We start from the raw sequence: 111,520 nt of genomic DNA, 5'->3' as shown, positions 1-111,520 counted from the left end.
TTTATCATTAAGTTTCAGATACTGTCAGGCTGTTAATTAGGGAGGCGTAATGGGAGTTAGGGAGTTCAGCGTCCAAGAAATAATTATAGTTAGCAAGGGTAATTTTAGTTAAAGTAGTGTACCTGTGTCTGAACTCAAGATGAGTTCTCCCACGTTACCTTACCGTCTAGGCCGCAGCAGCCTGTCCAGTGCCACTGGGTAGAGATTTTCAGGCTACTTGCCCCAGGCACAAAATTATTTATTAAGTGAGGTCACTCCTTCCCACAATCAAGTCCGTCAGGCAGCTACACTCAATTAGGTCATGCTGTGGTATAGGATGCACCTGAGTTCCTGGTCTTGTCACCTGGTCTCCTGACCATCTCTCCTTCTGAAGGAAGATGATTGGCTAGGTCGTCTGTGCTAACTTCAAAAGGGTCAGGATTTTATTTATTAATGTGCGTGCTCCCTCCCCTTAATCAACAAACAGTAAGCCTCAAAGTGAGACAGACCCAGCCCTCCAGGATCGTACAGTCTAGGCAGGGGAAGACAACACGGATAGGTATATAGCCAGTCAATCAGCATTTGTTAAACATCTATTATGTGCCAGGCACTGTGCTAAGCTCTGGGAATACAAAGAAAGGCAAAAACATGGTCTCCGTCTTCAAGGAGACCACAGTCTGCTAGGGGAGACCTGTAAACGATTATGTACAAACAAGACATATTTTTGTTGTGGTTCAGTTGTTTTTCAGCCAGGTGCAATAGGATAAACTATAGATGATCTTGGAGGAAAGACACTAAGACTGAGGAGGACCAGGAAAGGCTTCTTGCAGGAAGGGGGTTTAACAAGAGACTAGAAGAAAGCCAGGAGGCAGAGATGAGGAGGGCAAGTATTCCAGGCATGAGGGACAACCAGGGAGAAAGGCTTAGTTGTATATGCATCATCAGTAAGAGGTAACTTTGGGGGATGAGGCACTAACACTTGGTTGGGGAATGGGAAAAGCCTCCTGCAGTAGGTGGTGTTTGTCCTGAGGAAGAGGCAAGGAGGGGGCACCTCCTGAGCCTGGAAGATGGCCTGGGCAAAGCCGTGGAGATGGAGGAAAAATAAAAGGTGAGTCTGACTGGACCGTGGCACATGTGAAGGGCAGTGAGGTGTAACTGAAGGCAGGCCACGGAAGGCCTTCCCTGACAAATGGAGCACCGCCATGAGTTGTGGCCTAACTCTTGCCTTCTCCGGTGGCCAAGCCTAGGCAGGTGAGCCCTTGCCCACAGACCAGGCCCATGGTACATCACCAGCCCATGGCTGGCGGAGCCTCCAAGAACCTCGTCACTCCACCTGGGACAAGGCCTCACCGAGCTGTTACAATTGGTGCGGTCAGATAACACATCGCTGACACCAGCTGCTGACCATGTTACACAGAAATTTGAACGAACACATTTGTGAATCTAGTAACACTTTGGACTTACTCTCCTACCCCGTGTACTCAAGCAAAGATACTACATCTTAGCCTTGGGGCTCCAGAGGGTCTTGAGGGTCAATGGGAGGGATTCTTTCAATGCTATTGGCCAAAACCCCCTCTTCTGGTGTGTTCTTCCCAACAGCAATCACCAGCTAGAGTTAAGATCTTCCTCTACATCATGGATTGCCCAGTGATGAGTGCCCGAATGTCATTTAGCCAATTAGCATGAATTAGAGATACTTACTGAAAAGATATAGCAAGAACCAAAATACAAAATGCCCCATCCCTATCACAAAGCACAGAAGCACAAAACATGCCCGGTCAGGAAGACCCTCTCCCTTCTGCACTTTGTCCCCTGGGGAGAGTGGGCTCAAGACTAGAGGAGTAGCTACAAATCATCCACCCCATCAAGTTCACATCTGAATGTCCCATAGTCAACAGAGGAAGTGCTTCTCTCCCTTGCAGAACATGGTGCTGGCAGCCTTCAGTCTGCCCCTTGGGGCTATGCCTGTCACTGGGCTCAGCCGCCAATTAATTCTGTGATGGGCTCCCATTCTTGGACCTTTTGAGATCTGACAAAGTCCTGTACCAAAGGAAAGAAGACACAAAGAGCAGCTGACCCCCATCCCAGACCACAACTTTGCCCAAGGGCAAACCAGCTGGCATGATGGGGTAGAAAGTACACCCTCATTGACATTCCTGCCTTTTGTGGCCAGGAAGGAAAAAAGGAGAGTGGGTTTCCCCGTTGGGACCTTTCAACAAGTCTTTTAACATCTCTTGGCCTCAGCTTCCCCATCTATAAAATGGGGGCGTCTTAAATTTGGCTTTGGAGATCCCCCTCCAGCTGTAAAATCCTGGGATCCCCATAGCAAGCTTTAAGGATTACAAAGCACTTTCCTCCCAACATCCCTGGGAGGTGGGTAAGACATTTCTAAAAAGGCAGCACACGGGGCAGGAGTGGTGACCCAGGGCTTGGGGCTGGGAGGACAAGGAGTGGCAGCTTTGTAGCAATGAGTCAACAGCATAATGTCACGCCATAGAACATAATGGGCTTGGATGCTACATTAACCATTACCATGAATGCCCAGAAGTAATAGGAGGTGATGGGCCCTCTGTGTTCTGCCCTGGTCTGACCACACCTGGAGTGTCACATTCCAAACATGTCATACTGGATGCCATGGCTGGTCTAAGAGTCACAGGGATATATACTGGATGTGTGATCCTTAACCTCTTCATTTCCCCCTGCCCTCCCTACTCCCTATCCCTGAAACTCCCCAAGACTATAAGCTGCAGAACAGTTCCTGGTCCTCATTGGTAGAAGGAGCTGACAGGCCTACACCATCAATATCCTAAGAAAGGCCCAGAGGAAGGGGAACAGGAGAACGAGGGTCTAGATGAAGGAAATGGGGATTGCAGTGTAGAGCAGAGAAGACTGAGGTGGAAGGAGGAGGAAGAGGAGGAAAGAAGAGGAAGAGGAAGAGGAGGAAGAGGAGAAGACTCTAACAGCTGCCTTAAGTGTTTGCCTAGTTACCAAGTGGAAGACAGACTCACTGTGTTTTTCATGGGCTTAGAGGGCAGAATTATGGGTAGTAGTTGGCACTTGGGGCAAGGCAGATTTCAGCTGTAAGAGAAGACACACTAATAACGGGATCTCTATAAAAGTGGAGTGGGCTGCCCAGAAATTAAGTGAGTTACTCCTCATTGAAGAAAGTATGAATGTGCACTAGGGTCATAGGATCACAAATCCAGACTTGATCTTCTAGGCCAATCTCCCTTTCCTCGAGGAAACTGAGGCTCAGAGAAGGCAAGGGTCTTGGTTAGGGCTACAGAGATAGTAAATAGCCCAAGCAGTATTTGAACTCAGACCCTCAGGCTCCAGAACCTGAGGATTCTTGTCCAGGTAGAGGTCAAACTAGATGGTCTCTGTGTTGAATTGAAATCCTGAGATCAGTAAAGGCAACATTCCATTGAATTCTGCTCAGAAAAAATGCAAGAATTATGGAAACCTGGCCTGAGAGTCTCCCTGACATCTGGGTTGCCAAAGTCACAGAGGTGTCCCAGTCTTATCTCTGTCATTTCCTGACTTTGGGTTAGTCCTTGTACCTCTCTCTCTCTCTCTCTCTCTCTCTCTCTCTCTCTCTCTCTCTCTCTCTCTCTCTCTCTCTCTCTCTCTCTCCTTCCCATGGAGAGCCATGATCACTTCCCACTGGATGATGTAATGCTTTCCTGGAGACCACAGCAGGCTCTAAAATTCCATAGCATGGGTTCAAATCCTGCCTCTGGTGGTGATGATGTGACCTTGGGCAAGCTACACCCTCTTCTGTAAAATAAAGGAGATGGACTAGATGGCCTTTCAGCTGAAATATCTTCTAGCTCTTAGGGCTGTGATCTTCGAGAGATCCTCAATATTATTTTATTAACTGATTCATATGGCTCTGCCTATCTTATCGCAGCTACCAGGTAAGATGGGTCCCAGAAACGACAGATGAATAAGGGGAGGCTCAAATACTTAGATGACTTCCCTGGGCTTACATGGCTCGTGAGCGCCAAAGGCGGGATCGAACTGAAGTCTCTTCCTGACTCCTGGCTCAGTGCTCCATAAGAAATCCCATTCTCTGTTGCTGTTGCTTTCATGTGGGGACATGTTCAGTATCATCCATAGAAACTGTCAATTGAGCAGATAAAGGCACCCAAGAGGGATTGAGGCCTTCATCAGGCAATGACAGATAAATGAAGGAATGCACTGAAAAGTGGGGTGGGGAGGGTGCTTGTAGTCGTGCCCCTGCAATGTCTCCCACCTCTTCTCTGGTCCCACCACCCCAGTGAGAATCTAATGCAGGGCTTCATTTCCACCACCCTGGGTGATTGCAATGGCCTCCCAACAGTTTTTCCCATCACCCCTCTCCTCCAAATCATCCTTCATGTACTGACAGACTAATTTTCCTTATGCATAGATCTACCTGCTCATGTCCCATCTCTGCTCAAAAATCTTCAGTGGCTCCCTGTCACCTAAAGTTCAGATTGGCATTCAAGGCCCCGTGTAATCTGCTGCCACCTTATCTTACTTCACAAAATTCTTATTCCCATTTGCCACACTCCATTCAAACTGGGTTGTTCTCTGTTTTCCATGCTTATGCCCATGGCACAATGTATTGAAATAGGGAAAGTTCGAGTCCCAGTTAGAATGCTCCCTGCCACTGTGACCACTGACAAGCCATTTTCCTCCTCTGAGCCTCAGTTTCCCTATCTGTCAAAGGGAGATAGTAATCTTGCCATTATCTGCTTTGCTATGTAAATCTTAAAGCACTAGCCAATGTCAGTATTAGCTGATGTCGCTCATAGTGAATTTTGCTCACATTTTCCCTACACCTGGACTGTTCCTTCTCCCCTTTTCACCTGCTAAATTCATACTCATCCTTAAAACCCAATGCTACCTCCTCCAGGCAATCTTCCTATCTAAACTTAGTACCTCCCCCATTGTTCTGCACATAGGAGTTATGTGGGACCATAGATTTAGAGCTGGAAAGGACCTAAGAGGTCATCAAGTCCAACCCCTTCTTTTTATGAATAAGAAAGTTGAAGTTATGGCACAGTGATGTTTGGAAGGAAAAAAACTTGCCCAACACCACATAGCTAGGAAATGGCAGAGCTGGGTTTCAACCACCTGTCCTAAGATTCCAAATCCAGGACTTTTTCCACTGTACTATGCTAATTCTAACAAACGTGCAGACCTTGTGTCCCACGTGAAAGATGTGGGTATATTTGATGGGCCTTCTTACTTCTCTAGTTCAGTACATCTACCCAGAAAAAATTTGGGAATTTCAGCATCTGATAACATGCCCCTCCTACCCACTGCAACCTCCACTTCCAGGGTATGGTCACCAGTTCCCCCTTACAAGCACAGGTGGCTCATAAGGCTCAATATATGGACAGGTTTATTTAGAGTTTATATCAGAGAGGACTCCAGGAGAAATCTTCCTGTGTATCCAACAAGAGGCTTTCTTCCTCCAATTCCATTTTGGCTTATGGTGACCTATCACAGTTGACACACTTTCCCCTCCCACTCCCAGCATACTGCTAGAGGTTCAGATAATCACCTGTCTTTCAGAGACAAGCACCAGAGGGCACCAGGGGCAGCCCTGGGGCGGGTTATTCAAACTATGCAAGCCTGCTTCCCAAAATAAATAAGGAGGCATCTATATATCTTCCCTGCCTACTGTGTATGGAGAAGGGAAAGATTTGCAGTCTCTGCTACAAATGTTTATGGAATATTTTGACTCTCTACCTCCAATGACATTTTGGGGTAATTGTGAGAATGAAATAACGTAATTGCCTTATTTGTTGAAAATCCTCTTTTTTGAAAAATGTAGTAAAATCTGCTTCATGGGTTGTCACTATCACTTAAGGTTCAACTTACTGAAGAGGATTCTCTGCATATGTAGCTGGTTTGGTTCTCAAATAGCAGATACAGTCTATCTCTAGGCCCACACTCAAGTCTTTCGATCTTGTTAGAACTGTCAGGACCAACATTCCCCTGGCATCATTCCTGCGAATTCAAGGTCAGACTGGACGAGACTGTCCCAGTAACCATGAAATGTATAAAGGCCCTAACAAGTCCTACAGTACCCTGGGATGCTCCACGGAGTATCTATGGGGACAGATGAGAAAGAGACTTGCACACCAGGGTGAGAGTTCCTGTATCAATTTTAATTCACTAAAGCACAGTGGAAAGAATGCTGGCTCAGGAATCTGAGGACCTGAGTTCAAATCCTACCTTACAGGAAGCTATAAGGATGTCGTCAGTATGTGTGTCTTAAATCCTGTGAATGGACAATGACCTGGATCTAGAATTGGGCTGGAGGAAGAAAACAGGTTGGATTACATGAGAGAAATGGGACCAGGCCTTTATGGATCTCAGGTTGCTCCCTGCAATGACAATCCATCAGTATTCTCCTGGTGACGCCACATGGCTGCAGTCCATGGAGCAGCATGATGTGCGGAATTGAAAGTGCTTAGGAAGAAATTATGAATACCAAGTGGCCTTGGCCAGGCTTTACTCAGCCTGCAGTTCCCTGGTGGCTTAGGTTCAATATCAGAACAAAATAAGACACACATACGTCATTCAACAGATGAAAAAAAAAGGAGATTGAGTTGGCCATCGTGTAGGAAGGAGATGCAGCAAGGTTAAGTACCAAGGGCTCCAAGAACGGACTTAGCCAAATGAAATCCTCCTGCGCACGAGTCACCCATCACGATCAGTAAGCTAGGCTGACGCGCTTGGACTTGTTTTAATGAAGAGCCAGAACAGAGGTCAACCACCCATGCCTTTAAATCCCCTGAACCAATCCAATTCCCAAGGTGACCTCAATACCTTTGAAGGAAAAACCAGGCCAACCTGCGTGGGGGGAAGGGAGTTAGAATGTTGCTCCTACCACTCAGAATAAAAAGAGCAGGCGAGGAGAAGACACCTATAAACATAATGGCCACCAGAGGCCAACAAAAAGTACGTTAAAAGGAGGCCAGACTCTGAGTGATTGTAATGACCCATCTTGGTGCAGGAGAAGCAATAATGAAAGAGAAGTGGGGCGCTCCCAGTGCAGAAGGCTGTGTAGGATGCCAGATGTGACCACCTCGGCGGCTGGTTTTGCTCACCTGTTTTTCCTTGTTACAAAGGAGGATTTAAACAATGGGGGTGGGAAGGAGACAAAAGGGAGGAGCTGTATCCAGAAAGGACTATGATGGAAAAGCAAACGCCATCAAGAAAACTTGTTGAAAAGAATAACCTAACAAAAAGTGCAAAGAGCATTTCAGAGATTCGCGGCAGGTGTAAAGAGGAGGCCGTGTATTCATTCAGCAAGCATTTGCATTGGCTCTTCCGTGCTGGGCACTCTCATACAGCCAGGGATGATCTGCACTCAAACGGTGTGAGAGACACCAGACGTAGGAGAGGGAGCATCCAGGGGAGATGGTCTGCACCGAGATAGCTGATGCTCAGATGGGAGAAGCAGCCTGCCTCCCCATCGGGCTGCACCTACAGGTTTTCCAATCTGGTAGGATCCGGCATTGATCACGCTGAGCTCACACAGACCTGGAGGACCCAGGGTTCTGACAGGTCTGGCCATTCTGGAAAGCAACTTTGGAATCATGGCCTCCAAGTCCCTGAGCCGTAGACTACTTAATCCCGTGATACCCCAGCAAGGCACCGACCTCCAAAGACATCAAAGGCAGAAGAAAAGGGCTCGTCTGCCCAACAATCTTTACAGCAACTCCTTCTGTGGTAGCCAAGGGCTGAGAACAAAGTGGGTGCCTGCCCACCGGGGGATGGCGGTGCAAATTGTGGTCAGTGAAAGGAGCAGAATATTATTATACTACAACAAATGACAAACGGGAAGGGTTCAGAGAAATTTGGGAAGAATTGTCTGCACGGATGCAGTGAATTCAGTGGAACCAGGTAGACAGTTTGCACATTCACCACATCCACAAAGCTTATGTAAGAGCTTATGTGGTCTTCACAGCTTGAAACTGCACTAAGACTTTTGGGACACCATTTGAACATACATACATTTGTGTGTATATGCATATGTGCACGTGCATGTGCAATATAAATGTATACATACACATTTGCATATATACATGTATGCATGTGATATAAATATACATGCACCTATATATTTGTGTATATACATATGTATATGTATATATAAATATACACGTACACATACATTTGTGTTACATACAAATATACATGTAATATAAATCTATGTGTGCACACATATATATTTGTGTGTATACAAGTAGATATAGATGTAAGCCTATATACATATATATGTAAATATAGATATACTTACATACATGTATTTATCGAGGTGGTGATTAATTGCTCTATTTTTGCCACCTGCCCTTCACCCTGGTACCTCTCTTTCCTTCTCTCTACAACTTCTAAAATGCTTTCCTGATGGTGTTTAAAAGAATTTCACAGGCAGCTAGGTGGTGCAGTGGGTAGAGCATGGGCCCTGGATTCAGGAGGACCTGAGTTCAAATCTGGCCTCAAACACATAACTGTGTGACCCTGGGCAAGTCACTTAACCCCATTGCCTAGCCAAATAAAAAAAAAAAAAGAAAAGAATTTCACCTTTCCCCAATCCTTCCTCCCAAGAAGAAGCCCTCCTACTTTGTTCTTTGTATTTTCAAGTGTTTGTTATAAAATTAAATTCATCATTTAAAAAATATTTTCAAAGGCACCCAGAGCTCCCCCCAGATAATTGTACTCTCTCATGAAAGGATTAAGAAATACTACTTTAAAAAAAACAAACTAGTTTTACCAACTCTTCAGCATGTCTAATATCACTTGTTTTTTCTTCATATAAACCATGTTACTTTTGAAAATCTAAAGTTAAAGACTGCCATCGAAGACCCATGTGACCAGAGGAGAAGGCAGGCAGGTCCATGACACAAGATAAGGGTGTCACCCACAGGGGAATGGCCCACATTCTGTCCTACTGTCTACAAAATATTTAAAAACACCAAGGCAAGTCTTTGACACATTAGGAGGCTCCTCTTTGGATGGCTTATGGCCAGATGGAAAGACTCAGGCAGAATCAGAGGGTGGAGATGGGTTGTGATCCCACCAGATGAGAGGGCCCACAGAGACAAGGTCACAGACCCACTAGATGTTTCTGAAGGTATAAAAGGCATGATTCTCATGATCAAGATGGGAAGAGCGAGGAGAGGTGAATCAGGACATGGAGGTGCCGTGCCCCATGTTGGGCTAAATGAGCTGAAAGGTTGTTCCAGGTCTAAATCTCATGATTCTTTTTCTTGGCCCAAGTGATGGCTTCTCTACTTGTAATTCCTTCACTGAAAGCATTCAAAGCTTCCCACCCTCCTCAGTGACAAAGGTGACAAACATCCTTTCACCAGGCTTAGCCAGCCCTGCTTCTGGAGTTAAAAGATGGAGGGAGCCCCAGGTGTCTCTCTTGGTAGCAGAGTGGCCTGGCCGGGTGCTCAGTCTGGGTTTTGGCAGCTGCCTACCCTGGGAGGCAGAGAGAGACGGCCCCCAGAAGTCTAACAGGGGCTCTGGCTGTGCCCATCCTGTTCAGGAGCTGGCTCCCATGCTTGTTTAGAAAGAACATTTCGGCTGGGGATGCCCAGCCAGTCGGGGCAGGGCTGGGCAGGGCAGGGCAGTCAGTCAGCATCTATTAAGAGCTTAGCACGTGGCGCTAGGGAAGGGCGGCCGGGACAACTTGCTTGGGGAGACAAGCTTTTCATTTCTGGAGCCATCCTCCAATCCATCCTGGAAAGGGTGTGGCAGCATGCTTGCCTATGGCGCCACTCACCAGCCCTTTAATTTTCCAGGCCACAGTAGGGTTTCCCTTCCCAGGCTACCATGTCCTTTATTGTGCTGTGTCCCTCCTAGAGTGGAAGGTCTGTCTCCATGACTCTTCTGTGTCACAAAAGGTTTCCATTCTCCCCCCTCATATGAGTCTAGGAATTAGGGCTGCAAAGTGCCTCAAAGATCATCCAGTCCTTCATATTACAGATGAGGACACTGAGGCTGGGAGGGGGGGACAGCTACTTGCCTAACCTTGCACAGAAAGCAGAGTTGGGATTTGAATCCAGGTCCTCTGATTTCAAATTCCACCATGCTCCACTGCCTCCTCCCCACACTGAACAGCTTCAGACTTTTAAGGAGAATTCGGTTTGGTCTGATTCCATTTAGGGCAACACACAAGTCGAATCAAATCAATAAGCATTTATCGAGCACTTGCTGTGTGCCAAGCACTGGGGATACACAGAGAAAATCAAGGCAGGCTGGGGCACCTGAGAGAACTTCCTAGAACAGGTGGTCCTAAAGTGGGGCTGTGAAGGATGAGGAGGAATTCGGCTGGGGGCGGGGGCGGGGAAGAGGCAGAAGGGAATGGGGGCTGAGTGTTGCAGAGATAGCATGACCCAAGGCACCAAGGTAGGAAGGCACAGTGCCGGTCTGGGTAATAGGGCCGGAGAAGGGTGAATATGTCGTGGAGTTTTGCTGGAACAGAGTGAGACCTTGGAGGATTATGAGTTCCGTTCAGAAAATGTAATGTCGTATACACCCTGACCCATGTCCCAGAGCCCCCAGATTCCAAGTCTACACTGGGTTCCACCTGGAAGGGCTTTTCCCCCAAACCTATCCTGGGTTCTTCTGCCCTCCCCCCAACCCCCAGGAGCCACGGATTCTGGTCTAATTCTGGTTTTGGCTTCTCTGAAGGAGCTGTCAGCTCCCACCCATGCGTGCATGCATGCACCCAGCTATCCGAGGATTTCAGACATACTGCAAACAGAAACAGAGAGCAGAGTGGTCGCTGGATTCAGCAGCCATGCTTGTCTCCATAAGGTCCCTTTTCTCTACCTAGGCATAAAATCTACGGCGGCCCAAGTCCCATCGTATTTCACAGACATTAAATGCTCAATATAACCCTAACGAAGTTAGCTTCTTAGGCTCCAACATTGAAAAAAGTTTGATATTGGCGTCTGGTGCACATTTAATTTAATTACCCAAAGAAAATGATGGAATGTCAGCTGCTGAAATTTATAGCCAGCTCCCAAAGAGATCGCTTTGGTGGGATTTTATGCAAAAATGCCGTCAGCGGTGTGGGGGAGCAAACTGTCTATTTATTCTGAAACAAGGAAATTAAATTGACGACCCCACTAATCAATCAGAACATGAAAAGCCAGAATGAACAGCTTCAAAATTCTCCAATGACTCCGATTTATAGGGCACCTTTCACCAAAGGTCCCAGAGCCTTCCTAACATCAATTAAGCCTCTTAACTAGGTTGGGATTGTCTCCTCCACCAGCCAAATGAGGGAGCAGAGGAGGCCCCAAGGGAGGTGGGGGAAGGGCAACTCACTTCATGCCACAAAGGAGTTCAATCTCTCTAGGCCTCAGTTTCCTTCTCTGTAAAATGAGGTCTTTTGACTAAATAATTTCTAATTTTTGCGCACAATGGGGCAAGACTAGGAAAGGAATCTGTTCTTGATTCTGAGCTTTGGGTGGGCTGGGGTGGGGAAGAGACAGACATGTTTTTATTAATGTCAGCATGCAAGTAGCAATTCATTGAGTCAAGGCTGCATATGAAACAACTAGGGCCAGAATGGGACAGATGGACTAAGAAAATAGGGAGGAGAGATGAAGGGATGGCAGATCACAACAAGTACAAAGACCAAGTTGAGTGTGAGAGCATGGGAGGGAGAGAGGAGAGGAGGCTGAGGCCGGGGGGGGGGGGGTTCAAAAGCTTGGGGGGGGTTCAAAAGCTTGAAAAAGGTACAAGGCCGAGAGAAAACCAGATTAAAGAGTGAATCTTTCAGTGTGTGGCTGAAGTGAAGTGGAAGAGGTCATTGGAGCTGGAGATCTCAGTCTTGATGATGCCAGGAGATGTGGTGGAGAGGAAGACAGTAAGCCAAGTGCTAAAGCCATAGAAAAAGTTGAGGGGATGGCCTGGAGGCCAATAAACAACAGGAACCAGGGTGGAGAGATGGCAGATTAGAACCTCGAAAGGAGAGAGGTCGTGGAAGGACAATAATACAGGAAGGAAAGGTCTCAAAGAGGCTGAGCCCTGTGAGTCAGTGAAGGGGGTGACCACCAGTGGAGAGAGTTGGGTGGAATTCGCATCTTCAGAAGAGCTAGGAGGAAGGGATTATGGTTGAAAAATTTGAAGATGTGGCATTTTGTGGACAAGAAAGAGGAGGTTTCGGAGGGCCCAATGGAAGGGGTTAGATCATGAGTGGACTGGGTTAGGGTGGCCTGGAAAGAAGGAAGGGAGATTTAAGGGGTTACAGAGATCAACAGGAGAGTGTGGTCCTGCTACTCACACCTCTGGGAATGAGACAGGGTGAGCAGGACTGGGAAGGTATGTTAACATGGCACCCTCAGTTAGCAGCCCTTGACCAAGAGGATTTGCTGAGTTAATCAGCCCTCATATTCAAGATGGAGTTTGTTTTGATGTGGACCTCCACACATACAGCTTCTCCTCCAGGCACATTTCTGTCCTTGACGGAGAGCACAGCTTCCAGGCAGTGTGGACAAAGGCTTCCTTTGAACCCCCAGCCTCCATAGTATTTTTCCTCCAGATGTGCATCTGCCCCTCCCCAGTGCCTTCCCGCTGCTCCTCAGTCCAGCAAGGCCTTCCCTCCACCCACAGCCCCACATGGGGATTAGCTGCATCTCTAACTGGAAACACATAAAAGCTTCCCAGCTCACACAGCCCTGCCTGCCTCAGTTAACTATGTCCTTCCCCATCACATGTCATGCCCATTCTCCCAGCCCTCTAGTTTTTGATTCTCTCTGCCTTGACACTGGAACTCTTAATAGCTTACATCCTAAGGCACTTCCGGGTTTATAAAGCACATTTCTTACCACAAACCTGGCGAGCGGGCAGCACAGGCATTCTCTCCAGCTCACAGATGAGGAAAGTTATCACTTACTCCAGATCTTACAGTCCTGGCAGGATTCAAACTCAAGGCCTCCTTGGCTACCCAGCTTCCTGCCCAATGTCCTCTGGCATTTGCACTCTCTGGTTTCTCATCTGTCTCCCTTGCATCAGCCATCTCTGCTCGCCCTGACCTTCACTCTGGATGGATGCTCTGATGTCCCCCTACCAACCTCGACTCCAGATATCTGCCTGCACTGCCCAATTTATTTCTCCCACAAATGGCTCTTCACTTTGCAAGCACAAACCACTCACTGCCTCCCATGCCCCAGGATAGAGGAGAGCTTTGTTTAAGTTCTATTCAACGAGCATTTATTAGGCACTTACTGCAAGCAAGGCACTGTCCTATGCATTGGGAATACAAAGGCAAAGATGAAACAGTATCTGCCCCAATGAGTTTACAATCTACTAAGGGATTGCAACATTTATGCAAATACATATAGAACAAAAAATGGAGGCACTATCTGGTGGTAGGGTGGGGAGAGCAGGATCCAGGAAGGCTTCACAAAAGAGATGGACCTTGAAGGAAGACGATTTCAAGAGGTAGAGATGTAAAGGGAGAACACTACAGGCAAGAGGGATATATCTGCATGTGGTCAGGAGATGGAATTTTGTATTTGAAGAAAAGCTAGTACTCCCATTTGGCAGAAACATAGACTCTGAATGTTGCATGAAATGAGGCTGGAAAGGTGAGTCAAGGGGCAGGTAGGCAGTGCAGTGGATAAATCACCGGCCCTGAAGTCAGGAGGACCTGAGTTCAAATCCAGACTCAGACCAAACACTTGAGACTTACTAGCTGTGTGACCTTGGGCAAGTCACTCAACCCCAGTTGCCTCACTAAAAAAAAAAAGTCAAAGTGAGACTGTGGAGGGTCCCAAATACTGTTAATAATTAGCATTTACATTTAACACTTTCAGGTTCTGGCCCTCATAATCATCTTAGAAAGTAGGTATTATCATCCCCAGCTTAGAGATGAGAAAACTCAGGCTGTGACAGGTTAAGTGACTTACCTAGCTAGTATCTGAGGCAGGATTTGAACTCGGGTCTTCCTGACTCTTCAGCTGCCCCCCCCCATACCAGGTGGTTTGTGATTTATCCTGTTAAGGGTGGGGCCACTGAAGGTTTCTGAACAGAAGTGACATGGCTGGACTTTTGCCTTCGGCAAACTATTTTAGCCACTATGTGGGATGCGTCAATCAGACTAGGGAGAAACTAATTGGGACCACCTATGAGGTTACAGCAATGGCAGACATGAGATGAAAATGGCCTACACTAGCACACTGTGACTAAGATGAGAAAGGGGACCTTACAGAGGCTCAGCAAAGCTCGACAACGGGCTGGACTAGGGTGGCTGGGAAGGGATCAGGATGACTCAGAGCTGCAGAGGCCACTGAATCCAAGCCCCAGAATGTAAAAGATGAGATGACTGAGGCAGACAGAGGTTCAGAGGATCACCCAGCTGGTGTCCGAGGCAAGTCTTGAACTCAGCACTCTACCCACAGCACCACTTACCTGCCTCATAACTCGAAGCTAGAGGAGCAGATTCAGTATGACCTCGATCACTGTACACAGCTGAGAGAGGTGTCTGAGGCAGGGCGAAAGGCTCACCAAGGGAAGCCTTAGGAGCTTCGTGGTGATCGCGGCAAGCCCAAATGAAATGACATAAATTTGTCCAGCCCTGGCCCTCGGTGGGTCAGGAGCGCTATGGTGGGGGTGGCATGACCAACGGTCCGTGAGGCTTGATTGGGTGTGAACGGTGGTAGTGCTCAAGAGCCGACGGAGGATGCAGGCTAACAGAGGGCAGGTGAGACCAGGACAAAGGTGAAGGCCTAGGAGAACAGGGACGGAGGGAGGGATGAACAGGATCAAGGGAAATGAGGTGGAGACGGAAGATGGGGTTGGGGCGTGGGGAGGAGAGGACCCATCCATGGGGTGATAGTGTGAGCTCACACAGGACTGCCCCTGGAAGTAACTGAGGGGGAGCAGGGGGTTGGGGGGCCAACCCATGCCATGTGGCTTGGCCGCCAAAATAACCAGAATGAAGGCCTCATTTTTATGAGCTCACTCCCCACGGGAGTTACAAAACAGATCTCCAGGGGCAGCAAAAAGCCAGCGCAGTCTTCGAACAACTTTTTAAACATTTATGACGCACCAAAATATCCACACACAGCAGAAGCAGCCCACGCTGGCTCCGGCTGCTCCCTCTCCCGAGCAGACACAGATGGTCCTAAGCGGACAAGACACAAAACCAACTTGATCCAGCCCTTTCAGGGTTAACCTGGTTGGGCTGAGCAGTTGAGCTTCCCGGCTTTTCTGCCCTTTGGGAGAGTCTTTCTCACCAAAGGACGCTGCAGGAGAGCCTGGCTCTGTCACACATCTGCTGACTCAGACCAGTCCCGGGCCTCAGTTCTCCCATCTGTAGACTGGGAATAATAAAACCCACACCATATGCTTCCCAAGGGCTGGGGGTCAAATTACAGAACGTAGGTCAAGTGTTTAGTGACAAAAGTGTTACCCAAATGTGAGCTGTTACCGTGCCACCTGTACTGACACTTACCGGCTAAGCCCGGAGACCCTTCGGAGCCTCAGCTTCCTCATCTATAAAACCGGGATCACCTAATCATGGTAGGTGCCTCTGAGGGCGGCTGCGAGGGCAGCGCCTGATACACTTAGGCGCTGCCTTGTCCTGGCCCAGAGGTGACCCCTTGATGCCAGGGGAGCACAGCTCTTGGCAGGCACTCAGAGAAACCCGGGGATGGGCAGTCTGCTGAGAGATTCATCAGAGGGTCGGAGGTAGGGTGGTGAATTTCACCATAACTCATGAAAACTCTTGACTAAAGCTCAGAGAGGCTGCAGTCTTTATCACTGGAGGGCATATGCACAGTTGAGGATCGTCATCCTGTGACACTTCAGTATGGATGGAGACAACCTCAGAGGCCTGAAGGCTATGTTTGAGTGCATGTGTATTTGTGGGTGTGTGTGGAGGGAGGACACACACACAGCTCAAACCATTAAGCAAAGCAAAGTCATAAATAACCTTCCCCGCCCATCTCCCCAAACTCTCAGATTTGACTTTTCAAAAGTCAAAGCACAAAATGCGTCTCAGTGCCAGGCTTAAGGTTGTCAGGACTTTATTATTATTGGTTTTATTAGAGAATTAGAAAACATTCAAAAATGATCTGGAACCAAGAATCAACTTAAAAAGGAAAAGGAAAATGTGAATCTTCCCATAAAAGACATTCTGGCACTTTTAGAATTTAAAAAAACTGTCTGAAATCAGCTGTCCAGGCTTTCCGTGGCATCTGCAATGGGGACGAATTCTGTGACTTTGGGTGACCGCCTGTTTCAAACCATGACCGGCGGCAGCTTCATCATTTCTTTTTCAGTATCTCGGTCATCTCAGGAACTACCTGCAAGTGAAAACCAAACAGGAAACTCAGGCACTGAAGGAATGGTGCAGATGGTCTTCACAGCCCAGGGAACTGTGCAGCCCTTGATTGGGTGTGGCCCAAACCCAGGTCTTCGCCCTTTGCCCCAAAGGGAATCTGGCTTCCCTTGCCTACAGGCCCCAGCCCCTCTCTGCCTTTGAAAGCCTTAGCCTACCTTTTAATCTCATTCAGATACCTTTCAGTTCCTTCATCATCTATTCCTATTGTCTATTCAATCTCCTAGACATTCCAATCTCTGGGAATTCTCACCCAGACCCTTTTCCCAGACCCTTCCCTGGTCACCAAAGTATATAAGATCTACTCTGGCCCTCATTCGGGGCTGAGAATCTCACGCTCAAAAGGCTGAGAACCTCTCATGCCCACTCGTCCTTACAGGCGTCACCTTGGCCCTAAGTGTTTTATCACTAATAAACTTTTCCTCTGGCTGAAGAAGATTTGAGTTGAATCCTTTCAGACAGGGCCCGGTACCACGATCTTGGGGTTCCAGCAGCACCCCAAAAGTCCTAGACCTCTTCACCCTCACCTTGCCCAGCAAGGGAGGACACAGGCAGCAACGTGGGTCTCAAAGTGCTCTGCTAGACAGAGACTGGATGAGAAATGGTTTGCAAAAAGAATGTCTTTTCTAGGCTGTGTCCACTGAGAGACCACACAAGATATGTGTTGTGTTCATGCTACCTGGAAGTCCCTACCACCTGCTCACACTACCCAGGCATCAAGGCAGAGAGCCTTTCCTGAGCCTTCCAGGCAGCACTGAGCAGCCGCTCCCCTACAGCTCTTAGCAGTAATAACGATTCAATGCTGCCAGCACTTATTAAATACCTGCTGCATGCAAAGCCCTCAGTCATGGAGCTCACAGTCTAGGACATCACTGCATTACGAACAATGCAAAAGGAAGTAGAGCACGAGGCCCAGCACCATCCTAAGAGGGGGGCAGAGGGAAGGCTTTGGGGAGGAGGTGCCCTTTGAGTAGGTGGGAAGGGAGAGGGAGGGCTGGTGAGAAGAAAGGAAAGCTCAGGGAACCCTGCTTGGCTGAGGCCTTGAGCAGGCAGAGGGAAAGCCCAGGAGAGAAGGGCTGGAAAGGTATCATTACGTGGCACGATAACATTCGTCGCCCTGGAAGTAGTGCCAGTATTCAGAGCCGAGTTAACAGAGGCCACACTGGGCTAGAACATAGCAGGGCCGAGGGACAGAGACAAAAAGGAGGCACCAGGGAGGGCCTGCATACGTGGGCTTACTTTCTACGGGGCTCCTCTGGCTATCCCAAACTGCCAGCTGATTAACCACTGAGCATTCAAGGCAAAATATATGCACGGAGCTCACAATCCTGGCTGTCCATCCAGCCATGGGTGCCTGGGAGCAGGGGACTTCTTCCCCCAGAACGTGGTGACTGGCAGTGAATGCTCTGTGCAGGTGGGAACGGAGTAAGAAATCAACTGCAGCCATAAACATCTTAAAAGTCTCCAACAATCCTAACCACCCCCACCCTGCAAAGGGTGCTGGGGTGGGCATCGCCTCCCAAGACAGCTCGTTGAATCATCAGGCCTCCCCTGAACACCCTGAAGTAGCAAACTGGAAAGAAAGCATTCAATTCCAGGGCGTTTTCTACAGTGGAAACTCCAGGAGCCGACATCAGAGACTCAAAAATGCGATCACAATAATCCACTGCACACCAGGATTTCTAAGAGCCTTCTACAACTTTGGGAACAAAAGCAGCTCCAAATTATCCTGTGACCTCCGCCAGCACTTTGATGTCATTGCTAGTTTCTCATACCCTGCTTTGGGTGCAGAGGGTGGAGCCAAGAGGGCCCCCAGAGACAGAGTCCAGTCCTTAGCAAGCTGCGGCCCAGGGGGGACATGTCCTGTCTGAGGTCACACAATCCAGCGAGGGTATAAATGGGATTGTTCCAACCACTGCACCCAGTTCATGTGCCAGCCCCTGGTGTGCTGCAGAGCCTTCTGCCTGCCGCCCAAGAGGCCTGTCTGGGGGATCTGCAGGAGCACCGGCACTAGAGCCCGTGGGCCAGCAGGTCAACAGCGGCTGCCTGGGATGCGGAATATGCCTGAAAACCTAGCTTGGCAGCCCTGGGAAACTATCAGTTACCTTGTCTTTCCAAGGGCCGTGGGCTGCCCCAGCTCACAAAGATCCCGGCTGAACTCACCACCGAGGAACATGCTTCTCAATTATTTAAGAGAGCTACACTTCCATTAGGTGGAAATAATGTGTTCGTACAAAATTTATTAAGGAAATTGTCGACATGCTGTTTGTTCCGAATGTCGCTTTGTCTCCAGCTTACTGAAAGGCTCACATTTGCACCGTGGCCGGCAGGCGCTCACTGAGGGATGGCACTGAGTGCTGGCACACTTTCTCTGCCCTGCTCCTTGGTGCACAGACCATGAGCTCATTCATACCAACCACACAGGCTACATACAGATCGATCTGCAGGTGGCAATGCCCAAGGCTGACACAGCTTCATGATAAGCATAATGGAGCCTCCTCTTCTATAAAAATAATTTTTTTTTGTGCAGAAACTATTTTTTTTCCCCTGCCTGTCTTTGCTGAAGTGGTAGAAACATTCACAGGAATTGTTCTCTCCTCAATGGACATTATTAGAATTATACTAAGGGGAGCTATACAGTAGCTAATATGGGAAAAAGAAGATGATGATATTTACATTCACAATGAAAAAAAGCATTTTTAAAAAACAAAGAAAAATGCTGCCTCTCTGGGCGCAGGGCTTCTCTGCACATCTGAAAGGTGCTGATGGATGAGTCCCTTTGCCTCCTGTAGCCCGTTTCCATAGCTGAGAACTGGAATACTATGTGTCATCCTCTCTCGCTGGGTTAGTGTGAGGAAAGCACCTTGTAAACTTTGCTGTGTTCAGATGATCTGATAGTGTTGTCATTTAAACAATCTTTGTAGATGTCACGGGGAGGTGGTCATGACAACCAAACAGGATAGTCAACGAGCCTTTGGTGAAGTGCCAGCTCTGTGCCATGGGGGAGGGAGGGGGCGCGAGAGGGGTAAAAAGCCCACAAGCCTAGCAAGATGTGAGCTGCTGACAGGAATCCCACCGCAGGGGTTTCATGCGCTTGGCACATTTGTATTGAGCCCTGAGGGCAGAGTCAGTCCTAGCCTACCAGGCATTAGACAGATAGGGTCTCTTAGAGCTCTGAAGCCTTGGTTCCCCATCTACAAAATAAGAGAGCTGGATAACGAAATTCCAAACCATGCGATCCCTTAAAAACAGTACCAGCTGTGGTAGCTCCTGTCCTCAAGAGCTCACTAGAGCAGGTAGGGCCCAAGGGGCTCTTTTAAATGGAACCAGGCCAATATCGTCATGGAAAGCGGCTCAAAAGCCCAGAAGCATCTGGCGTTAGTCAGGCCAGAGGTGGGGTGAGGGTGAGAGCTCCAGGAGGGCCCTTGCCTGCAGGGCCGTCTGGAGGATGGAGGACATCCATCGGCAGGGACGCCAAGCATGTGCAAAGGGATGAGGTGGAAAGAGTCCCTCGCAATGCTCCCATACTTTTCTCACAGTAATAAGCAGTCACTAGGAAAGGAATGATGATTTCCCAAGGGGAACTCCCACTGGGGGAGTAGAGGAACTGTCTCCTCCAGGGTAGATCACAACCAGTAACCAATGACTCAGCAGACAAAGGCCCAAAGAAGTGACTTACTTACGAGTCACCCATCTAGGATGTATCAGAGAACATTTGAACCCAGGTCTCACTAGCTCTCAGGATCAGCACACTATCCATTGTACTACCCTGTCTCTTGACTTCCAGCATGTGAAGGACTGTCATATGGAAGAGGGACACAGAGGTGGAAGTGGCAAAGAGGGTCTTGGAGGAAACTTCCTAACAAGCGGAGCTATGCCTTTGTAGACCAGGCTGCCCTTCCTGGAGGTCTCTGAGACAAAGCTGGATGCCCCTCTGTCAGGGCGGGTGTGGATGGGAACCACATGGTCTGAGGTCAAGCAGGACTGGTTTCATCCCTCCTGCATAACAACAGATCTACTGGGCACCCCTCAATCTTGTCTTATCTAGGCTAGATATGCCCAATTGCCTGCCCTCACATCCTGATTTCTAGGTCTGTCTAGAGACCAGGAATTTGCAGAAACAGTGGGTGAACAAAGGAAAGAGAGGGAGAACTCTTCCTCTGTTTATGACGGTCCCTACCATCTGAAACAGGCCAGAAGAACTCGCTGAATGCCAGCTGCCCAGTGGAACACCCTTCCCTGGCGTAACCTCCTGAAGCCCCATGTGGCTCATATGTACACAAGGGTCACCTGAGTGAGGTCAGGAGCAGCCAGCGAGGCATTTCTCAGACTTCTCCCATGCCTAGAAACAGGAGCTAATTCCATTCAGGAAAAGTTCCCTTTGCTACCATGTGGTGGTTTCTAACTCAGGCTCTCCAATGGGCTATGAGGTCTCCCCCAAGACTGCCCTCATCTGGCCAATCCTTTCCCAAAAGTGGCCCCCTTTTCCCCTTTTGTTCTGATTCTTCTTTCACAACATGACTAATGTGGAAATATGTTTAATGTGATTGTACATGTATAACCTATATCAGATTGCTTGCCACTTTGGGGAGTGGGGAGGGAAGAAGAAAAAATCTGGAACTTAAAATCTTACAGAAGTGAATGGTGAAAACTATCTTAACACGTAACTGGAAAAAAAATACTATTAAGTGGAAAAATAAAAATTAAAAAAAAACAGAAAAATTGGCCCCCACAGTACTTCCATGGGGGTTTGGGGGAGAGGGGGCAGCATTAGTACCAAGGAGGGGCAAAACAGGCTGGCCCTTCCCTCTCCTCAGATGGCTCAGGATGGAGCTAGCCCCTCTAGCTTTTGCCCTCAGGCAGCACTTGGCCTAATTTACACTACTGAATAGCCTGGGTTCAAATAGGCTGCATATATCAGAAGCCTTCATAGAGGGGAAGTATTAATGCTGGGCTCTGGAGGATGGACAGGATTCAGAAAGAGAAGGTAGGAGAGCTGGAAAAGACCTTAGAGATCATTTAGTCCAACTCCCTAATTCTACTGATGAGAAACTGAGTCCTGGAGAGGGGAAGTGTCTCCCCAAGGTCACACAGCAAATCAGGGGCAGAAATTTGGGTCATGGGATATAAGAATTGGAAAATGCCTTAGAGACAATCTGGTCTAACTGTCTCAGTTTTCCAGATGAAGACACTGAAGCCCAGAAAAGGCAAGGGCCCTGCACCAAGGCCTAGAAGGAGAGCCCATGGTGGGATCTGTAGCCAGGGCTTCTCACTCTCAGCCCCCATGGACACATGAGGAAGTCGCAGCTCAGAGAGGGGAGGAGGGGTCCTGAGCTTGCAAGGGAAGAGCCAGGAATGGCTCTTAGCTCCTTGGCTTCTCACCACTGCTAACGCAGAATCCAAATACAGGAAATGGTGCAAACGCCACACCCTGGGTAGACGAGAAATGGGCTTTCAGGGCTGGTCTCCCAACAGTCAGCTGCTGACACTCCAGCCCTCCTCAACTTACCTGTATTTACTCATTTGGGGCAACCTGTTTCCCCTCCAGGAGAAGGAAGGCTCCTAGAAGGTTAAAGACATTCATTTTGTCTTTGTATCTCAGCACCCAGCATAATGCCAGTGCTGCCCAACAGTAGGCCGAACTGAAAGAAATACACACAGATAAAGCAGGACCACAGAGGCCCTCAAAGGCCACCACAGGACAGCGTCTATCCCAGTCGTCTTGCCGGCCCTCACCCTGCCGCCACATAATTTAACAGAGCGTAATGCAGCAACGAACATTTAACTTAATCTCATTTTTCAATGAATGAATCAAACTATCTCCTAATCTTCTATATAACTCCACTTTACAAAAAAAAAAAGTCATGAAATAAGTATGAAAATAAGCATGTAAATAAGTATGAAAAGACTCACAGGGCCCAGCACTTCTTCAACAGCCTTTCTTTCCCACTGAGACATGGCCAGGAGCCAAAGGAATGAGAGCAACATTGTTCTCCACTCACAGAGCGAAACCCACCGGCTCTGGGCCCACACCCAGACAGTGAATCCCAAGGCTGAACTAAGTGAACTGTGTAGTTCTAGGCAAGATTTAGGCTCATGCTAAATCTGGCTGCCCTGGCTGATTTCCTAGGAAAATGCTACAGCGCTTTTAATGACCCCGAAGCTTCTCCCTGAAACAAAGGCCCAGCTTTTTAACCATCTTCTTCCACCGGCACTGACGGCTGAGTCACGGAAGGCAGCCATCCAATCTGGCCACAACAGGTGGAAGCAGGGCAGAGATGGCATCCTTGGAGGGCGCTGGCCAAGGGACACAAGAGGCAGGCAATGCAGAGGCCACAAAGACCACACGAGACTGAAGGACTGGAATGAAGCAATGTTTAAACATCTCAAAAGGGGGCAGCTGCCAATCCAATGAGTGGTCCCCTTGTGGAAAATGGATGGAAAGGGGGCTGCACAGAATGAAAAGGCACTCACCCTGCCCAGAGGCCTGCATCCTCTGAACCACATTCCAGGAAGGATGGGGGTCTGGAGGAAGGCCACCAAGATGGAGAGTGAGGTCGCCATGTGACCCCAAGAAGGCTACTTCTCTTCTGGGGCTTTGGTTTTTTCTGTACAATGACTGATCTCTGAAGCACTCAGCTTCACACCACACACTGGCCTGATGAGGGGTAATACTATACCATACCTAAGAGCTAACCACTCATGAAGCGGTGGTCTCAAAATACAGGCATGGAAAAGGGAAAGCTGAGGAGCCTGGAGTTCTGCCCTAACTGGTGGGTGGCTCAGGACGCTTCTGCTCTCTCTGGTCCCCCCGCCTGACGTGGTCTGAATCAGACGACCTCCACGGCCTTATCTAGCTGCAATATTCTATAATCTTCTTGCAGAAATTTAGTAAATTAGAAGCTGGTGCCTGCACACTATCCCAATGCTTAACTTAGAGTCCCTCTTCCAGGGAAAAATGAGAACATTCCAGAAACAGCAATTCAGTTTCTCTTGAAAACTTCCATGAGGTCCTGATGGCCTCAAAGTTCTGCCCACGGATGTGACCCTCTTCACACGAAAGCTGACTCTTCCCCAACTCACCTTAAATAAATCTGCAACGATTCCCAAGTCTGCCACTTGGAAAATTGGGGCGTCTGGATCCTTGTTAATCGCCACAATCGTCTGTAAAACAAGAGAAGAACAAGCCCGGATTTACCTCCCTAGCTCAGTGAGGGCTGGGGAGAGGCAGACCAGGGGAAGCGCTCATGCTCTCTCACCCTGTGTGACTCTTATTACGGCATCCCTGTATGGGAGTGGTGGAGAGAGGGCTGCACTGCAGAGGCAGGAAGCCTTGGGCTCAAATCCCATCTGTCACACTTAACAGTTTGACCATGGACAGGTCTCTCCAGCTCTAGCAGAATCACGGGGCTCCAGTACACACCTCCCAGAGTTCTTGGGAAGCGTGATTCACCACCATTATTGTCTTTGGGATTCTAGTGGCCTGCCAGGAGCACGCGGGCAAAGCGTGCGCCAGCTGGATCAGTACCGGCAAGGGGAGGAGGCAGCGGCGTCTGCTCCACCAACCACCCTAGCCTGGGGCTTCTTCCCACCTCGGGGTCACCCTGCAGCACTCGGGGTCTCTGCTTCCCTCCCATCCGCGACCTAGTCGGGACGTGTCCCCTTCCAGGCGTCTCTGCTCTCGGGGACGCCTCGTTAGCCCCCTTTTCTGTACAAGTCATCACCAGGAGATGCCCTCGTTTCCATTAAGTTCTCTGTTTTAGCTGCCTTTTCAGCTGTTTTCTCTTTTCACAATTATTTCATCCTTCAAATATCATCTGATGACTCATTAATAGTCATATAGTTTTTAAAGAATAAAACTATCATTCTTTATCCCTCCACAACCGCCTCTATGCATACCTCTCAAGAGTTTTATCTGAAATAGAGCACACAATTTGAAGGTCTGGTTTGCTATACTTTACGAAGCCAAACAGATTAAATGTCCTGGGCAGGACGTATCAGTTTCTGCCAAACACATCCTACCATGTATCGCCTGTTATCGAACAGCATCTGCTATGAGTGGACACAGACTATCTTTTACAAGAACAACAAAACGTAAATGCTGAAGGTGAGCCAAGGGACCGGCCTGTGTGCTGTGGCGGGTCTGCGAGAGAGGCTCAGGGCCAGAAGACTCCAGCACGGTGAGAGGGTCCTCTAGGGAGGATCTCCCAAACGGCCTGACAGGGGCCTAGTCAGCCACACTGGTGACATCACAGAGCAAGCACCTGTGTGCCACATGTACCAGCTCTCCTACAAGAAAGAATGTTCTCTGTGAAATGATACACAGTTCTCTTCCTCTCTCCAAAGATGCATAGTTTAATTGTGCAGAGTCAAACAGAAGATGAACTGAGGACAAGAGACAATCACGAAAAAGACAATTCCCAATTCCTTTCTGCAATTCCAGGATTAAAATCTGGGTCACAGCCATACACGGAAGAAGAGTTTAGCGTCTAAGGGGGCAGCACACTCTGATCAGGCAAACGGGAAGAACCTGGTGCACGACCAAGCGGTTGCAGCAGGGCTGCTGAGCCCCACAGTGGTGCCCACGGCATGCTGAGAGAATCAGGGTCTTGGGGGTGGCTCCTCCATGAAAAGGCAGAGAAAATAACCCAAGAGAACGGCAATGTGCCCACACCGTGGGGACCACTGAGCCATCAATGCAAAGAGTGTAAACAAATCAGCAGCCACATCACAGAAACAGAACTGCCCTGACCGTCCCATCAAGTAGGAGAGAGAGGAGGGCCACCACACCTCCCTTTTTGCTGCCCACTCACAGGAACAGATCTGCTTTGCCACTCTGCCCCAGACACACCACCTCAGAAACCCTTCCTGGAATCTCGGAGCCTTATTAGCACCTCCTTCCTTTCCAAGCTCATTCTCTTTCTTCTCCTCAGGTTTGGTCATCACAGGCACTGTACCTGGATTCTAAGGTTTCACAGAAAAGACCAGAAGCCAGCTGGAGCCAAGCATGCTAGCATGCTGTTTTCAGCGGAAGGGACGTGGGAAGTTATCCAGTCCAGCCTGCACCAGACCCCCAGAGGAGCCCACTCTACATCATGTCAAGGTATCACTTGTGGACAGTTCTCATGATTCAGCCCATGTGTCTACCTCTCTGCAGTTTCCACCAAGTGGAAGTCACATACCTGACAGTCCTTCAAGGGTTTAAGAGGAAGGCAGCTTGGCCTAGAATGCTCACCTGGAGTCAGAGGAGACCTCAATTAAAATCCCATCCACCATAACTCCTCATTTTCTGACACTGGCCAAACCAAATTTCAGTAGGCCACAGTATTTGCATCAGTAAAATGGAAATAGCTCCAGTATTTACCTGAGGGAAGCCTAGGAGGTGATGGTAAGAGGCAGAGAGAGGGGAGAGAAAGGAAAAGGAAACTGATAATGGAGGAGGGGAGAGGGGCTGCTACAGAGGCAGGAGTGGGGAGGGGCCATCCACCAATAGGGAAGGGTACAGGGTGACAAGAGAAGGGGATCTAACAAAGGAGGGTGAGGGGTCTAAGGGCTGGGCTGGCTCACTACAGGGGAGGACAGGCAGCAGCAGATCAGAACTCACGGGGACCACAGTGAGATTAAGGGTGGAATGAAGGAGAAGAGGGGGCCCCATGTGGGCAGTGAAACCTGCAGGAAGAAGCTGAGAGGCATGTCCCAGAGAAGGGCCCTGCGGGGCATCGAGGAGCCTCCCTCCGCCACAGCCTGGCCCAGGACACAGGCTGCACCTGAGCTGAGATGGAAGAAGCACACGCCCCAAACAACTGCCACCCAGGACTTACTTTCTCTCCCCACACTTGGTTCCTCAGGTAGGAAGCCTGGAGGGCACTTCCTCTCATCCCCCCACTGCACCAACTCCATCTCTAGTCACAGTCTCTGGCTAGGTCTCCCTGTCTCCTCTCTCTCCATCATAGGCCACCCTCACCTCCCCACCAAAGGCCAGAGCAGATCCTGTCCCTGCCCTCCCTAAGAGCCTTCAATGGCTCCTTATCACCTTAAGGACCAAGAGAAACCCCTCTGGAGCCTGGCTCAGGCTCCCCTTTCCGCCTCCCTCTCCTGCCCTTGGTGATGCAGCCATGCCTGCAGAAGCCCTCTTAAGCAGCATCCCCTGTAAAGCTTTCCCCCACCCCCAAGCACCTCCTCTTCATGCGGGGAGCCTTTTCCGTTCTGTCTATGTGTGCTTGCTGTCGGCCTTCCCAGATTAGCAGGGAATTGTTTCATTCTTTGGATCTATATTCCCAGTGCCACGCACAATCCTTGGCACACAGTAAATGCTTCATAAATGTTTGGTGACTGATTGATGAACAAAGACAAAGGCAGATGTCATCTTGACAGGAAGACACCTGGAGTTCAAGGCTCCTGTCCTTGGCAAGATCTTGGAGGGGAGAGGCCCGGCGTGGGAGGTTCGGACCCTGAGGAGCTCTGATCCAGCACCACACAGTCCTTCCTCAGGCCTGGGTCAATAGGGACGGAGGTGAACTGTCTAAGCCTTCGAGATGGAGGACAGTGTGACCTCACCCCTCGGGGAGACTTGGAGTCCATTAAAATGGCTAGAACCTTCCAACTCCTGCTAGAGTCGAAGTTAAGGCCACCAGTGGCCCTCAATGCCCCCAGCTTCTCAGCGGATGGACCGTGCAGTCCTCCCTCCTCACCAGGCAGACTGGTTGGAATCTTCACACTCTTATCCCTCCCTATGTGTTAGTTACAAATCAATTCAGTCAGATGTCGTCTACCTGCCAGCAGCTCTGGGCTCGATGGGTCAATGGAGAAAATGAGCTATATTTCACTGAGAGGATAAAAATGATTCAATGTGAGGGGGTACCAATTAAGAACAATTTGAACTGGCTGCCACAGCACCAACGGCAGGAGCACTGACAGGAGCGGAGGCGCGATGGAAAGAGGGCTGGGCCCGGAATCAGCAAGACCCGAGCTCGGGCGCTCACTGGCCGTGGGAGCCTGGGCAAGGCCTCTGCCTGCCTGTAATGGATACAACAACAGCACCTCCCTCCCAGGGCTGTTGTGAGGCTCAAATGAGATACTGACAATGCGTGCAGTGCTCAGCACAGCCCCGAGCACACAGCAAGCCCTCTATAAATGTACTCTCTGCACAATAACCCTGTGAGGTAGGTCTTGCAGGACCCTTCCCTCTTACAGACGTGGAGACTGAGCACCGAGAGGTAATCTGCCCACAGTCATCCAGCTGCCCTGTTCAGTCCCGGTGTGCCCCCACGCTGCCTCACCACAGAGCCTCTCAGAGCCGAGTCTCGGACCAGGCTTCCCCTCACAAATGGTGCCCCTTACACTACTCTGGTCTCAAGTCTTTGATGCCAGCAACACTTCCGCTGTCGACATCATCCCTGAAGGTGGGCAGGGCCTAGCACCAGGATCTGCCACGTAGGAGAAGGCTCTAGACACCCCCAAATAGATCTTGAAAATAATATTTCACATTTCCCCCCTTTTAATTCAACAGTTACACATTCCCTCTCGGCGTCCCTGTTTTCGTGGCTCAGTCCAGAAACCTGCCTGACTGGTCGTTGGGCTGATCCATTTAGTGGGTTAAACAGGGTCCTAGATGCACCGGGCAGACATTAAACCTTTTAAAGTTTGATGACATTTTCTATCAAGCTTCCATGGGAGTAGATAAATGCACAAGTATCAGGCATCACTGACTCTATGAAAGACTAAGCCCATAATTCAAATTACACCTTGTTATGCATGAATAAACATGTCATATTAGAAATATATGGCATCCCTGGACTCAACAGCCACCCAGTCCCTCCACTAGCTCCAATGCAATCTAATCAGCAAATTAAAAGCAACTTTTTCCTCTCCAATCATTTCTGGAGTTTACCTAAGGATCAGGTGTCACTTGACAATCAATATGACCTTGACCTACAGTTTGTGGGTCAAAATGGGCCTTTGCGGGTGGGTCCAAGGTAGGGAGAAGGCAGGGTCTGACCTGGGAGTCAGAAAGACCTTCAACTATCCATACAACCTTTACCATTGAGTCACACCGTCTTCATCTTAAAATGAGGATCATAATACCTCCCAAGACTACCTCACATCCCAGGGTTGTGGTAAAGCTTACAGAATTCAGAGTGTGCCAACTTTAAAGAGCTGTGTACAAGCCAGCTATCATCAACAGAAGGATGTGTTCACTCCCTGTAAGCCCCTTGAAGGCAGGAGCTCCTTTCTGCCCAACCCAGGGATCAGCAAGGAGTTGGCATTTAATCCATGCCATCAGAACGGGCTCCCGTCTGTCATGCAGAAGGCACGAAGTAGGGTCCTGAAGTCACAGAATTCAGGGCCACAGCTTCATTTTACACTGTCATGGTCACATGGTAAGCTGACAGCCAACGAGGCCTCCTGACTCCTGGTCCAATCCAGGGCTCTCCCTACTGCTCCAGGCTGCATTTCAAGGCAACAACCCTCAGACATTAACTATTAAGCAAGCAACAGAGAACTACGTCATTAAGGACCCACTTCCCCTCCTGGTCCACAGCAGCGGGGACACCCCACGACTTACCTTGCTGTCCTTCATTCCCGCTAAATGTTGGATGGCTCCAGATATCCCCACGGCGATATACAGTTCCTGTAACCAAAACGGTGATATCATTAATAGACACGGACACAATGGAACATTTTAAAAAGCGCAGACCTCACTACTGGCATCACTTTGTGTAACGCATCAAAAGATGCACATTACTGCCAGGGCAGGCAGGCAGTTCATAGGGATTTATTAAGCACCTACTATGTGCCAGGAACCACGCTAAGTGCTGGGAATACAAAAAGAGGCAAAAAAACCCCAACAGAAACCAGTTTCTGCCCTCAAAGTGTTTGCAATCTAATGAGAGAAACTTTATGAAAACAAGTATGTACAAACAAGCTATTTACAGGAAACAATTAAGAAAGGGAAGGCATTCAGATTCAAAAGGGTTGCAGAAGGCTTTCCTGTAGGTGAGATTTTGGGAGGAAAGTCAGCAGGTGAAGGTGAGGAGGGAGAGCGTTCCATGGTTCCATGCGTGGAGGACAGCCAGAGAGAATGGCCAGAGCCAAAAGATGCCATGTCTCATTTGCAGAATAGCCAGGAGGCCGCTGTCCCTGGATTGAAAAGTACGCGTTGAGAAGTATGGTGTAAGAATACTGAAAAGGCAGGAGGGGGCCGGGGTGTGAAGGGCTTTGAATGCCAAACAGAGCATTTTGTATCTGCGCCCAGAGGCAACAGTGAGCCACTGGAGTTTACTGAGTTGGGAGCGGGCGTGGGGGGGTGTCAACATGACCAGGTCTGCGCTTCAGGAAAATCCCTTTGGTGGCTGAATGGAGGATGGACTGGAGTAGGGAGACCTGAGGCAGGCAGAACCCCCCCCCACCCCAGCAGTTATTATACTAGTCCAGGTGTGAGGTAATGAGGGCCTGCTCCACGTGGCATCTTCCGTATCTCAATAACTAGTTTCCAGAAAATGTTGTGAAGCAAATAACCCTGTCACCTGTCCTCAAAACTCTCTCACACCAACAAGAGCTCACAGCAATGGTGTTTATCTGGCTTACTTGTCCCCCCTGCGAACCACGAGGAGGCACTGGAAGATTTCAGTGAAGTCAGGGTTACCACAGCTAGATGTGAAAATCACATATTACAACACGTTCCTTGGACAGAAAAGGACGGACGGGACAAGCACTACTATACCAATGCCCTCCTCCCTCTGAGCCTTTCCCCAGGGGTCCTGGCTCAAGGACCTACGGCCTCTGTATCTGTGCCCCTCACCAAGACAAAAGCACACAGTGTGGCATCAAGAAGAACTGTCCTCAAAGCCCAGGAAGACCTGCGTCTGTGCAGATCACCAAAACTCCTGATGCCCTAGGCAACGTGCCAAGGCTAGAAGTGGCAGAGAAAGCGCCAACCTCCATTGGTGGAAGGTGTCTCCTTCCCCGGGAGTTCCCTATACCAGTGGAATCACAGGCCCAGGCCCGAATCTTCTCCCTATTCTTCCCTGGGCATTCAATAAATGGTGCCTTGTATTACGAGTTCATTTTCCACATGTGTCCTGCCTGCCTAGGAAGACTGTGAGCCTCTTTCAAGCAGGGACCATCTTCCATCTGCTCTGTGTCCTCAGCACAAGGGCTTCAACAAATGTGGTACTAATGATAAGGAGGAAAAGTCCAGACTGCCTGACATGTCAGAGCTGATCCTTATCTTCCGTCTGGATTTTAAAAGCAGCTATATATAAAGACTAAAATGAAATGTAGCTTCACAGAAAGCAAATTATTTCTTTTAATGATAGTGGAGAGAAGTGTTTTTTCCTTATGCCTAACAATGTCACATTTTAAACTCCAACGTTACCATCACCTTTCAACTGTGCCAACAAGCCTTGACTTGGGTGAGGAGAGAAGGTGCACTGAACACATGGCCAAACTGCGGCAACTAACAAATGAATAATGACATCCTGTCACAGCACGAGTGACACACAAGAGTACTCAGAGGTGGCTCCAGAGTACATGGTCTTATTACAAGTTAAAGACTGAGACACTTCCACGACCATGACAAACAGGTGAGCAGCTTTCCCCTGGCAGCCTGCTTTGCACTTGTCCCATGACTGCTTACTGAGAGAGATGAGACAGAGGGTGAGAGAGGCATGTGGAAACAGGAAGCTTTAGAGATGGACCTACTAGCTCTCCTTTCTCACAGCATCTTGCTATCTGGGGATTGGAGGGAAGTCTCCGCTATTCTATGGGCCTCCATCTCCATACCTAAAATGAGTCTAAAAGATCTCTCTCGATGACATTTCATAATTCTCTCCAATGCAGCATGGGCATGTCATTGAATTTGATCTTGGGAAGGCCAATGATTGCAGGCAGCTCATCAGCTCCCCTACCCAAGCTCAAGTGCTTCCAGGACACAATTCTCCTGAAGAGAATTACCTATGTCAGGTTATTTCCCCCAAATCACTCTAAGATCAATAACAGCTACTGCTGCCTGAAGGTACAGGAAGCTACCCCTCAATAGAGAGACAGCATGCTGGGGGATGGGAGATACCCAGGAGAAAATGGGAAAAGGTAGGCCAGTTCCTGTCCTCTGGGTGCACTCCTTCCTTGAATATGTCAAGTGCATGACTCATGAGCCTACAGTGGGCCAAACCAAGGCAGATCCAGCGTAAACCACCAATTGTGCCCAAATGACTGATAGAAGCACGCCCTGGCTTCCTCTGAAAATATACCTATATCAGACTAATAACATGATTGGTGGAACTGTCAATTAATCCAACCATTCAGAAAAACAATGTCAAATCACACCAAAAAAAAAAACAGCTTAAACACCTACCTCCTGTGTCTCCTATATCTATCTCACTGCTATATACTACACTCCCAAGAAGATAGAAGACAGTTGTCATTTCCACCAAAATATTCATAGTAGCAAAAAACCAGAAATATTTGGATGCCCAACTGTCCTGGCTCTAGAAGCAGGGGGCTTGGTTCAAATCCTGCCTCTAATACTACCTGAGCAAGCTGATCTCTTTGGGCCTCAGTCTCTTCCTAAAACTAGGTGACTGGGAGGAACCTTTCCATTCTAGATCTACAATAGTATGCCCCATATTCTTAAATTGAAGCAATGGGGAGGGGGCATCAGCATCACCTTCCACAGGAAGCTTTCCTGCTCCCCTCAATCATTAGCTCTCTCCCTGCCCTAACCAGCCACCTCATCTTTATTTAGTAGTTATCCTGCAAAGCTTCTACACCTGCCCAGGTAGTCTCTCCCTAGACAGCAGGGGATTTTATTTTTTGTCATTCACCTCTAGGATCAATAGCAAAACTTCCTGGCCCTGGGAGATGTTCCCAGCTCCATGTCTTCCTACCTTTCTCACTGGCTATCCCTCCTGGCCAACCATCTTCCTCACCACCTCCAGCTTTAGGACTCGGCTAAACTCTGACTTCTGCACTAGGCCTTTCCCAGCCCCCTCCCTGGTATGGCCCGGCCTCAGAGACCAGGTCTTATTTCCACTGTAAATATGTTAGTTGTCTGCATGTAGTCCCCATTCCCCTTAGAGTGCAAAAACCTTTAGAGCAGGGGCTTTTTTTTTTTGTATCTCTAGTGCTTAACAAGATAGCTGGCACACAGTGTAGGCCTGGGGGTGAGGAGGAAGAGAGAAAGAGAGAGAGAGAGGAAGAGGGAGGGAGAGGGAGAGAGAGGGAGAAAGAGAGAGAGAGAGAGAGAGGAGAGAGAGAGAGAGAGAGAGAGAGACAGAGAGAGAGAGAGAGAGAGAGACAGAGAGAGTAAACATTTGTTAACGAAGACTTTGTGTTCTCCAAGCTGAAAAGAGGGTCCTATATAATACTACAAAGGTATCCAGAGAGGTCCAGCCATAGACTGCATTACTCAAAGCCTAATGCATTTTCTCAGGGGCTCATGGAAATTATTAGACACCATCTACTAAGGTTTAGACAGATAGTGAGTGATCTGCCTCAGTGAAGGCAGACCCCACATAGTCAAGTCACCAAGCATTTATTAAGTACCTAGGGTGTACCAGGCAGTGTGCTTGCTCTCTGGCAGCTCAAATCTAATGGGGGGGACAATATGCAAATATCCAGGTCAATACAAGACATATGCAAACTAGATAGGTGGTAATCTGAGAGGGGAAAGCAGTAGCAGAGGGATCTGGGATAGGCCTGAGGTGGGATTTCAGCTGAGTCTGAAGTCAGGGAAACTAAGGCAGAAATGAAGGGCAAGAATATGCTGGGTTTGAGGGGCAGCCAGTGCACAGGTATGAAGATGGGGGCCGTGTCTCTTACTTGTACATGTACACACATGTAGAATCTCACCAATCACAGTCAAAGTCAGTCTTTAAAAGCAATTTTTTTAAAAAATCAAGCATGGCCTAAGAGAATCATTGTTATGTTTTTTTACCCTAAAATTCAACATACCTTAAAAGTCTCTGTATACCTTTTCTGCTAACCAAAAATGCTAATTCATTCTGATAGAAAACACCCACAGAGGGGAAAATGGAAATTCTAGACAATATAAACGAATCAAGGTCAGGAGCTCCACAAAGATCTGAGCCCTTCTGGACCTTTGCTTAAACAGGTCTGAAAGATTCAAAGGGTCAATTTCTAGTTTACTACTTGAAAATAAGATATTCGACACAAATGTTTAAGTTGTCCCGTACTGTCCCTACCCTCCATAAGTGCTGAAACAGCAGATTCTGGGCTTTGTACTGAACCCTCACAGGCTTTCAAGGGAAAGGAAGAGAGTGGTCGGGTCTTTCAAACACATAGAGGCAATTAGCTTCGAACTCAGGGATGATTTGCTTATGGTTCAAAAAGCATTTTTGTTATTCAATAATAATAATTAGCATTTACTGAGCACTCTACAAATGCTAATTTATGGAGCACTTTAGACACAGCTTCACAAACCTATCCAGACAATCCCTGCCCTGAGGAGCTTACATCCTAAATCAGTCAGACACAAAGTAAGACCACTGGGAGAAAATGAGAGACAATGCTGGAGTGGAGAACAGCAATTAAAGCTTCAAAAGGAGGTGGGATTAAAGGAAACAATCAGGAGGAAGAGGGCATCCTGGGGGGTCTTACTGGGGATAAAGAAGAAGAGGGAAGGGTGTGGGGGAGGGGAGAGGAGCAAAGCCCAGGGGAAGAGAAGCAGGACCAAAGCAGGATAGGAAAGGCTCTGGGGACAGATGCCCATCCCCCCTAAGCCTAGTCCACTTGAGGAATCATTCAGCATGACCAGCTGACAGCAGAGTCTAGATTCTCTCCACAGGAAAGTTGTCAAAAGGACTAGAAAAACGCAGTCCTAAGAATCAGGTTTCTTCTCTTAGAACCTTCTATAGATTGGTGGAAAGGCCTTTGGGCAAAGGCAGCTCTAACCAACATCTCTGCCTACTCTTAGGAATGAAGGGCTTTATCCCAGAGATCACACAAATGGGAAAAGAACCCACATGTACAAAAGTATTTATAGCAACTCTTTCTGTGGTGGCAAAGAATTAGAAATTGAAAGCACGCCCATCAATTGGGGAATGGCTGAACAAGTTGTGGTATATGAATGTAATGGAATACTACTGTGCTATAAGAAATGATAAGCAGGCAGACTTCAGAAAAACCTGGAAAGATTTGTATGGTCTGATGCTGAGTGAAGTGAGCAGAACCAGGAGAACATTGTACACAGTAACAGCCACACTGTGGGATGACTAACATCGATAGACATAGCCCTTCTCAGCAATGCAGGCATCTAAGACATCTCCAAAAGTCTCATGATGGAAAATGCTATCCACAACCAGAGAAAGAACTTAGGAGTCTGAATGCAGATGGAAGCCCACTATCTGCTCTCCTTTTCCTCTGTTGTTTTGTTTTGTTTCTTCTTTCTCGTGGTTCCTCCCCCTATTTCTAATTCTTCTTTACATCATGACTAATGTGAACATATGCAGAGCCTATATCAGACTGCCGGCTGTCTTGCAGGAGGGGAGACAAGAGGGTAAAGGGAGAAAATTCAAAACTCAAAATCTTATGGAAGTTAATGTTAAAAACTAAAAATAAATAAATCAATTATTAAAAAAAAAAAGTGAAGGTCCCAACCTGACTTCTCCTATTCTTGCCCAATAGCCAATAATGTACTTTTATTATTGTTTCTCTAGTTTTATTGCCTATGAGCACCCTCAGCAAAAAGCAAAATCAACAGGACTTGATAGACTCTCATCTGGTCTTCCACAAACCAAACTCACCTGAAGAATGAGAGTGGGAGGGGACTCAGGGGAAAGCTGGGCTTTGGAAGCTTTCTGGGGGGAGAAGCAAGAGAGTCACTTCTCCTAGGCTTCCTCTTCCTCCTTGGCAAAGGAGATCGAGAAACTGTAACCCCAGGAAGTCCTCTTACACTCAAAAAATTTAAGGAAAGAAGCTTGGGAGAGACTCTGGCCACCCCCATCCTGGACATGTTGCTTTTAGCCTAATGTGTTTGTCTTAGATCCAAGATACTTTGGTCACAGGCGCCACAGAGAGAGCCTTCTCGTAAGCACACGCTGGTTGATTGTGACAGGGAAGTCTGACAGCAGATCTAGAGATAGATTGAGTCCTGTGTGTCCAGAGCTTTCTGATAGCTGGCTCAAAAGAAGATCAATTATAGATTGTCTTAGCCTCAGTGGGACAGAGAGCAGAAAAGGAAAATCAGCAACATGAGTTTAGCAAGTCAGCTGAAGGTGCAGCCTAAGAGGAGAGATGGCCAGCAGATTCGCTATCTCTGGAAAAGCAAGCATAAAGAAATAAAACAAATTACTGATCTTCCTGAGAGACACAGGAGGGCAAAAGGGATTCCCCTTTCAAACAAAACCCTCAAAACACTGTGCCCCTTTTGTCCTCTCCCAATGACACAAGAAACACTAACAAGCCAATGGCATCTTCTCCTTCTAATCCTTGTCCTCTCCTGTATCACTGGTGTCCTATTAGTTAAAAAGAAGAGCTCATTCTGACCAGCTGGTCCAAGGAGTTGACACCAGTGAAGAGCAGCCCTTGAGAGAAATGAATTTTAGAATTCCTGGAAGAGCACAATGTGCTGGGCAGAACCAGGTGGCTTCACATCCTGGCTCTGACCGTCATCCCATCTCTGCCTCCTGGGATGTCCTTAAATCCCACCTTCTACGGGAAGCCTCCTCTCTCCGGCCCTCCTCCAGGACAGTGCTTTCACTCTGTGGAGTACTGCCCATTTACCTTGGACGCTGTTTGTTTGTTCATAATTTTTTGCATGTGGTCTCTTCCCTTAGACTCTGAGATCCTTAAGAGCACAGACTCTCTTTGGCCTTTCTACCTCTAGTACTTAGCACAGTGCCTGGCACACAATAAGTGTTTCATAAATGTTTACTGACTGACTACTGACAAGTACTCCACCTCTCCTAAGTTTCTTTCTGACAAAGCTCTAAATGGAGGTGACAATCCTTGATACCGAGAAGGGTGATTATTACTATTAACTTCTTAAAAGTCATATGTTAAAATGCTTGCTTTATAAAACTTATGAAAAGAGGAACACGCAGATGAATTTCTTCATACATAAAAGTTTCTAAACATACATTCTTCCTTCTAGGACAAAGAGTTAACACTATGTAGGTTGTGACACATTACAGGGGTAACCACACACCATGCAAATAAAACACACAAGTCTGAAAGTGGCATAAGTTACCGTACAAATTAGGTAGCAACTGTATGCTGGCTGAAGGCACCCTCCAGCTTTTCAGTCTACATGATGAGTAAGTCATTAAAGTCATTAAAACGGAAGCATTCAATGCACAAACCAGAAAGGGAATGCTCCTACTGCATATGACAGTCAGCAAGGAAGGGAAGGGTGCAAGCGTGATTACTAACTGCCACCTGACACAGGAAGCCATGGAGATGGAGAGAGGTGAAGGAGCCTTCTGACTTCAAGCCCAATGTTCTTCCTACACTATCATGCCCCCGCTGCTCAGCAGACACAAGAAAAACCAAGTTTCTTTCAACTCACAAAGTAAAAATGATTACAGTTCAGGATCCTGGGCCACAGGCTCAGAAATAATGGGCAGAAGAGTGTTATAGCCAGTATGGGATTTCAGCAGAACTTAAAATGAGTTCTCCTACTATTTTACAGAGAGGCATAAAATGGCATGACCTCAAACAGTAATTTTACTGCTGAAACATGATATGTACACCCAGGACAAATGCCAGGTTAGGAGTTAAACGCTGTAATTTATCACAACAAATAAATGAATGCGTGTCTCTGTGAAACAGATTAACCCAACTATATTTTCTAATTACTGCAAGCCTGCCATACCTTAATATCGTGAAAATATTTCATCTTACTACTAAGGCCACACTAGTTTCCCTATCAGCCAAACATGGCTTCTTTCAGGTTTCTTCTTTTGTGGAAGGAGCCCAGCAACACAGAGTACTATCTGTAACTGCAGGATTCAGGTGAAGGTGGGCATGGAGAGCAGAGGGGCTTTGGAATCACAGGACCGGAGTTTACATCCCAACTCTACTACTTAGTATTATGATTTTTAGTCAGTCCCTTATCTCTCCACACTCAGTTCCTTCATTGGTAAAATAAGAGGCCTGGATGGGAGAGTGCCTAAAATCTCTTCCAGCTCTCAATCTAGGAAACAATGACCTTTTCTAGGCTAGTTTAGAGAACCCTGGAAGGTCAAAAGACTGCCCCATGTATGATCAGGTCCCAAGACAATACAAAGAACCTTCAAAGGAGATCACAAGAACCAACATGAGGGGCTACAGACTGAGGCGAGGGTTGGCATCCCTCTGATATGCCATGGTTATAAACCTGGTCAGAGTGAGACAACAGAAAAAGCAGCAGAAGTGCAGGTCAAGGTCAAAGTGTCCTCTGCCACCCCCTACTTTAGGCAAATCATCTCAACTCTCTAGGACTTAACCATTCTTTTTTTCCTATAAAAGGAGACTGGGCTAGATCAGGAGTCTGGAAGGCCAAATTCAGCAAGCTGCCTGTATCTGTACAGCCCACAAGATAAGAATGGTTTTTGCATTTTAAAATACAATAAAACTATTTAAATGAGTAAAAAAAAATCTCCTTAGCTGACTGACTTCTGGACTATCTGGTCTCTAAACTGAGCTTTAAATTCTACGATCCTAATTGTTGCAAATGATCTTGGGCAAGTTGCTCAACCCATATGGCCAAGTTCTCATCCAGTTTTCATCTGGAGAGTGGAGGGGCTGAGCTGGTTCCCTTGTAGCCAGACTCCAGAGTCTAGGACACAAGTCCCTCCGTCTTCAAGCTGGCAGCATGTGTCACAGGCAGCAATAAGGAGCTGCTCATAACAGTGCCGGTCAGTCTGTACACTGCTTCGGAACCTCCTCAAAGGCTGCAGACTCCTGTTTCAAGACAAAGCAGAAAAGAAAAAACCAGAAGACAGTGGCCTGCACACAGAGCAAACTTAGTAAATGTCTGTCAACCTGAAACTGAGTTGAATGAGGCCAGACAAGATGTATCTAGGGAACCAACCCAGGCATACAACAGGATCAGAACCAAAAGACACATAATGAGCCTATTTAAATCAGGAACATGGATATAAAACTGAGGGTCAGAGTGAAATGGCATGAAGTCACCTAACCCAGAACAAAAAATCCAAAGTCCAAATCACAAGAGAGAATGCAGATGAAGTTGAGTAATGGGAGTGGGAAGCCCAAGTCACAGAGACAGGCAAATTAAAAGAGGTTAAAAAGGAGTACAGTTTAGTTGAAAGAGTACTGGGTTTAGAATCGGGAGAACTAGGTCTGAATCATGGCTCTGAGATCTCCTAGCTGCATGACCTTGGGCAATCTCTCTGAGCGTCCATCTGCTAAAACAGCCATGACAGTATCTGCTCTGCTTGCCTCACAGGGCTGATGGATGGCCCCACTGGCTCTCACTGGGAGCAGGTCCAGTCTGAACACCATCCTAGAGACAGTACAGGGAATCTGAGGCTAATGTCAGACCTCCTCTGCAACCAAGAACAATTAAAACTCAAGCTTTTAGTACCTGAGGCTGCATTGATGGAAGCACAGATCCTACTGTATTTGGCTCTGGTTGGCACTACATTTTACAAGATGGAGCACGTCTGGAGGATGTCAACCACTGTGAAAAGGGGACTCAACAAAAATGCCCTAGGACAACTGAGGGAAAGAAGCAAGATGTCTAGTCTGCAGAAAAGCAGGCTCTGGGGAGACACGATGGCCAACATCAAGGACAAAAGAGCTGATCTCATAGGACGGGGCCTAGACTTGACCTGCTTGGCCCCCCACAGCAGAAGAGCAACAGGTGGAGACGCAAAGAGACACCTTGAAGTTTGTTATCAAGAAAAGCATTCTAACAGTGAAAGCTGCTCCAAAATAGGATGAGCTGCCTCAAGAGGTGGTTTCTTAGAACTAGAAGGCTTCCAGGGCAGAGTGGATGACCACTGGTTGCTCAAAGAGGAGGGATTTTGTAGAGGGGATTCCTCTTCAGGCAAGAGATAGAATAAATGACCAGAGGGGCCTTTTCCAAATCAAAGATGCTGGACTTAATTCTATCACATTTAACTCTGTTAATCCTTAAAGCAAGATGTTAAGATGTTAAGATTACATGGAAAAACTCCATTTTTCAGGAATTATTTTTCTTCCCCAAGTCTAACAGAAATGCTTCATTGTATCAATACATATATTAACTCTGGGCTCCCCATCAGGAAGACAGTACGAGGCCACATCCTGCAGATCTACTGTGTTTATTATTGGCGTGTCAGCGAGGAATGCCACTAATGTAGGCTCCCCAAGCCTCACCTCTGTGAGAGCCCCAACATCAGGGACTGAGTGCTTACATTTAAGACCCTGTGCCCAGGAACAGTCATTCCTTTGAATTCCATTTCCATTGAAAAGGTCACTTGCTGTTTTGTAAAAGGTAGATGATTTCTACTAAAAACAAACAAACAAACAAAAAAACTGGCTGAAACTACTTGGCCAAAGGCCTGGCTTTCAAGGAAGGCAGCATGTGACTCCAAACAAGAGTGCAAAGAAGAAGACTGATGACAGGCACCATCATTGGTTAGCAGCCAACATCTAGAGCTTTCTCCATCCAAATGGGCCCATGACACTAACTGCTGCTCAGACTGAGTCAGCTCCATCACCAACAACACAGGGCACCTTGGTGTACAAGGCCTACTCTTGGCTAGTTCTATGATATTAAAGACACGCTTCCCAATATGCCTCTGTACAGAACCCTTCCTGTCTCCCTCTGGAAGTCAATGAATAAACAATTTAACCCATTTGACTTGTGCCTGGGATCCCAACTCACAGTCCTTCCATCCCAAAATCAAATGACCCGACCTGTCTTGAACACCAAGCACCACCATAACTTGGCCCTTCCTATGTGATAAGCTGCCACCATTCTTCAGTCATTTTTCAATTGTCCAACTTCAGCACCTCATATGGGGTTTTCCTGACAGAGTCTGCCACTTCCTCCTCCAACTCATTTTACAGATGAGTAACTAGCGCGAATAGGAGTAAGTGACTTGCCCAGGCTCACCCAGCTAGTAAATGTCTGAGGCTGGACTTGAACTCAGGAAGATGAGTCTTCCTGACTCAAGGCCCAGTGCTCTGTGTGCTATGCCACTCAGAAAGCTCTCAAAAGACTAAATCATTTCTCCCCTCTTCCAATCCTGAATGAGTTTTGCGCCACCCCCCCCCAAAAAAAAGGACAGGACAACCAAGTACTCAAAAGTTATTGAGGCAGTCAAACGACTGACTAGTCAGTGCAATGGTCTCTGGTCTAGAGATCAAAGGAAGTCCTGGACAAGAACCTACGCACACAGACGTGACATGGCTTGCCCAGGGTGATGCCTAAGGTGGGTTCTGAAGCCATGTCTTCCTGACTCCACAAAGTCTGCCAGGCTGCCTCTATATTGCCATCGTTGCTGCCACCGCCACCATTGCTGCTGCTGCTGCTGCTGCTACAACTGCTACAACTGCTACTACTACTACTAATAACTCAAATTTACAGAGTTTTAAGGTTTTCAAAGAACTTAACAAACACTATCTCACAGCAACATAATAGGTATGTTCAATCTCCTCCAGGGTTTGGGCAGTGACCCTTACCCAGTGGCTACCCTCCTCCAGCCCTCTAGTCACACCTTCTTCTTCTGATCCCAGAACTACTACATGGAAGAAATAGAGATGCCTGCCCTCAGGTAACAGCAAACAAGCCTGTGTGACCTTGAGCAAGACACTTCCTCTTGGTACACCTCAGTTTCTCCATGTCTAGCTCATAATAAATGCTTAATATCCCATATATTGACCCTGTAGAATCAGAAGTTGAACTAGACTTCTACAGTCTCCTCCAGTTTTAAACCTGAAGATCCCACAGGACAAGGTGGGAAGGTGGCTTTTGTTCTGCTTCATCTTTGTTTTTGTTGGAGGGAAGCAGGGGAGAGAGAGAGAAATGGCTTTCACATCAGATGAATGGCCAACTTAAACCATACAATCATTACAGCGATTAGATGAACTTTTTTTTTATTGTTTTAAAACTTAAAGACCTAGTCAGGTGAGCCTCTGAGAGGAAGCTACCTAGACCTCATTTTTCAACCTGGCCAGAGTGCTCAGTTCTCCTCGGTGTCATCTGTTCAAAGACTTCAAAGAACTTTTGAAACATTTACTTTATCCTTACCAATTTTTGCATACAAGCAACAAAATGAAAGCTTTCTTACAACTAATTTAGGGATAAACTGTCACCTACTGTAGGCAAACTTCTTGTCATCCTCTGCACTGGATGGCTCAGCTGCTTAAGCACAAGGATTAACATTAAAGATACTACTTTTCCACTCCACTATCTTCCAGTGCAGGGCTGGACATGGAAATTGTTTCCTGACTGCTTGGAGGGTGAAGTTATGTGGAGATGATGGAAGACCACTCTACTCTTCAGTCTGGGGGTCAGCAAAGCTGGGTTTCTAGTCCCAGCTCTGACATCACCTCTCTGGGCCTCAGGAGTCTCCTCTATAAAGCAACAACATCCCCCATCTCACAGGGCTGTGATGACAAAGGGACTCTAAACATAAAAGAACTATCATTCATAATACCAACATAGTAAACCAAAGGGAGAGGATGCAGCTTTTAGCTAAACACCTGAGAGCATTTCAACTGCAAACCTCAGTTTTGGAGTGTTATTCACATTCTGAAATCTCTTTTATTTATAAAGAAAGTATTTTTCAAAGAACACATAACTTTAGCTAGTCTTTAAACTGTTTTCTGCATTTAACTATTTATTTCAGTTTGGTTCATAGATTTTTCCACTTAGAAAAAATGTCTTAAATATCTCTTAAGTGAAACTGCAAGGGAAAAAAGGCTATGGAAATGCAAGTGTTGGGGCAGCTAGGAAGCACAGTGGATGGAGCTCTGGCCTTGGAGTCAGGAGGACCCGAGTTCAAATCCAGCCTCAGACACCTGACACTTACTAGCTGTGTGACCTTGGGCACTTAACCCTGATTGCCTCACCAAAAAAAAAAAGTATCCTATTAAAATGAATATTTACAAAATTGATTTAGAGAGATTAATTTAAAGATTAGATTTAGAGATTAACTGCCCTGCAAGAAAACAAGTACAGTTCAGACTCTTCCAAGGCCTTACTTACATTTTAAGGTTAGATAAAGTTTCAAAGTAAGAGGGCTGGATGAACAGTGACAAAGAAAGTTCCCATTTCTACAGTACTTTGGGATTTAACAGAATGCCTAGGAAAGCTACAAGAGGCTTCCAAAATCTATCCACACCCCTCATTTTACAGAAGATGCCACTTACCACCAGAGGGGAGTCACCTAGTCTAACAGCGGTGAAGTCAAGCCCAGAAGCCAGGTTACCTACCTCCCAAATAAGTGTGCCCGCCCCTATCCGTTGCTGTTCCCCTTCCTCTAAACTCTGCAGAGTGCACACTTTTCTCTCCAATAGCCTGTACATATTTAATCTAAAATTAATAGATAAATAAACCTCAGCCCAAAGGAAGCGTTGGGAGCCAAAAAGCCACCTGAGCCCTGAAGTTCAGCCCGAGCTCTTCAGAGTCTCCTTAAAAACCCTTTGAAACTGCTTAAGTTTAGGGTCAGACTGATGCTATCAGAGAACGTAACACTTGTAAAAAACTCTCCCCCTCACTCTCAAACTAACTTGACTTTTATTCTACTTAAGGCTAAGTTCTGAGTCTTCAAAGCAGTCCAGTCACCAGACAAAGGGGCAGACTCTCCCCACAACCATTCTTCAAATTCCTTTTTCCAACTGGTGCTAATAAGCAGCTAAATGAAGTTCCTGAGCTGCTCCTTACCACCTTGGTATTGTTCTCAGTCCTGGGCTGGATGTTTCCAATTACACATGCTAAGCTACCAATTATTCATTGACTAGACACTGGATGTTCCAAGAGTCTCAGGTTACTTAATAATAATATGCCTGTGACATATGCCTATTTAATACACCTGAAGCCATGCATGAGACAATAAATTACAGCTGCAAAAAAGAAGCCTCTAGCAAAAAGGCAAGACACGAATGGGGGGAGTTTGCGACATTCTGTGTCCTTCACAAGTAACAAAGGGTTATCTACTATCTCAATTATTATTATCCCAATATGTTGTCTACTAATGATTTTCCATGCCAACTTTTAAATTGCATTGATGATCTACATGACATGTCAATTTATCATCATATCAGTGGCATGCTTTTAAACAGATAGAATATTTATGTAGAAAGAGTTCAATAAGACTTCTTTCTCAGTGGCTAAAAATTCTAATTTTATGTGTAAAATGTTAGTGGAAAAACCTCGTTCGTATTGAACAGGTCCTCTGAAATTAACTTTTAGTGAAAATTATCCCAAGAAAAACTGGCTGGCAATAGGCCCACTCTGGGAAAACTACTTTAAAATTCTAATGTACTCAGTCAATAGCTGAATAGCACACATATGCCTAGGCAGCAGCATATACACTCCAGATTTTTTACGTCCTTCTGATCCTTTTGAGCTGTAAGTTTCCCTGTGTGAGCTTCGATCATCCAGGCCGTGTAATTACCCTCCAGAAGCGTACTTAGGGTGTGTGCCAGAGTGCAGGTCCGTACAGCATTTCTCTTTGCTCCCTTGGGAATGGGAACATCAATTGCTTTCAGCTAAATGCACTCACATATGAATATTTTAGTACAATTTAATGCTTCTGCACCAACCCCAGAGGAACAAAGCATCAATTTGTGAACACAGTTCTCCTGGAGTTAAAAGCCAAACTAGATAATGCAGTATGAAAGGGGTTGTCAATCTTCAGCTTTTTAGCAAGTCAGAGAAAGGTGGTCTGTAAATTCAGTCCCAGCTGTATACAAACAGCTTCACAAAGTTTGCTCCTGTGGACACTTTTCAACCCCAGTGAATTTTCAAAAGAGATACTCAGAAAACAAATTTCCCTCATTCGGTTGATTTCCCCAGTGCTGCTCCTCCATCTGGTCAACCAACTACCCTGTGGCTGCCTCTTCTCACAGTTACAGATGCACCTGCCGGTCTGTTACTAAAACACCCACAATATCAGGCAAGGTAACACAATCCCTCACATCAATGGGCAGTAGGTGTGAGAATCCATCTCACCAGGGCTTGATTACAAGGACCTCCAATGAAGTCTTCCTCTATGCCTCATCATGGAATGAGCACAACTCAGGAGTCTCTACGGTGATACCGGGGAAGCACACAATCCGATAGGTAATGTCACCCAAGGGCCAGGCTAAGTTCAGAGAGGTTCATCAACAGAGGGTGGAGAGCCAAGTCATAAATGTCTGGGGCCACCCCAACTCATTAAATCATGTATGAAGGCAGAAAGAGGTTGCAATCAGCACCCAAACTTAGGAAAGGAAGCCCAATATTCTTGATATAGGCATGAATGTTTGGGAAATTAGAAAAGGAAGGCAAGATGACTAGCACTAAAGGAGAAAGGGAAAAATAATGAAATGCAGATAAGCACCATCTGAAGATAACAGCAACAATTAGCATCTAATTTTAATCTAGAGTTAACAAGATCTGTGTACTGAGCAGAGAGAAAGGCTAAAAGAATATAAGAAAACAGCCTAAGTATTTAAAAAACTTCAACAATGATTACTAAGTAGTAGGGAAGCTGTATAAAGAAATAAGAAGATAACTGAAAATGAGAATTAATTTAAAAAAAAATAGAACTAAAGGGAATACACCAGAATAGTTCCCTTTCTGACAATCAGAAGATTTTTAAATGGCGCAAAGGTATTTTAGTAATTTTATTTGGCACTTTTGGTAGTATTTCATCCATTCTTACTTGAAAAAATTATTTCAAATTGGATGAGTCATATGATTGGAAACATTTGGATAGAGGGGAACAAAAGAATAAATTACAGGTTAGAAGACACTGGGAAGCATCCCACACACACTAAGGTGTCAAACAAACAACTAGGTTATGCTCAGTTTTATTTAAGATCTTTATTATATGAAGAGATAAATGCCAGACGAAACGGAGAACCTATGAACACCAAGCCAACAAAGATCCAGATGTCCCAAACTCACTTTATCCTTTTATCTGTCCCCTAAATTTGCCCCCCCTTCTGACCACTACTGCTGTCACTAGATTCCATGTTCAAAACTTTGGTGTCTGAAACCCAAGTGTTCTCTTTACTGCATCCCTTCTCGTGACCTAAAAGGGTCTGTCTCCTTCACCACCATTTCCTGTGGACTCTGAACATTGCTTCCATCCACCTCTTCCTCTCTTCTCCCATTTCCACCATCCTAGAGGCAACAAGACAGAGCAGAAGTACTGGTGTGTGAGACCCAGCTTCACCACTTTAAATCTGGAGGACCCTAGGCAAGTCATCTCTCCTATAAGAGCATCACTTTCCTCATCTGGAAAATGGGGATAATATGTACACTGTATTTCACAGGTTTATTGTAGGAAAAGCCCCACGTAACCTCTCACAACACTGTAGAAATCTGAGTTGGGTTGTTGTAGAACAAGCCCACTTTGCCACCTATGATTCATGCAAATGTCTCCAAATGATGCAGTTTAGGGGCATAGGGACCCCAAAATACTGAGGTACAGGGCGGAATTGTCTGGAAAAAATTCACAGACTCAAGCAGTCTTGCAGTCAGGTGGCAAAAAGTTTATTACGACACTAATAAAGGCAGGCAGAGCCACTTTAGGGAACTCACAGCCTAATAGGAAAGCTTACAAAGGGAAAGTAGTGGCCTCTGTGCCAAGTATGCTAATTAGGTAATAACATACAACCCTTGGTCACAGGCATTATTTACTACTGGAAACCAGGGAGGGGGGTTCCTAAGGGTGTATTTTTAGTCTGTCATGTCTGTAACAAAATAGCTTCAGGAGTGGATGCCTATAACTTGACCTCTGAATTGTATATAATAACTGTGGAAATCAGTACATGATGATTTTGCTGATACAAGATAGTACAAGGGAAATTCTACAGAGGTCAGCTTGTTCTTATATCAGGGAGACAGAGTAAGATACCTCACTGGGCCCACTCATGAGTTATTGCCAGAGATAGGGTCTTTGAGCTGGGGAGAAAACAGTTAGGGATAGTGTTCTGAGGCTAAAGGGAATTGGGGTCTTGGAAGTGGGATCCAAGTCCAAGCACCCCATCACTAAGAGGACTTTGAGCTGCTCTGAGAGAGAAAGAAAAACAGGGAGGGGAGAGGAGAGAAGGGAAGAGAGAGAGAGAGAGAGAGAGAGAGAGAGAGAGAGAGAGAGAGAGAGAGAGAGAGAGAGAGAGAGAGAATGAGAGAAAGAGAGAGAGATGCTCAAAACTCTTTAATGACCCCCCACAGCCTATCCAGTAAAGTTCAGATGTCTTGGCCTGCATTCAAGGCCTTCCACAATTTGGTACATCTTATATTGCTCTCTGGGCATGACCTGTGCTCTCCCTTCTCCATAATTTGCTCACATTATTTCCTAAAGTTCAACTCAAGCACCACTCACTATACACCAAGACACCTTCAATCCCTCTTCTCCTCCCCACATCCCCATGCCGATCATAGCCTCTCTATTCCATACTCAGGATATGGCTTAATGAGATGCTGTCATCAAAAGTTATCCTTTGATATCCCACCCTTTGCTGATGCCCCTCTTTGAACTTAGACTGGTTCCTGGACAAGAGGAACACTGGCAACCTTCCAATACCCTAGAACTTCACAAAGTACTTGACTCAGTACCTTTCTAATGTACTTAGCATTAATACTATGAATCTAAGACTTATGATCTTACCCACTTTTAAAACCAATTATACCACCATACTGAAACATATCTCTAATAATTCAATAATATTGTCGTGTTTACGCCTACATTCACAGAATGTTAGGCTTCATTTTAGAAATGGGGAAACTGGGCCTCAGGGAGGTATAGGACATCTCTAAGGTCACACAGAAAATCCTGAACCCAGATCTCCATGATTCGTAATTCAGTGGGGGGCAAAGGGTGTATTCCTTTACATTTTTTCTAATTGAAGGTCACAACTTAGAGAAAAGGGGAGACGGGAAGTGAAAAGCTAGCGAGGTAAACAGCCTTTAAGATGGTCTCTGCAACATGTCTTATAATACAGCATGACTAAATGAGATAGAAGGGTTCACAGGAGGTAATATGGTTCACAGGAGGTAATATGAATAATTTTGATTATACAAAATTAAAAATTTTGGGGCACCAGAGCCAAAATGGTGGAGTAAAAGCAGTGACTTGCTTGAGCTCTCCCCCAAACCCCTCCAAATACCTGTGAAAATGGCTCTAAACAAATTCTAGAGCAATAGAACCCACAAAAAGACGGAGTGAAAGAAATTTCCAGCCCAAGACAACCTGGATGGTTGATTAGAAAGGTCTATTGTGCCAGGCTGAGAGAGAAATGCAGTTCACATGGGCACAAAGGCAAAATAGGCCTTAGTGAACCTGCAGTAGGCCTCAGAGGACTGAATCGTGAACAGCTGTAGCAGTTTCCAGACTTCTCAACACACAAACGCCAAAGACAACTTAGAAGGTCAGTAGGAAAAATTTGTGACCTCAGTAAGAGAGAAGTTCAGTCCTAGCCCCAGTCCCGCCTACAGCCCTAGGGCAGTGGCTGCTTCCTGAGCTTGGCCCACAGACTGAGGAGGAATAGAGTGGCTGATCAGAGAGGAATTACAGGGATCTCTTTGCTGGTGCTGAGGCAGGATTCTCTTGCTTTGCCTGTGCCTGGATCTGGGTCATAGTTATGGGTGGCAGTCCTGGGGCAAGGAGGAGTGTTGGCATGGTGGAGCTTGTGGTGATGGTAGAAGCGAATCCTCCTCACAGTTTCAAGGCAGAAAACAGTGCCTGTGGTCACTTGCAGACAGGCCAGGAAAGGAGTAAACACCTCGCCCTTGATCATACCACCCTGGAAGAACTTACAGGTCCCTAGAAGTATCTCTGAAATCAGCTGCACAAAAACCCCGAAGCTTGGGACAGTACATTCTCCATACTGGAAGCAGACCCCTACCTTAACAAAGAGTTTAAAACTCAAGTAATTGGCTGGGATTGTGAGCAAACTGTGCAAAAAAAAGTCAAATCATAGAATCTTTCTTTGGTGACAAAGAAGATCAAAACATACTACCAGAAGAAGACAACAAAGTCAAAGCTCCCACATCCAAAGCCTTCAAGAAAAGCATGAATCAGTCCCAGGCCATGGAAGAGCTCAAAAAGGATTTTGAGAAGCAAGTAAGAAGTAGAGGAAAAACTGGGAAGAGAAATGAGAGTGATGCAAGAAAATCATGAAAAACTAGTCAACAGTTTGCTAAAGGAGACCCAAAAAAATGCTGAAGAAAACACCTTAAAAAATAGCCTAACCCAAATAGCAAAAGAGGTCCAAAAAGGAGAAGAATGTCTTCAAAAGCAGAACTGGCCAAATGGAAAAGGAAGTCCAAAAGCTCACTGAAGAAAATACTTCCTGAAAATTAGAATGCAGCAATTGGAAGCTAGTGACTGTATGAGAAATCAAGACATTGTAAAACAAAACCAAATGAATGAAAAAATAGAAGACAATGTGAAATATCTCATTAGAAAAACAACTGACCTAGAAAATAGATCCAGGAGAGATAATTTAAAAAACACTGGACTATCTGAAAGCCATGATTAAAACAAGAGCCTAGACATCATCTTTCAAGAAATTATTAAGGAAAACTGCCCTGATATTTTAGAATCCCAGGGCAAAATAGAAATAGAAAGAATCCACCAATCACCTCTTGAAAGAGATACCCAAAGGAAAACTCCTAGGAATACTGCAGCCAAATTCCAGAGTTCCCAAGTCAAGGAGAAAATATTGCAAGCAGTCAGAAAGAAACAATTCATGCATTGTGGAAACACAATCAGGATAACACAGGATTTAGCAGCTTCTACAATAAAGGACCACAGGGCTTAGAATATGATATTCCAGAGGGCAAAGGAGACAGGATTACACCCAAGAATCACCTACCTGGCAAAACTGAGTATAATCCTTCAGGGGAAAAAATGGACATTCAGTGAGATAGAGGACTTTCAAGCATTCTTGATGAAAAGACCAGAGCTGAATAGAAAATTTGACTTTCAAATACAAGACTCAAGAGAAGCATGAAGAGGTAAACAGGAAAGAGAAATCATAAGGGACTTATTAAGGTTGAACTGGCTACATTCCTGCATGGAAAGATGATATTTATAACTCATGAGGCCTTTGTCAGTATTAGGATAGTTGGAGGGGAAAAAAATTATATGTATAGATAGACTGATAGATAGAGGGCACAGGTTGAGTTGAAGATGAATGGGTGATATCTGGAGAATAAAATTAAGAGGTGAGAGAGGATTATACTTGGAGAAGAAGAAAGGGAGAGGTAGAATGGGGTAAATTATCTCACATAAAACAGACAAGAAAAGGCCTTTACAATGGAGGGGAAGTGAGGGAAGGTGAGAGGGAATGAGTGAATCTTATTTTCATCGGATTTGGCTTAAGGAGGGAATAACATACACACTCAATTGGGTATGGAAAGCTATCTTACTTCACAGGAAAATAGGGGGGAAGGGGATAAGAGATGGGAGGGGGAGATGACACAGGGGAGGGCAGATTGGGGAAGGGAATAAGCAGAAGCAAACACCTCTAAGGAGGGAGACAGAGTCAAAAGAGAGAATAGAATAAATGGAGGATAGGATAGGATGAAGGGAAATATAGTTAGTTTTCCACAGCATGACGACTATGGAAGTGTTTTGCATGACTACACAAGTATAACCTGTATCAAGTTGCTTGCCTTCTCAATGAGGGTGGGTGGGGAGGGAGGGAGGAGAGAGGATTTGGAACCCAAGGTTTTGAAGACAAATGCTAAAAACTGTTTTTACATGCAACTGGGAAATAAGATATACAGGCAATGGGGTATAGAAATGTTTCCTGCCCTACAGGAAAATAGAAGAGGAAGAGGATAAGAGAAGGGGGGGGTAGGGGTAGGGAAATAGAAGGGAGGGCAGATTAGGGGAAAGGGCATTCAGAATATACCCTGTCTTGGGGTTGTGGGAGGGACAAGATGGGGAGAAAATCTGGAACTGAAAATCTTGTGGATGTGAATGTTGAAAACTAAAAATAAACAAATTAATGAATATTTAAAAAAATTTTAAAAACTGAAAATTTTTTGCACAAAGGAAATCAATGCAGCTAAAATTAAAAGAAAAACAGGAAACTGGGGGGAGGATCTTTGCAGCAAGTTTCTCTGTTAAAAATTTCATTTCTAAGGCATATAGGGAACTGAATCAAATTTACAAGAAAAAGTCACTCTCCAATCTATAAATGGTCAAAGGATATGAATAGGCAGTTTTCAAAGGAAGAAATCCAAGCTATCAATAGCCATATGAAAAAAATGCTTTAAATCACTAATAATTAAAGAAATGCAAATTAAAACAGTTCATAGGTACCATCTTACACCCATCAGATTGGTGAAGATGAGAAATAAAGGAAAACGACAAATGCCAGAAGGGATGTGGGAAATTAGGTACACTAACACACTGCTGGTGGAGCTGTAAACTAATCTAATCATTCCGGAAAGCAATTTGGAACTAAGTCCAAAAAGCTAATGATCTGCGTATACCCTTTGGCCAAGTGATACCTTTACTAGTCTATACATCAAAGAGACAAAGAAAGAGGAAAAGGACATATATTTACAAAAATATTTATTGCAATTCTTTTTGTGCTGATAAAGAAACAGAAACTGAGGGGATGTACATCAACTGGGAAATGGCTGAACAAGTTATGGTATATCAATACTATTGTGGTATAAGAAATGATGAACGGGATGGTTTCAGAAAAACCCGGAAAGACTTGTATGGAGTGATACAGAGTGAAGTGAGCAGAACCAGGAGAACAATTCATACGATAAGATCATTATAAAGATGATCAACTCTGAAAGACTTAATAACTCTGATCAATAGAATGATCCACCACAATTCCAAAGGACTCACGATAAAGCATGTTAGCCATCTCCAGATAGAGAACAGATGGACTCCAAGTACAGACTGAAGCAAATTTTCTTCTCTTCCTTTTTTTTATTTTCTAGACATGGCTAATACGGAAAATTTGTTTTGTTCTGTTTATCTTGCCTTCTCAATGGGTATGAGAGTGGAAGGGGGAAAATTCTGAACTGAAAATAAAATAAAATTGTATCTAAAAAATAAACTGATGAAGAGTAAAATGAATAGAACCAGAAGAAAAATGTGTACATTAAAAAAAACACTATAAAGTCAAAGAACTGTGAAGGTTGTAAGAAATATAACCAATGAAATGACCATCTATGATTCCAGAGGATGAAACATGCTATAATACATTTCCTGATTGAGAGGTGATGGATTTAGACACATATTTTTTTTATTTAGCCAAAGAAGGAACTTATTTTGCTTGACTATACATATTTGTTACAAGGAATTTGTTTTTCTTTTTTTCTAATGGCATAGAAAATAGGAGAGAAAGAAAACAGATTTCTGTTGGGTTTTTTTTTAATAAAGAAGAATGTTGTATGTAGTGTCAGATGAGGTTGCTGCATCATTAGTTTTGCTCACATGTTTTACTTTGTTATAAGAGCTATCTCAAGGGGTAGAAGTAATCTGTAAGCTTTTCTAATGTAAAAATGTAAAAACAAAACATGTCAATAAAACAAAGAAAAAATTTAAAAAACAAAAAACAACAATACTATAAGAATAGGCTCCTGGCTGGAAGGAGCAGAGTATAACTTAGGAAAATGGAAGGAATATGTTTGATATAAAATGGAATGGCCTAATCAAGGGGGCATTAAGCTAAAAGTGGATAAAGAAAAGGAAAAACAAGTGCAGATAACACAACAGGTCAGTAATGAAGGCTGTGCCACTAACAACTGCAAAGCAGTTTAGAACAAGACTCACGAGCTCATCAGCCGACTTGCCAGTGTACACAGCGCATGGGAATCTTAACATGAGGTGGGATTGACCACGGGACCTTCTCTATGGTATTCGGAGCTAGAGAGGACCAGTCCAGCCCCTCACTGTACAGATGGAGAAACAAAAGCCACGCGTTCACATCAATGACAGTCAATGAGGCTCCACTGGAACCATTTTGTTCTGTTTGGGACATTATGTTTTAAAAAGGACGTTGGAAGTCAGCTCTGGGAGAGTGAAAGCAGCCCTGAATTTAGAGTTGGGTGGGTGCCTTGGGTTCAAATCCAAGTTCTTCTAATTGGCTGTGTGATTCTAAGTAAGTCAATTGAGTTCTCTGGGCCTCAGCTTCCTAGAGAAAACTAAAGAAAAAAGATGTATGTGTGGATGAGGAGGATAAACTATAACTCTACAAATATCTGAAGAGCTGGGAAATGGAAGAGGGCTTAGTTTCCAAGAGAAGAAAAGATCTTGGGGGTAGGAAGTGTGTAAGAAGATAACTTAGGCTGTCTGCTGGTAGGGGGACTAGACCCAGAGCAAAGTTCAGAAGCTAGAGGGATGCTGATTTTAGCTAAATGCAAGGAAGACCTTCTTAAAAATAGAGCTGTTCTTAAACATACTGGACTCTCTCACAAAGTAGTGAGCTCCCTGTCACTGGATACCTTTAAGCAGATGTTGAATGACCATCTGACAGAGATGCTGTGGGAGATTAGACTAGATGAACTCTAAGACTCTTCCAGACTTTAGGTCCCAGGATTAATATCAAAATATAAGTTTTTGAAGTTTTTAACATTTTAACTATTTAAGCAATTCCACCTCACTTAAAATCAGAGATACAAGTTAAGACAATTCTGAGATACTACCTCAGGCTCATCAAATTGGGAAAAAATTAAAAGGCCAAAACTCAAAGTTGGTGGGTTTGTAGAGAAATAGACACACTCATCCATTGGTGTTAGAACTGCAAGCATATAGAGTCTTTTTGAAGAGTACTCTGCAACATACTGGAAAAAAAAACCCATAATGCCCTTGGGCAATAATTCCATTGTTGGAAATATACAAAGAAAGCATTTGGAAAAATTAAAAAATTAACTGTACAAAGATTTTCACAGGAAGATTACTTTTCATACACACACACACACACACACACACACACACATATAAAACTGCAAAACACTAGAAGCAACCTAAATGTACAATAATAATTTTTGTCCAACAAAAGAAGGTGCGATATGACCATACAATGAAATATGATGGTTATAAAGCATAATAGAATTTCAGGAAAGACCTACATGAAATCACACAAGTGAAAAAAACAGAATCAAAAGACTGGAACACATATTCACTATAGCCACAAGAGTCAAAATGAACAACAGGGAAGAGAATCCTAATCAAGACTCAGAGCAGTAACTCTTAACTTTTTTTGTGTCCAGGGAAACCCTTCTCAGAAGAATTTTTAAGAGGCATTAAATACACAAGACTATAAAAGAAACCAATGATATTCAAATACAATCACTAAAACATTTTTTAAAAAACAAGTTGACAGACACTACACTAAGAACCCTAGGGGCAGCTAGGTGGCACAGTGGATAGATCACCAGCCCTAGAGGCAGGAGGACCTGAGTTCAAATGCGGTCTCAGACATGTAACACTCACTAGCTGTGTGACTCTGGGCAAGTCACTTAACCCCAATTGCCCTCACAAAAAACAAACAAACAAACAAACAAACAAAAAAGAACCCTGAACTCAGAGGGACTGAAAAACTATTGCACTCTTTTATGCACTGAAATTGATTAACCTAAATGTAACTGTTACTCTAAGCAAATTTAAGTTGGCTGTATTGAAAAGTTAGTCTTTTATTAAAATATTAAAATCTTGGAGCAGTTAAAGTATTTCATAAGTTTGAAAAATTATGATTTAGAAGCTGTCCTAAGTCCTCTCCTAGAACCAACCTCCTTGGGGCACGAAGGGGACCATCGAAGGTGAAGCCAAAAGGAGCACTAACTTTGATGGGTGTCACCAAGCAAGTACAGGTCTGGAGATCGTCCAACCCAAGCACAGATGTCCTACGTGACCCACTTCTTTGGGCCTTCATCTCCTCTTCTACCAAATGAAGGGGTCTCTACAATCCCCTCCAGCTCCAAGACTATCACCCTGGGGCCAACCTTGCTAAGTCCAGAGAAGTTCATCAACAAAACTGTTGACCACCAAACGGGTATTTTGGCCATAATTCAAGAAACACAAGAGGGCTGGTGAAATGCACCCACACAGACAAGATCACACGTCTTTCAAAGTTACTAAGTATGAGGAAAAACCACATCTGCATTTGTGAGAGTACCAAAACAAAGCTGAATTTAGGACATTTGCTTCTAATAAGACCCAAGGAGAAAATGTCACCCACAATTCCTCCCACTTTTCTCCGTTCAAAGTAAATAACTCAATTGCAACTAAAAATGAACAGTTTTCAACTTCTAACACAGGACTTCTGTGTACATGCCTTTTAATCTCAGTTCTCTTAATGGTCCTTTGAATCCAATTTCTACAGAGGAAACAAGGTCACCTCAGGCTATTTTCATAATTAGCCATTTTCTAACACAATTTGCTTTGGGGCACTTTCCATTTGATTTCCATGTCACCCACTCCCCCCAACCCTCCCCCCCCCACTCCCCATTGCCTCCAGGATCAAATGCAAAATCCTTCATTTTGTGTTAGAAGCACTTCACAACCTGCCTCCTCCAACCTTCGCAGGCTTCTTACCTCTTACCTCCCACCACACTCTTCAATCCAGTGATCCTGGTCTCCTGGCTGTTCTACAACCAAGACACTCCATGTCTTGACTCTGGCCATTCTCTCTGGCTGTTCCCCATGTCCTCTACTACAATACTGACCTCCCTGGCTTCCTTTAAGTCCCAAATAAAATCCCACCTTCTACAGGAAGCCTTTCTCAAACCTTTTTAATTTTAGTGCCCTCCCTCTGTTAATTATTTCCTATTTATCCTGTAATGTTTCCATATATCTGTTGGCTTGTTACCTCCCTCTCCCCCTCTCACCATTAGATTGTGAGCTCCTAAGGGTAGGTGACTGTCTTTTGTCTCTTTCTGTGTCCCCCAGAACTTAGAATAGTGCCTGGCACATAGTGGGCACTTAATAACTGTTTACTGACTAATACAAAATTGTGCAGTATTTGATGTCTAATCTCTTCTCCCACCAACCCATTCCAGGCATAAGTCTATTCATGTCACTACCCTAACTCCTGTTCTCCTCACTGCCTCGAGGAAAAAAAGCTCCACAGTCTGCCTCCAACTTGCCTTTCTAGCACAGTCCACTCTAAATTCCAGCCATGCTGATCGCCACTGCCCATGCCACCCCGCCCCATCTCTGACTCTGAAACTTCGGCTCCTGTAAAGCCGAGCCCAGGGGGCTCTCCCTCTACACAGCTTCCCCAGATCCTCCCAGGTGTTGTGATCTCTCCCCTTACACAGATCTCTAGCAGAATATAAGCTCCATAAAGGGTGGCACTATTTGGTTTAGTCCTTCATACCCCTGGAGCTAGCAATGTCTGGCACAGAGCAGGTAACTAATATCTGTAATTCTGAATGCTCCTCTCTGGACAGGGCACACACAACAAAGAACAGACAAAGGGCACACCTCAGGGCCATGTGCTTTCCCTGACACAGACCTCTTTACAAAGACTCTCCTCTCCTCCATTCCAGCTGTCATCTTCCTTGACCCTCTACCCTGGATGCTCTGACAGGTGAGCTTGCCCACAAACAGGCCTTCCTCATCACTTTCTAGTTATTTCCAAATGATGTCCCAGCACAAGTGCCCACTTTCTCCCTCTAACTCTACTTCATGTCTTGCCCTCCATCATATGATACAAAATCCCTGAGGTCAGGACTGTATCGTTTACTTGTATTTGTATCCCCAGCACATAGCAAAAGACCTGACACAAAGTAAGCACTAAACAAATCTAGCATCATTTATTCACCGTTCTACCCACCCCTAGCTCAGCAGGGCAGTCTGTAGAGCTATTGGGGCCAAAACCACCTTGCCAGCTGTTGGCCAATCTCTGATTAATGCCATCTCCGCATACCAGCTTCGCCTTCTCAATTAGCATCACAGTGACATGCACGCCACCTTAGACTCAGAAGAGCCCCCTCAAAATCTTCCAGTCCAACCCTCTCATTCTACAGATGGGGAGCCTCTGCTATTGTTGTTGTTCACTTGTTTTTTCAGCTGTGTCCGACTCTTCGTGACCCCATTTGGTGCTTTCTTGGCAGGGATACTGGCGTGGTTTACCATTTCCTTCTCCAGCTCATTTTACAGATGAGGAACTGAGGCAAACAGGGTGAAGTGACTTGCCTAAGGTCACCCAGCTAGTAAGTATCTGAGGCCACATTTACCTGCCCCCGGGGGACGTGAGGCTCAGTTAAGTCACGTACTCAGCTCTGAAACTTGAATCCTAGTCTCCTTAATCTAGAAGCAGGGCAGTGCTTGCCCCCTCCCAATCTGCTCCCACTCTCTCACTTAAATGTACAGAGCTGAAAGAAAAAAGAGAATTTCAAACAACAGGACAGGAAACTCCACCATGCCAAGAGGAGCACTAAATCCCCAGCAGCAGCTTTGGCGCTGATCCAGCATTTTCCTCCCAACAGCCCCATGAAGACTTCAACCTTCCATCTGGCCATTCTACAGACGAAGAGTCAGGTTAACGAGCAGTCACACTGGGTCTGACCTCCTCTGCCATGCTCAGGCCCTGGGCCCAGCACAGAGCAGCAGCAGGAGAGCCCACCCTCCCCAACTGACTAGGCCAAAAAGCCACTGCACCAGGGGCCAAGGTCCCCCTGCCTCTGAACACAGAAGAGGCCAGTCAAGAGACGTGACTTTCTTTAGCCAATGCATACGATTCCATTCTTTGCAAAGCTGCACGGCATGTTTTATTGCAATACTCACCGGTGCTACTATTTTCCCTGTCTGTCCAACCTGCAGGTCATTGGGTACAAAGCCGGCATCAACAGCAGCACGGGAAGCCCCAACTACGGAAGGAAAAAAGAGGCTGTTTTTTTCAAATTCTGTTGCCCAGTCCATCATCAATGAGGACTGAAGGGACTGGCCCATGTTTGGAAACTTCCTTTTAAAGACCTAACTTTTAAAAGAATTCCATGCCACTGATTAAGACACCTGGATCCTAAGCATTAAGGCCTTTAAGGAACAGATCATTAGGAAAGCTCTATGCTTTACACACCAGGGCTTTTAGACCTTCTACAGGAGACAGAAATCAGGCTTAAATGCTGTACTTGCTTCACCAAAAAGGAATCTGCAATAGGCACACTCTGACCTTGTGAGGCGTGGCTCCTGGGTGCTCTCACTCAAGACACTTCTTGCCCCTTTTGTGTCCCCTACATCCAGCCAAATGAAACGTCTCCTGAAAAGGCTCTGGACTCCACCCCAACCCCCAGTCTCATCTTTATTAATACAACTCTCCACATTTGAAACGCCCTCTTCCCTCTCCTGTAAAAACCTCACTCCACAGACATCGGTAGACCACACTGCTAGGTTCTAAAGGAGATAAAGCAGTGAGACTGTGCCCCCCTGGAACAGACAGCACACGGCAAGTGCATGTGAGAAGGCTGCCTTCTCCAGCCAGGCCCTGAAGGCGCTTCCACGCTCTCTTCTCTGTCACTGTTTGGATCCGTGCCTCACTCTCACCAACGGACAACAGGCTCTTCCAAGGCAAAGACTGTGCCTTATTTGTCTGTGTCCCCCAACAACGCTGAGCGCAGGGCTGTGCTAAGTAAGCCCTCAGTAAATGTTTAACAAATTGAACGGAGAGAGTATAGAAACAGCACATTAACTTTGAATTCTGACCTCTTCACAAACCTATCTGCATTGTTCTCCTGCTTAAGAAACTGGAGACAAGAAAAATACAATTTGTATTTTTTTAATTAAAAATCAAAATTAATATGAACTAATAAGCTGTTTAAAAATGACATCATTCTGATTCTATCAAGTCCAGGGACACATAGGGTCTCTTCAATGAGATCTACAGCCACTTAAAAAGAGCAGGCCTAGCCACTCACACAAGAACAACCAAGCGGATGAAGACTAGAAATTGTCCAAATTATGACATGCAGCTGGACGCCTACTGTATGAGCCCACTACTACATCTGTCTTGGACAGCCGGACGCCTACCGTATGAGCCCACTACTACATCTGTCTTGGACAAGTACCATCGAGCAGTGTTGTCAAACTCAAACAGAAGCGGATGACCGTGGGCTACAAACGGACTTAGGAAACTATTTTATTAACTACTTCTCCACTACATTTTAATCAGTTTTGGGTACATGTGGGAGTTTGACAGGCCACCTGTGGCCTGAAGTTCTGATGTATATGGATAGATGGTATTTAAGATGGGAAAAGAACTTCTGTTAAAAGTATAAAGCAAACTTGGACAAAAAACTACCCCTAGGGCACAGCTAGATGGCGTGACAGAGCTCCAGCCTTGGAGTCAAGAGGACCTGAGTTCAAATCTCACCTCAGACAGTTGAAACTTACTAGCTATGTGACCTTGAGCAAGTCACATAACCCTGATTGCCTCACCAAAAACCAAAACCAAAAAAAAAAAAACCACACACAACCCAAAGCTGGGTCTCAAACAGAGGAGATCTGGGGATCTGTACAATCCCTTCAATGCTGCCTACTTACTCAACACAAAATATTAATAACCTCCCTGTGATGCTCTGTGGCTATAAATTATGGGGAGAATCCCACGGTGAGTTTAAGCAGGCTACGGTACTAGGTCAACAATGCAGGGAGAGGACATTAAGACAGCAAAGGCATGTATGACCAGATGAGCTGGTGGGCTGTCCTGTGGCACAAGCGAGGAAGGGCAGCTGGACAGCCCACATTTTGCACTACTACCCACAGACTATTAGAAGACCTAGAAGAAGGCCTTCAGGAGCCTGGAGAGATGCTCTGGGAAGACCACTTTAGGGAAGAGCATGGGCAAGAAACAAACAGGATGAGAAGACAGAGATGGGCCTTGCTGGTTAGGGCAGAGCCCAGGCAGGGATCCAAGTACCCAAATAATACGATACGCCTTTTTAAGTTAACCACAACCTTTGTTAAAAGGTGTCATCTGACTTTTTTTTTAAGAAGTGAATCAGTGAAAAAGGCCCAATTTTTAATTTACAGGGTTTTCCCCCCCAGATTTCCAATATACTCTTTTTTTTTGGGGGGGGGAGGTTAGGCAATGGGGTTAAGTGACTTGCCCAGGGTCACACAGCTAGTAAGTGTTATGTGTCTGAGGCTGGATTTGAACTCAGGTCCTCCAGAGTCCAGGGCCGGTGCTCTATCCACTGCACCACCTAGCTGCCCTCCAATATACTTTTAACAGCAGCTCTCTCTCCACCTTAAAAACAAATCTATTTACATGAGAAACTTAAATCAGGACACTAGCAAGAGATAAGCTTTTGATTCTAGAGCTTGAAGTGGGCAATGAAGTTTTATCAAAATTAAAGAAACTAAGAAAAGTACTTTGCAAGTATAAAATCATCACATAAAGTCTGCAGAAGAGGAAGTTCTTTCCTCCCCGCTCAATACTGCACTATTCAACATGGAAACAAATGGATGATGACTTCAGAGAGAAGAGCTGAAAACCACAGAAAAGCAAAACAATTCTACAGCCAGAACAATAAATATAAGAGCAACTGACACTTAATGGTTACAAAGCACTTGACAAACTCTGGGTCTCGCTTAAACAGAGGATCATCGACTGAACCCATCTAATCCAACCCACTCGCTTTACACTTGAGCAAAGTCAGGTAGAGAAGGCTGAAGTGACCTGCCCAGACTCACCGAGAGAGAGCGACCGAATTGGGCCTCACACCCGAGCCTTAAAAAAGGAGGCGACTCACTGATCTCGGGTAAATCAACAAGATCACCACTTCCTCCCCTGTAAAATGAGGAGGCTGGAGCAGATTTCAAGGCTAACTCTATGATGTGTGACACCAGTGCCAGAGGGATCTTCACTATGATTACGTCAGATCTTGTTAGTCTAAACACAGAGAAAAGACATCATCCCTCAAAAGGAAAAGTTTCTCCAACCAAACAAAAGCACTTTACCTGCAGCGTGCAGCTGATCAGCCAAGTCATATAACAGCTTAAAGTTTTCCCCACTCTTCAAACCACGTCCTTGTAAAAGAATAAAGCAGAACATAAGTCCAGTATACAAGCCTGTCTTAAATGTTTCTCAATGAAGCAAACCGTTGTGCTATTATTACTATCAAGCTTACAACTGGGTAAAAAAACTACGCACGACACTTTGAATCCTAAATTTCACCTTTCCCAATCTTCGTAATCCTTTGCTACTGAACACTAACCTCCCCAGGATGGTTTAGTTTTGTTTTTTTCTCGATGGACACAACCCAGTCTGGGTTGAATGGGCACCAGTCTAGCAGAGCACAGCTACCCACAGTCATAGGGATCCACACCTTTTTTAAACATGATACTAAGCTATCACAATAGCAAGTGTGACCTGCCTGCCAAAGGCAAGAAGTATCAAGGTCCTCATCAGAATAATGGGGGCAGTTTGGGTATATAACCTGTATGAAAGGATGAGAAAGAACTAGACAGGCAGCACAAATGACTCAAGCTGTGAAAAATATGAAGAAAGATTAAGAGACAGGACATTTTTTCAGATCTAAGACAATGTTACAAAGTGTCTGACAAATGTCTTTACGTATACAAAAGCTATCTATCCCTGGCCAATTGCTTCAATCTCCACTGAGAAGCTTAAAAAAAAAAAAGATGAAGAAGGAAATGGACTTAACATGCAGCAAGGAAGAGTTTCCATACAGAAAGACCCAAGAGGGAAAAAACCTTGAAGGGCATAATGGATCCAGATTGGAGATAATTTCAAAAGAGGACAGATGTCCTCTCTCTCGGATGGGATGGCCAAGCCTAGCAGCAGAGAGTTAGACAAAACGACCACATGAGGTCCCTTCCTACCACTATTGTCTATGGAATAAAACCCAACTTTCTTCTGCAGCTAAACAATGGGCATCTGTCAATAAGATAAATATATGAAGTGGCAGATAAAGCCTCAGAAATGGAAGTCGTACCACACTCCCCCTACTGCCACTCACGAAGATCTGCAACAAATGGCACAATGTACGTACTAAATTAATAGCTGACTGCACTCATCTAGGCCTCAGTTTCTTCATCAGGGCTACCATCTACCACCCATTTGTCTCAGTACTTCTTCAAAATCAACACTGAATAAATTCAGCTCTTAATACTGATTACAAATAACAGTCTTCTACTTACCGCCAGACACCACCACTTTTGCACCAGTCAGCTCGGGCCGATCCCTTTTTGATAACTTCTGCTCAAGCCATTCCGACAGCTTCACTGGCGAGGTAGTGGGCGCTGCTCACATCAATACAAACAGCGACTTACCTATTTATGGATCTCTGTATGTGCACAGAAATCTCTAACAATCTTCCAACACTACCCTGACATCATTAGTGGGATCCTCAATAACAGGAAAAACATCACCACTTCTACTGAAACATTTTAAAAGGGCAAGTGATGTCCTATCGTGGTTTCACAACTTTAGTTTGTGATGGGCTCTAGTTACAATGTCTTAGCAATAGTCCTGCAAAATGACACTATTCAGGGTGATCTTACCAGGGATATGCCCATGTGACTTTAATAAGAGAAACGTGCACACACTATATTCTGACACAGTTAAAGATTAATGGGTCCTCAATGAGATTTTTGTTGAGTTTCAGGTCACATTGTTCCAGTATAATGAATGTCCTAGCATGATGGAAATGATTAATAAATGGAGAGAGAAAGGCAACCTAATATCAATACAAAAGACTAGTCTTCAGGGCATTTCCTTCTCCCACCTCCCTCTACCCATGCAAACTTGGATCTCATCCCATCTCCCCCAGGCCAAAACTATCTTGGGTAGTAGATAAGTAATGCTTATTATTCATACATCTAACATTTATCTCAAAAAGGCCACTTGGATAAGCCTTCCCAGGCATGAAGGAAGTACCTGTAACAACTGAATGGTAGGCCACCTCTGATCCCAATACAATCTCTCATTTGTGACTGCCCTGGCTAAAGCCCATCAAATGAAAACCCAATACCCACCATTCTCTGCACTGGCACTCCCCCCACTTGTGGCTGCTGCCTCGAATGCGGTCCCTCGAACGGAGAACACCTTGACTTTCTCCTCACACTTCACAGTACATATGGCATTCCCTAAAACAAGCAAAATTCACATCTACAAAAAAATGTTCTTAAAGGTAATGGTACAAAGGCAGTGTCAAATACTACTGGTAAGGCTCAGAAATTATGTCTTGGGAACAAAACAGGAAAATATTTAGGGTAGGCTTTTTGCCAAAAGGATTATAAAGAGAGCTGGCTTTCTAAACAGAGATCTTATAACCTATAACTCAATTACAAACTGCAACAAATTTACAACCACCATACTACCACATATCTGTGCTAAAAGAGGAAACGTATCCCATGATCATGGAAGCAAAGTGACATCCGAGAAACGCTCAGGTGCCCCCCTTTTAAAGTACTTGAGGGGCTTCCTATGGATTAACTATATCACATTAAGAAGGAACTAACCTATAACTACTGTTTCCCCTGAGCATTACTGAAGATGAAAGGTCTAAGTTTTGAGAACTGACCATTTGCAAAGAAACACATAATTTTAATCAGAAAGAACAAAGAGTCTAGTGTTTTCCCTGCACCACAAGAGACCAGAATATATTGAGGGATGGATCAATCAACACAGGAGATACTGAAATGAATTTCTTAATGGAGATGGGAGCTAGAGAAGCATGGATGGAAACTACAAGGAGACAAGGCTGTACTGGCTCAAATGGCATCTCCAAACCCTGTGTCCAGTTCTTCCCACCTGCAGAAGACGCACTGTCTGTGAAAGGGAGGTGGTCCAGGTGAAGGGCAGAAGACACGGCTACTGCTGCACTCCAGAAATACCTGTTCCCCCAACAGCCTCTCCCTAGAATGGAAGAGCTCAGACACACAGACTTGGGGACAAAGCTCTTGGGCTGCTCACAGCCGCAGTGTCTGCACCTCGGAATAAATGAAAAGCAGACAAAGGGCAGGTTCTCTCCCCCCGCCCCTGCCTCAAATGGCTTGTAACTTAAACAGGGAAGGGAAGAAGAAGGTTGTCTGCTCTTCCACCCTGAGGTCAGAGCCTCAGCGGCAGGGGACACCTCATCGCAGCATGGAGATGGCCTTGGCTCTCCAAACCTGCAACAGGGAGCCAAGCGCAGGGTGATGTTACCAAGCTAAAAGGCCAGGAATGGTGGGATCCCAGTGACAGAGTGTATCTAGACTGAGGTCCAGACATGGAGAAGTTCCTCATCTGAGTCACCTGAGAGCTAGCCATTGGGCAATGTATTTCAGAGCAGAGAAGGGGGAATGACCCATCCAATAACTAAGCTCTCTATTAAGACGGGGAGTGAAGGGAGACACAGGAAAAGTACACAAAAGAAACCACAGATCAGGTGCAGTATTAAAGTGAAAAGACTAGGAGCTTAAATGTTGTCACAGTAAGGGTAATAAGTAAACACATGACCATATGTGATCCAGGCTTCAGCTGCTACTAGAATACAAAAAGGACTGAAATCAGGCCTCTGCAGTAAAACCACAATATTATAGCTCTCAAGAGTTAAGAGGAAAAACTCAATTTTTTTTTTAAATTTAAGTCACATTTGTGAATCACAGAACTCTTTGCTGGGGTTCTGAGTTCCTCTGCATGGTGCAAATAAGACCTGAACACGAACAATTCAATCCATACACACCACCAGGAAACGAAAGGCAGTGCCCAACTCCCTCTGCATACAGGTCACAGACCCTTTCCTGGGAGAAGCCACTATGACTTTACCATGGCCGGTCCTTGCATGGTAGACATATGGAGAACACCCTCGGCTCTGTCCCGGAAGCCTCTCCAGCTTGAAGGACCCACCCCTGCTTACATTCCTGAGACAGAGCCTTCAAGAGCCTGGACTCCTCTCTATGCCAGACACAGGCTGTGACTTTCAAATGCCCAGCTCATGTTTTGCCTTTTGCAGATTCAGAAAGCACAACAGCTCCCCAAAGAAACCTATACAGCGGCCCACTTGAAAACATTCCTGTGTTCGGAAGAGAATTAGGATGCTGACCAAACACCTTTTCCTGAATACTCACCTGCATAAATAGTTCTCACAAATGTATCCGGCGACTTGATCTGAATGATGTCGGAAATCGGGGCAACGTCAAGTTTGGCTGCTACTCTGGGCAAAAGGCTCTGGAGATAAGACACGATTCACAAACGGTTATGACCGACACAAAAATGACTTTTACAAAACATTTCACAGTTTGGGTTTTTACCATATTTTGATTTCATGCTGTTACTGGACATCTGAGACCCTTAGAGCAACCCGACTCAAGGGGCTTCTGTGGTTAAACGAGCACTGGCCATTACGGTAACAAAACCATGAATTTTATGGGTCTTACAGTAAGTAAACCCCTTAATTCAATATACTGAATTATGATGTACAAGACTTACTTTGGCAGTTCAAAAATGCATCAAAATGCCTCTTGTTCACCAAATGGACAGTTACAGAGCATTAAACTAAGAGAAGAAAGGTTTGAAAAACAAATTTCAGAGACTATTTAAATTCTCAAATAGTGAAAAGTACCCTTTGGGTACACAGGAACATAAAATTGTTTTATGGCCTATTAATTAAAAACTCTTTTACCACCAGGTGAGGATGCAAAGAGGTGCCTCAAGATTTTTCTTTAAAGTTCTTGAATGTTTCTGGCTTAATAAATTAAAGAATTATACAGAGATAAAAGGCAGGGATTCAGACATGACTTTCAATTCATCTATAGTAGGTAAGAACACTTTAAAGACAATCACATATAAATTATGCTGTGCTACCAGCTGGCTTTGTGACCTTGCAAAAGGCACTTAACCTTGGTGGACCTCAGTTTCCTCACCTGTAAGAAAAGGATAATACCACCTATTTGGCCTGCCTCACAGAGTTGTTATAAAACTAAAATGACACCCAATGTGTGAAAGCACTGAGCATTCTATGAAGCATTACATAAAGTATGATTATTCGGGGGAAAAAAGCCACCTTCTATGAGGCTGATTGTTTCCTACATACAGCTATCAGGTTCCTGCTCCTAGAGAGTCAGGGTCTCCACTTTAGGGTTCAACACACCATACCCTGCCTCCCTCTACGCTCTACCTTCTTCAGGAAGAGTTTCTCTGACTAACCTCGCTCTCTAATTAGACCTGAGCTCTGAATCTTTTTTTTTAAATTAATTTATAGTTTTCAACATTTGCTTTTATAAGATTTTGAATTCTAAATCTTCCTCCCTCCCTCCACTCCCCCCTCCCCAAGATGGCATGCAATCTAATTTAGGCTATACATATATGATCATACTAAACACATTTCCACATTAGTCATGTTGTGAAAGAAGAATCAGAATAAAAGGGAAAAACCATGGGAAAGAAAAAACAAACAACAAAAGAGCAAATAGTCTGCTTCGATCTACATTCAGATTCCATAGTTTCTTCTCTGGATGTGGATAGCATTTTCCATCATGAGTCTTTTGGAACTGTCACGGATCACTGCATTTGCTCAAAAAGCTAAGTCTAACAAAGTGGGCACTGTTACTACGTACAATGTTCTCCTGGTTCTGCTCATTTCACTCAGCAACAGTTTATGTAAGTCTTTCCATGTTTTTTCTGAAATCCACCTGCTCATCACTTCTTATAGAATAATAGTACTCCATTACATTCATATACCACAACTTGCTCAGCCATTCCCCAACTGATGGGCATCCCCTAATTTCCAATTCTTTGCCACTATAAAAAGAGCTTTTGCATCCCTTTCTCACAGATGAACTACTTCTATTACACATTAACTTTCCACTCATTTGAATGTTGCATTTTAATTACACTTTAACATTCACATATACACATATGCATGCACACACACACACGTGTGTATACACACAAATATTATATAATCTAAACTAGGCTCTGAGGTCTTGAGGGCAGGGGCTGTTTGCCTTTCTTATGTAGATCAGACCTAAAACTCCACCACAGGAAGTAAAAAGCTCTATATGAGTGAATATAGCCTGAGCTCATTTCTCATCCTGTCAAAATAGCAGTGGTTCTCAAAGTTTCCCTTCCCCACCTCCTCTCCATCATCCTTATCTTCCCTTGTTCTCTTTCCTCTTCTCCTTCCTCCCTCCCAATTCTCTTCTTAATCTAATAGAGTCTCTTTACCTCAAACATGCCGACAGCTACAAACCAGGCTCTCTTTGGCTTTATACTCTAGGTACTAAGAGGCAGCCAAACAAGAGCTATGACCCTAGGCTGCATTAAAAAAGTATCCAGGACTACAGAGGTACAAGGCCTGCTGCCCTCAGCCTTCCTGCCTTATAATTAGGAGCACTGAATTCAGATCTGGCTGCCACACTCATAAAGGAAACAGCTGAGCTGGAGGAGGGTAGTGAGGACAGGCCAGAAGCAGAGGTGAAAGGAGCTCAGGATATCGGGCGAGGCAAGCTCATCATGTAGATGAGGGCCTGACTTGCTCTCGTTGGTCTCCGATGGCAAAAGCAGGAACCATGGGTAGAAGCTGACAAACAGCCGCGGAGGCTTCCGAGACAATGTCCAACAACAAGAGGATCCAGAAGCAGAAGGAAGTGCCTCCAGAGCTTGGGGCCTCCTCCTCGCTGGAAATCTTCAAGCAAAGGAAATGTTTGTTCAGTTCCACGTCAGACCAGGTGGCCCAAGTGTCCTTTGGGCTCTTGAGACTGGGATTCTTGTATGGGGGCACATGCGCACACCAGTGTGCAAACACACAGACACGTCTGTTCAGAAGGGCACCTCTTCCTTCCCAAATAATGCCTGCCTCACTGTCCTTGACAGTAGCACAGGGAGAGGACAGAGGACCTTAATGTTAACTCTGCCCTTGATCCTCACCACCTGGGTAACCTGGGCAGAATCCCTTCACCTGCCAAAGCAGGTGTAAGAGAAATAATCTGCAAGAGAAGTAAAATGGGCAGTGCAAGCTGCACAGAAGCTTTCACATCCAAGCCTTAGGATCCCCCAAGTAAGGACTTCAGAGCAAAGCAAAGCATTCCAGAGCACAGAGTATCCTAAGTTGGGTTAGTCAATCTACATCGAGCCACTTGCATTTACTGTGGGGGCATCTCTCACATGAAGCTTTGAAAACAGACAGCCAATCTTCTTTTCAAAGACTCTCAAGATGTTTGCATTCCACCTCTAACTAACAGATGATGTGCTCCTTGGAGCTAGGGACCAGAACTTTCTTAGCTGCATCTCCCCCAGGATCTAGCACACTGTCTTTTCCATCATAAGTGCTCAAAATATGCTGGATGAATAAATGATGAATCATAATTCACAAAAGCCTTTCCCATAAGGCAGGTAGTACAAACATTATTTCCATTTTACATATGAGGAAACTGAGGTTGAAAGCTAGGCTAATTTGCCCAAGGCAGTAGTATACATCAGAGCAGGGATTTGAACACAGGTCTATGGACTCTATTGGATTCTACTTCCAGTCCTCTTTCTACGATATCACCATGACTTTCAAAATATTACAACTCATGTTTAATTAGTGCTTAGAGGTTTAGAAAGTAGTTAATGGAAGTAATGTTATCTCTTTTTACAGATGAAGAAAGGGGTTCAGAGACACTATTCATGTTTGCAAAGCTACTAAGCTGTAGAGCTGGGAATCAAACCCAGGCTCCCTAACCCTCAATCCTGTGCACTGTCCACCACACTACAGAGCTTCTCTAAGTCAGCCTAGCTAACAATTGCTAAAGACGGTCTCTATGCAATGAAACAAAGGAAACCAATTAGCAAAATTATGTAAGAATTTCTAAGTTAATAATAATTGGTTTTTCTGCCACAGCTCTAATTACCTGCATTCGTGCTACAATGTTTAAGGTAGATTGTGTTGCCTTTTATCTATAAACTGTCTATAAATTAATTGACAAACATTAAACTCACATGAAACAGGAAAGGTGCTGCAAGTGAGGACTAAGCCACTCCCTCTAATCACTATCTCCAATCTGTCCTGTCACTATCATATCCTCTCTTCACACTGTTTCCCCATTAGCCTGTGAGCTCCTGGAGGGTAGGGTCTGCCTTTCGCCTTCCTTTCCAGCCTCAGCACTTAGCACAGGGCCTGACACATATTAGGTGCTGAATTATTATTACTTATTCACTGACAATGTAATTCACTCAGGCAAAAAAACAAGCTCCTCTGCTGTGAGCTTATTCACTAGAAGGCCTCTAAAGAAGAGAAACTAGCAATGAGAAGTTAAGTCCTCAATTTTTATCTCCCACAAGGAAGCCACCGGTGGATGAAGCCCCAGCTTTGGATGACAGCATGAAGTTGTAGGTTTGGGAAGTAGAGGAACAGGGTTTGAGTTCCTACTGTATCATTTAGCAGCCATGTGGCCACTTGGAGAGTCACTGAACCCATCTAAGTGTAAATTTTTCATCTGTGAAGTGGGAATAATAATACCTGCACTACCTAACTTTCCAAGATTGCTGGATGGATAAAAAAGGTAACATACATGAAAGCACTTTGGAAACTGTTGAATGTGTTATGAATGGAAAGCACAGATAACCACAAAATGGCAACCACCTTCAATCACTACTGGCTAGGGTGAAATATGAACATGAAAGTTGGAGGTGGAAGGCTTCATATCCCGTTACCAATAGTCTGAACCTTCTGGTCAAATCACCATTAGCAGTTTTTAGCAAAGACAGTAACTTCCAAGTTTCAGCCTAGAAAGAGCTTTTTGTAGTGGACTTTGAGAGTCTGCAATGGGGTTTCGAACAGGACAATGACAACAGCTGAAGAAAACAATTCTTTAGCAAGGCTATTACAAGACATCTGACAATTTGGATTGACTACATAAAACAAAGCTTGGTTTAAGTGTCTGACTGAATTAAATACACATAATGGGGTTTAAATCTTCCAAACAGCTATAGCAAAATCTCCATTTCCCATCTTCCCCTCACCTTCCCAAAGGCAGATGCTCCAGCACAGATGTGCGTGTAATTGAACTGCTTCTGAGTTGCCAAAATCAGTGATGTCAATTCCTCTGAGGACAAAACATAAGTGACAAGCTTCAGAACACTCAAATTCATTCATACATTCTATTAGATTCCCTGTTTCCCACCAAAAAGCAGCCTGTAACAGGCTTGTCTGGTCCACAGGGAAACCTCACCTGGAAGGAGTCCTTTGAACATGTCATTCTGAGCTACCAGGACCTTGCTTACGCCGGCCACTTTGCACAGATCTTGGGCTAGCTGTGATTAAAAAAAACCAAAGCAAAACAAAAAATTCCCCATTTGCTTTAATAATTCATCTTGAAGTCAGAGTCAACAATTACATCAACAGGGGCACTACTACAAATACCAAAACAGGAAAATAAAACCTCGAGAGGCATCTTAGGAGCAATCTCTTTGATTAAGACAATACCTTGTGGCATCTAGAACGAGGGCCAACATGGCCTTGGGAAAGTCACGTTAGCTCCTGGAGCCTCCTTTCTCTCATCTGCCACATGAGTCTAATACTGCTGGCATGACCTGCCTCACAAGGTGGTTCTTGTACATAAATGCAGAACTCTTCATTAAGGGCAACTATTATTAGAAGAATGAACGCTTCAAAGAAAAATCATTTCTTTGTATTAGTTAATATCAGTACACATTTGGTTTCAGAGACTGATTTGAGATTAATTTCAGAAACAATCCTACTTTTTCAAAGAACAGTATTTATTTGCTAGTCAGATAATAAACGGTTCGCTAAATAGCTGATTGTAAATTGTGTGCTTTAGTACCAGGCCTCATGGAAAGCAATATTTAGGATTTAATCTCAAACATTTGGTATGCTGGAAAGAAAACAGTGTTTGTAGCTGAAAGGTGTAGGCCTGAGGTCCACTCTGCACCACAAATCATCTGCGGGACCTTGGTAAGTCACTTACCCTCTCCACACCTGATTTTCCTCATCTGTGAAATGAGGGGCTTGGACATCTGGATGACCTCCTGTGAGCCCTCCCAGCTCTAAATCTATGCTCCTACCTAGGTTTAAATACTTAGGAGACAACACAGCTGCCAAATAAAACCAGTAATTCTATCTCCCCAAGCTGATAAAGCAGAAAATGGAGCCCGTTATATGATCGTCTCTCACTGCTTATATTAACTATATCCACTAAGAATCAAGTCGGGGCAGCTAGGATATAGTGGATAGCGCAGTGGATAGAGCACCGACACTGAAGTCAGAAGGATCTGAGTTCAAATATGGCCTCAGACCAAACACTTGACACTTACTAGCTGTGTGACCTTGGGCAAGTCACTTAACCCCAATCACCTTAAAAAAAAAAAATCAAGTCACTAGAGTGTTATGGAAAGAGCCCAACACAAGCAGGCTGAGTTCAAGTCTCTGCACTAGATTCCAGCCACTTGATGCGAAATCATGGGCAAGACATCAATTCAACAAACCTTTATTAAGTGCTACCACATGTAAAGGAGATTACAGTTTCAATTCAAATAGCACTTATTAAGTACCCACTATATAAAGTACCACGTAGTAGTTTCCTTAGCCTTCAAATATGGGTTTCATGATCACTAAGGTTCCTTCCATACTTTACAGTCCAGAAGAAGTTCATAAAATCATAGATTTAGGGATAGAAAGGACCTTATAGGTCAATTTGCCCAATCTCCCATCTTACTGATGAGGAAACTGAGACCTAGTGAGTTTAAGTGCTTTGTCCAGTCAAACATGGAGCAAGTGGCAGAGCCAGGATTCACACCCAGCTCCTTACTCCACAACCTGTGCCCTTTCCACTGTCACTACTTCCAAGACAAGTCACAAGTCTAATGCCTAGTAAAAAACTTTACATACAAATCAGACCACAGTCCATTCTCTGAACGGGAATCCAACTCCACCAATATATGGTCAGAAATGTTGGAGGAATGTTTAAGACACACTTCACGAGAATATGGAGGCAGGTCAGTGGGGTGTTGGGCCATACTTGGTCTCCTCTCCCTTTGTTTAACCTTTCCAAGAATAACACGACCTCTCTATACTCTTAGCTGCTCATTCTGCTCTGCCTAAAGAGCGGAGTCCAAGTCACCAAGTGCAAGCCACCAGAGAAGGTGGCAGTTGGCAGTGAATGATGCTGCTGCCTCACACTCTGATACAGACCTGAAAGGCCACTTACATAAGACTCCAGTGGGCAAGCCTTCCAGAGGGGCCATTACAGCACATTTAAATGAATTAAACTGAAGATGATTATTCCTTGATAGCTTCAGAAAAAAAAAAGCACTCAAATCAATGGAATTCCTCTCTTTATACTGATTAAAATTAACAAACAGTTTTCTGTACAAAGAAACCATTTTGAGGAGTCTTCAAACAATCACCAAACAATTACCAACCAATCCTAAAGGACTGGCTTATAAAGAGTTAATTATTACTCTAATTCTTTACCTGGAAAACCTGACAAACAGTAATGAGTACTACAAATCCATTCTACCCTCTTTTCAGAAGAAGAAACACTCAATGAGAGCATCCCCTGGTCTCTTCCTCATTTACACCAGCATCAACATAGCTTTAGTTCTGGCCATTTCATAAGGATCATTCTTGGTGGTCCTCCCTCTGAATGAAGAAGCTACTTGCTCTGGCTGACTTTAAAAGGTTCTCACCTTGTCACATTTGGTTCCAGCTACTAAACAGGACACTTCTCCACCAAGCTGCGTGGCTGCAGTAATAGCATTTAACGTAATGGGTGTAAGTGTATCATTCGTATGCTCAGCTATTACCAGGGTACTCTGAAATCGCAGCAATGAGGCCTAAAATAAGAGAAAAATGAAAAAACAAGGTTAGGTTACCTTAAAGACTCCCTCACTAAATACTAGACCTGGAGGAAATTTTTCCCAATACGCAAAATATAAAAATTTGAGTATGTATTTATGTAGAAGGTGTGTGTATATAGAATGTACGTAGGGTGTATGTGTATAGATTGTGTGTACATATGCATATGGAGTATGTATGTAGGGTGTATATGTATAGAGTGTGTATATGCATATATGTATATGTATATATATATAAGGAATGTGTATGTACATATTAGAGGTAATGCATGTATGCATGAATGTAGTGTGTGTTTGGGGTATACATATGTATTATGCGTGTAGAGTGGGTACATGCCGAGTATGTATGTAGTGTGTGCATAAATGTAGGACGTATATAGTGTATATTAGTGTACAGATACGTAGAACATACATGTATGCATGTATGCATTTGTACACAGTGGTTTTTAAACAGTAAAGCAATGTATAAGTTAAGTCATGACCTCTAGGCCAGCCTTCAGTTTAACAAACATTTATGAAGTATCTCTTATGTAGATAAGATTACTCTATTTACCAATCTAAACACTAATACTACTGGGCAAGGAACTCTAGACCTTTTTGGTGTCTTGGACCCCTTGAGTAATTGGGTTTGGTGAAGCCTATGGATCCCTTCATAGTATAATACTGTCCTTAGCATCTATGGCCAGCCTCAAACCATTCCAAACTGTATGACCCTGGGCAAGTCACGTTTCCCTATGCCTATTTTCAGAAATAAAGAGAGGGGCAGCTTTAAGGAAACTTCTATTTCTAAATCCTATGAACCCGGGACCCTAGGCAAAGTACACTGTTTAACCCTCCATTTTTATCTTTATTACCATTCTATCACTAAAATCCCCACGTAACTGCTTTAAAATGCCCTGATAAATGCCATATTAGATTTCATTGCTTTAAAAGTTCACACATTATTTTATAACTGTTTTTCTATTAATTTCTTCTTAATTGTAGAAATACTGGTTTTTCTTCCGCTTCTGGGAGCCAAGATGGCAGAGTGAAAAGGTAGTCACTCTCACTCTCCCCTATCAAACCCAGAAAATATCACCCCAGAAAAAAAACCCTGAAACACCTGAACTAGAAGAAAGACAGGGAGTAGCAGTGCAGCAGCCCAGCAAACGGGTCTCTCAGTGCCTCAGCAAAAATAAGGGAGGCAGAACTACAAGAGGCCCCAGGCAGATAAGTACCCTGCGGCATTCATCTGAAAGGAGGTGAAGAAAACAAGCTAAAGGCTTCCTAAAGCCCTGCCTTGCTGATTCCAACCCAACACCAGGTGAGCTGTAGAGCCCCGCAGCCTCCAATTGTGAAGAAATCCTGAAGCCCAGGTGGTAGAGCAGGCAAACACCAACACCTGGACCTCTGAGTGCCTCAGAGAGAGCGGGGGGAACTGGCAGAAACCAGCTCAGAAAACCACCAGGAGCCTCAGCACTCCACCACAAAGGAATCTCCCAGTGCATTAGCAGAAACGAGGGAGACAACACTGCAGGGGCCCCAGGCAGATAAACACCCTGCAGCACCCATCTAAAAGGAGCTGAAGAAAGCTAAAGGAAAGGAAAAGCAGGCAACCTAGAATTGCCTGAAAGTTCCAGCCTTGCTGATTCCAGCCCAACACAGGTAAGCTGCCAGAAACCTACAGCCTCCAATTGCCAGCATAAGAGGCCCCAGCACACAAAGCCAGTGACCAAGACCTAGGCTCCCAACACAAGAAGCTTGGGTCAGTGCCCTCTGTTCCCCAGCAGGAGAGCTCAATCTCTTTAAAGGCCAGGGAATAAAGAAACACCATGAGTAAAAAGAAACGTACCATAGATTCATATTATGAGAAGAGTGAAGATCAAGACAGAAATTCTGAAGAGGACAACATTGTCAACAAACCCACATCTGCAACAACAAAAGGGAATATGAACTGGTCTGAAGCCCAAAAAGCCTTCTTAGAAGAGCTCAAGAAGGATTTTAATAGTCAAATGAGAGAGGTAGAAGAGTCCTTCAAAAATACAATTGGCCAATTGGAAAAAAAAACACTGAAGAAAACAAGTCCCTAAAAAACAAATTGGCCAATTGAAGAAGGAAGTACAAAAACTAACAGAAGAAAACAATCTGTTAAAAACTAGAATTGGACAAATGGAAACTAATGTCTCTATGAGAGAGCAAGAATCAGTCAAACAGAAACAAAAAAGAAAAAAATAGATGAAAATGTAAAATACCTCATCAGTAAAACAACCACCTGGAAAATCGATCAGGAGAGACAATTTAAAAATTATTGGACTACCTGAAAATCATGATGAAAAAAAGCCTGGACAGTATCTTTCAGGAAATCATAAAGGAAAACTGCCCGAAGTCCTAGAACCAGAAGGGAAAATAACCATAGCAAGAATCCACCGATCACCACCTGAAAGACATCCCAAATTGACAACACCAAGGAATATAATAGCAAAATTCCAAAATTACCAGATGAAAGAGAAGGTGCTGCAAGCAGCCAGAAAGAAACAATTTAAATATCATGGAACCACAGTCAGGATTACACAGGACCTTGCAGCTTCTACATTAAAAGACCGCAGGGCATGGAACATGATATTCCTAAGGCAAAGGAGCTTGGAATGCAGCCAAGGATCAATTACCCAGCAAAAATGAGCATCATTTTTCAAGGGAGAGGTGGATATTCAATGAAATAGGAGACTTCCAAACTTTCCTGATAAAAAGACCAGAGGTCAACAAAAAATTTGATCTTCAAGTACAGGACTCAAGAAGGACTTAAAAAGGTAAATGGGACAGAAGAATACAATATGTTGTTAATAAGGGGGGCTGTTTAAACCCCTACAAGGGAATATGAGACTTGCAACCCTTGAGAACTGTATTGTTATTACACCTTGTTAAAGGAGTATACATAAAGAGGGTGGATATTAGTTGACTTTGATGTAATGATAAAAAAAAATCTAATCAAGTGGGTTAAATGGATCCAAATAAGTGGATCAATCTGATCTTAGAAAATGTACTGAGAAAGGAGGAGGCAGACAAGGGTAAATTACATTACAGGAAAAGACACAAAATCCTATTACAGCAGAGGGAAAGGGGGGGGAGCATTGTTTGAACCTTACTCTCATCAGATTTGGCTCAAGAAGGGCATAATAATCAGTTAGGTATAGAAATCTAACTTGCCCTATAGGCAGTAGGAGGGAAAAGGGGAAAGAAAAGGGAGGGGGAGAAAGAAGGGAGGGAAGAAGCAGTAAGAGTAAAGGGGAAGAAAAGGGAAAGGGATAATAAAAGGGGGAAGGGACTGAAGGAGGCGGTGGTCAAAAGCAAAACACTAGTGAAGGGGGAAAGGAAAAAGGAGAAAGAAAAGCATAAATGGGGGGAAAGGATGGAGAAAAAGACACAGATAGTAATCATAACTGTGAATGTGAATGGGATGAACTCTCCCATAAAATGGAAATGGATTGCAGAATGGATTAAAAACATAATCCTACAATATGTTGTTTACAGGAAACACATTTGAAAAAGAGTGACACATACAGGGTAAAGGTAAAAGGCTGGAGCAGAATATATTATGCGTCAGCTGAAGTAAAAAAAGCAGGGGTAGCAATCCTGATCTCAGACAAAGCAAAAGCAAAAATAGATCTAATCAAAAGAGATAAGGAAGGAAACTACATCCTGCTAAAAGGCACCATAGACAATGAAGTAATATCATTACTAAACATATATGCACCAAATGGTATAGCATCCAAATTCTTACAGGAGAAGTTCAGGGAGTTACAGGAAGAAATAGACAGCAAAACTATACTAGTGGGGACCTGAACCTCCCCTCTTGCACTAGATAAGTCTAACCACAAAATAAACAAGAAAGAAGTTAAGGAGGTGAATAGAACATTAGAAAAGTTAGGTATGATAGACCTCTGGAGAAAACTGAATGGGGATAGAAAGGAATATACTTTTTTCTGCAGTACATGGCACATACACAAAAATTGACCATGTACTAGGGCATAAAAACCTCACAATCCAATGCAGAAAGGCAGAAATATTAAATGCATCCTTTTCAGATCATGATGCAATAAAAATTATATGTAATAAAGGGCCATGGAAAGATAGACTAAAAAATAATTGGAAACTAAATAATCTAATCCTAAAAAATGATTGGGTCAAACAACAAATCATAGAAACAATCAATAATTTCATTCAAGAGAATGACAATAATGAGACAACATACCAAAACCTATGGGATGCAGCAAAGCAGTTCTTAGGGGAAGTTTTATATCTCTAAATGCTTACATAAATAAAATAGAAAAAGAGGAGATTAATGAATTGGGCATACAACTAAAAAAACTAGAAAAAGAACAAATTAAAAATCCTCAACTAAACACCAAATTAGAAATATTGAAAACCAAAGGAAAAATTAATAAAATTGAAATTAAGAAAACTATTGAACTAATAAATAAAACTAAGAGCTGGTTTTATGAAAAAACCAATAAAATAGATAAACCTTTGGTTAATTTAATTAAAAAAAGAAAGAAGAAAACCAAATTACTAGTATCAAGAATGAAAAGGGAAGCTACCACCAAGGAAGAGGAAATTAAAACAATAATTAGGAATTATTTTGCCCAACTATATGCCAACAAATTTGACAATCTTAGTGAAATGGATACATATTTACAAAAATATAAATTGCCCAGATTAACGAAGAGGAAGTAAAATACTTAAATAACCCCATCTCAGAAAAAGAAATTGAACAAGCCATTGATGAACTCCCTAGGAAAAAATCTCCAGGGCCAGATGGATTTACATGCAATTCTATCAAACATTTAAAGAACAATTAATTCCAATACTATATAGACTATTTGGGAAAATAGGTGAAGAAGGAGTCTTACCAAATTCTTTTTATGATACAAATATGGTGTTGATACCTAAACCAGGAAGAGTCAAAATAGAGAAAGAAAATTATAGACCAATTTCTCTAATGAATATAGATGCAAAAATTTTAAACAAAATACTAGCAAGTAGATTGCAGCAACTTATCACAAGAATAATACACTATGACCAGGTAGGATTTATACCAGGAATGCAGGGTTGGTTCAATATTAGGAAAACTATCAGCATCATTGAGCATATCAACAACAAAACCAACAGAAACCACATGATCATCTCAATAGATGCAGAAAAAGCTTTTGATAAAATACAACACCCATTCCTATTAAAAACACTAGAAAGCATAGGTATAAATGGAGTCTTCCTTAAAATAATAAATAGCATATATCTAAAACCTTCAGCAAGCATTATATGTAATGGGGACAGGCTAGAAGCATTTCCAATAAGATCGGGAGTGAAACAAGGATGTCCATTATCACCACTGTAATTCAATATTGTACTGGAAATTAGCTTTAGCAATAAGAGAAGAAAAAGAAATTGAAGGCATTAGAATAGGCAAAGAAGAAACAAAGCTATCACTCTTTGCAGATGACATGATGATATACTTAGAGAATCAAGTAAAAAACTACTTGAAATAATAAACAACTTTAGCAAAGTTGCAGGCTATAAAATAAACCCACATAAATCATCAGCATTTCTATATATTACCAACAAAGCCCAACAACAAGAGATAGAAAGAGAAATCCCATTTAAACTTACTGTAGACATTATAAAATATTTAGGAGTCTACCTCCCAAACAAACCCAGGAACTCTATGAACACAATTACAAAACACTTTTCACACAAATAAAATCAGATCTAAATAATTGGAAAAACATCAGTTGCTCATGGGTAGGCCAGCTAATATAATAAAAATGACAATCCTACCTAAGCTAATTTACTTATTCAGTGCCATACCAATCAAACTACCAAATTATTTTATAGAGTTAGAAAAAATAATAACAAGATTCATTTGGAAAAACAAAAGGTCCAGAATATCAAAGGAACTAATGAAAAGAAATGCAGGGGAAGGTGGCCTAGCAATTCCAGATCTTAAATTGTATTATAAAGCAGCAATCATCAAAACTGCTTGGTACTGGCTAAGAAATAGGGAGGTGGATCAGTGGAATAGGTTAAATATGCAAGACACAGTAGTCAATGACTATAGTAATCTATTATTTGATAAACCCAAAGACCCCAGCTTCTGGGATAAGAACCCACTCTTTGAAAAAAACTGCTGGGAAAACTGGAAAAGAGTATGGCAGAAACTAGGCATAGACCCAAATCTCACACCATATACCAAAATAAAGTCAAAATGGGTTCATGACTTAGATATAAAGGCTGATACCATAAGTAAACTGGGAGAACAAGGAATAGTTTACCTATCAGATCTATGGAGAACAGAAGAATTCATGACCAAACAGGAGATAGAGAACATTATGAAAAGCAAAATGGATAATTTTGATTACATTAAATTGAAAAGTTTTTGCACAAAGCCAATGCAACTAAGATTAGAAGGAAGGTAGAAAATTGGGAAAGAATTTTTACAACCAGTCTCTCTGATAAAGGCCTCATTTCTAAAATATATAGAGAATTAAGACAAATTTATAAGAACACAAGCCATTCCCCAATTGATAAATGGTCAAAGGATATGAACAGACAGTTCTCAGATGAAGAAATTAAAGCCATCTATAGTCATATGAAAAAATGCTCTAAATCATTATTGATTAGAGAAATGCAAATCAAAACAACTCTGAGGTACCACATCACACCTATCAGATTGGCCAACATGACAAAACAGGAAAATGATAAATGTTGGAGAAGATGTGGGAAAATTGGAACACTAATACATTGTTGGTGGAGTTGTGAAATGATCCAACCATTTTGGAGAACAATTTGGAACTATGCCCAAAGGGCTACAAAAATGTGCATACCCTTTGATCCAGCAATAGCACTTCTAGGGCTATATCCCAAAGAGATCAAACAAATGGGAAAAGGACCCACATGTACAAAAATATTCATAGCAGCTCTTTTTGTGGTGGCAAAGAATTGGAAATTGAGAGGATGCCCATCAATTGGGGAATGGCTGAGCAAGTTGTGGTATATGAATGTAATGGAATACTATTGTGCTATAAGAAATGATGAACAGGCTGACTTCAGAAAAACCTGGAAAGACTTATATGATCTGATGCTGAGTGAAGTGAGCAGAACCGAGAGGACTTTGTATACAGTAACAGCCATGTTACACAATGACTAAGATTGTTAAACTGAACCCTTCTCAGCATTACGAGGATCTAAGACATCTCCAGAGCCCTCGAGATGGAAAATGCTGTCCACATCCAAAGAAAGAATTATGGAAGTCGAATCGCTATCACTTATTTTTACCTTCTGTTGAGTTTTGTTTCATCTTTCTGATGGTTCCTCCTATTGGTTTTAATTTTTACTTACAACTTCACTAATGTGAAAATATGTTTAATGGGTATGTAAATGTAAAGCCTATATCAAATTGTGTGCCATCTTGGGGAGGATGGGGGGGAGGAAGGGGGACAAAAATTTTCAACTCAAAAGCATATGGAAGTGATTGTTGATAAATCAAAATAAATTAATAAAATTTTAAAAAATTTAAAAATTAAAAAAAAAGAAATACTGGACATGCCTTACCATTATAATAGTCCACAGGGATGGAGCATACCAGCTAAAGAAAGAATGGACCAAATGCTGTAATATTTCCATTCTGCCACCCACAGAGCTGTTTAAAAAAGTCTATTCAGAGAATCCAAGGGATTGGTTTTGAGTCTATTTCATGAAATGAATCATGCTCAATAACATCAATGCCAATTGTAGGTCCTAACTGATTTTGATCATCTCTCTCCAAAGAGCTGACTAGGGCAGTCTGTTCCAATATACAGAACAGCAATTTTGTTATAACCACTTAGTGTCCAATATGAAAATTCCTGAAACCAGGAATGAAGTTGCTGACAGTGCCACATATGCAGGTGTCTAAATATTCCAAACAGTGATCTTAGTCAAGGAAGAATTTCTGTGGGTTATTAATAAAAAAGAGAAAGCGGGCATTGGAATTGGTAATTCCTAATGTCTTCTCTGTCATTTTATTCTGGTAGGGATTTATGTCCATTATCTTTTCCACTCTTTTGAAATTTTTATGGGGATTCAGGTTATCAATTATGAACAGCACACAGGTAGCAGTGGAAAAAATAAACAAAGAGCTACACTACTAGAAAAGGAAAGCAGATCACATAGTGAAGAGACACAGTAGACAGACAGCCTCAAAGGTGTACAGGCACTCCTCTTCCCCAAAATATAAAGGGCCAGGGGAAGGTCTTAGGCAGAAGATTTATGAGAAAACATATGTAAGAATTACAAAGAATTGAAAGATATGGAGGGTTTGTGATATGCACTCACTGAAGAAGTCCCCATACCAATGAAAGTATCCACCAAAGTACCAAACTTCTAGAAACATTTTTTTAAAATTCATCCTCCAACTATCTTTTCAGACATTTATTTGTGTCAGTACAGTTCTTGTCAGGAAACATAGTTTGGAACAAGGCTAGCAGAGATTTCAAGTAAAGCCCTGGAGGCACCAACTGATGCTAAGTGAGAGAGACATTCCTGCCCTTTGTGGTGCAGTATCCTCTGCTCATATGGCCATAATGATCATATATGGTTTCCCAGAAAATTAACAGCGATTGAAATGGTATAAGTGAATGACTGAGCAGTGATGGGCCTATAACATTATAAGTTTAAGTAGCAGCAAGGAATATATTTGCCAACATGTAAGAAGTAAGTTTGATACAATACAAAATGGGGTTGGGGGGGCTGGGAGAAAGAACATCAAAACTAGCCACAAATCCAATCTACCATGTTGATGATTTGGGTAAGGCCCTGTGCTAGGATCATAAATACAATTACATGGCATTATTGATCCTGATCACAACAGCATGGATCTTGTAAAGCATTTGGGATTCAATTTATGTATTTAAGCCCCCAGGATATGATTTATGATTTAAAGATCAGTTCATCTGAACTGCCAGGAACAAACTATTTATTACTGATAGATCAGACACTATACTTTTGATTATGTTTCATACATAATTTGCCATAAAAGTTATGCAATTTTAGTTACCATGTGAATGATAAATCCATGATTTGGTGGCAACAGGCCCATTTTGGCCATAATTTATTATCTTGTCATTGGATAAACTGGGTCTTATTCCTGAAGAATTTGCAAGTTTTAGAATTTCCAAAAAGAACAGAATACTGTTTAAAGGGTTGTTTAACACAAAAAATTAGCATGATTGTAAAAAAGTGTATACTTCCATCACTCAAAGTCTGATTACCTAATGGTTCTCCAGCAAGTACTCTTTGTTCATGTCTCTCCCTATGCATTAACATCATGTAAGACACCATTTATAGCCAATGAAAACACTGAAGAGAACTCTCCAAAGATCCACTGAGTACTGACATTAAGTGAAGTAAACCAGGAGGCAGAGATTCCCCTAAGGTATTTACCAGTGTCACAGAAGAGGTTTCATATGAAGTCCAATCAAATAATTTCACATTAACAGCCGTAGTGTCCAAATGCTGCTATTTATATGGGGTAACACTGGACCAACAGTATCAAGCCAAGGAACTTACACAAAGCTCCCTCAATAAAAACCATGGCAGTCCAAAAGAACTTAAATCTCACCAGGCATATCAGAAACACAAAGCAGATTTTTTAAAAGTGCAGAATGCCCAAACATGTAGTCAAATGACAATCCATCAGTATATTTAAATGCAGGACAATGAGTTGAGACCAGAGTTGAATGTTAAGAAATGAGGCTGGGAAATTCTGCCATGCTTACAATAATTCCAAACTACATGCTATCACAAAAGGTCATTTCTTATAAAAATATTTTGCCAGGGATGCTATGTGGCTCTAAATCATGAAACATCAAGAGATCAAATTAATTAAAATAACAAATGATTCACAGGGCAATGGAAAGAAGCATAACAAGAGAAATTAAGCGGCATCATGTTACCAATGGTGATGGCCAAGCCAGTAAGAGGGCTCACAGCATGGTAGGCAGAAGCACTGAATTCGGAGGCAGACAATGTGGGTATAAATCCCAGATCTACTTTACTACCTGTGACAATGTGCAAGTGACTTCAACTTTCTGGGCCTCAATTTCCTTGTCTATAAAATTAAAGTACTGAACTAGATGATCTGAGGCTCCTTCCAGCTCTAAATTTAGTCTCTAAATGACATAAAAGACATAAAAAATGCATATGGCTGAGCAAGAATCTGACCTGTCAGGGCAGCTAAGTGGCGCAATGGATAGAGCACTGGCCCTGAAGTCAGGAGTACCTGAGTTCAAATCCAGCCTCAGACCAAAACACTTGACACTTACTAGCTGTGTAACCCTGGGCAAGTCACTTAACCCCAATTGCCTAAAAATTAAAAAAAAAAAGAATCTGACCTGTCTTCTAGCAAAAATGTGTGACCCTCAAATGAAGTGCCTAATGTGTGCCAGGCATTATGGAGAAAGGGGATAAGGACCGTCTACAAAGATAAATAATTCAAAATATAACACAATATATACAAAATAAATTATTTCCTGAGAGAAGCACTTACAAATTTTTAACTAAATCAAAATGAATTGAAATTAGAGATAAAGTACCAAAATATTATCATCAAAACAACTCTGGAAACATCTCTAGAAAATCAGGAAATGTAAAACTAACCTACATCCCAAAAGCCAATTCCCAATCATTATTAAATAATAGCAATATCTTAGGCAAATCACTTTGCCTCCCTGGGCCTCAGTTTCCTCATCTGTAAAATGAGGGTGATGTATTAATTTCTAAGATCCCTTCCAACTGTGTATCCTAAGAGTCAATGATCTAAAAATTTTATGAACAAAGGATTATAATTCAAATTGAATGGGAAGGAGGCAGAGGGTAAAGAATAGAGGAAGCAAAAGTCTTTCAATCTCTCACATTTTCTAAGGCAGAAAATATTGGAAACTCAGAATCTAACATTTGTCTACAGTCATGTAAACATCACTCCTACTAAAATCTCATTTTAGACCAAAACACTGTAAAACTCCTTCCTTCCTTCATGAAACACTCACTGAGCACCTTCTTGACAGCTGATTACTGGGCAACCACTGGGGGAAAGAAGTTTGGAGAAGAGCCATTCCTTGCCCCACCCAAAAGAGTGGTGAGATAAGATACCAATGGGTCACTAGAATACACAAAAAGCATATTAAGTCAAATTCAGGTTCCAGGCTCCTACTTAGTCTCATCTTCCTTTCCCATTCTCTAAACTGCTTAGGAATCTCTGTCACTTTTCTTCCTATTTGTCTGTGGATTGTTACTCTATTGTCCTGGGAAAAAGTCCTTCCCTTCCAAAGAGCCATCAACTTCTTGAAGTGGTACCACAGACAGGCCCTAGGTGGGTATAGTCACCCCATACCTGAGCTCACTCTTCAAGGACTAAGTGGGGCCAGGATTTCGATCTTTCAGGAAAAATTCAAAATTCACATTGGGGATATTGACATCAACAGCCAGGCACACGATACTTAAATGTTAATTTGAGAAGCAGTTATACCAAGGAGAGGGGAAATGAGAACCTGAACCCTAGGTAAAATCCCACCTTGGAGTCTTACCAACTCAAGTCAATTAAATTCTAACGACCTCACAATATCTCACATATAAAATGGAGAGTAATGCACTCACTATCCCCCTCACAGACTGTTATAAGAGAAGAACACTGTCCACCATCAAGTGCTAAATAACTCTTATCATCATACTACTTGCCAACAGTCAGTTCCCAATTTGTTGTTTTTTTCCCAAGGCTATGGAATCCGTTTTGGTCAAACTACAAAATAATAAAACCAAAAATCAAGAGCGAGCATGTGTTCTCTCCTCTGCCAAGAAAACAAGTGTAGGGAGGGCAACAGAATTTGAGAGCCACCTTTTGATATGCCAACCATATCTATACAAAAAGAACATTTGCAATTGGACATTTACCCCCAACTTAGAAATACAGGCAACTAAAATACATTCCCATACTTAAAATCTTTCCTATAAATTTATATCATGAAAATAGTATAAAAGTGGGGCAGCTGGGTGGCACAGTGGATAGAGCACCGGCCCTGGATTCAGGAGGACCTGAGTTCAAATTCGGCCTCAGACACATAACACTTACTAGCTGTGTGACCCTGGGCAAGTCACTTAACCCCATTGCTTAAAACAAAAAAAAAAAAAAAGAAAATAGTATAAAAGGAACCAAATCTAATCAAAGGATCCATGGTATGAGGTGAGGTCTATTTCATCAACCAGTTTGATTGTAAGCTTATCTTAGCTACTTGGGTTTTTTGGGTTTTTTCTTTTTGTCAAATCACTGTTGAATATCAGAACCCTCCAGAAAAACTCAACACTTGACTAATTGGAAAAATCTTTATTTCCAGTCATCTCTTTTCACAGCCTATTCCACTGCATCTATAAAAGGGCCTGGCCTAGAAGCGTTCCCTCCTCAATTCCCCCAAATGATAAAGGTCTATTCTAATCATATCTCTGCATTTTTCATTTGCTGTATTATCCCCAACATGTAGCAAATGACCTTGTACTTATCAGGTGCTTCATAAATATTTCTTTAAGTTATTCTACGATAATTACACTTTTTCTTTTTGCTTTTTCCAATTTCCAGGACTCAAGTTAGAACTAACATTTCTAAGTGCAAAGTTCCAATAAATAGGGAAACTAAGGCCTAGAAAGGGTAAATATGTCCAAGATCCCATAGCAAGTCAGTGACAGAATTAAGAATTAGATTCCCAGTCAGAAGTCCAATATCTTTTGTCATACCTGTTTCTTCCATGCAATCTCAAACAAATAATCCTTTAGGCAATTCATGTTGTCGTTATGTATTACATAGTTTCTTTGCCAATAACTCACTTGGCTTGTTCTATGAATGGTACTGGATCAGCAGATCCTGAACGGCACACATATGATGACAACTATAGAAAAGCAAAGCCAAAATGATAAAGCTCCAAACAGATCTGGAAGGAAACAAGAGACTTCTTAGTTAAGTCTACTCTGATAAAGTACACTCCATGGTGCTTAGGGATTGTTATTTTATTCCCATACATTGTGCTAGGCAGTATAGCAGACAGAGTGCTACATCTGGAGTCAGGAAGACCCGACTTTAAATCCTGAGTCAGATATTTACTGTGTGCCCCTGGGCACTTCATAGTTATTGAGCTTTGCTCAACCTGTTTGCTCATCTGTAAAATGGGCATTATAACAATAGCATGTGCCCCCAGGGTTGTTGTGGGGATCAAGAGAGATAAACATATGATACAACATACTTGATAAGCTTTTACCACACCATGTTAGCTATTTTTTTTCAGTTGATGATTAATTTGAGAGGCAGCATGGTATGATGGACAGATCACTGGACTTGACAGTCAGAAGGACATGAATTCAAATCACAGTTCTGACATTTATTAGCTATGAGTCTCTGAGCAAATCAATTTAACCTCTCTTAATAACAGCTAGCATTTACATAGCGCTTACTATGTGCCAAGGCACTGTGCTAATCACATTACGATGATTATTTCATTTGATCCTTACAACCCTAGGAGGTAGATGCTATCATTATCTGCATTTTACAGCTAAGGAAACTGAGGCAGATGTTAAGTGACTTGCTCAGGGTCCCACAGGTAGGAAATGTCTGACGCCTGGTTTGAACTTACATATTTCTGACTCCAGGCCTCTCTCCACTGTGCCTCCAGCTGCCTGTTTCTCCATCTGTAAATTAAGGGTACTGGCTGAGCGGTTCCAAAGATCCCTTCAAGCTCTATGAAAACTTATGATATTATGATTTTTGTTTTATGATCCAAGCCTGTAATTTCACTGGTAAAAGGATATTGCAATCAAGAAACTCCCTCTATCAAAGCTGACTGGCAACTGCTCTGTAACTTTTAGTCATATAGTTTTTTGGGACGATAAGCAATTAAATACAACACCAAGGATCACACAGCCAATATGTGTCAAAATGAGGGAACTGAACCCAGGTCTCCCTGACTCCAAAGTTGGCTCTCTAACCACTACGTATATTAAGTTAATAATAAATCATGTTAAGTTTATTATTTTCTAATAGTTAGGACCATAATCTAAGACATCTCCAAGTCTCATGGTGGAAAATGCTATACATAGCCAGAGAAAGAACTATGGAATCTGAATACAGGTCAAAGTATACTATTTTCTCTTTTTTTTCTTGTTTTGTTTTGTTTCTTCTTTCTTATGGTTCCTCCTATTGGTTCTAATTCTTCTTTTAAAGATGACTAATGTGAAAATATGTTTAATAGAAATGTATAAGTAGAGTCTATATTGCATTGCACGCCATCTTGGGGAGGGAGGTGAGAAAGGAGGGGAAGAAAATTTTAAACTCAAAAGCTCATGGAAGTGAATGTTGAAAACTAAAAAATAATTTTTTAAAGTCAGAACCATAATTTTAAATTATTTTTAATTTTCAATTGCAAATTCTCTCCCTCCCTTCAGCTTCTCCCCCACCCACTGAGAAGGCAAGAAATACCCATTATACACATGAAATCATGCAAAACATAATTCCACATTAGTCATGTTGTAGAAGGGGAAAAAAGCAAGAAAAATAAAGAAAGTGAAAAAAATGCTTTAATCTGCACTCAGAGTTCATCAGTTCTCCCTGGAAGATGATAGCATTTTTCATCATTAGTCCTTTGGAATTATCTTGGATTACTGTAGTGATCGGAGTAGATCACTGTTACAATATTGCTACTACTATATACAATGTTCTCCTGGTTCTGCTCACTTTACTTTGCACCATTTCATTTGAGTCTTTCCAGATTTTTCTGAAACCATCTTCATCATTTCTTAAAGCATAATGGCATTCTACCACAATCATACACCAACCATAACTTGTTCAGCCATTCCCGAAATTGGTGGGCATCCCCTAAGTTTCCAATTCTTTGCCACCATAAAAAGAGCTGCTACAAATATTTTCATACATTTGGGTCCTTTTCCTTTTATCTCTTTGGGATACAGACCTACCAGTGGTATTACTTGGTCAAAGGGTATGCACAGTTTTATAGCCCTTTGGGCCCAGTTCCAAATTGTTCTCCAGAATGGTTAGATCAATTCACTCCTCTAACAACAGTGAGTGTCCCTATTTTTCTACCTAGCTTTCAGCATTCATCATTTTCCTTTTCTGTCACATTAGCCAATCCAATGAGTAAAAAGTGGCACCTCGGAACTGTTTTAATTTGTATTTCTCTAATTATTAGTAACAGCACTTTTCCATGGTAGTTTTGATGTCTTCTGAAAACTGCCTGTCTATATCCTTTGACCATTTATCAATTGGGGAATGACTCATTTCTATATATTTGGCTCAGTTCCCTATACATTTGAGAAATGAGGCTTTTCTTAGAGAAATGGTAAAAAAAAAACTTTCCCCTAGTTTCCTGCTTTCCTCTAATTTTGGCTGCATTGGTTTTGTTTGTGCAAAAGGCTTTTAATTTCATATAATTAAAATTATCCATTTTACATCCCATGACCCTATCGTGTTTGTTCATGAACTCTTTCCCTATCCACAGATCTGACACGTACATTCTTCCACGTTCTTCTAACCTGTTTGTTACCCTTTATGTCTAAATCATGTACCAATTTTGCTTTTATCTTAATATATGATGTGAGATATTGATCTAAGACTAGTTTCTGCCAGACTGCTTTCCAGTTTTCCCAGCAGCTGTTGCCAAATAGTGAGTTCTTGCCTCAATAGCTAGGATCTTTGAATTTATCAAACACTAGACAGCTGTGGTCACTTACCACTATATATTAACCACCTAATCTATTCCATTGATCGACCACTCCATTTCTTAGACAGTACCAGATTGTTTTGATGATCACCCTTTTGCAATAGTTTGAAATCTGGTACTGCTAAGGAGTGTGTAAGCAGATCGGAGCACCCAGCGGTGGCCATGGCGCGGTGGCCATGGCGGCAGCGGCGGCGGCGGCGGCAGCGGAGGCGGCGGCGGCAGCAGCAGCGGCGGCGGCGGCAGCAGCAGCAGCCGCCGCCGCTGCCACCAAAGGCCGGGCCCCTGCCAGCGCCCCTATAGTGCCTCACCCCACGGGGGGGTGGGGTGCCTTCTACCGCTCCCCCCTCCCCCCACCCCTCAGCCTCCGGGCCACCAGCCGCAGCCGCTGCAGCGAGGCCTCGCGCCTCGCCTAAGCTGCCGCCGCCGCCATGGCAGAGGGCGGCGAGAGCAGCGGCTCCTCGGGCCCCACTGCAGTAGATGGTGCCGCAACCCCCGCCGGCGACCCCAAGATCATCAAAGTCCCTGCGAAGACCCCGAAAGAGGCGGAGGAGTTTATGTTGCCCGAGACCAGCTCTGTCCAGCAGTTTAAGGAAAAAATCTCCTAACGATTCAAGTCCCATCCTGATCAACCTGTGTTAATATTCGCTGGACAAATTTTAAAAGATCAAGATACTCTGAGCCAGCATGGAATACATGATGGACTTACTGTTCACCTTGTCATAAAAACACAAAACAGACCTCAGGATCATCCAGTTCAGCAAACAAACACCACTGGAAGTAATTCTACTACATCAGCATCTCCCAATAGTAACTCCACACCGGTTTCTACAAATAGTAACCCTTTTGGTTTAGGTGGCCTTGGAGGTCTTGCAGGTCTGAGTAGTTTGGGCCTGAATACATCCAACTTCTCTGAACTGCAAAGTCAAATGCAGCCGCAGCTCATGTCCAACCCAGAAATGATGGTCCAGATTATGGAAAATCCCTTTGTTCAGAGCATGCTTTCAAATCCCGATCTGATGAGACAGTTAATTATGGCCAATTCTCAAATTCAGCAGTTAATACAACGAAATCCAGAGATTAGTCACATGATTAATAATCCAGATATAATGAGACAAACCCTAGACCTTGCAAGAAATCCAGCAATGATGCAGGAAATGATGAGAAATCAAGACAGAGCCTTGAGTAATCTTAAAGTATATACCAGGTGGATACAATGCTTTGAGGCGTATGTACACAGATATTCAGGAACCAATGTTGAATGCAGCACAAGAACACTTTGGTGGAAACCCATCTGCTTCATTGGTGAGCAATCCACCCTCTGCTGAAGGAAGTCAGCCTTCCCGTACAGAGAACAGAGATCCTTTACCTAATTCTTGGCCTCCACAGTCTGGTACCCAGAGTTCAACAACCAGCAGTAACACCACCAGCAGCGTCGATGGTACTGGTAGCAATGTTAGCAGTAGCACTACTAGCTCTACTGGAGAAAGTAACACTATGCCAAATTTGGGACCTGGAGTGGGAACCGGTATGTTCAACACACCAGGAATGCAGAGCTTATTGCAACAGATAACTGAAAATCCACAGCTTATGCAGAACATGTTGTCTGCACCCTACATGAGGAGCATGATGCAGTCACTAAGCCAGAATCCTGATCTTGCTGCACAGATGATGCTGAATAATCCTCTATTTGCTGGAAATCCTCAGCTTCAAGAACAAATGAGACAACAGCTCCCAACTTTCCTCCAACAAATGCAGAATCCTGACACACTTTCAGCAATGTCCAACCCTAGAGCGCTGCAGGCCTTGTTACAGATCCAGCAAGGTCTACAGACATTAGCAACAGAAGCACCGGGGCTCATACCAGGGTTTACTCCTGGCCGGGGGGATTGGGAAACACTGGAAGCTCTATAGGAACTAATGTGTCTAGCTCGGCACCTAGTGAAAACACAAGTCCGTCATCAGGAACTACAGAACCTGGACACCAACAGCTTATTCAACAAACGTTGCAAGTTCTTGCTGGGGCAAACCCTTAGCAGTTACAAAATCCAGAAGTCAGATTTCAGCAGCAACTGGAACAGCTCAGCGCAATGGGTTTCTTGAACCGTGAAGCAAACTTACAGGCTGTAATAGCAACAGGAGGAGATATCAATGCAGCCATCAAAAGGCTACTGGGCTCCCAGCCATCACAGCAACATTTCTATATCTTGAAAAAATGTAATTTATTTTTGATAATGGCTCTTAAATCTTTAAAATACCTGCTTTATTTCATTTTGACTCTTGGAATTCTGTCCTGTTAAAAACTAAACCAATGCAATGCATTTTAAAGTGGAGTGCAGTAGGTTTTTTGTTTTATTTTTGTTTGTTTTTTTCCAACAGTGGGAATCAATGCTTTTTCACTTTTCTTTGTTCTGCATTTATTGTGATTTTTGGAAACAGATATCAGCTTTTACAGTTGGGTGAACAGGTTTTGTCCTGCAACTGTCCAATTTATTTGCTTTTTAAACATTAGCCTATGGTAGTAATTTATGTAGAATAAAACGTATTGAAAAGAAACATTATTTGATGCTATAATTTGTGGTACAATATTGCATATTGTGACTTAGGCACGTATTTTTGCTAGCAGAGTGCTGCTGTTAGATTTATACCACTTACTGAACATTTTTGCTTCATTTGTATAAAATACAGTATACACATCCAAAACTGTGCATTTTGAGGAAGTAACTGAGCAGGACACTTATAACCAAAAAAAGGGAGAGAACAATTAAATATGAAAACAGATACTTCCCTAGTTGTGTAGAATCTTACAGCAACTTTAATAAACATCTCTCGGCAAAAGTGCTGTTTAGGCAACTTCATTTAAAATACAGTAAAAATGCTGATCCTGATTAGCTCAAGTATACATTTAATTGTACAGAAAACTACATTGTAACACTGTCTCGACATTCACAGATCAACTGTAAATTACCTTTTAGTCTTTGTGCAGACTGAAGAAGTACTATATTATTCCCAGAAAGTGCTTTTGCCTAAGACTTTTCAGCTTTACCATAGCAATTCTAACATGCATTATGCTTTGTAATTAGAAATGTTACTTTTACTGAAAGTGTCGTGATATTTCAATTACTTTTAACCACCATGTAAAAATAAAACTGTTTCTTTTGGGTTTATCAGCTATTACTCTTGTGCACAGGTAATAAATGAATTAAAAATGATTTGTGAGCCACTTGTTTCTGAAGTGTTTTGGTAGTCCTATAAAAATAGTTGAAGATTATGCTTTTCAGAGGCTCAGAAAGGAGACATTTTGGAAGAAATCTGTGCCCAGATTGGACCAGGATTATACCTGGTAACCAAGAATCTATTTGAATTAAAATGGATATTGGGTAGTATAGAAATATAATTTACAGATGAAAGATCAAGAGCTGTTCTAACCATATAGTAAGAACATTTGGCTTTTCTTTATACAGCCTTTCTTCCAGAGAAATCCTATTTGCCTAATTCTCAAACTGTTAGGGTGGCACATTCCTTTAGGACCAATTCAAAGATGACCTAGAAATTAGTCACGTATTTGACTGACTGGTTCAGTATTCTCTCAGGTCAGGTTTTTTTTTCCACTTGTGTATAGTTTTAAAAAACTGAAATATGTTCAAGTAACATGGGTGCAGACCAATAAAATCAAGGGAAATATTGAAGTTCAATTCTATTACTTCTGTAACTGCTTGCTACAAAAAAAAGGTTGTGGAGGCCATGTTGCCCCACTAATCTGTTCGGACACTTTACCTTGGTGAGAATAATGTGCAGTACACAGGCACAAAGAGTGTAAGTTGAGTTACCAGTGATGTTCACATGTCTGCTCTTTCTGCCTTATTCCTCAATCTGGTTAAGTACCAACTTCTGTACTGGTGAATGGTGATATTTAGTTATGGGGAAGTGTCATAGCCAATTTGACAATTTATTAATCACAAATAACAATAAATCTCTAGCTTTTACAAAAAAAAATCTGGTACCGCTAAGCTATCTTCCTTCACTTTTTCTTTCCATTGATTTCCTCATTATTGACCTCTTCTTCCAGATGAATTTTGTTATTTTTTTTTAGCTCTATAACATAATTCTTTCGTAGTTTGGCATGGCACTGAATAAGTAAATTAATTTAATGGCATTTTTGTTATATTGCATTAGCCTAATCATGAGCAATTAATTTTTCTCCAATTGTTTGGATCTGCCTTTGTGTGAAAAGCATTTTTAAAGCATATTCACATAGTTCATATATGTCTTGGCAGGTAGACTCTCAAGTATTTATGCTTTCTATCTTCAGTTATTTCAAATGGAATCTCTATCTCTTCCTGCTGGATTTTGTTGTTAATATATGGAAATACTGGTGATTTATATGGGTTTATTTTATATCTGGAAACTTTGCTACAGTTGATTTGTTTCTACTAGTTTTTTAATTGATTCTTTAGGGTTCTCTAAGTATACCATCACAGATTTGTTGTTGTTCTATTGATTCATTCGACTCTTTGTGACCCTATTACGGATTTTCCTGGCAAGATACCAGAGTGGTTTGCAATTTTCTTCTCCAACTCATTTTACAAATGAGAAAATTGAGGTAAACAGGGTTAATGACTTGCCCAGGATCACACAGCTAATAAGTGTCCAATGACAGATTCGAAATCAGGCCCTCCTGATTCAAGCGCCAGCACTCTTATCTAATGTATCATCTGCAAAAAAGGAAATTGTTGTAGGGACAGCTATGTGGCACAGTGGATAGAGTACCAGCCCAAGAAGACCTGAGTTCAAATCTGGTCTCAGACCAGACACCTGACACTTGCTAGCTGTGTGACCCTAGGCAAGTCACTTAACCCTAATTCCCTCGCCCCCCCAAAAAAAAAGGTAAATGGTTTACTCAGTGCCTTTTCTTATTCCTTCAATTTTTGTCTTATCGCTATAGTTAGCATTTTAGTACAATATTGAATGATGACGATGAGCATCCTTTCTTCACCCTTGATCTTATTTGAAAGGCTTATAATTTGTCGCCATTGAAGATAATGCTTGCTCTCAGTTTTAAATAGATAATAGATATTTTAAGAAAAGCTCCACGTATGAATGGGTGTTGTATTTCATCAAAATTTTTCTATATCTATTGATATGATTTTTGTAGGATTTATTACTGATTATGATCAATTATGCTGACAGTTTTCCTATTATTGAACCAGCCTTGCATTCCAGGTATTCAACCCGGTTAGCATATAATTTTTATGATACATTGTAATCTCCTTTCTATATTTTAAATTTTTGCATCAATTTCATTAGAGAAACTGACCCAAAATGTTCTTTCCCTATTTTTGGTATAAAAACTATATTTGTATCACAGAAAAAACATTTGGTAGGACTCCTTTACCTATTTTTTCAATAGTTTATACAGTATTGGAGCTATTCTTTAAATGTCTGGAACAAGCTGATTATAAATCCATCTGGTTCCGGAGATTTTTCTTAGGGAGCTCATTTATGGCTTATTTGATTTCTTTTCCTAAGATAAGGCTATTTAAATATTCTATTTCCTCTTCTGATAATCTAGACAGTTTATGTTTTTGTAAATATCCATTTAATTTAGACTGTCAGTTTTACTAATACATAATTGGGCAAATCACCTCCCAATAATTGCTTTAATTTTGTCTTCATCGGTGATCATTCACCCTTTTCATTTTTGACACGTAATTTGGTTTTTTTTTTAAAACTGAATTAATGGTTTATCAATTTTTTTCAAAAAACAGCTCCTAGTTTTATTTGTCAGTTAAGTTTTTTGTTTTGTTGTTTGCTTTTTATTTTAACTTTTATTAATCTATGCTTTGATTTTCATGATTTTTATTTTGGCATTTAATTGAGGGATTTTGTTCTTTTTCTAGTTTATCTAATAGCATGGCCAAATGACCTGCTTTTATGGATGTAAGCATTTAGAGATACAATATTTCCCCTAAGTACTACTTTGGTTGCATCCCACAAAATTTGATATTTTGTCTCACTGCCATTATTTTTAATAAAACTCTTTCTATGATTTGTTCTTTGACCCACTCATTTTTTTTAAACCTGCAACATTTAAAAAAAAAATTTAATAGCTTCAGAAAAGTTCCAAATTAAAAAAAAAGCTATTGCTTTTCTCCAAAATACCAAAAGATACAATGTGAAACACCTTCTCACTACATACAAGCTTTCTTTTCATGATGCATTGCATCAATGTTTTGTATCGATCTTGATGCAAAAAGAATTTTATGCTGCATGCTGGAACACAGAAATCATACATAATAAAACAGGATGACTAATACCAATTAGCTAAACTCCAACAGAGGAGCTTTTTTTCCCTTAACAAAACTAACCATTTTCTATGTTTGTTAAAAGTCAATATTCAAGAATTTTGACTTAGTTGTAGCAAAATTGGTATTTTTAAAAAGGAAACTTTAGGTTGAATGATGTTTTGAAAGCCATTAAGACAAAAAGCTTGAGAAACCAAAACCAGTCCCATTCCTTGATGTACTTAATGTCATTATCAAATAAGCCAACTTCAAAATAAAATTATCACCTTTATTACTTCTTTGGAATCCTCTCCAAGACTAATGCAATAAGAAAATAAAAATAATTTTTACTTTCTTTCAAACTTTTCCACAAAAGATTATGGCAGGGAACTTGTACTCAGGTTTCAGGTTTTTTTGTTTGTTTGTTTGTTTGTTTGTTTTACATCATCAACCTGGACCCCTCTCAGTTTAAAACTCATTATTCTTGGATTGACTGACTTATAAGCATTGTATATAAGAAAATGATTTGCAATGGGTCCCTGGCTCTATTAGAAGCATAAAAGCCCTAAGAACAATTTTAAGTTACCTTTGGATTCTTTGGGTGCCTTTCTATAATTCTTCCTGAGTATAAACCAGAAGTTATATTGATCCAGACTGACTTCTTTGGTATATGCATGCAAATGGCATCGATAGCTTTCTATCACTAGCTTCTTAAGAGACCAAAGAAAACATCCAGATTGGGGGGGGGGGGAGAATAAACTGAGGAGATGGGAAGGAGGGAAAAAAAATATTTTATATGAAAATGAAGTCTTAATGTGATCTAAACTCCCTACCCATTTTACTTTTAATGACATAGTACATAAAAAAGTCAGGTTTAGAAATTATAAGACCTGTAGATAAAATACTCCTCTGTGTTTTGGCATTATACCAGTCATGGTACACAGCTATCTAAGGCACATTCTTGGCACAACAAACTCCCCCAAAACCCAAAAAGAACTACCATTTCTCTCTGTAAGTGTCTGGACATCCCTCCATTAACATGAATTTGACCACAAGCATAAAACAAGTTTACAATTCCCCTCTATTTAGTATCCTCTTTTTTTCTAATGGAATTAACATCCTAGATGGGGGAGCTCAGCCTTAAAAAGTTTACCACTGAGATTTCTCACAAAGCAGATTCAATTTATGCCAAATGTTTTATACTATGATTTGAACATCTGGTCATGGGTACAGGTCTCAGGCCTGTTGTGAGTTTAGACAGTATCTATGACTCCTAAATGTAAAGCTTCAAGTCAAATCATCTATCCCTTTTCATTTCCTTCATTTGATAAAAACTTAAAAACTGAGATTTCTACAGTAGATATTCCCCTCCCCCCCCAGGTCATTATAGGTAATCGTGCAAACATGAATTTACAACCTTTAAACACAATAAGACTAATGTCTAGAGTCAAATCTCTCGCTGAAATAGGTGCTAAAGGCTTATCATTCTAAAAAAGCAAAAGGGAAAATTTGCCTTCTGTTTATGGACCCATTGCCAAAAAAACCTTGACCGAAGAGAAAAACAATAAGCTTCAGGTACACACATGCAAATACTGAAATTCTGAATTTCTTGATGGAATTTTTTGTAACCCTGCTGATGAAACTCATTCCGTGTCAAATGCCAATCAGAAACAGATACAGACTCATATCTCTTAGAAAAGAGATTTACAATGGACATGCCTAAGCAATCTGAATGGGTAGACAAAAAAAAGATATCAAATATCACTATCACAAAAACAATTAACTTCCACAGGTCTGTTGTACATACACTACAAAAAGAACCATAGAATGCTATCCCTTTATTGTCCAATTAAATCCAAGTAGAATTTTCTGTCATATCAAAAAGACTCCTTTAAGAATAGATCAAGATTTCCCTGGAGTTATCTCAGGGGATAACCTCATACATTATTTAAAAAAAAAAACACCTATTCCCATGTAAAAGCAGTCAGACTTATTTAGATTTTTGAGTACTGAAACACAGTTTCCTTGAATTTCTAGGGCGCACTTTCTTCTGTCGACTCAACTTTTCAAACGAGTAGTTGTCAATCAATGTCCCTTTGCCAGAAGATCTATCCCGGTCACAAGCTGGCTTCCTTTGTTCTGAATGAAAGCCATTCCTTGTTCCTTCAGGATTCCAAAGCTCTCTGTCGCCCCAGTGCGTTTTCCAGCATTGTTTATGTCCAATTACAAGGGAATTCCGTTAGGAGTCTTCTCTTCAGGGTCATCCCTTTTCATCAGGAATGATGGTGTGAGAATTTCTGAGCTGCCAAAGGATGAACTGCTCCAGATGGATTGACAGATACAGTCAAAATTCCTCCATCTGTGTTAGAAGTTCACCATTAACTTTGCCACTGGTTTGTCTAAGAGTTGTCCCAAGCGCACCTGGGCCTGAACCTTTGGGTATCTTCTAAAAGCAAAGGTTGCACCATATGTTTTTTTGCTGATTTAATTTAGTACCACTCCTTGTGAAATTCACTGGAACATTATTTCTTCTGCTTAACCAGTCAGGCCTCCTGAGAACTGCAATTGGTTTCCTCTGCATTTCATTTTGCCCCTGAAGATCTGTCTTCCTTTTAACATTAGCTAATATTACTGTATATTCTTGTCACTTAGAAGTGATTCCTTCACGAACCCCATTTGCTTCCTGAGCTACCAGGTCAGTGACAACTACAGAATGTCTTTTTCCAGGGCCCATTCTTCCTCTATGGCTCAAACGATTTTTTTTTAAATCAAAACCAGTCTGCTGTTATAGTTCCTAACTGGTTTCTCTCATCCTGAATTGCTAGGCACCAATATATTTACGTTTTCTATTCAATTTTGGAAAATTCTGCTTTCTTTCTTCCTTTTTATTCAACTTGATGATATCCAGAGACATATCAATCTAATCAAGGCTTTCATGACTGCTCGTCTTAGGGCTGCCATCCCAATGCCAAACCCATCCATCGAGTGAAGTGTCTTCCCTAGAACTTTCCACTAGGGAAGGCAAGCATCTTGACTCCCCTGCCTCCCACTGACTGAAACAAGTAAAGCAGAAAAAGGTGGGCAGTAACCCACTCATTCTTTAGTATTAAATTAGTTTCTAATTAATTTTTAAGCTATATTTTCAAGGCCCTTTATTGAATGTAATTTTTATAGCACTATGGTTCAAAAAGTATGCACTTAGTATTTCTGCTTTTCTGCATTTGTGAGGTTTTTATGCCCTAATACATGGTCAATTTTTTGTGAAGTTACCTAGTACTGCTGAGAAAAAAGGTACACTCTTTTCCATTCCCATTCAATATTCTCCAGAGATCTATCACATCTAACTTTTCTAATATCCTATTCACCTCAACAACTTTCTTATTTTATGCCTAGATTTATCTAGACCAGAAAGGGGTACAAACTCCCCCACTATTATGCTATTTCCTCCTATGATTCAATTAACTTTTCCTTCAGGATTTAGATGCTATTATATTTGATGCATACATGTTCAGTACTGATTATTACTTCACTGTCTGTGGTATCTTCTAACAAAATGTAGTTTCTCACATAATCTCTTAATTTTGCTTTTGGTTTGTCTGAGACATTGCTACTCCTGCCTTTTTTTACTTCAGCTGAAGCTTAATAGATTCTACTTCAATTCCTTACTTTAACACTGTGTATGTTTCAGGTGTATCTCTTATAAACATATTGCTGAATTGTGGTTTCCAATCCATTCTCCTATGTACTTCCATTTTATGGGTGCTAACTTCAATCACATTCACAATTAAAACAGCTAAATATATGTACATGTATCTGTTGTGTGTGTGTGTTTTTTTCCCTCCAACCTATTCTCTTCTATTTGTGCTTTTTTTCCACCCTGTCCCTTCCTTAAAAATCTGTTCAATTTTTAATCATTGCCTCCCATAATCTACCCTCCCTCCTACCATCTTCCCCTCCAACTTCTCTGCTGGCTAAATGTCAATGTGTGTGTATGTACACTTTTCCCTCTTAGAACCAATTCAGATGTGAAATTCAAGCGCTGCCCACTCCCCCTGCCATCATAAAAATTCTCTATGTGCCTTTTATGTGAGATGATTTTCCCCATTTTTCCACTCTCTTCTCTGTTCTCCTAGTGCATCCTTCCTTCTCACTCTTCTATTATTATTTTGAGATCCTCCCAACATGGACTCACATCCATACCCTTTAAGTAGACTCCTTCTAACTGTCCAAATGATAAAGCTCTAAGGAGTTACATGTAACATCTTCCCACATAGGAATATAAACAGTTTAACCTTTTTTTTTTTTGCTTTTTGATGAGGCAATTGGGGTTAAGTGACTTGCCCAGGGTCACACAGCTAGTAAGTGTTATGTGTCTGTGGCCAGATTTGAACTCAGCTCCTCCTGAATCCAGGGCTGGTGCTCTATCCACTGTGCCACCTACCTGCCCCCCCAAAAAAACAGTTTAATCTTATTAAGTCCCTTATGGTTTCTCTTTCATGTTTACTTTTTAGGCTTTTCTTAAATATTGTGTTTGAATGTCAGATTTCCTATTCAGCTCTGGTCTTTTCATCAGGAATGCTTGAAAGTCTTATATTTCATTAAATATCCACTTTTCCCTTGTAGGATTATACCATCTTTCCAGGTAGGTTATTCCTGGTTGTAAATCCTAACTCTATTTTCTAGAGTATCATTCCAAGCCCTCCACTCCTTTATCATGGTAGCCACTAAATCTTATATGATCCTGACTGTGGTTCCATGGGATTTGAATTGTGTCTTTGTGGCTGTTCACAGTATTTGCTCCTTGAAAAGGAGAAGCTCTTGAATTTGACTATAATATTCCTGGGTATTTTCATTTGGGGATCTCTTTCAAGAAAGGATTCATTCAATTTCTACTTTGCCCTCTTGTTCTACAATATCTGACCAGTTTTCCTCAACAATTTCTTGAAATAGGATGACTAGGTTCTTTTTTTTAGTCATGGCTTTCAGGTAGTCTGATAATTCTTAAATTATCTCTTCTTGATCTATTTTCCAGGTGAATTGTTTATCCTATGAAATATTTCACTACCACTACCACTACTTCTTCCTTGTCTCCTCCTTCTTTTTGGTCTTTTGACTTTTGTTTTATCTGGATTTCTCAAGGAGTCATTAGTTTCCACTTAATTCTGATTTCTGAGGAATTATTTTCTTCTGTGAGGTTTGCTATCTCTTTTACCATTTCACCAATTCTCATTCTTTTTAAGGAGCTATTTTCTTCAGTAATTGTTGTGCCTCTTTTACCAAGCTGTTCTCTTCTCATAATTTTCTTTCATTGCTCTCATTTCTTTTCCTAATTTTTCTTCTATTGCTCTTATTTGATTTCTAAATTCTTTTTTTTTTTTGCTTTTTTGGGGCTCTTCTAGGAATTCTTGTTGGGCTGGTGTCCAATCTGTATTTTCCTTTGAGGCTTTGCTTATAGATGCTTCTGAGTTTGTGTCTTCAGTTTACTGGTCACCAAAGAAGTTTTTATGGTCAGGTTCTTTTTTGTTGTTGTTTGTTCAAAAATAGGCTTTTTTAAACCTATTTCTTTACTCTGAACTTTGTTAAGAGTTAGGCTCCCCTCACTTCTGGGGGTGGAAAGGATGACTGGCCTCGTCTCCTTACTTTTAGGCCCTGATGCTTTCTCAGCTAGGTGTGGAGGGCAGCGGGTGGTGAGGGTGCTATAAATTTTTAAAGGCTTCCAAGGTGGTGTGATCTAGGGAGCGATCTTATCACTGTCTTCTGGTTTACACTCTAGTCCTTTTCCAGATGGGGCCTCCACTCCCTCACAACTGCAACTTTTCTTCATCTTAGAACTGCAACCCATACTTAGATAGGGCCCCTGTTCCCTTGTCACCACAAGCACCAGTTAATAAGCAATGGAGTTGCCAAATGGTTCCTGGTCCTACACTAAGCGCTATCCCAGTAGTGCCCAGTAATCTATTTCTGACCAGTTGTTCAAACCCCTTACCAGCCCCACCCAAGTACTGACTCTTCCTGGTGCCACTGTCATTTTTGGTGCCACCACCACTGTTACAGATTAACCCCCTACAATTTTTAAAAAGAAATGTATTTTATTAAATAAAAACAAAATGATGAGTTTGCAATAAGAACACATTAATATTAACAGGATATTTAAAAACAAGAAAAAGACCCCCTAAAATTTTATCACCTCATTTAAATTATACAACCTATATTTTTACTTCTTCATTATCCAGAGTACATACACAAAATTTTTTGCAAAACCAAAGTTTAAATGGCTAAAAGCAATTTTCTCAATAACTTAAAGAGTACTACAAAGGCATCCCTCCAACACACAGAGAACATAAAAAATGGCATTTATAACTATTAGCTCTTATAAATCAGAATGCATCTTTATAATAATAATTTGGCCAAGAAACATAGAGAATTCAAGACATTATTTTTGTTGATTACAAAAAAAAAAGCATTGAATTTGGTAGAAGAAAGCAATGTCTTAAGGACTCTCCTCCAACAGAGAAGGCAGGTCTCATGAAGTTAATTAAGACGATCAAAGAAAGAGTCCTAAAAGAACACAGGTAACTAACTCCCTGTCCACCAACGGTAAAGTTCTCCAGATGTCAGTATGCTTGGAGCCTCCTTGATGAGTTACATGCACACACAAAAAATCAACACAAAACTAAGTAAATGAAGGATAAGTTTGCCAAAATGACCCATAGTCAGTCAGCCTGCAACCCACTGAGTGAATTCATCAGTATACATATCCAGAACAATTACCGTAGATATACTAATAAACGGGCCCGAGGTCGAACAGAAACAGAAAAGTGCGCCAAACAGCATTTGGGAATTGCACGCCTACGATGACCTTAAACCGGTCCCTGCTGCGAAACACTGACGTTCTCCTGATCATGCTATATGATTGCAAAGTGTGGCAAAATAATATATCAAAAGAAACAAAATTACAGGAGATCCAGAGGAAAATGAAAGATTCATTCCATGTGTATGTATACTCTATCAATACTATCAAAAATCTCTTGCTTGAAGAAAATATAAAATTTTTAAAAAATTTTTTTAAAAATAAAAAAAATTACTTGCTTGCAAAGAGCAGAACAAAGGCAACAAAGACACATGCGGAGGGAAGAAAAGAAAGCAGGCTGGATGTGTGAGAATAAAGGTAACAGTTAGAAAGCCCAAATGTTTTACTGGTATGCATGAAATATTAAAAGACAGAGCAGTTCTCAACCTGGGGCTGCAGAATTATTTCAAGGGGACTACATCCAGTCATACATTCTCTCAATCAAAAATATTAATAGTACAACTACAATGACATACAGGTCTCAAAAATTATTCTGACATTAAAAAGGGGTCCTCATACTCAAAAACTGGGAGTCACTGACTAGAAGTTCAACTCATTGATTCTCTATAGAAGATTGTGGAATAACATGAACGAGAATCAAATTGGGTAAGAAGGCTTGCATGTGGCTACTCTTTGGGAAAGATGCCTAAATCAGACTCAATCATCAAAAATCATGAAAAATAGATTTACCACTGTCATGTTTATTGTCATGTCATCCAAAAGCTTCATACAAACTATTAATAGCAAATTAATTTGCTTTACAGAAAGAATCTTAGAAATATCAGACATGTTACTATATTCCTGGTGTAGTTCTCTTGATGAAGAAAAATGGAATTATTTTTTAAAGTTACAAAACTGTTCATATCTTTTTATCTTATTATGGAGACTACACAATAAACATGTTATCAACAGAAAAAAGGGGATCTGTTTGTACAAAAATATTTCTACCAACATTATTTGTAAAAGCAAAAATTTGTTAACAATTCAAATGGTCCATGATTAGAGAACAGCTGAACAGACTAGAATATAAAACACAGTAAGATACTACTGATCCACCAAAAAAAGGATAGGCAGCAATATGGCAGGTAAACCTGGGTTCAAGTTCTATTTCTAGCACATGCTGGCTATGACCACAGCTAAGTCATAACCACAAAGGGCCTCCCTCAGGCAGCAAACTCTCTAGGACAGGGGTAGGGAACCTTCGGCCTCAAAGCCACATGTGGCCCCCTAGGTCCTCAAGCTTGGTTCTTTAATCAACTCCAAACTTCACAGAACAAATCCCCACACCCACTCTAGGAGTAGGTTACAGTCACACTCTGCAGCAGCAGAGAAGGGTCAGTCTAGAAGACAAGTCTGAACAAAAAAAGAATAGCAATAACAAAGGAGAGGAACTGGATATCACTTTCGTAATGTTAATTTGCACATTTCCACTGAACTGTAAATGATGGAAGTTTATCGCCTTATTACACTCTTTTTTTGCCTCTTTGTCTGAAGGTCTGTATTTATTGAAGGGCATGAAGTTTATAATCAAACATTTTTATCCCAAAAAAGTGTAATTTTTAAAATGTTGACAGAGCTGAGAGGCCACAGAGATAATACAGCTCAAAATAATCCTTTTAAGATGAAAATATTCCCTCGTCAGCAAATGGCAGAAGAGTGGCTAGAACCCAGGTCTATTTCCCAAGCCAGTGCTCTTTCCGCCACATTAGGCTGTGTTCTTTTGTTTCTTCCAATTACACACTAGCCTCACACACTTAGAAAAATCCGGCAGCTTTACTGGATGTACTGGATTTTGAGCCACTTGAAGGCATGAACTCTAACTCAATCCCTCTGACAGGCAGCTTGGCATGTCGAATAAAGTGTCAGACTCAGAGTCAGAGACCTGGGCTCAAATTCCCCCTAAGATACTTATTAGTTTTATGGCCCCAGGGCAAGTAGCTCAACAGTCTCAGTTGCTTATCAGTAAAATAAGAACACCAGGTATCTGCGCCACTCACTTTTCACATGGTGTAAAGATCAAAAAAAGATCACACAAAGTGTCTGCAAACTTTAAAGCACTAAATAAACATCAGTTTCACTTATTATCCATTTACTGGAAGAACGTACAGAAACATCGTTTTAACAACATTTGTCATGTAAAATGAATGAACATGTTTCCATGACACCAAACAGAGATGGCTGAGGACACTTCTTCTTGGGGAGGCATCCGGAATCACAAAATAGCAGAGAGGGAACTCGAACATCACTGTTGACAGGGCCTTTCAAATGAAGGCACTTTTCCTGCTACTCAGAGTCCCCAGCCTGGCACAGAGCCTCACTGCCTCCTGCCTGTACTGCACCAGTCCCTGACTCAAGGCTCTCCCCCTCCGACCCATCCTCCACACAGCTGCAGCCGCCAGAGCCGAGTTTCCTTTAGCCCAGGTCTGACCAAATCTCTTATGAAAGAGCATCTAGTCCGACTCCTGCGTTTTACAGAGAAGGATGTTAAGTCACTTGCACATGGTCCCATTATTAGCAAGTTGTAGAACCAGGATGATGTGGCTGAAAAAGTCCTGACCTCTAAAATCATTCCAATTTACTCCATATGTATCTGTACACAGTTTTATGATGCATGCTGTCTCCCCACATTAAACTGTAAGCTCCTTGAGAACAGGGACTTTTTTGCCTTTCTTCGCATCCCCAGCATTTAGCAGAGACAGGAACATAGCAAGAATTTAATAAATGCTTGCTGAGTTGAACTAAAATCAGAAGACCTCAGCTCTGCCCCTAATTAGCTGACTTTGGGAAAGTCACATGACCACTGGGCCTCAACTTCCTTCTCTATGAAATAATATGATTGGGCTCAATGATTTCCAAGATCACTTCAAGCTCCACAGCACTATGAAATAAAAAGAGATACGCAGAAGTAACCACATGGCAAAGTCAGGCAAGGGAAAAAGACAAATGCCTCTACTAAGTGAGGAAAATAATGTGGGGATGCTCAATTAAAAAAAAAAATTTAGTTTCCTATGGCATGGTTTATTTTTTCCCACTTAACAGTATTTTACTGTTTCCAATTACATGTAAAGATAGTTTTCAATACTCATTTTTACAAGATTTTGAGTTCCATATTTTTCTCCCTCTCCTTTCCCCAAGGCAGCAAGCAATAGGATATAGATTATACATGTACAATCAATCATGTTAAACATATTTCCACATTAGTCATGTTATGAAAGAAGAATCAGAAAAGGAAAAAACTACAAAAAAGAAAAAAACAAAAAACAAACAATAGTGAAAATAGTCTCCTTCAATCTGCATTCAGATTCCATAGTTCTTTCTCTGGATGTGGACTGCATTTTCCATCTTCAGTCTTTTGGAACTGTCTTAAATCACTGTATTGCTGAGTAGAGCTAAGTCTAGCAGAGTTTATCTGGATGCTCAATTTTAAAGAAAAAAATCTATATATTTTGTCTCTCAGATCTCTAGAAATGACCAAAAAAAATACCCAGAAACTTTAGCTATAAATAAAATTTTGAGAGTGCATGTAAGTGGCCACTAATTTTCCTTTTGGTCTCTCTTCAAACATCCTAGCCCCCATCATCTACAGTGGTAATAAAACCTTCTAGGCTCTTCTCAGTCACTAATTTTGGAAACTATACTTTGGGGGTCTGGCAGAATAGCTAGATGAAAATGCATTTCTATCCTTTTCAAGGAACTCTGAAAGGACTGAAGAGAGACACAAAGGAAAAGACAGACATATTGTTCCTTTGTCATTGCCCTTAACCTCAGGGGGAAAAAATAGTTGTCTTTAAGCATGCTAGTCACTTTTTCCCCTCCTAAGTTTCACCCAAAATAATTTTTAAAAGCCACTTTCTCCTGCCTCAATAACCTAACAAAATGTTCATTACATCATTACAATAATGCAGCTGAATATAGCATGAGGAACTAGAAAGGACTAGTCCAAGCTCTGTCTAGCACTAACCAGCAATGTGACCTCAGGCAAGTCACAAGCGTCTGGGCCTTACACTTCTCATCCATAAAATGAATGGGGTTGAAATAACTGTCTCTAAAGTTCCATAATTCATTCTACCATACTTAAGTAACTTAATCTTCTATCTTTTTGGTAATAAAACATGGCAGGTTTTCATTGTGACAAGAAATCCAGATGAAAATGTCTTCACGACATCGATTCCAACATTATAAACATGTTCGATTTACTTCGTTTCAAAAACAGGGAAGTCTCTAAACAGACACCTTGGCAGCCAGCATCATTTTTTACCGCATGTACCTCATACAATAAATTTCCACCTAGAAACCTCCCCCCTCCCAATTAGCTCCAATTCTCCTTTCCAAAGAGATTAAAACAAAAGTTGTGGATTACAGATATCAATGCCTAGCTGCTGGCTCTGATCAACCTTCAGTTTCCTCTACGGTACTTCCACAGCTTCTGACAAAACATCCCTTCAAGTAAACCTCTGTCCTAGAGGAAGATTCTAATGACCTTGAAAGCCTGCTTCAGCCCCTCCACAAACACATTTCTTTGCTATCTTCCCTTCAGGTCCAACAGCTTCCCATTCAGATTAGTGACACTGCAAAAGTAATAGTCACTGAGCCCAGCTTCTTTCCTGTTTCCTTCAGTTTTGCTCTATGTTAATTAACAGGTGGAATATGAAACTCAAAGAATGTGCTCAGTGCCACATCTTGAGCTAGGATGAGAACCAGAACTCTTTTGCCATCTTTGCAGCAATCTGCACATTCACTTCTTCCATTCCCCAGACTCTCTAGGTGTGCAAAAGAACCTTCAAGGTCATGCAGTTCAGTCAGCAACTGAGGCAGAATCCCTTCCACGACCTCTATAAAGACCTGCCATGAGAGAGCCCCTTTCCTGTTCAGGAGGCTTCTCAACAGCTTCCTCAGACCGCTGTTAGTTGTAGTCCTGGACCAAACCAAGGGAACAAGCCTGACCCTGGTTCCACAAGTCAGCCTTCAAATAGTTAAAGACAGCAATCAAGTCACTGCAAGCACTCTCTTCTCCACACCAAACACCAGGAAGTCCCTTCACCTGACACTAGCAGGGCAATTCTCACGTCCAATTCCCCTGCTCTCAGAGGACACACTGCAGCTTGTCAACACACCTCCTAAAATGCAGCACTCGGAACAGAATATTCTCTGCTCTGACCAGAGCAGAATATTGAAGGTAAACTTTCCTAAGTAAGGTACTTCCCTTCCCATGCCTTCTACACTGTTACACAGATTCCTTGTGCTTAAGCACTCTGTAGTCTGCTCACATCCACCATGCATCTTCCAACTGCCCTTAGGGCAGGAGACAGGACATTTTTTTAACTATAAGATGGTGGGGGCAGGAAACAGGTCTTGACTTCTGACCTGTCTTGTTCTCCCATTTTGGCAGAGTTATTCCTTTCCTCACATATTTGTAACTCAAATTTACTTCATCATGCACAGGCCTTTGACAACTAGTTGGGGACTGAGTCTCTTTTGTGTGACTTCCAAACTTAAAAATAAATCAAGGGTAAATTCCTCTGGAGCCTTACCAAAGCCCATCTGAAATTTCCATCTTTAGATAACTTGTCACCAAGTCAGGCTTTGTGAGGATTACTTACAACACTCAGACAACATGGAAAGAACACTAGAACAGGAGCAGAGACTTTGAACCTCAGGTCAAGTCCTGATTTTACCACTAATTCTCAGCACAGGATCAAGCAATAGAACATTTATTAAGCACTTACCATATGCCAGGCACTATGCCAGGCAGTGGGGGCACAAAAAAGATGCGAAAGAGTCCCTGCCGCCACACAGTTTACAATTTAATGGAGTCAATAAGCAAATAAATATACACAAAGTAAACCACAAATACAGCATAAATGGGAAGTAATTAAAAGAGGGAGATATTAGAATAAGGAGCAGAGAAGGCTTCCAGTAAAAGATGGGATTTTAATTGGGCCTTAAAGGAAGCCACGGAGGTCAGCAGTTGGAGACGAGAGGGGAGCATTCCAGGTAAGGGAGACAGCCAGAGAAAACACCCAGACTGAAAGACGGAGGGTCATATTTATGAAAAAGCCAGGAGACGAGTGTCACTGGATAGAAGTGTATATGTTAGGGGTAGGCTAGGTGGCAAAGTAGACAGAGCACCAGCCCTACAGTCAGGAGGACCTGAATTCAAATCCAGCCTCAGATGCTTGATACTTACTAGCTGTATGACCCTAGGGAAGTCATTTAACCCAACTGCCTCACACACAAAAAAAAAAGAAAGAAAGAAAGAAAGAAATGTATGTGTTGGGGAGTAAGGTGTAAGAAGACTGAAAAGGCAGGAAAGGGCTAGGGTATGAAGGGTTCTGAATGCCAAACAGGGCATTTTCTGTTTCCTCCTGGAGGTGACGGAGGCACTGGCATTTACCAAGGAGGGATGACGTCAGAAAATCGCTTTAGTGGCTGAATGGGAGGATGGACTAGAGTGAGGAGACATCTGAGTCCGGCAGACCCACAGGAGCTATTGCAGTAATCCAGGTGTGAGGTGATGAGGGCCTGCACGTGGTAGATGGGGGGTGGTATCAGAGAAGAGAAAGGAATGTATTCAAGATGTTGCAATGGTGACATCAGCAGGCTTTAGCAATAGCTTGGATGTGGGAGGGTCAGGAGAGAGACAGGGAGGAAGGAGTTCAGGATAACTCCCAGGTTGGGAGCCTAAATCTAGCCTGAAGGAGGATGGTAGTGCCCTCAACAGTAATATGGAAGGCAGGAGTGAGGGAGGTCTAGGAGGAAAGATAATGAGTTCCATTTTGGACATGCTGGGTTTCAGATGTCTACTGGACATCCAGTTTGAGATGTCTGAAAGGCAGAGATTGGAGGTTAGCAGAGAAGTCAGAGTAGAATATTTGGACTTAAGAGTCATCAGCACAAAGATGATAATTAAATCCCATGGGACCTACTGAGATCACTAAGAGAAGTAGTACAGAGGGAGAAGAGAGCCCAGGACAGAACCCTGAAGGACACCTATGGTTACTGGGCATGATCTGGAGGAGAATCTAGCAAGGAGACAGAGAAGGAGGGGTCAGGTAGACAGGAGGAGAACGAGGAGAGAGGAGTGCCCCAAAAACCTAGAAAGAAGAGAGTATGAAGGAAGAGTGATTGACAGTGCCCAGAGCTGCAGAAAGGACAAAGAGAATGAAGACTGAAAAAAGGCCACTGGATTTGGCAGCTAAGAGATCCCTGGTTACACTGGAGGGGGGCCATTTGGTTGGAACGACACAGTTGGAAGCCAGATTTTAAGGGGTGGTGAAACAGCTCCTCCTTCTAGAATTAAATCTTCTGAAACAGAAAATAAAAGGCCAGAACTAGATGATCCTTTCACACAACACAGCACATATGACAAAAATTTACCTTCTTCCACACCAAAAATTCTGGATAAGTGTAACTCACTTTTCTTTGGTGTTTCCTGAATCTAGACCTCTCAGATTTTCACAAGGACCCTGGCTTAGTCCTGCTGAGTAAGTAAAAAGCCCTTGGTCCCCGTCCCAGTCCCCCCCCCCCAGCTACAATGCATGTGATACCTACAGTGTGCTAATTGGTCTTGAACTCACAAGACTTGGAATCAAAACCTAACTCAGACATTTACTAGTATTATGACTTTGGTCAAATGACTTAATTGCTCTGAGTCCCAATTTTCTCATCTGTAAAACAAGAGGTTTCACCTTAGGGTTTCTTAAACTTTTTCCACTCTGGACCTACAGTGCAAAAAGTGCTGAACTAGATGATTTCTGAGTCCCTTCTAGTTCTAAATCTCTGACATGTCTGAATTTCCTTACAGATGTAAGATGAAGATGACAATTTTTGAACTGATCACCCTCTCCTCTACTTCCTTTCTCTAGATATTATAGAGAAACCATAAATCTCTGTATCAATAAGCCAGTTAATGTAAAGATTAAAGGAAGACCACATTGTACTGAGAAAAGAAAAAACCTTTGAAGGACTGAGGAAGACCTGAAAAGCTTATAACAGACTAAAGTGGAAAGTTATTGGCAGAAGACAGTAGCTGACCTCTGTTCTTTTCCTCATAACCTCAAGAGAAAATGGAAACTCCACTGAAACCATTATGTGACTAGAGCGGCCCAGTATAGTAGAAAGAGCCCTGAACTGGGATTTAAGAGATGAGTTCAAATTCCAACCTGTGACACGCTGTGTGACCATGTTCAACTCACTTAACCTCCATGAGTCTCAGTTTTCCCAAGTGTAAAATGGGTATAATACCTGAAGAACTTACCTCACAAGAGGAAATGAAAAAGTGTGCAATGTCCAAAGTGCTCCTTAACCCACCCCTCTAGGTATGATTCTCGTCAAGCTCGATCTTCAGCCATCCCTCACACCTGTTCCTCCTCCTGGCTCCCAGATACCATGAGATATTTTGCCCTGCCACTCTGTCCAACTTAAACGTCATCTGCCATGACCTAAGGAAGCATTTCCCTTCCAACAAACGACCCCCAACACGAACATATCCTCACCCGCCCATCTAAGAATAAACCCAAGCAGTATCTAGAGTCAGCCCTGCTCGGCCCTCACGAGGCTCTGCCTACCAGGGGCGCCCACGGGCTTTAGATCCCCGCGTGCACCCCACCCCCACACTGCCCACGAGTGAGATAACTGGCCAGCCTGAACTGTACTGAAGGCGGAAGCCTCTTCACCCTGAACCCATACAGACACCCAGCTGGCAGACTGGTTCCCCCCGCGGGGCCCAAGAACGTGCTCCAATTCTCATCTCGTTCGGGAACGCTGTTAACACAAGAACTAGAGTTTGCACCGCCCCGGTGGAGAGCTTTGGGAGATGACGTCATGCAAGGGCCTCCCAAGCTGTCCGGGCTGGGGGTGGCGGGGGACTCCGGGGCTGGACCTCAGGGTCGGAGCACCTAAAGCGGGCCTTTTGGGGAAGCGCCCGGGTCACCAGCTTCCTTTTGCAAACGTGCACCCTAGGTCCGGGAAAGCGAGGTCAAAGTTCAGGGTCTGGGCCCCTCGGGTGACCCGGGACCCGAGCCAGGCTCGGACGGGAAGCCGGGAGGGCCGGCCTCTCACTTCCCTGGGTGCGCGGGCCACAGCGCTCTGGACTCCGAGTCGGGCGGGCGCCCGTTCCAGTGCAGGCTCTACGAGCCCCCTGGCCGTCCTCTAGCCTCGGCGGGCCTGGCTCCCCCTCCCCGGGGGGTCTCGGGATGCCCCGGGGCCGGGCACACAGCAGGCGCCCCACAGGTGCGCGCGGCCTGGCTCGGAGACCTCGCGGGGCGTGCCCCGCTCTCGGGCCGCGCTGGGGGCGGCAGCGTCAGCCTCTGCCCCGAACCCTGCCCTTGCCCCGGCCGCCCTCACCGTGGCCCGGCTGAGGCGCGCGGGAGCCGCCACCGCCGCCCGGAACATGGCCGTTCGCCGCCGCTGCCGCCGTGCCGCTACTCCTCAATCGGCTCCCGGCCCCGGCCCCAGCCCCGGCCCCGGTTCCGGCCCTGCTCCGGCCCGGCCTCCACAGTTCCGGCCCCACACACCTCAGCCCCACTCCGGCTCTCGGGCCGACCCAACTCCCGCGAGACTCTGCTCGAGCCCCCAAGCGGAGGCCGCGAACGAGAATTCTGCCTCCCGAGCAGCCCATTGGTGGCTGCGCAGCCAATCACGAGCCTCGGAAGTCGAGGCGGGGCCCGAGAAAGCGGGAGGGGCTCCGAAGTAGGGCAAAGGCCGCGGCGGCGCCCGAGGGAGGGGCACTGTGGACCTGTGTGAGCACCGCGACCTTGGGTGGGCTGCGCCTGCTCAGTCGGGCTCGGGCCCAGGAAGCGGAAGGGGTGGGGGCGCGCGGCCTGGGTCGTGCTTGCCTGTCTCAGGCAGGACCGGCTCTGTGCTCACTTTGCCTGCGCGTCATTGGTGCGTCCTTGGCGCTCTCTCGAAAGGATGGCCCTGACTGAACTCTGAGCCTGATGCGACGCCCCCGGGCTTTCTGACCCGTTGTTCGTTATGAGTGCAAACAAAGACGTTTGTGAAGCGCCCAGTAGGTGCTTAATCAGGGCTAGTTCCCTTCTCCCATACCTTGCTCTGTTTTTGGCTTTCTTCTTAATTGTTATTAAGAACTTGTTTCTACTTCACCTTCATTTCCGAATAGACCTTCTGACAGAAGCATCCAGTTTAGCAAAGGATAAAACACTCTGAAAGTTACATGCCCTCCGAAAATAACTTAAAAAGCAAGATCTCAATTTTTAAAAAAAATTACAAAACAAAAAGTAGCGTAAAAGCAGCAAATCAAAAGTCTGTCAACTCATGAACCATTCCACATCCCTGGTCTCCCACCTCTTCAAAGACAGTCAGTCAAAAAACATATTAAGCATTTGCTAAAGCCCAGACCCTG

General features: G+C 43.2%; 2 protein-coding genes and 1 pseudogene across 2 annotated transcripts; 1 reads left to right on the top strand and 2 right to left on the bottom strand.

Annotated features, from left to right (window-relative positions):
- Positions 1 to 16,017: 16,017 nt before the first annotated feature.
- ETFA (electron transfer flavoprotein subunit alpha) lies at positions 16,018 to 110,701 on the bottom strand. The gene is made up of 12 exons (XM_020975978.2): positions 110,503 to 110,701; positions 72,077 to 72,223; positions 69,601 to 69,682; positions 69,392 to 69,474; positions 64,516 to 64,615; positions 62,440 to 62,550; positions 61,603 to 61,704; positions 60,400 to 60,468; positions 57,229 to 57,311; positions 28,914 to 28,979; positions 23,432 to 23,512; positions 16,018 to 16,313 (listed from the first exon to the last, which is right to left on the bottom strand). Exons 1-12 carry the CDS (start codon positions 110,548 to 110,550, stop codon positions 16,275 to 16,277), a joined length of 1,011 nt encoding a protein of 336 aa, XP_020831637.1. The 5' UTR covers positions 110,551 to 110,701; the 3' UTR covers positions 16,018 to 16,274.
- Positions 88,453 to 90,176, top strand: LOC110200606 (ubiquilin-1-like). The gene is given in 2 exon segments (XM_078150765.1): positions 88,453 to 89,213; positions 89,215 to 90,176. Coding segments are annotated over 2 exon segments (1,482 nt in total). The 5' UTR covers positions 88,453 to 88,454; the 3' UTR covers positions 89,938 to 90,176.
- On the bottom strand, positions 96,126 to 100,338 carry LOC144456248 (UAP56-interacting factor pseudogene; annotated as a pseudogene).
- Positions 110,702 to 111,520: the final 819 nt, after the last annotated feature.

Source organism: Phascolarctos cinereus, unplaced genomic scaffold, assembly GCF_003287225.1.
Source record: "Phascolarctos cinereus isolate Bilbo 61053 unplaced genomic scaffold, phaCin_HiC Scaffold_3;HRSCAF=262, whole genome shotgun sequence".
In the NCBI taxonomy this organism is placed as follows: Eukaryota; Metazoa; Chordata; class Mammalia; order Diprotodontia; family Phascolarctidae; genus Phascolarctos; species Phascolarctos cinereus.
The sequence above is the reverse complement of the archived record's forward strand: the minus strand, read 5'-3'. Positions and strand labels throughout refer to the sequence as shown.

What these genes read in the sequence shown, in the direction of transcription:
- ETFA (XM_020975978.2), bottom strand. Translation starts at nt 110,550, where the DNA reads ATGTTCCGGGCGGCGGTGGCGGCTCCCGCGCGCCTCAGCCGGGCCACG. An exon ending in CGCGCCTCAGCCGGGCCACG is followed by an intron (nt 72,224 to 110,502) that starts GTGAGGGCGGCC and finishes CTCTTATTTTAG; the next exon opens with GCCTCATTGCTGCGATTTCA. An exon ending in CAGGGAAAATAGTAGCACCG is followed by an intron (nt 28,980 to 57,228) that starts GTGAGTATTGCA and finishes TTTTGGTTACAG; the next exon opens with GAACTGTATATCGCCGTGGG.